The sequence below is a fragment of the Salmo salar genome, chromosome ssa17 (genome assembly GCF_905237065.1).
Source record: "Salmo salar chromosome ssa17, Ssal_v3.1, whole genome shotgun sequence".
In the NCBI taxonomy this organism is placed as follows: domain Eukaryota; kingdom Metazoa; phylum Chordata; class Actinopteri; order Salmoniformes; family Salmonidae; genus Salmo; species Salmo salar.
In genome coordinates this window covers 57,444,000-57,582,895 of record NC_059458.1, presented here as the reverse complement: position 1 = coordinate 57,582,895, position 138,896 = coordinate 57,444,000, and the positions used below count along the sequence as shown (strand labels likewise).

Sequence of the window (138,896 nt, the reverse complement as noted above, 5' to 3'; positions counted from 1 at the left end):
ATACACCAAATGTTTCTAAGATGGAGGTCTTTGCCACATAATCTAGAACCCATGTAAACACATTCAGAGAAACAGACAGTCTACCAATGTAGAACTCTGTAATCCACTACACATTGTGGCCTTGCGGGTCTGTTTATATACGATAGAATGAAAAACAGTATGAATATGGATGGATACTGTTCTGGGTTGATTCAACAGGAGATCCACAGCTGAAAACAATGCCTATTCCAGTAAGTCAACACCAGACAGGTTTTTCTCTGAGTGTTATTTCTTAGCCAATCACAGAGGGGGTGCGGATTTGCTTCAAAGGCGCTATGAGTGCCCTGACGGCATAGTAATATCTGCTTAATAAAACACATTGGGACTCAGTGAAAACCCAGTGACACTGACTTTTGTTTGAAGCTGCTGTGCTCCATCCATGCCCACAGAGTTGGACACATTCATATGTGGACCATAAGTCATGTTTTGTATCTGTTTGGATTTTATATATATTTCTTCAAGTTTTCCATGGGCAGTACTCGTGCATCCAAGCATAAAAACATAGTAGACTGAGCCAAGTTTCATGTTCTTTTCAGACTATGTCTTTCCTCGACTGTGTTCTCATGTGTCCAGAATCTCACAGTGGCGTCCATCGCAACCCCTGCTAGTCGGCATGAGTTCAACCCTTGGGTGTTTGGCTGGACGGAGCATTCTTGGTGCCAGTGACATCTAACCCTAAGGCAAGCATCCAGAGCATAGATCACCACACTTAAGATTCTCAACACAACACTCACTTTTCCCTCTCCTCGACTTTCGATTTCAATCTCTCTCTCTCTCTCTTTCTCTCTGACTTTCCTTCTCTCTATTTTTCTCTCTCTTTCCACTCTTTCTCTGAATTTCTTCCAGATATATCTCACTCACTATCTTTCTTATTATAAAATGAGCTGCAGTAAAGGCTGGTGGGAGGAGCTATAGGAGGACGGGCTCATTGAACTGTCTGGAATGGAACAAATGGAACGGAGACAAACATTTGGTTTCCATATGTTTGATGTGTTTGATACCATTCAATTTATTCCATTCCAGCCATTATAATGAGCCTGTCCTCCTATAGCTCCTTCCACCAGCCTCCACTGATGAGCAGTGCATTTATAGCATGTCCTCAACAGGTCCTTACAGCACTGCTCTCATTCTGTACTCTCTGCTGCCCTCTTGAGTTCAAATGCAGGCATTGCATGATAATGTGGACAAAGACAAACCTGCTAGAGAAAATTAATGAACATGCACCCAAATTTACTAGGGGCAATCCACTAAGTCAAATAAGAAATCCTCTTTTTAAAAATGTTGCTATGTTATCCGGAAACGCCTAATCCTGTATTGGGGATTATAGATGCTCTTATTGGGATGACTAATCAGGAAGTAATCTCAGCAAATCTGGTGACAAAGGAGAAGGACAGTGTTTTCTTTAAGCCTTCAGAAATGCTTTTTGAGCCTTGACCTTTGCAGCCGCTGAGAGCCAGATGACATACATGGATAAAAACGTTATGGGTTGAAGGGGCTGGAATCCCAGTGCTGGTCAAACAAGCTAACCTATTCCAGAAAAGACTGGAAGCTTATCATTTGTCTGTCCACGATAATAGGCACAGATGTTGGGTCTTTCAAAGACATTTTAAACATGTAGTGTATTTGAGGTTTAAAAAGGCTTCTGAAGTTTGTAATTTCCACGTACAAATTTGACTTGATTTTCCCTTACGAAAAACGTATCAACCCCTACAAAAATGCCAGTTAATTATATCCACATTTCCTGTTTCTGCAGCGTTATTCCTGCTGTAGCAAACTGGCTCAAATGAAGATCGTACATCTGTACATTTACATTTACATTTAAGTCATTTAGCAGACGCTCTTATCCAGAGCGACTTACAAATTGGTGCATTCACCTATAATATCCAGTGGAACAACCACTTTACAATAGTGCATCTAAATCTTTTAAGGGGGGGGTTAGAAGTATTACTTTATCCTATCCCAGGTATTCCTTGAAGAGGTGGGGTTTCAGGTGTCTCCGGAAGGTGGTGATTGACTCCGCTGTCCTGGCGTCGTGAGGGAGCTTGTTCCACCATTGGGGTGCCAGAGCAGCGAACAGTTTTGACTGGGCTGAGCGGGAACTGTGCTTCCTCAGAGGTAGGGAGGCGAGCAGGCCAGAGGTGGATGAACGGAGTGCCCTTGTTTGGGTGTAGGGCCTGATCAGAGCCTGAAGGTACGGAGGTGCCGTTCCCCTCACAGCTCCGTAGGCAAGCACCATGGTCTTGTAGCGGATGCGAGCTTCGACTGGAAGCCAGTGGAGAGAGCGGAGGAGCGGGGTGACCACTGTACTGGTGTTGGCAGAATGTTTCCACGACGTCTGTAGCCAATTACCATTGGACCGGTGTCATCTGTGTCGGCAAAGACACGTGGGACGCAATGGCCACAGGAAATGAGCTACAGAGCATAATCACAGAACTGAAGGAGACAGAGAGGGAGAGAGATAGAGAAGAGAGTGATGGGACAGAAATGAGGGTGGAAGAGGGATATGGGGGAGAAGGGGACAGAATAGGGAACAGAGTGATGGAGAAATAGAACAGATGAAGGGGCTCTCTCTTAGTAGTATCTAAGTAATATCTAATGTCTCTGCTTAACATAAGACACAAGCAGATATGTTGGACAGAGCATTGAGACTACTGTTGCACCGTATCCTACAGCAGGTATCTCCCAGTAATATGTTACCTCTCTCTCTGTAGGTACCATGTGAGTCCCATGGCCAGTCCGGTGCTGTCTATCAAGGGCTGTTCTCATGAGTGTTACAAGGAGGTGGTTGAGCCCCGCTGCTGTCCAGGGTACTGGGGACCAGACTGCATCGGTGAGTAAAACAACACACTGCATCCAGTACCGCAATCACTCACTGCTGCTCATCGATGAGTCATCAAGCCTCGTTGATGAGGAAAGCAACACGAGATGAAAAGACAAACCATTTTGGTGGTGGTAACATCATTTATGAAATCCCTATTTAACCCCAGATGCTCCCTTTTCAAAGGCTTGCTTTGGAACAGAGGGTTCTCGTATGTGCTCGTGTTTTGGTGGTTCTGACACAGTGAGCTGTGGGGACTCTGAGGGAATGTTTAGATAGGAAGAGTTCAGACGTGTACTTGGCTGCTACTGCCACTGAATCCCAGTGCTGAGTGCTGTGTGACAAAAAAAACAGGAGGAAAGCGCTCGCATCCCTCCTCAGAGAGGAAGAGTGGAAAGACATATCATTATATTCAGGTTTTCATTTACTGTATGTTCACTCACAGTGGTTTGCTACTGATCCAGTGTTGTTTTTATCTGCAGCAAATCCTGAACTTCTCCCAGATGTCAGAGTCAGGAAAACAGTCTGTGAAGTGCCTCAGTAACCTGACCATCCAGTCCACTCTGTTTATACTGGACTGTACCAGAACCAGGTACAAGAACACACACTGACATGCATTATGCACAAGCGAACATATGTATGCACTCTCACACAGCTGCTCACACACAGCCCTGTACATTACCACCGGACATATGTATGCACTCTCACACAGCTGCTCACACACAGCCCTGTACATTACCACCGGACATATGCAGGCACTGTCTCACACAGCTGCTCACACACAGCCCTGTACATTACCACCGGACATATGCAGGCACTGTCTCACACAGCTGCTCACACACAGCCCTGTACATTACCACCAGACATATGCAGGCACTGTCTCACACAGCTGCTCACACACAGCCCTGTACATTACCACCGGACATATGCAGGCACTGTCTCACACAGCTGCTCACACACAGCCCTGTACATTCATTACCACCAGAGGCTTCATGCCCATAGAGATTTGTCAGATTTGTCCTGTTTAAATATACAAATGAATAATAAAATAAAAATGTTATTTACAGAATTTGGCAGTATGTCAAACCGCAGAACACGTAACCATGCCAGCCCAGGACCTCCACATCTGGCTTCTTCACCTGCGGGATCGTCTGAGACCAGCCACCCAGACAGCTGATGAAACTGTGGGTTTGCACAACCAAAACATTTCTGCACAAACTGTCAGAAACCGTCTCAGGGAAGCTCATCTGAGTGCTTGTCATCCTCACCAGGGTCTTGACCTGACTGCAGTTCGGCGTCGTAACCGACTTCAGTGGGCCAATGCTCACCTTTTGATGGCCACTGGCACGCTGGTGAAGTGTGCTCTGCAGGGATGAATCCCGGTTTAAACTGTACCGGGCAGATGGCGTCGTGTGGGCGACTGGTTTGCTGATGTCACTGTTGTGAACTGAGTGCCCCGTGGTGGTGGGTGTTATGATATGGGCAGACATAAGCTATGGACAATGAACACAATTGCATTTTATCGATGGCAATTTAAATGCACAGAGATACCGTGACGAGATCCTTAGGCTCATTGTCATGCCATTCATCCGCCCGCCACCACCTCATGTTTCAGCATGATAATGCAGTCCCATGTCGCAAGGATCTGTACACAATTCCTGGAAGCTGAAAATGTCCGAGTTCTTCAATGGCCTGCATACTCACCAGACATGTCACCCATTGAGCATGTTTGGGATGCTCTGGATCAACGCGTACGATATCGCGCCGATTTCCAGAAACCTTGAGTAGCTAGCTTGTCTAATTATCTTAGCTGGCCTGCCTGCTGGCAAAGTTGATAGACTTTACAAAAGCAAGCAATTGCTAAATGTACAGAATAAGACTCACATTCCTTTCAATATTTTACCCAGATTTTAGCAGTGATGCAGAGAAGCATATTTCGTTTTTTAGTTAAAAATAACCACAGGAGGTTGGTGGCACCTTCATTGGGAAGGACCGGCTCGTGGTAATGGCTGGAGCGGAATGAGTGGAATGCTACCAGATACATCAAACACATGGTTTTCCACGTTAGCGGAGACTGCATCAGTCGGGGCTGCAGGTAGCCTAGTGGTTAGAGCGTTGGACTAGTAACAGAAAGGTTGCAAGTTTGAATCCCCCAGCTGACAAGGTAGAAATCTGTCGTTTTGCCCCTGAACAAGGCAGTGAACCCACTGTTCCTAGGCTGTCATTCAAAATAAGAATTTGTTCTTAACTGACTTACCTAGTTAAATAAAGGTAAAAAAAAAAAATCACGGTAAATGCTGCATATGTCGGCTCAATTGGAAATTACCTTTAATTGTCTATACCGCTTCAGCGATCCAGATTGAATAGAGCCCTTCCTCAGACGTATATGTATACACACTCTCCTGTGTTGTATTGTCCAGACACTGACCCACAGGGACATGGAGTACCATCTCTCAGAGGGCCGGGCCTTGGCCCTGAAGGACCTGACCAACGGCAGCCGTATCCGCACCCGGCTGGGCCAAAGCCTCATTGTCATGCGTATCGCTGACTTCCTCAACCCAAAGGCCCTGGTGAGACATGGAGCTACAGCACTGTACACATCAACCCTGTACTTTGTTCATCCACTCAGGTTCTGTTTTTCAGTCCCCCTGTTATATGAACGTATTATATGTTGCTCTGCTTAACCGGGTCTTCTAGATTGGACTAAGATGTTTGAGAAAATGTGCAAATTAGCTACTTAACCAGCCTCATAGACCACATATATGTATTTTATAGAACAGAGATTACCACTGAAAATAAAGTTTGACTTCATGATTGTAGTCTCAGTGAGCTCAAACGTGTCCCATCCTGGTCTCTCTCTGTAGAGTTCCTCCCGTTATATCAACGACCGCTTCATCGTCGACTCCGACATCCTGGCATCATCCATGTGCTGCAGGGACCCCTCAAAGCCCCACCCCCTTGGTTAGTGGTGAGATTATTACATCATTTTCTGTTTAGTGTCTCTTCTTGATCTCTGACGAGATGTTGCTAAACTACTGGTCCTTGATCAGATTTATAGTTTATGGTTAAGATTAGGACTGACTCAAATTGAGAACTGATCCTAAATCAGTTGGTAAGGTCAGGTATTGGTGGACTCCTGTGTCTGACCTTATCTGTGACTGGTCCCTCAGCTCCACGCGGGTCACAAGGCAGGGATGGGGATTGGAGTTACACTACTGATCATGCTGATGGCTGGGGCTGGGTTCATAAGCTACCACTTCTACACCCACAAGAACAAACCATTCCAGTTCCACTACTTTAATGTGTTTGTTGTTCAACATTCTGACATCATTCAACTATGACCCTTTGTCTCATTGCAGGCTATCAGCTGTTTACTGCTATTCTGTTTGTTCAGAAGCTAAATGTACAATAAAACGTGGGGGACCTCAAACTTGATAATTGACCTTTGCCCTCTTTTGCAGGATGAGGACGAGACGCATCCAACCCCAGCATAGTTAACCCCACTTATGACTCCGCCCCTGCCATAAGTGAACCAGTTCCAGCTGAGCTTCCTGTAAGTAACTCCACCCCATTTTCTTTCTATACCAACCACTGGAGAGAAAATATGTGCATGAATATGAATGCCATTGAACTATATGTGGTGAAGTAGCACCTTTGCTCTAGGGGGTGATACCATAACTCCAGATGACATATGAATGTGTTTTAACAGGAGGACAAACACCAGGTCGGAGAGGGTAGCCCATATGACCTACCCCGGGACTGCTGAGAGAGACACGTCACAGTCCTCACTCTCCCTCTGATAAAGCTGTGAGGAGTGCTGCTGCATGTTGTACACGTGTTGACCAGTGGAGGGCAGCACTGTGGGACTATCAAGAGCTCAATTCAATCCGTATCGCGGAAGTTGAAATGCTCTATTGAAATGTAAAGGTCATTTCCGATTGCGCCGACATATGAAGCATTCACCGTGAATGCATTCTCTGTGGATGCGGGATCATTGCCGTTAAATTTAAATAGAGCTAAACAGCTTGAATCGAGCCCGAAGACTACCATCTTTGGACTATTCCCCTCTGAGTTGGACAGTGCCTTAGGAAGGACAAACAGGACTCAGTCTCCCACAAAACAACCTCATTATGGACTCAATCTCAGTGCCTTGTGTAGTAATGTTACCACTCTACCTGTGGCGCAATCGTGAAAGAAATCTTATACCGATCTTTAAATGGGATGCATCTTTCGTATGTGAATTAACCAAAGAAAGTATTTTAAGTGTCTGTCAAAAAGGGTTTACCCACAATTTCAAATCTTTAATAGTATGAAACGGCGATAACCAGATGCAACCGTCTTTGTTGACAAAACATTTGAAGCAAAGCTTGAGAAAACCTTTCCATTCATCCAACCAACACACTCAACAAAATGTTTAACCACAGCCAAATACACATATCAACCAAACTCTCAATGTCAAATTATGAAGCAAAGCATAAGCGTGAAGGAGTCTGGCTCTGGTGTCATGATCTCGCCCCATAAGCATGGGTTTGTAGGTTTGAACTCTGGGGCACGGTGGCCTACTGAGGACTCTGCAGGTCAGTGAGTCAAGGCCACTTGGAGTGGCTGCCTAATAAAATGTGGCATTGGCTAAAGGGTGTGATAACATAAGCAGAAAGGGTAGATTCTTGGGGTTCCCCCCGTGACTCACAGACAGCAAATAGCAATGGTTATAGAGGAATAACTACTGTAATTAAGCACTTTGTTTAAATGAGAATATATTTAAAAAACGAAGTGCCCACTTTTTCCCCCCAGGAGTTTTCCCCCATAACTGCTACTACTCTATAGGTGACCCCAGCGATTCACCCCCATGACATCTACCAACACAGCTCCACTCAGGAGCTGATCCTACAACCCCATACTTCATTGGTGAGATCCTTACCAGAGTCACTGCCTCTTCCACACTGAACACGTCTCTGTACATTTGTCACGAAGAAATGCAGAAACACCAAGAGCACAACCTGTTGGTCACTGGAACAATCAGCCCGGGTGGAATTACTATAAAGGAATGAAGCTCCAAGCCGCAGACTCCGTCACATAACATACAGACCTGTTAGTTTACCTGGTAATGGACACAAGCACACCTGTCAACTAGATAGAAAGTCAAGTTTCTGACAAGCACTGAATGTTTGACTTTTTTTTCATCTGTAGTTTATTTGTCAAATCGAAGTGTTCAGTTTCAACATACAGCCAAGAATAAAAACACGGACCAGTAAAAAGTAGCTTCCCATTTTTACCGTGCAATCTGTAATGATTCAAGCGATACAGATTGAATAGCGCCCTAGGGCTTGGAATTTATCCTTAGAGCCCAGTAATTTTGCAGTAGTGCTTTAACCTAATACACTAAGCTTAAGCAATGCTACGTCTCAAATATACACAGATGTGGAATGTAAAGATTTCTTAGTAGCAGTTACGCATTTAAGCTGTTAAAAAGATTGCGACAAAGGGTTTTGAAGTTACAACAGCAATCCACAGATTTCTAAGGCAAAGGGTTTAGCAGGACAAAGCTTTCAGGATACAGTATTCTTGACAATGTAGCAACACAGTTTCTCATGGTCGGGATAGAGGACCCAGGTACTGATGTCATTACATGGAACCACTTGACAACTCCACAGTTAAAAAAAAGTCTGTCTGATACAGTAAAACTGATCTCGGCGGTTCATGAAAAGGGTTCACCGAGGTACCGTAACGGCACCCAGCCTAGCATGACCGTGGACCCTGAATATCATATTAAAGATATAGCACAAGATTAAACAACTGCTGGACAACAACCGTTCAAATGTATCAATGCATTCCCAGAATTCAGATCAAGTGTTCCCTGAAGAACATGGCAAAGCACAAAAATAGCTCATATAAAAGCACCGCTGTACTGTAATGTCAGGGACTCACCCGTTGGCATGTCTGAAGACTCATCCATAGGCGGACCTGAGAATACGGTGACGGAAGGAGGCACAGAGAAAATAGACATTTTTGCTTGTATGTACAGTATATGCGTGTGTGCGTGTGTGAGACAGATGAGAACTGACTGAATACAAGGCCACAGTGGTGGTCTCCGAGTCACAGAGCTGGTCGGATTGGCAGTTACTGTAGAAACACCTGAGATTTACATGTAGGTAACACCCCTTCTCTCCGCCCAAGGGGCAACAACAAGAACGTAACAGGAAGTCCCATGGCAGCAGTCCCGCATCACTTCCTCTTCTTAGGGCTCTTGTCAGCATCCCGTCTATTCTCCTCAGAGTTCTCCCTCTCTGCTTTGAGACTGGAGGCCGAGGCACTCTTCTCTGCTGGCTGGTCCTTAGCCTTCTTGGCCTTGGGTTCGGCTGGGGTGGGTTTAGCCTTTCGGCCCCCCAGGATCCCAGAGAGCAGGGTTTTGAGGAGCCAGATGGTGGCGACAGTGGCCAGGAGGGACCAGAGCACCAGGTGGCCGGGTAGAGTCTGAACATGGCCCCGCACCTGCCTCAGAACCTGGGCCAGAGGAGAGTCAGGACTGGGCTGGATCGGGAACTTCTCCTGCACATAAGATAATATGTAAGCACATGTACATACACAACAAAGACACGTAGGAGTGTGAGTGTTGTTGGTATGCGTGTCTGAGAAATCAGATTTGGTACACCTGGCCATACAACACACACACACACACACACACACACACACACACACACACACACACACACACACACACACACACACACACACACAATGTGACAGATGAAAGCGCAAAAGGGGAGCGTGAATTCCATATAGGCAATACAGCACCACATCTGAAATTGAGGGGCAATCATCACAAGCCACAGTAGTGATATTATTAGCACAATACAAAGTTAAAACGTAACCCAGTTGAGCAAAAAGGCTTAGCTACCTTGAGTCCGTGCTGGCTGAGCATGCTCTCCAGGGTAGGGTCACCCAGGTGCACTGCAGGATAGAACTCCTCTGCATAGTGTCTCCTCCACCACTCATTAGGACTAGACCTGACAGGGAAGACAACCAATACACCACTCATTAGGACTAGACCTGACAGGGAAGACAACCAATACACCACTCATTAGGACTAGACCTGACAGGGAAGACAACCAATACACCACTCATTACCATAGGACAATTATTTTATTTGTGTCTGGTTGAATACCTGTATCAAGTGGCTTTATTGAATTCTGACGATTAGCATACTGTAAGTATACCATACTGTACATTTTGTGGGCATTTTGTGAATAACATTACTTAATATAGTGAATATTTAAGTTCACTTGTATATCTTAGATTATTCATTCATAAAATCAGTTAAGAAATTCATGGGTTAAACAATTAACACTCCCCCAGCACACCGACTGATGTAGTGGATGTCGTAGGCTGCTCACCCGTCCTGTGTGGTCTGGGTGAACCAGTACCGGTAGAGGCTGGCTCGGAGGTAGACCGGGGGGACCTGGCTGAATGGGTATTGGGCTGAGTCTGTCTGGATCAGTCTCACCACTGGGACACAGGGAGAGATACAGAGTCATGTGTGAGCAATCTAGTGCAGCATGTAGGCATGTGGTCATCTGAGTGAGTGCTGATATTTCTCCTTTGTTGGAAGGTTAAGGATCTACAATGCGTGAGTAAATCATGCCCACTCACACAGGCGCATACCACGGAATTTCTGGGCCCGTATTCATAAAGCGTCTCAGAGTAGGAGTGCTGATCTAGGATCAGTTTTTCCTTTAAGATCATAATCAATAAGATTAAATAGACAGGGGGGGACCTGATCCTAGAAAAGACCACAGGACTAAAAACCCCAACCAAGAGCCAAAATACAAGTAGTCTGCCAGACGCAACCTGCGCTTTCCTCATTAAAACAAATACGTATGTGCTCCATACTTCAATTGAAAAATAGAAGTCATTATCCCAGAGGGCAGTACATACCATCCTTATTGCCCTGCAGTAGACAGTGCACTAGGCTTGTAAACCAGGGGCTCTGTTTGGCAAGTCCCTGGGCTACCTGGCTCATCTGCCAGTCTAACCGTGGCTGGTGGGGGGCCACCACTGGAGGGGCCACGCTCACGTTCCCCGGCTTGTACATGAACTCTATCTCCTAAGAGGGCCAATGGGGAAAGGTGCATTGAAACACACAATACACCTTTTGCAGAACTATATACGATTGTTTTACTTTATAAAAGTCAAGAAGTTGAGGAAGATAATGTGATTGAGGACATTCCGTATCTAACATTTTGAAATGAGAAAAAAATAAATAAACTGAAACCTTTTCATCCATAATTATTATTTTGGTCCCCGCTCTCTTACCGTCCAGGTGTTCTTGTCCATGCTGCCCTCTAGGATGACCTCTGACCTCCCATCCACCCCTGTCATCCTGCTGTCCAGGCTGTAGGCACTGACCAGTCTGTAGCGCTCCACTAGGCTGTAGGCCTGTCTCACCTCCGGTAGGATCTTACTGCTGTACACCTGTTCCATGGACGAGTAGGGAACCTGGGGATGCGGAAAACACCATGACCAATCAGAGAGAATATTATAAACAGTGCTAACTACTACACCAATAGTAACTCCAACAGACCAATTAGGTAGATGTATGCTGTCTTCATTAAAGTGATTCACTATTACACAAAACACTGACTTAAAGTAATTAGATGGGTTTTACTCAGTAGATGAATGCAAGTACGAAAGAAAAAGTTAACCAATCAGAAGGCTCCCTGTGTGATTGACAGGTGTGACTCACCACACTGATAGCAAACATGGCGACTGCAGCAGAGGCAAAGACAGCCCATTGGACAAGGCCCCAGAGCTTCCAGAGGCACCCTCTAACACACACACACCTAGGGGGAGGAAAATCAGATCTGAGATCAGTGGACATTAAAGCAAAACAAGGATGACACACACTGCATTGGGGCAGACCACTGTTCTGGGGTCAGCAAATGCAACAAAAAGGAACTAGATAGGAACTAGATCTACCACAGTCTTTGAATCACAAACGTTATTCCAGATACTGTTTTACTATGATATAGTTCTACTCACCCCAGCATGGCTGCCACCACCTCCCAGGTGAGAGAGAGAACTCCTACCCAGATAGTGGGTCCTGTCACAAGCTTCAACACATTGCCAAACTGCTGCTGGGTGAAGGCTACAAAACAGGACAAATACATGAAAATCACTTAACCATGAACATAATGTATCAATGATTGACATCCTACAGGAAATAAAATAGAAAAACACTACCGGGTCACTAGGTATACAGTAATATATAGATGTTAACCTACCGGGTCACTAGGTATACAGTTATAGATGTTAACCTACCGGGTCACTACGTATACAGTAATATATAGGATGTTAACCTACCGGGTCACTAGGTATACAGTAATATATAGGTGTTAACCTACCGGGTCACTAGGTATACAGTAATATATAGATGTTAACCTACCGGGTCACTAGGTATACAGTAATATATAGGTGTTAACCTACCGGGTCACTAGGTATACAGTAATATATAGATGTTAACCTACCGGGTCACTAGGTATACAGTAATATATAGGTGTTAACCTACCGGGTCACTAGGTATACAGTAATATATAGATGTTAACCTACCGGGTCACTAGGTATACAGTAATATATAGATGTTAACCTACCAGGTCACTAGGTATACTGTTTTACAGTGCCTTCGGAAATTATTCAGACCCCTCGACTTTTTCCTTATTTTGTTACATTGCAGCCTTATTCTAAAATGGATTAAATAAATAAAAAACTCCTCAGCAATCTACACACAATACCCCATAATGACAAAGCAAAAACAGGTTTAGATTTTTTTGCAAATTTATTAAAAAGTAAAAAACAGAAATACCTTATTTACGTAAGTATTCAGACCCTTTGCTATGAGACTCGAAATTGAGCTTAAGTGCATCTTGTTTCCATTGATCATCCTTGAGATTTTTCTACAACTTGATTGGAGTCCACCTGTGGTAAATTCAACAGATTTGGAAAGGCACACACCTGTCTATATAAGGTCACACAGTTGACAGTGCATGTCAGAGCAAAAACCAAGCCATGAGGTCGAAGGAATTGTCCATAGAGCTCCGAGACAGGATTGTGTTAAGGCACAGATCTGGGAAGGGCACTAAAAATGTCTGCAGCATTGAAGGTCCCCAAGAACACAGTGGCCTCCATCATTCTTAAATGGAAAAAGTTTGAAACCACCAAGACTCTTCCTAGAGCTGGCCGACTGGCGAAACTGAGTAATTGGTGGAGAAGGGCCTTGGTCAGTGACGAGACCAAGAACCAGATGGTCACTCTGACAGAGCTCCAGAGTTCGTCTGTGGAGATGGGAGAACCTTCCAGAAGGACAACCATCTCTGCAGCACTCCACCAATCAGGCCTTTATGGTAGAGTGGCGAGACAAAAGCCACTCCTCAGTAAAAGGCACATGACAGCCCGCTTGGAGTTAGCCAAAAGGCACCTGAAGACTCTCAGACCATGAGAAACAAGATTCTCTGTTCTGATGAAACCAAGATTGAACTCTTTGGCCTGAATGCCAAGTGTCACGTCTGGAGGAAACCTGGCACCATCCCTACGGTGAAGCATGGTGGTGGCAGCATCATGCTGTGGGGATGTTTTTCATCAGGAGGGACTGGGAGACTAGTCAGGATCTTGACAAATATGAACAGAGCAAAGTGCTGAGAGATCCTTGATGAAAACCTACTTATGTAAATGTGATCAGTTTTTTTTTTATACATTTGCACAAAAAAAAATCTAAAAACCTCTTTTTGCTTTGTCATTATGGCGTATTGTGTGTAGATTGAGCAATTAAAAAAAATGTTTTATCCATTTTAGAATAAGGCTGTAACGTAACAAAATGTGGAAAAAGTTAAGGGGTCTGAATACTTTCCGAATGCACTCTATTTGATGTTAACCTACCGGTTTCGGAGGTTATCGTCTTGGCATCCCAGTCGATCTCCAGTGTGAAGAGCACTTTAGTTCCATAGATGATGACAGCAAATACAGCCAGTACAACCAGCAATGACATTATGGTTTGGGGCAAGGCTGCAAAAAAAAAAAAAAAAATTTAATTAGATTAGGTACTCTTAGTATCACAAACAGAGCCCATCATTTGTTTTTGTCCAGCTACTAAAAATGAATTTTGTAAATTAAGTTAAAGGGGTTACCCATTAGGACATTAGGAATGTTAACTGCAGTTAAGTACTTCTGTGATGTCTTTTGTTTAAACAGGATAACACCTGACATCCTGCCAGATCAGACCACTCTGCCCGAGAATAAAACAATAACCCCTCCCCTTTTCCTCTCACTGCCATCAAGACACAAGGACACCCATCGGAACTGAACCAGTGTTCTGCTGGCATGCACTCAGCAATGCACCCCTCACTGTGTCATGTCAATGTTGGCCAACTGGAGAGGCAAAGGAAAAGAAAGGAAGCTGATCATTACTGTAACAGCCTTTATGTTTTATAGTACCTTCCACCAGCTTAAGCACCATACGGGTGTGTATAATGCTGTACTAGGGAGAAAGCTGGCCTGAACGTCTACTCTGGTGTGAGATGTGAGAGTTGAAGGTTGCATAAGTAGAGAAGTGAGTTCATACTCTTGGTGCTCTTCTTCTTGCCGTGGCCCAGCCAGTAGCTGATATGGTCGTCGTCCAACAGGGAGAAAGTCAGAGCCAGGGAGAGGAAGGGGAGGAAGCCATAGTTCCCCAAGAACATCAACTTCACCTGGTATGTTGCCTGGTTATCAGTTACAGAGAAAAGTAGGTACAGTAGATATAGTTAGATAAAGGCATCATGCAAATTGCATGTGTGGGGCCGCAATCCTCCAACATTCAAAATCCCTTAGACATGGGTATAGTTAGGTGTCATTCATTCACCATCAAACATACAAAAGTCCCACAAATGACACACACACACACACACACACACACAGTCTAGAGCCTTATTGCAGCATCGGAGTCTGGCGATTCCCTGGATGATAACAGACTAGATACATTATACTGTAGGTAGGTGTGTTTCTGAACCTCTCCTCTCTCAGCCAGACCTCAACACTTGATAGCGATTTAGGCGGAGGGTGGAAACTTTGAAACAAACTGGAAGCCTATATTTCAGTGTGTTCCATCCTTTCTCAGACATTTTACATGCTCATGTTTAGCAGCTGCTGGTGTAACCACACACACCTGAATGTAGAAGGCTGCCAATCGGAGGCTGCGGATGGGGGCAAAGTAGAGGGGGGGCACAGCGATCTCTGTCACCAAAAGACAGACAGTCCCCAGCTTCAGGTACCAGTCTGGCAGCTGCTGGATGAACCAGGACCAGGGCAGGGGGATGCCCTGGGCCTCAAACATGTGGTTCACCGCTGGGAAGAGGGAGGGGGTTGATGGGGTGACAGAGGGGAGGAAGGTTATGAGACATGGATGAGTAAAGATTGACCCATAACACCTCACACCTTTTTTGACCCATAACACTGCACCTCACACCTTTTTTTGAGATCACATGTTTGACTAATCGCTAATATCTGACACTTTTCCTGAACACTGATGTGTAGTGAGCCTCCAGGCATCATCATTATCATCATTATCATGGAAGCTAATGAGCATACTGCCGCTGGGTGAGGTACATACCCCTTACACGATGCACAATGTACAACCATAGCAAATGTTATCATTGCTCAACCAGTCTTTGTACAGCACATCACATTTCTCGTACCATTGAACATAGCTTCTGGACCGCAACTAATTGAGAGTCTGTTGGGACACTGGTTTGACATTGGGATCAGGAGTCCCAATTTCAGCCCAATGTCGCAACAGACTCCCATTTAGTTGCGGTCCCGAAGCTATACCCAACAAAAAATATAAAACGCAACGTGTAAAGTGTTGGTCCCATGTTTCATGAGCTCAAATAAAAGATTTTCCAGACGCACAAAATGTTTTCTACCAAATTTTGAGCACAAATTTGTTTACATCCCTGTTAGTGAGCATTTCTCATTTGCCAAGATAATCCATCCACCTGACAGGCGTGGCATATCAAAAAGCTGATTAAACAGTATGATCATTACACAGGTGCACATTGTGCTGGGGACAAGACCACAAAAAAATGTCCACCAGAGCTGTTGCCGAGAATTGAATGTTAATTTCTCTACCATAAGCCGCCTCCAATGATATTTTAGAGAATTTGGCAGTACTCCATCTGGCCTCAGAACTGCAGACCACGTGTAACCACACCAGCCCAGGACCTCCACATCTGGCTTCTTCACCTGCGGGATCGTCTGAGACTAGCCACCCGGACAGCTGATGAAACTGAGGAGTATTTCTGTCTGTAATAAAGCCCTTTTGTGGGGAAAAAAACTCACTCTGACTGGCTGGGCCTGGCTCCTGTGGTGAAAATTCTATTCAAGTGAGAGAGACTCATTTCCTCAAACAACCATCTTTATTCAATATTGCAATAACGAACCTGTCAATCCAAGTCTTGACTGTCGGACCGAGTGCTTAAATCATACAGAGAATACCAGGTCTTTAAATACCAAACCTAAAACTGCAGGGGGGGGGTGTTATTCTAAGTTTCCCAGATGCAAGGATGAGAAACACTGAAATGTTTGTTCTATTCCTTCAGGCTCTCTCTATCTATAGAATGCAGATCCAGTTAGACCTGAGACATATGTCTCACATGCACCACTAATGATAGACTGGAATGTGTCTGTTTGGTTTTTTATCACGAGACATCAATCAATTGTCAGCTTCAAGCTATCTCTAGTAAAAACCCATGGACTAGCTGCAGGAAGCTAGAGAGGAGACCATAAAAACCACAACATTAATAGGACTATTCAAGTATGTATTGTCAAGTATTAATCTCAAACAAATAAGGTGAATAAATAATTTCTCCCTCACGCTCCCAAGTTCCTTCACACTCCCCTATGCCCTCCCAGGACCACCCATTGCTGAGTCATGTGAAATCCATAGATAAGGGCCTAATGAATTCATTAAAATCAACTGATTTCCTTATATAAACTGTAACTCAGTAAACTAATTGAAATTGTTGCGTTTATATTTTTGTTCAGTATACATTGAACAGTACAGTTTTGTGTCATGAGAAGTTCCCCTGTCTCACCAGTGAGCCCCCACCAGCTGGGGCAGTGGCTGGCCAGTTTGGCGACCCCGGAGCCAAAGGTGAGGCGGAACAGGAGCCAGCGCGCCAGCCAGAAGGTCACGGCGTCATGCTGACGGAACGCCGAGCACCGCAGGAGGTTGAGCGGCGCGACGAGCACGGTCAGGAAGCCCGCCTCCAACAGCAGACTGTCCCTATGGGAGGGAATAAAATGAGACATTAATAATCAAATTCCATTTTCCTTAAAAAAAAATCCCAACTCCTCCTCACATCATAACTATAATGTATAGGGCACTGAAATCCCTCCAACAACCCAAAGTCTCAGGTCTCAAAGAAATGACAAAGTTCAAACGTATTAAAATCAATAGATTACATTTCCCTCAAAATTCCTGCACCAGAAGGCTACATGAAATTCCTGCTCAAAACAGTGGAATACAGTAAATATTCACTGAGCTTCAAATCCAATGACTGCCTTTCAGGAAATCAGTTAGCCTAGTAGAAGCAATGCCAATTAGAGCCAGAGGCACTGAGATGGAAAAACATACTGGTAGCTGTGCATCTTAAAACTGGTTGTAGGTTGGCATTCTCTTCATGCAGAATCAACTGGTGTGCCTTAGGGGACAGCCAGCTAACTATAAACAGTTCAGACACGCCCACCCCTACTACTCCTAAAAACATAACCAGGCAACTATTTATTATCTATTTACCACTCCATGCAATTGCCGTTGCTGTGAAAACCACTGCCTTACACAGGCCCAGACCTGGCCGTTGTGACGCTCTAGGCGAGACAAAAAGAAATTTCTCAATAAAATACATCTATATCAGAGGTGGAAAAATACGTATTTTCCAGATGCTGAAAAATACATACTTTTCAGGTCTTTATTTGTCCTGATTGCTGCGACTTTTTTTGGGGGGGGGGGGGATATGGTGTTCGCTAACTTGTTGGCACATTTTTTTTTATTAAGATTGGGCGCCATATTTACATTAAGCTAATTGGAGAAACATGCATGATGTAAAAAGTGTCCGTCTCATTACATTGTTATACATTTTATCTCCAGCCTGTAAGCTAGAGAAAAGGCTGCATACTCTTTCTACCATAGGCTATATCTGCTACGTGATGTTTTTGACGGCACGTTGGTGGATGCCTCTCTCCAACAACACCCTGGAGAGGCATGCTGGGAATGGACCAGCAAAATATTTTGCTCCCCTGCCTTTGACAAAGTGGGCACTGCTTATCACAGGGCGGCATCAGTGTTCACCTAAAACTCCCATATGCCACTGGTTGAGAGAAATTGTCATTGTTTTTGGGCAGAACTATGTGCGGTTTTATGTGTTGGTGGAGGTACGTCTTGGTCAGTTTAGCTCAGAAAAGGCCGCCCTCGTCAATCTGCCACCGTCTAATCCTGCCTAATGGGCAGCCGGCCCTGGCCTTACACCATCTTGCTTTGCTACAAACAGATATCAGAAGTAAATGTGTTGCAATTCTAGCACATCTCCAAGCTTAGCTACAAGTCAGTAACTCTAAAACCATATTACATGTGCGACAGATGTCCTTCAATGCAAAGTCTGCTTACCCCTATCAAATATGCATGACGTCTAAGACTGATACATATGCACAAACACTTTCAACATCCGTTCTAGTCTCAAGTTGACAACCGGTGCACTGTACTGTAGTTTGTAATCAACATAGAATTATGAAGAGTGGATCGTGAATTTGACTGGTAAATGGTTCCAATAGCAGTGTATTGTCGGACACTAATGCTCTAGCAGTAAAACCCATCGCTGATAACAAAATGACCTCACACAGACCCAGTAGATTTTGCCTTCAGCAATAACACTTTAGTAAACAAAATACTTTTAGTTTCAGTCTGAGCTTTGCAGCCTATCAATTCAGCCCATATGAGAAGTCAGAGAACAGATTACTTACCACTGAAAACGCAGAAAGTCTTGACCCATCTGTCAAGAGAAAAATATGTTGATTCATTTACTGTATCATTTATTTAATGTACAGTATCTAACCAAACCAATGGCAGACAGACAACCACCCCCACCCACAGACCTGACAGAGGGAGAGGTAGAGGGCCCAGAGGCAGAAGAACACCAGGCTGTCTCGGAGGGGCTCCAGCAGGGCTGCTCCCAGGGCTAAGAGCACCCCCACCAGGCAGAGCAGCTCCATTGCCTGCTGGGCGTCCAGGTCCAGACCCAGCCGGGGCCCCAGCCACAGCAGCGAGGGGTGGGCATGTATCTGCTCCAACACTGGCCTGGAGCCATCCACACGCGGCTCCACCAGGCGCACAGGCAGGACCCCCTCATTGCCATAGAGACCTGGCCACAGAGACAAAGAGCAGGGATGGATAAACAAAATAGGGGGGGGGTTATTGAGAATGGGATTAGTGACTAGAGGTCATGTTCATATACTTACAGTAAGTGGGTTTATGGCACCCTGCTAAATAGGTCAAAGGTCACGTATGTGAAAACAAGACACTTGTTTTTATCTGTGATGTCTGCTTATTCAGTCAAAGGGAACATGTGGAAGAAGGGAGTTCAGAAATTCGAACATCTCACTAAAAAAGGTATTCCAGCATATTATTACATTACCATAACATTGCTTACAGGTTGAGCCAAGATTGTGATCAACTGATTGGAATGTGGCATTATGCATGGCATAACTTTATATAAAAAAACTGAAAGCATACAGCTAGTCTTATTGGAATCTAGTGTACACTTGAGACGACAGGTGAAGCTGAGTGACTAGAAGTGGCACTATGACATACCTGGCACACAGAGTGGACCAAGTAGAAGTATGATCACATTTGGGACTAGAAGCAGAGCAATAAAGTAAAACAAACACTAAACTGTGCAATGATGACTCATTCATGTTCAATGCATCTCATCTTGCCAGCACTTGTCAAATGAGATGTGTTATTCCAGTTAGGCCACCTGCTGCCAGGTAAAGTGACTATGCAAGTGGATTGCAAGTGGACATACACATGAATTGCTCTTGGTAAAATGTGTTTTGTGTTGGATATTTGGTTCTCTCATCAATAGCTATTGAGCCAAGCATGCCCTGACTATGAAGATAATACTATCTCCATCCACCTGATATAGAAAAATCCACACTTTTGAATTTTTATAATAAGATTTCAATCTTCAATAGCTCTTACACAAAGTGTTCCATGACTATGAAAATGATCCATTCTGTATTATAAACTAGGCGGTTTAAGCCCTGAATGCTGATTGGCTAAAAAGCCATGGTATATCGGACCATATACCACGTGTATGACATTTGTTTCTCTCACTATTCTAATTATATTGGTAACCAGTTTATAATAGTAATAAGGCACCTCGGTGGTTTGTGGTATATGACCAATAGACCACAGCTAAGGGCTATATCCAGGCACTCCGCATTGCGTCGTGCATAAGAACAGCCCTTAGCCGTGGTATATTGGCCATATACCACACCTTCTCGGGAATTATTACTTAAATCGGATGGACAAAAATACATATTTGTTTGTGTAAAGAAAAGCACAAACAATACACCTTGTATTCCGAAACCAACATCAGCGGAAGTATATGATGATTACAATTTGCCGGTGTCTAGTCAGAAATCCTGCGTAGGATGTCGGTTTCAGGCGTTTTGGAATACAAGGTGTAGTTTTTGTACCTTTCTTTACAATAGTGGTGAAATCCACGGAATGTTCCACACAGGAACAGCCGACGACTATACCGCACCGAATAGATGAGCGAGCTGTGAAGGATTCCAAGGAGAAATATCACACACACACACACACACACACACAGTTCTTTAACAGAAAGAGGTATTGAAGACAAAACTTAAAAAACGAATAAATCTATAGAAAAAAATGCATTTTTGTCCATCCTGCCCTGATTCTGAATATATCAATTTCATAGTCATGGCACACTTCATGTAAGAGCTATTAAAGATAGTGTAAGAGCTATTAAAGATAGTGTAAGAGCTATCTTCTATAGTGTTTAATCAGCTCCCCTGATTATGAATAAATCATTTTCATAGTCATAGAGTGCTTTGCTAAAAGCTATTGAAGATTTAAATCCCCCGATAAAGAAAATCTAAATGTCCTTAATAAGAATAAGTCAATCCTCCCCCAATTCAGAATATCTAATTTTCATAATAATGGAATGTTTGGTTCAATAGCTATTGAGGAGACAAACCCAAATAGCAACCCAAGATTGAATATAAAACACATTTTACCTTGGTACATTTCTCATGCAATTTGCATAATAAGATGGTTGGATGATAAAGTAAAGTGGTGTACTGACAGTGACGGCAAATCAACATGACTACAAGTTTGTATTTAGACTGGGAAAAAAATGGAAATGATACTACAAGTTAGATCGATTGTATACTGTTAGGGGTCTGAGCCAAGCTCGAATACTGGACTGATGTGTGTACATTCTGGAGGGAAATCCTAACCCTCAAAGACAGATATAGGCATAAAAAAAGGCAACGACAGCTACCGTGCAAAGAAAACATCCACTTGCCCCAAGCAAATTCATTCCAGAAAACATCCACTTGCCCCAAGCAAATATCTAATCGGGCATCTATCCAATAATGACCAGTGCTGTCAGGACGTGGCCATAGCATGCAAGGCCACATCACTTCTATCGCTGCCAACCTGCCTCATTCTCCTTTATAAAGCCAGGATACGAGGTTTAGCCTGGTTCGAACTTGCGAGCTCGCGAGATCAGTATGGTTCTTACTTGGCTAAGTCTCCCCTACATTAATGTATGATTTCCCTTAGTACGTGTAGGGCCATTCTATAACAATTCATTCACCTATACAGCTAGTTAATGTTTATAAATAAATACGAACACATCAATATAGATCTGTGTATGTAATGTATCTGAAACGGAATATTCAATCAAAATACATTCCTTTTCTAGGCCTAGGCTATAGTGATGTTGCATGAGTTGTAACACTGTTGCAAAGGCAATGAATGTAGCGAAATAGCTTAGCACGTGGAAGTTGTTATTAGCTCGCCCGATCAGTCCAACAACACTGGCTAGCTCAGAAAGTGTTCATTTCATCCGATAGACATATTAGGCTACTTCGTTGACAGTATGTTATATTTACAATCCCCGGTGTACTTTACCGAACAGATGCAACTACAATCAGTTCATCATCAGAATCGCAACAGTTGGAATATGAGGAAGCAAGCTAAACATTCGGAAAAAGTGGGAACCACCCGATTCAAAGATGCAGCGCTGAATGCTTTTCCATGATCATCAACAGTCAACCAATAATCAAGTTCCTTAGATTACAATTAACAAATTGGCGCAAGTAAAATGTTGTTTTACCTGGTATCTGGACATAGAGGGATGCAAAAGCAAACATGTAAATATTTGCCATACTCCATAAAAACATATGACGCGTTAATTTGGTTACCCCCATGTTTACAGCTAGGTGTTTCTGCTAAATCTAAATATAAAAATATTGTCTACGTCTTTCAACACAGCACGAATAAATGACGGTTGCTGTGCGGGAAAAAATTAAGTGAATGTTGCAGAAGGCGTGGTTCTTCTTCTTCTTCTGTGGAATTTATATCGCGGTTGGCAACCAACTTTAAAGTGCATTACCGCCACCAACTGGACTGGATTGTGGACCAGAGACATTGAAGGTCTAAATCCTACCCAATATGAAAATAGCGGGGCTATATACAGGGGTACTGGTACAGAGTCAATGTGCAGGGGCACCGGTGTCGAGGTAATTGAGGTAATTATGTACATGCAGGTACAGTAGGGTTTTTAAAGTGCCTATGCATAGATAATAATAGAGAGTAGCAGCAGCGTATGGGGGGGGGGCAAATAGACTCTGGTACCGCTTGCCGTGCGGTAGCAGAGATAACAGTCTATGATTAGGGTGGCTGGAGTCTTTGACAATTTTTAGGGCCTTCCTCTGACACCGCCTGGTATAGAGGTCCTGGATGGCAGGAAGCTTGACCCCGGTGATGTACTGGGCCATACGCACTACCCTCTGTAGTGCCTTGTGGTCGGAGGCCGAGCAGTTGCCATACCAGGCAGTGATGCAACCCGTCAAGATTCTCTATATGGTGCAGCTGTAAAACCTTTTGAGGATCAGAGGACCCATGCCAAATCTTTTCGGTCTCCTGAGGGGGAATAGGTTTTGTTGTGCCCTCTTCACGACTGTCTTGGTGCGCTTGGACCATGTTAGTTTGTTGGTGTGGATGCCAAGGAACTTGAAGCTCTCAACCTGCTCCACTATAGCCCCGTCGATGAGAATGGGGGCGTGCTCGGTCCTCCTTTTCCTGTAGTCCACAATCATCTCCTTAGTCTTGATCACATTGAGGGAGAGGTTGTTGTCCTTGCACCACACGGTCAGGTCTCTGACCTCCTCCCTATAGGCTGTCTCATCGTTGTCAGTGATCAGGCCTACCACTGTTGTGTCATCAGCAAACTTAATGATGGTGTTGGAGTCGTGCCTGGCCATGCAGTCATGAGTGAACAGGGAGTACAGGAGGGGACTGAGCACATACCGCTGAGGGGCACCCATGTTGAGGATCAGCACGGGGGATGTGTTGTTACCTACCCTTACCACCTGGGGGTGGCCCGTCAGGACATCTGGGATCGGGTTGCAGAGGGAGGTGTTTAGTCCCAGGGTCCTTAGCTTAGTGATGAGCTTAAAGGGCACTATGGTGTTGAACGCTGAGCTGTAGTCAATGAATAGCATTCTCACGTAGGTGTTCCCTTTGTCCTTGTGGGAAAGGGCAGTGTGGAGTGCAATAGAGATTGCATCATCTGTGGATCTGTTTGTGCGGTATTCAAATTGGAGTGGGTCTTGATTCTGGGATAATGGTGTTGATGTGAGCCATCATCAGCCTTACAATGCATTTCATGGCTACAGACGTGAGTGCTACGGGTCGGTAGTCATTTAGGCAGGTTACCTTAGTGTTCTTGGGCAAAGGAACTATGGTGGTCTGCTTGAAACATGTTGGTATTACAGACTCAGACAGGGTGAGGTTGAAAATGTCAGTGGAGACACTTGCCAGTTGGTCAGCGCATGCTCGCAGTACACATCCTGGTAATCCGTCTGGCCCAGCGGCCTTGTGAACGTTGACCTGTTTAAAGGTCTTACTCACATCGGCTGCGGAGAGCGTGATCACACAGTCATCCGGAACAGCTGATGCTCTCATGCATGTTTCAGTGTTACTTGCCTCAAAGCGAGCATAGAAGTTATTTAGCTCATCTGGTAGGCTTGTGTCACTGGGCAGCTCTCAATTGTGAATCCCTTTGTAGTCTGTAATAGTTTGCAAGCCCTGCCACATCCGACAAGCATCGGAGCCGGTGTAGTACAATTCGATCTTAGTCCTGTATTGACGTTTTGTCTGTTTGATGGTTCGTCGGAGGGCATAGCGAGATTTCTTATAAGCTTCCTGATTAGAGTCCCACTCCTTGAAAGCGGCAGCTTTAGCTCAGTGCGACTGTTTCCTGTAATCCATGGATTCTGGTTGGGGTATGTATGTACAGTCACTGTGGGGGCGACGTCCCCGATGCACATATTGATAAAGCCAGTGACTGATGTGGTGTTCTCCTCAATGCCATCGGAAGAATCCCGGAACATATTCCAGTCTGTGCTAGCAAAACAGTCCTGTAGTTTAGCATCTGCTTCATCTGACCACTTTTTTAAAGACCGAGCCACTGGTGCTTCCTGCTTTCATTTTTTTGCTTGTAAGCAGGAATCAGGACGATAGAGTTATGGTCAGATTTTCCAAATGGAGGGAGCGAGGGAGAGCTTTGTACATGTCTCTGTGTGTGGAGTAAAGGTGGTCTAGAATTTTTTTCCCTCTGGTTGCACATTTCACATGATGATAGAAATTCGCTAAACTGATTTAAGTTTCCCTGCATTTAAGTCCCCGGCCACTAGGAACACCGCCTCTGGATGAGCGTTTTCCTGTTTGCTTATGGCGGAACACAGCTCATTTAGTGCGGTTTTAGTGCCAACCTCGCTCTGTGGTGGAATGTAAACAGCTACGAAAAATACATATGAAAACTCTCTAGGTACTGTAGATAGTGTGGTCTCCAGCTTATCTTGAGAAACTCTACCTCAGGCGAGCAAAACCTTGAGACTTCCTTAGATATCGTGCATCAGTTGTTGTTTACAAAAATGCATAGGCCCCCGCCCTGTGTCTTACCAGAGGCTGCTGTTCTGTCTTGCCGATAGAGTGTAAAACCCACCAGCTGTGTGTTATTCATGTCGTCGTTCAGCCACGACTCAGTGAAACATAATATATTACAGTTTTTAATGTTCTGCTGGTAGGATATACGTGCTTTCAGTTCGTCCCATTTATTTTCCAGTGATTGAGCGTTAGCTAGCAGAACGGAAGGCAAGGGAAGATTAGCCACTCTTCGCCTGATCCTCACAAGGCACGTTGATCTTTTGCCTCAAAATCTCCATTTCCTTTCTCCAGCGAATCACGGGGATCGGGGCCATCGCGTCCGACTCATTGAAGAACTCCTCGTCCAATTTGAGGTGAATAATCCAAGTTCTGATGTCCAGAAGCTATTTTCGGTCATAAGAGACGGTAGCTGCAACATTATGTACAAAACAAGTTACGAACAACGCGAAAAAACAAACAAAATAGCATGATTGGTTGAGAGCCGATAAGACGGCAGCCCTACCCTCCGGCGCCATCAAATAGAACATGTTCCACTGTCTCCATCTCCTGCTGACATAAATCACACCTCCCAGTCAGATGTTTCCACATCACTTTCAATGTACTATTTAGCCTTGTGTGTCCCAGTCACAGACTTCGTGACTACACTTTCCTCCCTTCTGTCTCGGCCTGAGGACCTCCCTGACCCCACCTTTTCCTGGATCTTATACAGACTCTTGACACTTCTTTTTAACCACAGTTCTTAATCCCTTCTTAATCCCTTGGCTTCTGCTTTACTGATTGACAATTCCATCTCAATATTAGGATGTTTAAGAGTCTGCTTGGCAATAATATCCACTTCCTCATTCCCCTCTACTTCCACATGAACATCACAAATACCCCTATCTGTTTCACCCTATACAAACACTGCAAAACCTCACAACACAAAGTCTGCTCTTAGACACACAGGAATTTAAGCTCATCAGTGCTGCACAGGAGTCAGAGCAGATGACTACCCTATCTAGCCTCACCTCCTCCACCCACCCTGCAGCCAATAGTATGGCCAACAACTCCATTGTGTAAACAGATAAATATTCCATTGCTCTTTTTGTCACTGCCACCTTAAACTCAGGAACACTAAAAGCTGCTCCTATCCTCCCTGTTTTAGGGTCCCATATCCATCTGTGAATATATTGAAGAAAGCATAGTATTGTGTTGTCAAATGTTCACTTAAACTGAATCTACTCCATCCTCAACATCTCTTACCCTGTCAAGCAACCCTAGATCTATCACTGGTTGAGGGAGAAACCAAGGTGGGACAGCAGGAAGAACCACAGAGAGGCTAAACATCCCTCCCAAACAACCCCATCTCTCTCACCTGCAGTTGCCTATACACCCAAAGCTTGTATTCAGATTTTGTTAATGTTCCCAGCACTCTAGGAGCACCTTTTTTTGTAGGATGTGTAACCTTGTGTACTTGTAGATTTACCCAATATGTCATGGCTAGCTGTTGTCTTCTTAACTTTAACAGCATCTCTCCCAACTCGACCTGCATCACTGCCACCGGAGAGGTCCTGAGTGCTCCACAACATATTCTTAGGGCTTGGGCCTGGATTACATCTAGCTTTTTAAAGATGTCTGAGCTGCTGATCCATATGCTATACTTGCATAATCCATTGATGACCTTAACAGCGCTGTTGGGTTCTGAGAATATGAAACATACTTATTCATGTCACTGAGGGAGAGAGGGTAATGTATAACGTTTACATTGTATCAGGGATCCTATTGAAAGATTGAGTGCTTAGGTTTAGAGGGTCTACACCAGAAGTTAATGGTTATCTGTAGGAGGAAGGTATATATTGTGTGCAATTAAGCTTGTATGGTGCTGAGCGCAGGGAAGCGATCACATGTGGCAGGCATTGATAAGGCGAGAGAGACATGGATTAGTGATGAAGGGGGGTCGATATCAGGTCAGGTCACGTTAATTAAGGGAGAAATAAAAGTTTATGGCCCGTATCACTTAGTGTCCTGCCTAGCAGTAAAGACAGATGTGTAGGAGGAGACTCAGCCTAGGAGGAAGGGTTAAATATCAGTGCTTGTGTGGAACTGTCTTTGTCTAATGCAGCTGTATTGATCCTCTGGGAAGAATAAACTTGGTTAAGCTTTCATAGTGTCCGTAGAGTTTTTTTACTCTGAGAATTAAAACCTAACAGTGGCATATATATAAGTAAATCATTTTCAATGGCATTATATCTGCCCCCCACTCCATTCCTGACAAGCAATGCATCACATTCAATATTTTCTTTCCTTTGACAACTACACTGTTAATATGCTCCGCCCATGTCATTCGAGTGCCAAACCAGACCCCCAGGAACCTAAACCCTCCCACCCTCTCCAGATTCCTTCCATACAACTTCAGGTATATTTCCTCCCCAACCTTCCTTCAAGAAAAAAACACAGTCTGTGTTTTCTCAACTGTAAACTTGAAGCCCCACCTGAGGGACCACTGCTCTACTTCACTAATAGCTTCTTGAACACTTCTGGCTCTATGGGTAATATTTCTCCCTCTCTTCCACAGCACGCCATCATTTGCAAACAATGACCTCCCAGTATCAGGTCTTACCTTAGAGAATACATTGTCAATAATAATGGAGATCAACAATGTACTAATGACACTTCCCTGGGGGGTACCAATATCCACCTCATAGCTTTCTGACATAGAGCTCCCCACACTTACTTGTATTGATCGGCCAAAAATAAAATAATTTATCCAGTTAAAAACCCTTCCCCTAACCCCCATATTATTCAGCTTGATAAGTAGGCCTTCCTTCCACATCATATCATAAGCCTTCTCTACATCAAAGAAAACGGCTACTACCACCTCCTTATTTGCCTATGCCCTCCGTATGACCGACTCAAGGCACGGCACAGGATCCATCGTTCCCCTGCCTTTCCTGAACACACTTTGATCTGGTGACATTAGTCCTCTACTCTCTAGAAAGTATGTCAGCCTTTCCGTTATCATCTTTCCCATAAGTTTACATTCGCAAGATCTCAACGCTATCGGCCTATAGCTTGAAGGACTAGTAGGGTCTTTCCCAGGTTTACGTTTTGGCACCACTACCACCTCTTTCCAACTTCCTGCCACACCTTCTTGTAAAGGCCCAATACTTTCCCCATTGCAGTGTCACTGAGATGAGCCATCATGATGTAACACATCTCATCCTTCCCAGGGGATGTTACCCCAGCTTTAGCTAATGCTCTCTTCATCTCAACCAATGTAAAAGGGCCATTCAATGTATCCCCCACCATCTCTCTCTGATCCAGGACCCCCGGATGTTCTCTGACCCTCTCTCTCCCACGCTGCCCCTCTTCTGTCAGATTGTTTGAGCTGTGCACCTTCACAAATGCCTGGGTTAGCATCTCTGCCTTCTCTCACTGCAACAATCTCCCAACTTTTCAGCACAGGGAGATACCAATCTCTTCTGTCCTCAATCATCCCCCATACCTCTCCCACAGGAGTGGTCCTGCCTATGTTTCCACAGGACCGGCGCCAATACTCCCTCTTAGCTGTCCTAATGATCCTCCTTACTACTGCTTGTGCTTGTTTATACTGAACCGGGTGCTGGTAATTATGGGACCTTTTCAACATTGTGAAAACGCTGTTCCTACTCTTCACTGCTTCTCTACACTCTTCACTCCACCAGGGGACTGCGTTACTCTTTCTCCCCCGTGTACCCATAGGAATCACCTGCCTTGCACCCCTTACTATTGCGCCTCTTACTCCATCATTGAGTGTTTCTATATCTGAATTAAGATCAACCTGAGACAGCTCTTATTCACTCAGCTCCTGAAACTGACCCCACTCTGCCCAATCCATTTCCTACTGATTCTTCCTCCCTCAAGCCTACAGTACACATGATAGGATAGTGATCACCACCCACTGTAGATTCCTCCAAAACCTCCCAACTGCATCTGCCTGCCATTGAACTTGAGATCAAAGTAAGATCCAGAGCAGGTTCATTTCCAGTTACTGGGTCAATCCTGGTTCCCTGGCCGTCATTAAGACTCACAAGCCCTTTCTCATCCAGTAGTTCGTCCAACACTTGTCAGTTTACATCAGTCCGTAACCCTCCCCAGAGCGTACTATGAGCATTAAAAACCCCACACCACATTACCCGTCTCCTATCTTGACCTTCTACATTCCCAAGGTCCAGCATAGGGGCCCTTGAAATCCCATAGGGGATTTTAGAAACACTTAAATGTCCCCTTTTCCTAAAGAGATTTACACGGTTATCAAAACGTCCTGCCAGTGTAAGCCTACATGAAACACAGCCCTTATTTTAAGTGTTTCTAAAATCCCCTATGGGAAAAATTAATGGCGGAAAAACGATTGGAACCATTTCCTTATTTGACCACTAGGTTTAATGGGTATTATGACTCATAGTGTGGTACTCTATAGAGCTGCCAGCTTGTAGTCCTAAAACCTAGAAATAAACTGATCTCTTGTGAAAAATGAATGGGGAATGAACAGGGTTTTGGAATACACGCAGAAAAAGGTCTGAGGTTAACACAGGCTTAGGCTTCTGTGAGCGCACCGGCACCACCATCTATCTCCATTTTGAAGTAGTCAATGTACTTCTACTTTGATGAGTTGGTAAACAACCTGAAAGGGCCGTGTGTTGTTTGAACAGGTATAAAGCCTTGGTTGGCGATTTGCTGACACCTGCAGTTATGGAATGTTTTCGGAGTATAATTCATTGACTGATTCCATGATGACCTGGCTGGAATTATGTGATTCTTCCTTAACCCATAGCAAGTCCCACTCAGTTGACTACTTCAAAATGGTGAAGTCCTCAACAGCACTGCCAATTCTAGAACAGCTTTTGGGCACTAGAGTCCTCTATACAACTCTATGAACAAAATCTAATTTTAAAAACCATAAAGCCTACACAAAAATCAAAATGATGTGTTGGGTCATTAGTTACTGTAGCCTACAAACATTTAGTCTTCATTCAAATAAATAATGCGGGTAAATATGACATATGTCAGGGTAGCTGGTTGTCTAGACAGTGAGGACGGATTATTCCAGGTCAACCCAAGGCTCCTGACATTTTAAGCTGTGCAGCTCCTGTTTGAATGACACATCAGCATTATCTTAGTGGCACTGGCAGTTTCACCAAGCATGCCATTCAGACTTTTATAGGTAGCCTAATATTGACATGATTTAAAAAAAAAATTTAAAGAAGGAATCTTGTGTAAGACTCTAGGCCAGATAAACAGAGCAGGAGGCTGAACGTCTGTCCCATGACCTGTTTTTAAACATGTATTGTTACGAAAGTGGCACCCCCCCCTCAATTCATCGGGCATGGACACTACAAGGTGTCGAACGCGTTCCACAGGGATGTTGGCCCATGTTGACTCCAATGCTTCCCACGGTTGTGTCAAGTTGGCTGGATGTCCTTTGGGTGGTGGACCATTCTTGATATACACAAGAAACGGATGCGCGTGAAACTCAGCAGCGTTGCAATTCTTGACAAACCGGTGCGCCTGGCACCTACTACCATACCCCGTATGGGGTGTATGAAATCAGATGTGCAATATATTTCAATCATAGTGTAAACTAACTGAAGAAAAAAAATTACAAGAGAAAAGTAAACATCTTTGACAAAACCTATGAAGACCGAAATACAGTGTGCGACAACAGTCAGCTTGATGTGTGCTTCACATTCTTCTCAAACCTATTGGAACATCTAATAGTGATTGCATTATACACCGTCATTGTGTGCCTCACAAGTCTCAAAATGAACACTGGATCAAAAAAGTCATTGTTTATTTAATTATAATGTGAAACAAAGTCAGATGTCATTGGTTATGTTTGTGATCCAGGAACGATAAGCTGATAGTCGGGAGAAGACTGCTGGTGTGCTGATGTCACAGCTCGGGCTGCCCCATGTGACCACCCCAAAGAGAAAGAAGACCCCATTTATTTTCTGGCAGAGGAGTGGAGCACCAGAGTCCCCCTATAGACAGGGAAGATATTTGAAAATATGATAAATTACACTCAAGTTAAAACAATGTGAAAGTTGGCGTGCACTAGTCCAGTCGGGTATGCAACATCACAACATTTTAATGAAGACCACTCATTCACATCAGTACTGTACGTTCAAAACCATTCATTGATCCAACACATAACCCATGTCTTCATGAGTACACCATAGAGTTAACCTTCCCACTGTACATACCATGCAGGAGACAGAACCGGCTGGGTCTGTACACAGCTGAGTGTCCGTAATGAGATCCTCTCCCCAGCTCTCTCTACAAGCGGTCCTGTTGACCAGACCCAGCCTGACCTGGTGCAGGGTGGCACTGCTAACCTTCGCTAGGGGGAGACAGAGCACATAAGCAAATGATATATTTATAATAGAGAAGGATGCTGCCTATTTACCAGTAAGACCGATGAAACACTGGATCCAGGAGGATGAGTCCCTCCAGTTCCTTGAGGTAAACCGGCCACAAACGTACTCTAGAACTCATAGCCATGAATGTAGAATTATGTTGCTGTACATACGTGCTGAGTTGCTGGATCCCCAGCCTGTTGTCACACAGGACCAGCTGTCATCGAGCCTCACATCCTCATGTGGGAGGCAAACTGGAGACACAGTGTCATCTAGGGACATATCAGAGAAGACCACCAGAATAAGCATCCCAGATAAGTCACACGCTTTAATTGGCCTGCAAGCCAAGTTCACGGTCCTGTAAACCATCCAATCAGGTCAGTGAGCTAAAGTAACCCATTCTGGAAGAGTATGTTACCAAATCGAGCCGGAACACTGAGCTTGATGAGTGTGAGGTCAGAGGTCGGAGGGAAGGTTCCGTCGTGGGGGTGGCTGAACACCTCGTCCACCGGGATGGTCTGGGCAGCCATGAACCTCAGGTCGTGACCTCCCAGCACCACCGTGTCAACTGTAGGTCTGAAAGAGAGAATAGAAAGGCACTGTGTGTGAAATAGGAGTGGTGAACAAGAACTACAGTAGCTGACCTACCATCACTGACATTCCAAGGGCTGTTTGAGAGCACAATACTGAAGGGTGATGAAAGAACGTGAAGGTGGGTGTATGAGTCCACTGAATGAGTGAAGCATCAAGACAGATATAGAAAGTGATACTCAAAGAAAATAAACAATCATGTAGAAGTTATATTACAGACGATAGTGTGTCCCCCCTGTGTCGGTACTTGGTGACTGACTCACTTGCAGCGGCAGTGTTGCGGTGCCAGAACCCAGTGGTGGTGGATCAGGGTCCCGCTGCAGTAATGTCTCCCTTTGGACTGGAGACTGACCTGCCAGGGCCAGGAGTTGGCGCACGCCTCTGTCACACTCCCCACCCGCACCTCACCCTCCAAGGTCGCATACAACCATGCCGGGCGGGAGTCCAGGCGGCAGGTCATTATCTTACTCTGACCACAACTCTCTGGGAGACAGGGAGAGAGAGAGAACAAGAGGGTTAAGCGGTCAAACTGAATATGATCTTCTGTTTTGATAAACTACAATTTGATGTGCTGGCAGTAAGATGAAAATTAAATCAGATATATTTTTTCCTGTAAAAGTTTATTTCAGGTAGTTAAATAATTTTGCAGTGACATAACCTACCTTCAGTCACAGTAATACCACCAGGCATAGACGTGTCACCTGTTAAAAACAAAAGATAAAATCTCCTGAGTGCTTAAAAACGAAGTATTTCTCTAGCGTTGGGCTCCAAGTGTGTCCTTACCTTGAATGAATTCATTGATCCAGTCGAGGTAGACCTGTACTTTAGTATAGACGCCAGGCCTCCGGGCTCTACCACAGCCCACTCCCCAGCTGACCACTCCAGCCAACTCATACCTGGACCCTGTGTAGCAGGACAGAGGTCCACCCGAGTCACCCTGCAGGAACAAACACGTCACAAGACGAAGATGACAGAACAGACTTTTTATAGGAAAGTAGAATACAACGAGGTATAAAATACATGAACGCATTGTCAGAGTTCAAGGTCACTACCTGGCAGGCGTCTACACCTCCTTCAGGGTCTCCAGCACAGAACATGGTGGGCTGAACTATACCAAGGTAGAACTTGTTACAGTCTTCTGAGGATAGGCAGGTCACATTAACCTCCTGGAGTCTGTTGGCATGAGGCCCATCTGAGTAGACAAGTAGGAAGAAAGAGCACATGAAGAGGGGGAAACAAGTAACAGGACCCTCCTCACTGTGAATGATCAATGATGATGTCATGTCAGTTATGACCCCAGAAAGGCACACCTGACCTTTCTGATAAAGAGATGAAGGTAACTAAACTTCAAAAAGAAAACGTAGGAAATCTACTGACTCTCTCTGGTGGTACCCCAGCCGGTCACTGTGCATTGCTTTTTGGGTTCGATTGGCATCATCCATATCTCTATGGGTCTCACACACTGGTTGAACATCAGCGGGGTCTTCAGCTTCACCAGGGCAATGTCATGCATCTTCGTCATGCGGTTGTAATCCTTGTGGGTGACTATTTTAGAGACTCCAACCAACTAAAAACAAAAGTAAATGTGTGCCTTAACAGTTAAAAAAAGAAAATGGTGTTCCTTTTCCGCATTAAATGACTTGAATGTAGTCAGTCCATGTGTGTCTCCCACCTGTTGACTTTCTTCATCAGGATTCTCAAGGTCATGTTTTCCCGCCATCACAGTCCAGAAATCCACTTTGTTATACCTGGAAAACAGCATCGATAATTACTTTCTCTAACTATACATTATTTGATTTATTGTTACTTGAACTTCCAGAACAACTCACTGCTTGAAGCAGTGTGCAGCAGTCAGAACCCACTGAGGGGCGATGATGGCACCACCACAGGCTGGCATGGTGGTAAAGCGTAGGGATACCTGCCATGGCCAGGAGTGGGCCCAGGCCTCCACACCACCAATGATCCTCACCTCCATTTCCTGCTTTGGCATGAAGGACCGAACCCCTGCCAGATCTGCAACAAAGCTCTCAGAGGTTACAGGTTTCTTTGTGGGTGTGCCGGGACAGGTTTCTCACTGCATCAGGAAATGTGTGGGGGGCCTTAGTTTTAAGTAGCTTAGTATAGCAGTGCATGTCTGGTCTTGCCAGTAGGGCTGATGCTACCAGTGTTTGTGTATCATTGTGCGCATTACATATAGCCAGAATAGATTCCGACCCTACGCTTGCTTACAGCTGCACTGGGGTCAGACAAGCCTCCAGTTTAGATTAAGGCGCCAGCGGGAGATATTGCTTGGAAAATGCACCTCAATCCAGGGACAAGAAACACGTGGTATTCCAAATTCTCAGTAGTCATTTTGGAATGGCAGTGTCAGCCAATCAGCTCCTTTGTTGTTCAACGCGACATGGCATTCCATAACAGCTACAACTAGCTACTGTAGCATGAGGACAAAAAACGGCAGTTTACCCCCAAAAAATTATATTGCATTCGTTCTTCTGTAACACTTGAAATAATTCAGAGTACAATGCATTTGTCATCCCTGGATTGAGGTACTTTCCCCTACCCCCCCAAGCCAAATCTCATGCCAGATCCAGTCTTAATCTAAACAGGAAGCATGTCCGACCTGAGTGCAGCTGTAAGCAAGAGTCGGAATCCATTCTGGTTACATTACATACCGCTTCACTATCGATCAGCTTCTATAGGTCAAAGTAAGAAACATTGTACTGAGCAACATTTTTTGGACGTAGAGCAGCTTTAATAGCAGATTGATGGAAGCTTCCATCAATATAATTGTCTGCATCATTTCAAATCCCTTGCGTTTTGTCTTTTAAAGACATCTTTTCCCATAACCCTACCACCCCTCCCCTAATTGGAGTAAACTAATTGATAATACTTAGGCTTCTACTTTCAGCTTATGCATACATTTTACAGACACAATATATTTTACATTAGTTATCTTTAGTCCCACTAATAAATAAATCTATCAACTCAGCAAAAAAAGAAACTTCCTCTCACTGTCAACTGCGTTTATTTTCAGCAAACTTAACATGTGTAAATATTTGTAAAAGAACATAAGACTCAGACATACTGAACAAGGTCCACAGACATGTGACTAACAGATGGAATAACATGTCCCTGAACAAAAGGGGAATGACCCCTTTTGTTCAGGGTGGAAGAGCGGGGTAACAAGTTCCCGGACATTTCTGGCGGGAATGGCCCTAGCCCTCACCCTCCGATCCAACAGTTCCCAGACTAGCTCAATGGGATTGAGATCTGGGCTCGGTCACTGGCCATGGCAGAACACTGACATTCCTGTCTTACAGGAAATCACGAACAGAACGAGCAGTATGGATGGTGGCATTGTCATGCTGGAGGGTCATGTGAGGATGAGCCTGCAGGAAGGGTACCACATGAGGGAGGAGGATGTCTTCCCTGTAACGCACAGCATTGAGATTGCCTGCAATGACAAGCTCAGTCCAATGATGCTGTGACACACCGCCCCAGACCATGACGGACCCTCCAAATCGATCCCGCTCCAGAGTACAGGCCTTGGTGTAACGCTCATTCCCACAAAGATAAAACGCGAGTCCGACCATCACCCCTGGTGAGACAAAACCGTGACTCATCAGTGAAGAGCACTTTTTGCCAGTCCTGTCTGGTCCAGCGACGGTGGGTTTGTGCCCATAGGCGATGTTGTTGCCGGTGATGTCTGGTGAAGACCTACCTTACAACAGGTCTACAAGTCCTCAGTCCAGCCTCTCAGCCTATTGAGGACAATCTGAGCACTGATGGAGGGAGTGTGCGTTCCTGGTGTAACTCGGGCAGTTGTTGTTGCCATCCTGTACCTGTCCCGCAGGTGTGATGTTCAGATGTACCGATCCTGTGCAGGTGTTGTTACACGTGGTCTGCCACTGCGAGGACGATCAACTGTCCATCTTGTCTCCCTGTAGCGCTGTCTTAAGCGTCTCACAGTACGGAAATTGCCATTTATTGCCCTGGCCACATCTGCAGTCCTCATGCCCCCTTGCAGCATGCCTAAGGCACGTTCACGCAGATGAGCAGGGACCCTGGGCATCTTTCTTTTGGTGTTTTTCAGCATCAGTAGAAATTAAAACTTAGGCCTCTTTAGTGTCCTAACTGTGACCTTAACTGCCTACCGTCGGTAAGCAGTTAGTGTCTTAATGACCGTTCCACAGGTGCATGTTCATTAATTGTTTATGGTTCATTGAACCATGGGAAACAGTGTTTAAACCCTTTACAATGAAGATATTTTTATGAATTATCTTTGAAAGACAGGGTCCTTAAAAAGGTACGTTGCTTTTCTTGCTGAGTTCATATAAAATTCCAGTCATACTTTATCAAAAACCTCTAAAGTCAGCTATGAATATCAGACCGGTTTCCCAGATTTTTCATAGTGTTCTATTGTTTCCAGTACTTGTCTTATATCATCCATGTTGAAAAACACCTGTCTGATTAGGATGAATAATATCCAACAATTCTATGTGCTATGCATTTTGCATCACAACACTTTAGTGTAAGGGGCCTCCAATTGTTTTATGGTCTGGAGCTTTATATGTACCATTTGGGTCCTCCGAGTACAACAAAGAAAGGTTTAGTGCACCTCGACTGGTTTGCCATCCTGCCCTGGAGTTACCTGGAAGTAAAAGGCTTTAATTGCATCAATAAGTTCCTCCTCTGTAAAGCCATACCTCTAACTTCAGTTAGTGGCGATGGAGGAGACAAACACAAACATATGCTTGAAGTACTTTGTTTCTTCCTTCAAAATATTGTTTGGTGAATTGAGGGTGACTGTCATTTGTAACAAGTTTTAGTAGACTATTTTTGGTAGCATTTCTATGCTGAGAATTTAAGAAGTGTATTTTCACCCAATATTCAGTTCACTTAATTTTGTAGAATATATTACACTTGATCTCTTGAATGTTGCTCCATTTATTTATCATCTAACTTATTCTGTGCCTCTGTTACAGTTTATAGCCATCTGTAGTGTTAGTCCTATTTCCTTTGTTGATATGAACTCGTTTGGACCTAAATTGCATTTGTTTTAAAGATTGGTATTGAATTGCTTGGCCTCTAAAAGGCACATTTAAAAGTGTCCCATACAATAAGGAGATCTGCTGTATATTGTCGGAAAAAGTCCGTTAATTTGTTTTTAACTAGGATAGAATAAGTTAGCATCCAATAGGATTTGATTACACTTCCAATATCCTCTCCCACGTGGAAATTCTGTAAGAGTAATGTATATGCCAATTATTTGATGGTCTGACCGCATGCTATCGTTTGGTGCCTGCGAAAATGACTTGTGGTCAAGAAGACAAGCTTGATTGAGCCTCCGCCATGTATAGCTCACTAGCTCGGGATATTTAGGCCTCCATATATGCACTAGTTTCAATATATCAATGAAATGCACGATTTCCTTAAGTGTATGAGGGTGACAGTTTGTCGTGCGATTTACTTTACGGTGCATTGAGGTATTTAAAAACGTATTATAATCTCCCACCATAATAATAAAGTATTGTATTGCTTGTAGACTTGATCAAATATTATATATTTTCAAATTATCGTGGATCATCATTTGGACCATATAGATTAATGAGCCAAATCCATTTAAGGTCCAAAAACATATTTGAAATAATAAATCTACCTTGCGGAACTGTTTGGACAATTTCAATATCCACCCACCGTCCTTTTTTCCACACAACTTCACCTGAAATTGTTGAACAGTTTCCTGTAAACAATATTTTTGCCAGGTAAATACTGACCGTCTTTTTATACTTTCTGCTAAGCCATTACAGTAACTGGCTATACGTATTTCATCTTGAGATATAATGACAAATAGAATTGAAACTTGTATGTTTGTAAACTTACCATTAAAATGTACCATAATAATTGTGTTCATATAGCTGTACCATGATATCTGCATTGTTGCTAAGTAAACCTCCAATTGTTGTCCACTATTCCCCCGATCCTTTAACAAGAGCAAAGTGCCAACGCCCTCACCGAGATTATTTTATAATTCACTGTTAAACGTTGTCTTCCATACCATCAAATTGAAATCCACTGGTGAGGGTTGCATTTTCCCCTTCTGTTCCGTTCAATGCACTGTTTTCAGGGTTATGTACAATCTCTTTCTGGTTATGTAGATCTGAAAGAGAAGTAAAAAAAATAAAAAGGGTGCACCGTTTACTCCATCAAGTCACTGGCAACAAAACTAGAATGAAAATCAATGTGCTGGCCTTACCGTGCTGGAACCCAAGCCCCAACAGAGACAGATACACAACTAGAAAAACACACATTTTCATCCAAAGTGCATTAAAAAGTTGATTGGGTTAAGACTGATGGCCCAATCGGAATAAAAGTGGCACAGGGGTAAATGCCACAAAGACACTTGACAACGTGCCTTTCTACTTTCAAGCACTCATCAGCTCTCCCACGCTGCACCTGCTACCATCATCACCTAATTAGATTCATTAACATGTAATGTACCCACTGGGCCAGTTGAGGGCAGTTTAGACCCACTTCATATGACTTTCTCCCTTCACTTTAATAGGGCAACTTCTATTTATCAGACACGACACCTCACGTCACGCACCGACACCAGTTAATAAAACATAGATTTATTTTTATGGCGCAAATCAATCTCAGTCATTGCTCTAGTCAGTTCATGTTGATCCTATTGTACATTCCACATAAAATATTCATTCACGATCATCATAGCAACATCAACAGCAACAAATAATACGCAGTGTCAGAAATGTTGAGCTGAGGGTCGGACACTAGCTACAGACACTAGCTGACGTGTACTTGCGGAAGGCTACATTGAGCAGACGTTGCTTGCTTCTCAGAGGCTCTGCCATAGCTTGAGGTTAAATGCACATGTTGTCAGTGTGTTCATGGAGCACACTGATACCTTGTCTTGTAGTCTTATCACAGGGCTTATGTATCCCAGACAAGATCAGGCTAAAGGGGTTGCAGGGGCCATATTTGAGTCAAGGCATGCCCAAACCTAAGCATGGATATACAGTGACTTCAGCAGACTAGCCTTCATGTTGGCAAAATTTAATTTGTCTTTCAGCTAGAATGATATTGTTGGAGCTTTTAATGTGAACGACACCCAATTCAAAATCTCAACATGGGTTTACTTATGGTTTTGCTCATAAGCAGAGATGAGGGTAGTGATCACAGATTTAGAGCCTAAAACAGGATTTAGCATGAAATTAAATAGGAAAACAAATAAAACTAAACAAAACATTTTAAAAAGCAGATCAGTTTGTTTGAAGCTTTTTCAGGCTAGGCGATGTGTGGAGCTCGTGGTAGTGTTTTAAAGAGGTCCAGAGAGCTGATCCAGTCCGTTCCAGTTTGAAGTGCTGCTGGCTGAATCTCCATCTCCACTACTTAGGGTCCTCTCTCCATCTGCTTCCCCCAGAATATGACTCCAATCACAGGCTTAACCAGCCTCATGCTCCCCTGGAAGCTCCATAACCCCCAGTCTGCTTCCATACCCTGCAACCCTGTCATGTTCACCACAATCTCACATCATCAACCTGGTATGTTGATTTAAGAACCAGGTCATTTTTTAACAGTACTGTTGGGGCATCCAGGGTCCTTGGTCCACAACTCATGCCCAGGATAGTGTTGTGTCTCTGGGTTAGTCTAGGCCCCGGTCAGCCTCCTCTCCAGCCGGTCTAGCTTGGCCAGGTTGTCTTTCAGCAGCTTGGAGCCAGGGGTTAGGATCAGGGCCCTCTGGTAGTACTGCCTGGCTGCTGCATAGTCTCCCTGCAGTGAATCAAATACAGACATTTATCAGCTCTCATCCTATGCCATATATGCTTGATATGCAATTTTGGTATAATCAAAGACTTGATGGCTTGTAAATGGCGTTTGACTCATGCAAATTAACACTACTGTGTAGTCATAGTACCTTGATATGCTGAATTCCTCCCATGTTCATCCAAGCCTGCGATTGGTCAGGTTTCAGTTCCACTACCAGCTTGTAGCTCTGTAATGAAGACCACGCATACCTTAATATAAAGTAGTTACAACCAACAATCACTAGATGGCAGTAGGGTTCTTATGCTCAGACTATAAAGTGAATATGGAGGGAGAAAAGTTGATTTAGAAGATTACTGAAACTTTAATCAACTCAACATGTTTCATGACTTTGAAATCAAAACACCCTGAAACAATAGATTATGCTATCAAAATACAGCAAGCAGACATTGGATCCGCTTCAATATTGTCAACCGCCACACCCGAAGCCCGCATGATCTCAGTTGACCCTTTTGTGCCTTTTCTTAGAAGGGGAACAACACCCAAACAAGAGCTGGAGCCCTGGCGCCCGGCCAAGCCCCGCTGAGAGAGTCAGAACTCTGGAGTTTATCTCCGAAGGTAACCCTGAGAATAAACTGTTCAACATAGCAGGCCTTTGTCGACTTCCTCAACTGAAGAAAGAGGGAGAGATGGAGGGAGGGAAAGGGAGTGAGAGAGTGGAAAGGGAGAGAGAGAGAGGGAGGGAGTGGAAAGACAGAGACATGCTTAGTAAGGAAAGAGAGAGAGATTGTGAGTGAGTGAGTGAGTGAGTGAGTGAGTGAGTGAGTGAGTGAGTGAGTGAGTGAGTGAGTGAGTGAGTGAGTGAGTGAGTGAGTGAGTGAGTGAGTGAGTGAGTGAGTGAGTGAGTGAGTGGAAAGAGAGACCTGCGATTTAAGCAGACAGAGAAAAGCACAAGAGGAAAAAACAAAAGAAAGATGGAGGGAAGAGAAAGAAGTTTATTTTAGGCCACACACTGTCTTGTTAGAAGTGTGGTTGGGGGAAAATGGGCTTATTTGTTGATGCAGATAGTGGAGGAGATGGTGTTATTTTAGTGACAGTATCAGCGAGTTTTTCAGGGGGAAAAGATCAAGGCAGCGAAAGGCCTGGAATGCTGTTTGATGTGATTTTATTTGCAGACTTTGTATCTCTTCTCTCGCTCTCTCAAGTGTGTCTACTTGAACAGGAGAAGAAAGCACCCGGCACTGAGAAGATCCACAGGCGCCCTTGAAACCCCTGTAGATAATATACTTCATGTAAGAGATGCAAATCTTGTTGTTTTTAGGGAATATGCCTCAAAATATGTTCTATTCTTTATTCATAATTGTTTTTGGGGAGGTTGGGATATATGAGCCAATTAGGTTCTAAAGTTATTCACCGAGGTGAACGGAGAGAAAAGAAAAGAGATGGGAAGGTGGATAATAAAGGTGAGAGAAGGGTATGACGGTGAGGAGGGAGAGAGAGGGGTATGACGGTGAGGAGGGAGTGAGAAGGGTATGACGTTGAGGAGAGAGAGAAGGGTATGACGTTGGGGGGGAGAGAGAGGCGTATGACAGTGAGGAGGGAGAGAGAGGGGTATGACGGTGAGGAGGGAGAGAGGTATGATAGTGAGGAGGGAGAGAGAGGCGTATGACAGTGAGGAGGGAGAGAGAGGGGTATGACAGTGAGGGGGGAGAGAGAGGGGTATGACGGTGAGGAGGGAGAGAGGTATGACAGTGAGGAGGGAGAGAGAGGGGTATGACAGTGAGGAGGGAGAGAAGGGTATGACGTTGGGGGGGAGAGAGAGGGGTATGACGGTGAGGAGGGGAGTGAGAGAGGGGTATGACAGTGAGGAGGGAGAGAGAGGGGTATGACAGTGAGGGGGGGAGAGAGAGGCGTATGACAGTGAGGCGGGAGAGAGAGGGGTATGACAGTGAGGAGGGAGAGAGAGGGGTATGACGGTGAGGAGGGAGAGAGGTATGACGGTGAGGAGGGAGAGAGAGGCGTATGACAGTGAGGAGGGAGAGAGAGGGGTATGACAGTGAGGAGGGAGAGAGAGGGGTATGACGGTGAGGAGGGAGAGAGGTATGACGGTGAGGAGGGAGAGAGAGGGGTATGACGGTGAGGAGGGAGAGAGAGGGGTATGACGGTGAGGAGGGAGAGAGAGGCGTATGACAGTGAGGAGGGAGAGAGAGGGGTATGACAGTGAGGAGGGAGAGAGAGGGGTATGACGGTGAGGAGGGAGAGAGGTATGACGGTGAGGAGGGAGAGAGAGGGGTATGACGGTGAGGAGGGAGAGAGAGGGGTATGACAGTGAGGAGGGAGAGAGAGGGGTATGACGGTGAGGAGGGAGAGAGAGGGGTATGACGGTGAGGAGGGAGAGAGAGGGGTATGACGGTGAGGAGGGAGAGAGAGGGGTATGACGGTGAGGAGGGAGAGAGAGGGGTATGACGGTGAGGAGGGAGAGAGAGGTATGACGGTGAGGAGGGAGAGAGAGGGGTATGACGGTGAGGAGGGAGAGAGAGGGGTATGACGGTGAGGAGGGAGAGAGAGGGGTATGACGGTGAGGAGGGAGAGAGAGGTATGACGGTGAGGAGGGAGAGAGAGGGGTATGACGGTGAGGAGGGAGAGAGAGGGGGTATGAGGATGAGGAGAGAGAGAGAGAGGTATGACGTTGAGGAGAGAGAGAGAGGGGTATGACGGTGAGGAGGGAGAGAGAGCGGTATGACGGTGAGGAGGGAGAGAAAGTGGTGTGACGGTGAGGAGGGAGAGAGAGCGGTAGGACGGTGAGGAGGGAGAGAGAGAGGGGTATGACGGTGAGGGGGGAGAGAGAGGTATGACGGTGAGGAGGGGAGAGAGAGGGGTATGACGGTGAGGAGGGAGAGAGAGGGGTATGACGGTGAGGAGGGAGAGAGAGGGGTATGACGGTGAGGAGGGAGAGAGAGGGGTATGACGTTGAGGAGGGAGAGAGAGGGGTATGACGGTGAGGAGGGAGAGGGAAGGGTATGACGGTGAGGAGGGAGAGAGAGGGGTATGACGGTGAGGAGGGAGAGAGAGGGGTATGACGGTGAGGAGGGAGAGAAAGTGGTATGACAGTGAGGAGGGAGAGAGAGGGGTATGACGGTGAGGAGGGAGAGGGAAGGGTATGACGGTGAGGAGGGAGAGAGAGGGGTATGACGGTGAGGAGGGAGAGAGAGGGGTATGACGGTGAGGAGGGAGAGAGAGGGGTATGACGTTGAGGAGGGAGAGGGAAGGGTATGACATTGAGGAGGGAGAGAGAGGGGTATGACGTTGAGGAGGGAGAGAGAGGGGTATGACGGTGAGGAGGGAGAGAGAGGGGTATGACTTTGAGGAGGGAGAGAGAGGGGTATGACGGTGAGGAGGGAGAGAAAGTGGTGTGACGGTGAGGAGGGAGAGAGAGCGGTAGGACGGTGAGGAGGGAGTGAGAGAGGGGTATGACGGTGAGGGGGGAGAGAAAGTGGTGTGACGGTGAGGAGGGAGAGAGAGCGGTAGGACGGTGAGGAGGGTGTTAAGCAGGAGACAAAGTTAATTTGACCTGGGTTAGAACGTTAGTGGATGAGGAGAGGGAGTCTGTGAGGGAGAAGAGAGAGCAGATGGAGAAAAGTTAGCAGAGTTTTGTGTGTGTGTGTGTGTGTGTGTGTGTGTGTGTGTGTGTGTGTGTGTGTGTGTGTGTGTGTGTGTGTGTGTGTGTGTGTGTGTGTGTGTGTGTGTGTGGCCTCCTGTACCTCGAAGGCTCTGTCCAGCTGGTTCATCTCTCTGAGCTGGTTGCCCTTGGAGAAGTGAAGCTCTGCCCTGACAGACATGTCTATAGGGTTCTGCAGTAGGGCCTTGTCTAGAGCATCCAGAGCCTGGAGGAAGAGGAGATAATTAGTACACATATACAGACAGAGGTTAATACACACGTGTATGCGAACACACGTGCACACACTGGGATCCTGATGAGACGTGTGACGAGACCGTTTCAGAGTGTTCTAATGAGTGAAGCTCAACTAGTGTACACACCCTTCCATAGCTAGGGATAGACTTCCATGGCTAGGGATAGGCTTCCATGGCTAGGGATAGACTTCCATGGCTAGGGATAGACTTCCATAGCTAGGGATAGGCTTCCATAGCTAGGGATAGACTTCCATGGCTAGGGATAGACTTCCATGGCTAGGGGTAGACTTCCATGGCTAGGGGTAGACTTCCATGGCTAGGGGTAGACTTCCATGGCTAGGGGTAGACTTCCATGGCTAGGGGTAGACTTCCATGGCTAGGGATAGACTTCCATGGCTAGGGATAGACTTCCATAGCTAGGGATAGACTTCCATGGCTAGGGATAGACTTCCATAGCTAGGGATAGACTTCCATGGCTAGGGGTAGACTTCCATGGCTAGGGATAGACTTCCATGGCTAGGGATAGACTTCCATAGCTAGGGATAGACTTCCATGGCTAGGGGTAGACTTCCATGGCTAGGGGTAGACTTACATGGCTAGGGGTAGACTTACATGGCTAGGGGTAGACTTCCATGGCTAGGGATAGACTTCCATGGCTAGGGGTAGACTTCCATGGCTAGGGATAGGCTTCCATGGCTAGGGGTAGACTTCCATGGCTAGGGATAGACTTCCATGGCTAGGGGTAGACTTCCATGGCTAGGGATAGACTTCCATGGCTAGGGGTAGACTTCCATGGCTAGGGATAGACTTCCATGGCTAGGGGTAGACTTCCATGGCTAGGGGTAGACTTCCATGGCTAGGGGTAGACTTCCATGGCTAGGGGTAGACTTCCATGGCTAGGGATAGACTTCCATGGCTAGGGGTAGACTTCCATGGCTAGGGGTAGACTTCCATGGCTAGGGATAGACTTCCATGGCTAGGGATAGACTTCCATGGCTAGGGGTAGACTTCCTTGGCTAGGGATAGACTTCCATGGCTAGGGGTAGACTTCCTTGGCTAGGGATAGACTTCCATGGCTAGGGGTAGACTTCCATGGCTAGGGGTAGACTTCCATGGCTAGGGATAGACTTCCATGGCTAGGGATAGACTTCCATGGCTAGGGGTAGACTTCCATGGCTAGGGGTAGACTTCCATGTCTAGGGGTAGGCTTCCATGGCTAGGGGTAGACTTCCATGGCTAGGGATAGACTTCCATGGCTAGGGATAGACTTCCATGGCTAGGGATAGACTTCCATGGCTAGGGATAGACTTCCATGGCTAGGGATAGACTTCCATGGCTAGGGATAGACTTCCAAAGCTAGGGCTGACAGTGATGACTTGTGAAGAGCCGAATCAACAACCTCTGCATAATCAAAACGGTTGCCTTGTGAGAAGGTGATAATAGTTGAAGGTGTAAACCCGTGTTCACAGTTAGCCATTGTTATGTCATTTTAACCTAAAAGCCCCAGCAGCCTTGCCCCCAGGTCAGAGCAGGTCCACTGAGGCCATGGTCCAGTGAGTCCCAGGAGCCGGGCTATGGAGCTGGAAACACAAACGTCTGAGGCTTTTGGCAAAACACCGGGCTAAATCCTAAGTGGAAATTCCACTGTAATAGTGAAGGTGTAAACTTGGCATTAGAAAATCTAAACAGTATATTTGACCTCTCAGCTTCTCTATCAAATCAAAAAAATTCAAACAGAAAACCGAAGAAAATTAACAACAATGACAAATGGTTTGATGAAGAATGTAAAAACCCGAGAAAGAATTTGAGAAACCTGTACAACCAAAAACATAGAGACCCAGAAAACCTGAGTCTACGTCTTCACTATGGTGAATCACTAAAACAATACAGAAATACGCTACGGAAAACACTAAACAACCAACACCACGAAGAATTATCTATCCAAAATGGAGACGTATGGGTAAACCACTTCTCCAATCGTTTTTGCTCTATAACAAAGAAAAAACAGCAAAAATAAATCTTAGAATCAACTATTAAAGACTATCAGAACCCACTGGATTATCCAATTACACAATGAACTACAGGACAAAATAAAAACCTTCCAACCCAAAAAGGACTGTGGTTTTGATGGTATCCTCAATGAAATTATAAAATATACAGACAACAAATTCCAATTGGCTATACAAAAACTCAACATCATTCTTAGCTCTGGCATCTTCCCCAATATTTGGAACCAAGGACTGATCACCCCAATCCACAAAAGTGGAGACAAATTTTACCCAAATAACTACTATGGGATATGTATCAACAGCAACCTTGGGAAAATCCTCTGCATTATCAATAACAGCAGACTCGTACATTTTCTCAGTGAAAACAATGTACTGAGCTAATATCAAATTGGCTTTTTACCAAATTATCATACGACAGACCACGTATTCACCCTGCACACCCTAATTGACAAACAAACAAACCAAAACAAAGGCAAAGTCTTTTCATTCTTTGTTGATTCCAAAAAAGCCTTCAACTCAATTTGGCATGAGGGTCTGCTATACAAATTGATGGAAAGTGGTGTTGGGGGAAAAACATACGACATTATAAAATACATGTACACAAACAACAAGTGTGTGGTTAAAATTGGCAAAAAACACATTTCTTCCCACAGGGCCGTGGGGTGAGACAGGGATGCAGCTTAAGCCCCACCCTCTTCAACATATATATCAACAAATTGGCAAGGGCACTAGAACAGTCTGCAGCACCCGGCCTCACCCTACTAGAATCTGAAGTCAAATGTCTACTGTTTGCTGATGACCTGGTGCTTCTGTCACCAACCAAGGAGGACCTACAGCAGCACCTAGATCTTCTGCACAGATTCTGCCAGACCTGGGCCCTGACAGTAAATCTAAGTAAGACCAAAAAGATGGTGTTCCAAAAAAGGTCCAGTCACCAGGACCACAAATACAAATTCCATCCAGACACCTTTGCCCTACAGCACACAAAAAAACTATACATACCTTGGCCTAAACATCAGCGCCACAGGTAACTTCCACAAAGCTGTGAACGATCTGAGACACAAAGCAAGAAGGGCCTTCTATGCCATCAAAAGGAACATCAATTCGACATACCATTTAAGATCTGTCTAAAAATACTTGAATCTGTTATAGAACCCATTGCCCTTTTATGGTTGTGAGGTCTGGGGTCCGCTCACCAACCAAGAATTCACAAAATGGGACAAACACCAAATTGAGACTCTGCAAAAATATCCTCCGTGTACAACGTGAACACCAAATAATGCATGCAGAGCAGAATTAGGCCGATACCCGCTAGTTATCAGAATCCAGAAGAGAGCCGTTAAATTCTACAACCACCTAAAATGAAGCGATTCCCAATCCTTCCATAACAAAGCCATCACCTACAGAGAGATGAACCTGGAGAAGAGTCCCCTAAGCAAGCTGGTCCTGGAGCTCTGTACACAAACAGACCCCACAGAGCCAGAGGGCAGCAACATAATTAGACCCAACCAAATCATGAGAAAACAAACCCGATTTTGATTAACTCCCATATCTACTGGGTGAAATACCACTGTGTGCCATCACAGCAGCAAGATTTGTGACCTGTAGCCACAAGAAAAGGGCAACCAGTGAAGAACAAACACCATTGTAAATACAACCCATATTTATGTTTATTTATTTTCCCTTTTGTACTTTAACCATTTGCACATCGTTACAACAGTGTATATATACATAATATGACATTTGAAATGTCTTTATTCTTTTGGAACTTCTGTGAGTGTAATGTTTACTGTTCATTTTTATTTTTTATTTCACTTTTGTATATTGTCTACTTCACTTGCTTTGGCAATGTTAACATATGTTTCCCATGCCAATAAAGCCCCTTGAATTGAATTGAGAGAGACACAGACTAGTCATTCACTGGCTGACGAGCAGAGAAAAGGTAGTCAGAGAGAGATTCAAAGAGAGAAAAAAGAGTGAGGCTGATTATAGTAGTAGTAGTAGACCGTGTTCAGTGGAGAGAGAGAGGGAGGGAGAGAGAGAGAGAGAGAGAGAGAGAGAGAGAGAGAGCTGAGAGATTTGAAGGGGAAAGAAAAGAACGAGGAAGAGAGGTGGGAATTTAATGGAATTTACTTTTGCCTCTGGGAGAGAAAAGTCTCATCCTTGAGATGACATAAATATCATCAATCGCTTTTATTTTCCCTTCCCTTTGACAGAGATAGATTTTTTAATTTAAAGCATGTATAAAAACCTCATTAAGGGGATATCAAGATAGTGTAGCTAACAGATCTGGAAGTGTTGCAATATCTGGAAGCGTAGCAATATCCCTGGTGAGTTAGTATGTAGACACTGGACAGAAACACACTAAGACAATCCAAAGGGAAGATGGTGTAAAATCCACTCGGTCTTCTGTCTGAGACACAGAGAAAATAAACGTCCTCTAGTCCAGCCTTTCTCAAACCCAGGTTCGTGGACCGCCGCCAGTCCATAGAGGAATGCCTGAAAAAAGCCCTACTGATTGCACTGGATTCATCTCAGTCTACTAAATATGGCCCTTAGTTCATAGAACCATGGTTACGCGATTAACCTCCGATCTCCGATAAATGTGCTTGTGACAGAGCTCTTTCTTTTTTTCTTCCTACAAGTTTGCCTCTAACTTTTGAACGGTTGGAGTTACTAGATATGACTCTCGGGAACATGGACGTGCCTGCTGTTTCCCTCTACGGCGCTCACAAGCTGCGCAGGACACGTTAGAACGCACTGTGACAAAATCCCATTTGAAAGCAATGCAGGTCTTCTTTCCAATACCTTTCTCAAGCATTTCAGTGACTACATACCATAAATCCTTTAGATTGAAATGTGGCCTCCCATATCTTAGAGCGTTATTATGTTTATTGAGATAAATGCAGTAAGGCCAAATTCAAAATTTTCATCAAATATATATTATTTTTTGTTGTTGATGATACTACCAGATGTCCTAAAATAGAGACTCAAATAGCTTGATGAACTATTTTATTACTGTCCTAAACAAATGATATGTGTTAGGCCCAGGAGGCTGGTGGCACCTTATTTGGGAAAGGCTGGAGTGGAATCAGTTGAATGGTGTCAAATACATCAAACGTGTTTGATGCCATTCCATTCGCTCCGTTCCAGCCATTATTATGAGCCGTCCTCTCCTCAGCAGCCTCCACTGGTGTTAGGGTAGTAGATATAATAGACAAAATGCATAGAAAATTTGGTGTTCTGAATAAAAAAGCGATTGTCAATATTTTTATACCCAAGCGTCCCCCAGAGGAAAAAGGCCTTATCTTGCCGTTCCCTGGCACAAAAAAGTTTGCTTCTCTAGTCAGCCCCCCACATAACCTCTGTGTTATTTTTGGAAGAAAATACTATTTTTAGCAGCAAGACTAAATCTCAAATGGCACCCTATTCCGTTTACGTAGTGCACTACACAGGGATTGGAGTGCCATTTGGGACACAGAGATTACATCCATTCTGTTAGAGTGTCTACAGATGAGCCCCCAGAGACGGAGGGATGGAATGAGGGATGGAATCAGGGATGGCGGAGGAGGAGGAGGAGAATGTAATCAGGATGGAGAGATGAGGTGAATGAAGTAAAGGATAGACGATCAGTGTGAACAGATGGGGATGTGATCCTGTGAGACTCGGAGGAGACAGAATCGAGATGTGATGGGTTTCCATGGTAACCACTGTTTCCGCGGCGATCACTGTCGCTGACCCTGAGGTGATATGGATTGTTCTGTTTTTCTTGACGGTTTCTTCTTATTCTTTCTCAGTCCTGTCCTTTTTCTTTCAAAGGCAGACACCACAGACCCAACCCACACACACCTCTGTGTAGTTGCCTCGTTTGCTGTAGATGGCAGACAGTAGGCGGTAACACTCGATGCAGCTCCCCTGCTTCGATATGATGCCCAGAGTCATCTTCTCTGCCTCTTTAGAGCGGCCTGCCATGGCTAACACTTGTGCCTGTATAGAGGGAGAGGGAGAGGAAGAGGGAGAGGGAGAGGGGGCAATTCAGGGCCAGACATCTGTTGGTGCTGTCCTGGTATGACTGCAGCATGTGGCGCATACATGCCTGGATGTGTGTGTGCCTGTGTGTGTTGTGGCTCACCAGAGCCAGCCAGATATCGGTGCTGTCTGGCTGAAGCGTAGCCGCTTCGCGGTACACCTGCAGAGCCTCCTCATAGCGTCCTGTGTTGTAGTACAGCGCCCCTAGTGGCGTCAGGATGTCCACCTTCCTCGTCACCTGCAGGGCCCTGGGGTCAAAGGTCAACAAGAGGTCATGCAAGGTCACACAGGACAGCTCCACCCATGACTCTCTTCTCTGGACAATGGGCACATCGCTAGTGTTGCTCTCGTTTGACTTGTAAATCTCTCCCATATTCTCAAATTGGTTTTCACCTCTTAACTCACTTTTTGTACCAAGACTCCGCCTCCTTGTTCTCATTGGAGGAGCGAAGGAGGCGGCCCAAGTTTACCATGGCGACGTAGTGCGCCGGCTTGAGACGCACGGCATGCTGGTAGTGGGCTGCCGCCAGCGCGCCTTCTCCTAATGAGAGACGAGTGAGAGAAAGAGAAACAGAGAGAGAGAGAGAGAGAGAGAAACATAGAGAGAGAGAGCGAAAGAGAGAGAGGTGTGAGTAAGCTAAAACTTTATTTGCAAACAGATCAACACTCTCCTCTCCTACCAACCCGACTGAACTCACCGATATCGACCAGAAACACTCCGTAGTTATTATGCAGGTCCGAGCTGTCCGGGCAGCTCTCTATGCCTTGCAGATAAACTTCATTGGCCTCCGCAAACCGCTTCTATAATCAAAAGAATACGATATCAATAAAATAGGTATATTGAATTATTAAGTATGAGCTGATAGGTGTGAAATTGTGGCTACGCTGAGATAAGGTTAGATAGAGCCTGTGGTAACAGAAGGTTAAGGAGTCAGTGAGTGTGTTTAATTGAACAAGCCAAAGTAATGACGCACTGACTGGAGTTCCCGGCAGCAAGAATAACGATCTACAGCGAATTTTAATTGAATTCTGAATCCATGGAAAAGGGGGAAGGGTAGATATAGCAGAACTCACATTGCCTAACATGCCCTTACAAAAGTGTGTGTGTGTGAGTGCATACTAAGTAATGTATGTGTGTGAGAGAATGTGTGTATTTTTGTGTGTGTATGCAACCCGTGTATAGATTGAGACATCACTGGAATGGCGTGTGTATTACCTGCAAAGCGTGTGTGTGTGTGTGTGTGTGTGTGTGTGTGTGTGTGTGTGTGTGTGTGTGTGTGTGTGTGTGTGTGTGTGTGTGTGTGTGTATGTGTGCGTGCATGTACGTGTGTATTACCTGCTCTGCATAAAGTGATGCTAGACTGGAATAGGCGTCAGCGAAGTGTGGACCGAATCGAATGGAATCTCTCAACAGAGCCTCTGCCTCTTCCTTCTTCCCTTGGGACCTGAAATAACATCATCATCGTCAACATCATCATATGCCTATGTTGTGTCCGTTTTCTGTTGACACACAAACACACACACCCGCTGTGTACAGTAGATGACCTGGAAATGGTGCCAGGTCCAGCAGGAGTAATGGGTATCTATGTTGGGTCTGTCTCTAGGCCTGAGGCTGTATGTTCACAGGTCATAACTGAAAATATAGACCTGATGGATCTGTAGTGCAATAATAAAGTTAATTTGTGTTTCTACATTAGAGCTAGCCAGAATGGTTCTGTGTGTGTGTGTGTGTGTGTGTGTGTGTGTGTGTGTGTGTGTGTGTACTATAAACACTTTACACTCCCATCAATGTTGATGTTGATGGATCTGTAGCTCAATAATGGAGTTAATTTGTGTTGCCATTATTGCCGTGTTTCTCCATTAGCGCTAGCCAGGAAAGCAGGAATGCTGCTGTGTGTGTACTACAAACACCTTACACTCCCATCAATGAGAAGAGAGTAGGTGGGGGCTATAATGCAGACAGTAAACAAACAGTGACAGAAATGTCCCACTGTCCTGGCTAATGCCAAGTCTGCTGCGCTGGTGTGTCTGTCCTGGTGTGTCTGTGTGTGTGTGTGTGTGTGTGTGTGTGTGTGTGTGTGTGTGTGTGTGTGTGTGTGTGTGTGTGTGTGTGTGTGTGTGTGTGTGTATGAAAGTGTTTTGTTCTTCTAACGAGCCCCCCTCTCAGCCCCTCCTCTTTGTGTCAACCCAGTGATTTCACGAGTGCCCTGTTTATCTCTGTGTTAAACAAATGTTTTTCCAATCAGCCATCTGCCAGAGTGACAGGGATGAGTAGAGCAGAGCAGTGTTGATGATGTGACACACACACACACACACACACACACACACACACACACACACACACACACACACACACACACACACACACACACACACACAGCCCTATTGAGCAACAAGCAGAACAGCTCACCACTGCGTGTCTAAACTATTTCCCCTCAGCGCTATGACTTTGTGAGAAAGAACAGACAGAGCATTCTGCTAATGTAAGCCATTTATCCTCAGGTAGCGCACTGAGTGTCACTCGTTATGTGAGCTGCAGGGAAAGTGTGTGTGTTTGTGCATGTGTGTGTGTACGAATGAATGGGGTGTGAGCCTTGTGCCGAGACCTCTGAGTGCATGCACAATGTGTGTGTGTGTGCGCGCGCATGTCGTGTGTCCATGCATGTGTGTGCATATGCATGCAGGTGTGTGTGTGTACATCCTACTTGAGCAGGTTTCCCAGGTTGAACAGGGCTCTGTTGTGCTGGGGGTTGGTGTCCAGGGCGGTCCTGTAGTAGTGCTCGGCATCCTCTGGGTGGCGTGTCAGAGTACCCAGGTTGTTCATGGCACTGGCATGGCGAGGGTACAACCTGGGGAGGTTAGAGGAGGGGGAAGGGAGGAGGAAAGGAGAAGAGCAGGAAAGTAGTTCAGGGAGAGGAGGAGGGGAAATAAACAGGTGAGTATCTTCAAGTTCCAATCTGGAAGGAAACATTCTTACATTCTTACGGCTAATGGTTGAACGGGCCTGATTCGTCTGGTCCTTGAAATCAGTGACGACGATAGGTAGCAATTTAGCACTTTGGGGGTTATGTGACCCTTCTCATGTATCCTTACATGACCCCATAGCGCTACAACAAGACGACATGACCCCCATGATACCGTCATTAGGATGAGTGGTTGATATCCTGATAACAGTTATCGTACACAAAATGGCTTCTGTAAATCAATCTTTCTAGAGCGTCTGAATAAGGCATGAAACGCCCTTATAGAGCACTGTGTGCTTTAAGAAAGGATCGGGTCAAAAGGTGGCATGTAATTGCAACCCATTTGTATTATTAGTGGCATAACTATGAGACACACCCATCACAACCCCGGGGGCAAGAGGTGAAACAACGCCACGGCAACCGTGTCCATTTCCATGGCAACTCAGTCTCCTTTCCATTGGCTAATGAGTCACAGTTTACATGAACATTTCCGTCATTTAGCAGACGCTCTTATCCAGAGCGACTTACGTCGCCTTTCAGTGTGACACTGCCTAGAAAGGAAATAGTGTGGACTTAGTGGCACGCACACTGCCGTAAGCACACCATTGATCCCCACACACACACCATCATCTAATGTCTTAGCAAGGGACCAGAACACGAAACCTGAAAAACAAACGAATAAAACAACCTCTAAAGAATGCAAGAAAACCCCCAACCCCAGGGTGTAACAACATCGCCTCTCTCTCATCACCTTTCAGCCCAAATGAAAAACAAGAAAAATGGACCTATGAAATTAATTTAGAGTGGAAGTAAAGTGCCTGGGGGTTAAACTTTGCCAGTGTCTGAAAGAAAAGCACCCTATTCCAGAAGTACTTGAAGAAATGAGGGGATGGTAATGTCTTTGGCCAACGACTGTATAATGTAACATATAATGCCTCGCCCAGCAGACTGTAGACCAATCGCGTTCACGTTGTCATGCTGCGTCACGCGGTTGCTGAGTTAAGCGTCGCACAATCCCTTCTACCTACATAATGTCACGATTTCAAAGCTATATGGTATTAAAGAGAACAAGTTCATTATTTCACATCTTGGTAATATTTGTAATGTTGTGTTTCTCGTTCACGTAATTCATGCACATTTTTGAGCTCGGGCCAAATTGACTCCCACTTGACTCCCACTTGTCCAGAATGACCCAGAATGCCCAGTGCGGCCCATTGACAACATACAAGCAACGTATACAATGACCGTTAATAAGAATCGAATGGCGTTTACCATCTCCTCATTTCTTAAAGTATTTCTGACTATTCCCTATACAGTACACTACCTTTGACAGAACGCGATGGGAACTGGTCGAAGGTAGTGGACTATATAGATAAAAGGGTACCATTTCAGAGCAGCCTCTGTGTAAAGAGTCATGCGGTTTGGAGCGGGATAAAAGCAGCAAAGGGTTCTGGACAGGATTATAACAGCACACCTGCAAGATCCTGTTGCTATATGTAGATACAGGCAGGAGAAGGCATTAGAGGGGAACAGAAAAAAGAGAGAGAGGGAGAAAGAGAGTGAGGGGGGAGCACATTTCTGCTAGTCTGTCTTTCACTACATGGAGGGATGAAACAGAGATAGGAAAAGGGGAAGGGGGAGGAAAGTGGATGAAATTATGGGGTATTCAGAGGATGGAGATGGACAGATAGGGGGATGAGGAATATAGAAGCGGGGGAATGGAACTGATGGTGGTCTGAGATACGCATCCCTATACACACACACACACACTCTAGCTAAGCCGGCTCATGAAGCATCCTTCAGTGAGCGTCTACATCTCTGCTAGGGGGAATGGAAAGGTAAAAAGAACAAACTGCAGAAAGAGAAAAGAATGATCCCACTGGACCTAAACCCTTCTGTCCAAATAAGTCAAACTGGCTCTAGCCAGCCCCTGGTACACTGGGAGAGAGGAGAGAGGAGGAGGGGAGAGAGGAGGGGGCGGAGGAGGGGAGAGAGAGGCGAGAGGAGGAGGGGAGAGAGGAGGGGGGGGGGAGGAGGGGAGAGAGAGGCGAGAGGAGGAGGGGAGAGAGGAGAGAGGAATAAGGAGGAAGGAAGAGAGACTCAGATACAGTAGTAGAAGACACACAGCATGATTTCCTTGCTCCTGTCAGTCAAATACTGATGACTGAGACAAACAACTCTCACACACACACACACACAACCACACATAAACTAAATGACAGAGCATTGTAAGGATCATCAGTTATGACTCCAGAAGAAGGGAGGAGGGTAGGGGGAGGGAAGAGAGGGGGACGAGAAAAAGGGGAAGCTGGACTTCGGGATAAATATATAGCCTTCTGGGTCTGTAGGAGCCAGGGCCAGTGACAGGCAGAACAAATGGATCCCCTCTTTCATTAGGTACAGTGCTGCGTATGTGTATCTCACTGAGATGAATGGGGTGCAAGCATCGAGCTGAGACAAGGCCATTACATGCTTGAGAATATGCAATCTAGTGTGTGTGTGTGTGTGTGTGTGTGTGTGTGTGTGTGTGTGTGTGTGTGTGTGTGTGTGTGTGTGTGTGTGTGTGTGTGTGTGTGTGTGTGTAAGCAAGAGAGTATGTGTGTGTGTGTTTGTCTGTGTGTGTGTGTGTGCCTTTATGCATTTAGGTGCAGAAAACAGAGTTCCTCCTGATTTAATAAAATAGTGTTTTGTTATTAATTGAGTGGGCGGACCATCAACCTAAGACAATCAATAACGTGTCTCCTACTTAAATGAATTCATTCTAGTTACTTAAGGCCTGGAGGTACAGTCTAGACATTATAGGGACGACATGCCATATGAAGAAAGATGTCCTCTCTTTTGTCCTGGTGCATGGGCGAAGGGCTGAACTGTTCTCCACTGAGACGTACCTGACCGTTTCATGACCGCTTGCTGATTGAGGTTTGGAGCCAAACTTTCTTACCGTTTCTCAGTGGGTTTTCTTACCTCAACTGTAATTTTGACTGTAACTTGAAAACTTTATTTTTGGAGTGACTGAGGTCACCTGAGGTTCAAAACATGTGGTTTTGGCAGAATGACCGAATCCCTGAACGTTGAAAGCTGATGGTGTTATTGTGGTTGAGGAATGACTGTGGTTTGGCGGGACTGTGTCCCATTGACATGATGATCAGGATGAAACACCTAAACCCCCTCATATTACTGTAGTTTTACTTTATTGGACACTGAGACTGACTTTAGAGCAGATTTGTAGTGGTGGAAACAGCAAAAGCTCTGTCATTATGGACACTATAACTGACCTGAGAGCAGTTTTGTAGTGGTGGATGGCCTCCTGGTGGCGCCCTCTGTCTTTCAGGAAGTTGGCATAGTTGTAGTGAACCTTGGCGTTGTGAGGCAGCGTCTGGATGCCAGACCTGTAGAGAGAGAGAGAGAGGATGAGGAATAAGGAGGAGAGGCAGTGAAACAGATGTGTGCTTGCACTAGCTAGCAAGTGATTTTTGGGCACTGATAAACAGAGTGTAGCTTGTGCTTATTTACGATAGTTTGACGTTGTAGACATGATATTGTTCTCAGAAATCAGTCCTGAGTGCGCAGCCAGACTTTCCTGACTCGATAGACTATATGCAGTGCACTGACTAGTTTTTCATGCACACTTTTTTACTTGAGAAATAATTAACCAAAAACCTGAGCTACGTGTAAAATTATGCGACAAAGACATCTTCGGCAACAACGTCTAAATTAATTACAGATTTCTTAATTGATCTTAGATTAGTTCTGACTATTTTAAGGAAGTGGCTATGTTGCTGCTACGGTGACTCAGGAGGGACAAACAACAGTACCTGCCAGGATATGCGAACATAGCACACCCACATCAAACCACACCCCCAAGACAACTCTCGTTTGGCTTCAGTCATGGACGCTAGCGTTTCTTAATGAGAAATCCTCAAGGCCAAATCAGGAAGTTCAGTCGCCCTTTACTGCATGCGTTTGTCTCAAGTTCTATAGGTTATTGATGGTCTTTACATTGTCATCAACTGCAATTCGACTGGGGGAACTGAATTTGCTTGTCCTGGTCCATTGTGGATTGATACTACGTTTGAATAAAAAGCCTAGGCTACAGTAACAAATGATAGCAACAGAAGAAAAAAAAAATCCAATATGTTTGTAGTGTTGAAAGTCAACATTGTTGTAATTGGCTTCAACGAGCCTGCATGTCTTTCCTCATCGCACTTCTCCTAAAATAAAAAATACTAGGCTCTTGTAAAATTGTATATGTGTGGGGCACGTTCTCAAGAAGCAAAATATAGCCTAGGCCTACCGTTGATACTGCATTATAGGGCCGAATCATTTAAATATGTTTTGGAGAAGCGCGTCTCTGGTAAACGGATAAGAGGCGTTGTTTGGAGATGGGGATGGATACCTGAACAAGTGAAATGAAGTACGCAGGTAAGCATCTGTGTGCATGTTTTAGGATGTGAAGTATAATAGACCATTTAAAACCTTTTATGGATAGGCTACTTTGCAAGGCAAGGATGAAAAAAAGACAATGCATTGCAATTGAACCAGCCTTCGTTCGTAGCCTAGGCCTAAGGTAAGGGTAGCCTACGGAGGGCTTGGTCTTTAATCATATGAACCGAACAAAAAGCTATCTGTTTTTTAAAACAACAATATTTCTACATAGGATGGGGTCAGAAGCATGATATCATAAAATCGCTTCTCTCGTTCCATGGCACTGTTTGCACACATAGGCCTAAATGTCTTTACGCATAACATTTGCTCGTCTATACAAAATACTAACATCGTATCATTGCCTATTTGCAGATTCACCCCAAAAATCTGCTGTTGATATGGCATTATAGGAGGACTGAATTAGTTCTTTGGTAATCGGACGAGGGTCGCTCTTTGAAAATGGAGATGAAAAGCCTACTCGAACAAGTGAAATGAATTATGCAGATATGTGAATTATGAATAATAAAAAGCATGAGGGCTAAAACCTCTCAAATATTTCAAAGCACTCTCAGTAGACCATTTAAAAGCCCTTTAATCATAGGCTATTTGGCAAATGGTCAGGATAAAAAGACACACCTATGAGATGCTGCTAAACCAGCCTTGATTAAGTGGAGGGTAGGCTATGCTTGGTTTTGGACGGAAACCAATAGTTTCTAACTACGAGATTCACCGGCGCAAAAGGCACTATGTCATGGCTGGATAGGCTGCGCTTCCGCTCTGAAATTCCATGCCATTACCAATTAAGACCTGCTTTTGGTGGGTCTTAAAACGTCCCTTTAGCACTGCATGAAATTGTCACTATTGCGCTTGTTTTTAAGGACACACCTCAAATATTGCCACCCCTCCCATGGCAGCGCAAGCTAGCTGATGTTAGACAAGTAAATTGCGGTAAATTGCGGAGGTAGGGAGTGAGGGATGGGGGTAGAGAGGGGTGGAGGTAGGGAGTGAGGGATGGGGTAGAGAGGGGTGGAGGAATGGAGGGATGAGGTAGGGAGTGAGGGATGGGGTAGGGAGGGATAGAGGTAGGGAGGGATGAGGTAGGGAGTGAGGGATGGAGGTAGGGGATGGATGGATGTAGGGGAGGGATGAGGGAGTGAGGGATGAGGTAGGGAGGGATGGAGGTAGGGAGGGATGGAGGTAGGGAGTGAGGGATGGGGTAGGGAGGGATGGAGGTAGGGAGGAGGGATGAGGTAGGGGGAGGGATGGGGTGGAGGGATGGAGGTAGGGAGGGATGGGGGTAGAGAGGGGTGGAGGTAGGGAGGGATTAAGGTAGGGAGTGAGGGATGGGGTAGAGAGGGATTGAGGTAGGGATGGAGGTAGGGAGTGAGGGATGGGGTAGAGAGGGATGGAGGTAGGGAGTGAGGGATGGGGGAGAGAGGGATGGGGGTAGGGAGGGATGGGGTGGGGAGAGATGAGTTGGGGATGGGGTAGGGAGGGATGGGGGTAGAGGGAGGGATGGAGGGTAGGGAGGGATGGAGGTAGGGGAGTGAGGGATGGAGGTAGGGGGGAGGGATGGAGGTAGGGGAAGGATGGAGGTAGGGAGTGAGGGATGGGGTAGGGGGGAGGGATGGAGGTAGGGAGGAGGGATGGAGGTAGGGAGGGATGGATGGAGGGAGGGGGATGAGGAGGGAAGGGGGATGGGAGGTAGGGATGGATGGATGGAGGAGGGAGGGGAGGTAGGGGGATGGAGGGAGGTAGGGGATGGAGGGAGGGAGGGATGGAGGTAGGGGGATGATGGGGATGGAGGGATGGAGGTAGGGGGGAGGGATGGAGGGAGGGGGTAGAGGAGGGATGGAGGTAGGGGGATGGAGGTAGGGGGATGGTGAGGGAGGGGGGGAGGGATGGGAGGTAGGGAGGGATGGATGGAGGTAGGGGGGGATGGATGGAGGGAGGGAGGGAGGGAGGTAGGGAGGGATGGAGGTAGGGATGGATGGAGGTAGGGAGGGATGGAGGGAGGGAGGGAGGGAGGGAGGGATGGAGGTAGGGGGGATGATGTAAGGGATGGAGGTAGGGAGGGAGGGATGGAGGTAAGGGGGATGGATGGAGGTAGGGGGGATGGATGGAGGTAGGGGGGATGGATGGAGGTAGGGGGGATGGAGGTAGGGGGGATGGATGGAGGTAGGGGGGATGGATGGAGGTAGGGAGGATGGATGGAGGTAGGGGGATGGAGGTAGGGAGGGATGGATGGAGGTAGGGGGGATGGATGGAGGTAGGGAGGATGGATGGAGGTAGGGGGGATGGAGGTAGGGAGGGATGGATGGAGGTAGGGGGGATGGATGGAGGTAGGGGGATGGATGGAGGTAGGGGGGATGGAGGTAGGGAGGGATGGATGGAGGTAGGGGGGATGGATGGAGGTAGGGGGGATGGATGGAGGTAGGGGGGATGGATGGAGGTGGGGGGATGGAGGTAGGGGGATGGATGGAGGTAGGGGGGATGGATGGAGGTAGGGGGGATGGAGGTAGGGGGGATGGAGGTAGGGGGATGGAGGTAGGGAGGGATGGATGGATGGATGGATGGGGGGATGAAATGAGGTGTCTTAGCAGCCTGTCCTTATCTGTTACCGAGGCAGACAGAAAGAGGAATGGACAGATAAACTGATCGATAAACTGCATGCGGCCGAGTCTGGGAGAGAGATAACGTCTGCTGAGGAGATATACCGTAGATGGGGTAGATGGGGGGTGTACTTGCGTGCACCTGTGTGTGTGTGTGTGTGTGTGTGTGTGTGTGTGTGTGTGTGTGTGTGTGTGTGTGTGTGTGTGTGTGTGTGTGTGTGTGTGTGTGTGTGTGTGTGTGCGCGCGTGTGAGATTAGCATGTAATCTGACTTTGCCATGTTCTAATAAACAGCTTTATATTCACACCCATTAATCTGGCTTGTAAAACAACATGGAATTGAAGAGAGTGTGGAAGGAAGGAGAAAGGAAGGGTAAATAGTAGGAGAGAGGAAGAGAAAATGTGTGTGGAAAGAGCGAGCCTCTCTAATGTGCTACTGGTGATGAATAACTCAAGCCCTTACATTAACCAGGGTCTGACATGCACACACATACACACCCCATCCCACCCACCACCCACCACCCACCCCCATCCCACTGACCTGAAGAGGACCTCCCGGGACATACACACCCCATCCCACCCACCACCCACCCCCATCCCACCATCCCACTGACCTGAAGAGGACCTCCCGGGACATACACACCCCATCCCACCCACCACCCACCCCCATCCCACCATCCCACTGACCTGAAGAGGACCTCCCGGGACATACACACCCCATCCCACCCACCACCCACCCCCATCCCACCATCCCACTGACCTGAAGAGGACCTCCCGGGACATACACACCCCATCCCACCCACCACCCACCCCCATCCCACCATCCCACTGACCTGAAGAGGACCTCCCGGGACATACACACCCCATCCCACCCACCACCCACCCCCATCCCACCATCCCACTGACCTGAAGAGGACCTCCCGGGACATACACACCCCATCCCACCCACCACCCACCCCCATCCCACCATCCCACTGACCTGAAGAGGACCTCCCGGGACATACACACCCCATCCCACCCACCACCACCCCCATCCCACCATCCCACTGACCTGAAGAGGACCTCCCGGGACATACACACCCCATCCCACCCACCACCCACCACCCACCCCCATCCCACTGACCTGAAGAGGACCTCCCGGGACATACACACCCCATCCCACCCACCACCCACCCCCATCCCACCATCCCACTGACCTGAAGAGGACCTCCCGGGACATACACACCCCATCCCACCCACCACCCACCCCCATCCCACCATCCCACTGACCTGAAGAGGACCTCCCGGGACATACACACCCCATCCCACCCACCACCCACCCCCATCCCACCATCCCACTGACCTGAAGAGGACCTCCCGGGACAGCCAGATGTCGTTCTGCTGAACGGTCTTCCAGGAGAAGAGCAGGAGGAGCAGCAGCGTGGAGACCGTCAGGGCCGTGGTGCCCCAGCGTCCCACCACAGAACACAACCTCCCCAGGCCATGGGCCACCAGGATACAGTAACCCATACTGGGGGAGGAGGGAGGGGGTACAGGGGAGAGAGAGGGAGAGGGGAGAAAGATGGGGATAAAAGGTCAGAGAGAAGAAGGGGGGTGAAGATGAGGGAGAGAGGAGTGGGGGGAAGGAGACGGGATGGGGGAAGGAGAGAAGGTAGAGAAAGGTATGAGTGAGGAGGGGAGGCAGGGAAAGGGAGGGGAGTTGGTAGAAGTAAAGAGGGGGAAGGGAGAGATGTAGTGCAGGGAAGGAGAGAAGAAAGAGGAAGGAGAGGAGTGGAGCCGGAATGTGGGGGGTGGGGGTGGGGGTGGGGGGGGAGAGAAAGAGAGATATCTTTCAATGATCTCCCACTCAACCATCTCCAGTCCAGCGCTGCAGAGTAAGTACATACATCAATAAAACGTTCTATTCATCCTGCACTCCAAGACACTCACTACTCTGAGACCAATGTGCTTCTCTAGTGTTTTCCCTGGACGGGATTCAAGAAGAAAACGACACGAAGTAGCCCCTCGCTAGAACAGGAAGCTCTCATTGGCCACTCACACACTTCCTGTTTATGGTTAAGACGTCCCTGGTCGCCGTGGAGACGGAAGACAGATGGTTGTCCTGACAGTTTGAGGTAAACATAGCGTGATGAGCCGCTCCCTTAGTTGGAGGAGTCTGATGGCTTTAACAGCACGTCCACACACACACACACACACACACACACACACACACACACACACACACACACACACACACACACACACACACACACACACACACACACACACACACACACACACACACACACACACACGAAAATGACGTGCTTTTCAGTTATCCAGAGTTCAAGAAGTCCTAGAAGTCTAGCCAAGAATCCCCCCTCTCCAATCCCACAGTACCCTGTTTTTCCACAGGAAATACAACATGGCTGCTTCCTTACAATCACCTACCTAAGACTGAGCAAACCCCATCTCCCACCCCTGTCTATGTGTGTGTGTATGTGTAGGTGTGTGTGTGTATTTGTGTATGTACGTGTGTGTGTATGTACGTGTGTGTGTGTGTGTGTGTGTGTGTGTGTGTGTGTGTGTGTGTGTGTGTGTGTGTGTGTGTGTGTGTGTGTGTGTGTGTGTGTATTAGCACAGGGCAAACAGGGCTCTCTCATTCCTTCCACACCATTGCAGTTTCCCTACAAACCCAGACAGAAGGAAGGAAAGTAAATAAATCCAGGAGATATTCTGAGAAAGTAACACCGGGGAAAATCAGCTTAAGAGAGAGAGACAGAATGTAAGAACAGGTTGAAAAAAGAGAGGAGGCAGAAAATACGGTGTTAAAAATACAGATGTGATAGAATGATACCGAGGGAGGGAGAAACCGAGGGAGGGAGAAACCGAGGGAGACTAAATGGGAGAACGCTAGCGGCCAGCTATTTAAAGGCTGTCTGCTGACAGACAGACAGAGAGAGAGAGAGACAGAGAGAGAGAGTGTGAGAGACAGAGAGACAGACAGACAGACAGACAGACAGACAGACAGACAGACAGACAGACAGACAGACAGACAGACAGAGACAGACAGAGAGAGAGACAGAGAGACAGAGAGAGAGAGAGACAGAGAGAGAGAGAGACAGAGAGAGAGAGAGAGAGAGAGAGAGAGAGAGAGAGCGAGGGAGAGAGAGCGAGCACCCGGACAGTCGCAGCAGCCATCACTCCAGCTTTAGACATTCTGCTGTCAGAGCTAACGGCCTAGCCAGTGCTAATATTTACCCTGGCGCACGGCGCGGCCCAACCCACCAATCAGAGCCCTGGGTGGGCGGACAGGGATGAATGCCAGCCTAAGTGGGGATGCGACCTCGATATCACACGAATTCACTGAGCAGCAAACTAGCCTCATTACGGGGTTTGGCTGATAATACACATTGGGGTGGGCACACACACACACACACACACACACACACACACACACACACACACACACACACACACACACACACACACACACACACACACACACACAGGCACACACACTGCACAACTCCCATCTGGGTACTGTGTGTGTGTGTGTGTGTGTGTGTGTGTGTGTGTGTGTGTGTGTGTGTGTGTGTGTGTGTGTGTGTGTGTGTGTGTGTGTGTGTGTGTGTGTGTGTGTGTTGTGCGTTGTGCATGAGTACACATAATAAGCCTTGAGGCCTGTGTGAAACAAAGCGTGTGACATATGACAGAAGTGCAGTCTCTCAGAATGACACGGTGTGTGTGTGTGTGTGTGTGTGTGTGTGTGTGTGTGTGTGTGAGAGCAGCCAATGTGACGTTGATCTCAGACAGCAGACTGTAAACTGAGTGAATCAGCATAACCATGAATGAGATTACCCTGCGCTAATTCTCCACTCTGAAAAGCACCGCCACTGGATTCAGCTGATCGCCCGCGCCTCTGTCAGTTGTATAGCCCTGCCACACACACACACACACACACACACACACACACACACACAACACACACACACACACACCAAGCCTGCCTGCCTGCCTGCCATGATAACGTTCCAGCATTCCCTCTTGCGCCGTTGTGGAGTAAAATGGTTGTGCTCTCAAAAAACACACGGAGCAGAACTCCATTTCCCAGGAGACATCTTCGTACGCTTGGGGCTTCATTAAAAAGTTCTGCTAGCGCGTTCGTCAGAAAGTCAGACAAAAGGAAAGTATACAGCATCAGCGAAAATCAATTAACAACACGCAGAATGCTAACCGCGAACCTGGCAAATGTTTCATTTGAAAAGCAAACAAAGCTTTTCTCTGCAAGAGCGGCAAAGTGGAAATGGATAGTGGAAATGCCTTATTACCCAAGATTACAATCTCTTCCAATACATTCTCATACACCCACACACGTCCACATTCTGTCTCTCTAGCCACAATCACAACCGCAATCACACGTCTCTCTCTCTCTCATGCAAACACTCAAATGCAAGCTCAGGTAGAGTAATTGCAATCTTTCACTCTGTCTCTCACACACACACACACACATTCTCGGTACACTTTTGCATTTTGCATCTCGAATACCTCAGGCTGGGGTGGAATTCATTTAGCGGCCGAGTGTCGAGCTGTGAGTGGGCGATATTAAACCCTGGGATGGGGAACTTGTCTGCATTGGAAATCACTACTAATCCTGTGCTCAGCTACGCAGATGACTCAGGGAAAGTCCCCTGCAGACCCAAGCAAGGAAAGATTAGCAGAATTAATAGTTAGAGGGATGGCGAGAAGGAGAGAAGGAGGGATGGAGAGAGGGAGGAGGCGAGGGATGGAGAGAGGGAGGAGGCGAAGGATGGAGAGAGGGAGGAGGCGAGGGATAGAGAGAGGGAGAGAAGGAGGGATGGAGAGAGGGAAGAGGCGAGGGATGGAGAGAGGGAGGAGGCGAGGGAGGGAGAGAGGGAGGAGGCGAGGGAGGGAGAGAGGGAGGGAGAGAGGGAGAGAAGGAGGGAGGAGGAATTTAGGAAATGAGAGTTAGGCTGAGTTAAGGGGTAGGAGGAGGTCAAATGGGGATATAGAGCAGGAGAACACCTCTTATATGAGCATAAACCTCCCTAAAGCAACCCTGTCCACTAAAGACTACACTTAGATGGAAGTGTAAACCCTGTACACAGCCATGTGTCTGGACTACACTTAGATGGAAGTGTAAACCCTGTACACAGCCATGTGTCTGGACTACATTTAGATGGAAGTGTAAACCCTGTACACAGCCATGTGTCTGGACTACATTTAGATGGAAGTGTAAACCCTGTACACAGCCATGTGTCCATGGACTACATTTAGATGGAAGTGTAAACCCTGTACACAGCCATGTGTCTGGACTACATTTAGATGGAAGTGTAAACCCTGTACACAGCCATGTGTCCATGGACTACATTTAGATGGAAGTGTAAACCCTGTACACAGCCATGTGTCTGGACTACATTTAGATGGAAGTGTAAACCCTGTACACAGCCATGTGTCCATGGACTACATTTAGATGGAAGTGTAAACCCTGTACACAGCCATGTGTCTGGACTACATTTAGATGGAAGTGTAAACCCTGTACACAGCCATGTGTCTGGACTACATTTAGATGGAAGTGTAAACCCTGTACACAGCCATGTGTCTGGACTACATTTAGATGGAAGTGTAAACCCTGTACACAGCCATGTGTCTGGACTACATTTAGATGGAAGTGTAAACCCTGTACACAGCCATGTGTCCATGGACTACATTTAGATGGAAGTGTAAACCCTGTACACAGCCATGTGTCTGGACTACATTTAGATGGAAGTGTAAACCCTGTACACAGCCATGTGTCCATGGACTACACTTAGCCTAACAGGTAACACACTGCAGGCAGAGGGAGAGATGAGGGGTCTCTCTTTAGCACCGTCTCATGTTCCCTTTAAATCAATTCCCAGCATGCCCTCTGTCTCGCTGACAAGTATCCCACTGCGCTGGTTAGTACACTGAGGCTGTAATAAGACACACATACTGTACTGTACAGTACATATACCTGCCTGAGATGATACAACACATACACATTGGAAAACGGTTGCATGTTTTCTGTTTGATCAACTCTCCCACAGTCTGTGTCTGCGCGTGCATGCATGTGCAGGCCCGTATGTTTAAAGGGCCACTACACCCAAGGGCCACTACAGCCATGATAATCTTACACACGCACACGCAAACGCACACACACACACAGGGACCGGATTAGCAGAAAGAGATGGGGGTAGGCCATGAGACAGGGAAATTGAAAATGGAAAGTTGAGAGAGTGAGAGAGGAAGAGAAGAAGAGAGAGAGAGAGAGCATTGACAGACAAACAGAATATGATTTTCCTATAAGATATCAGCATCAGGAAAAATAAATAGAAAAGTATTATCTGGGAAGCCCTTGAAAGCACTGAAGGAGGAAGGAGCCCTTAGAATGATGCAAGGCAGTGGGAGAGAACAGACAGATGGAGAGAGCAGAGAGAGTAAAGGAGAGAGGGAGGAGAGAGAGAGAGCACTTCATAGGAATCCACTACAAGGACATACCAGAGGCCCTTGACTGAAGTGTGAAGCACAGCAGAAAATAACCGTGTGTGTGTGTGTGTGTGTGTGTGTGTGTGTGTGTGTGTGTGATGCTCTCTCTATATGTTCAATCACTCACTCGTACACACTCTTGTAAACTCCCGCACACATAAACACACTACGACTGTCCCCAACTAAAAAAAGTTGTCTGTTCTTGGTTGAAATTTTAAAAGTGTATTTTTAAATAAATCAACTATATGTAGGCCACTGAGCTCGTCTGATGCATTAAGCACTGTGAGTAAAAATGAAGGCACACAAATTACTAAAAAGAGGGAGCCAGAGATCAATATAGCCTAAACAGAAGAAAATAAATCTGGTGCTCCCGCTGCTCGCTGTTTCTGGCCTTTGCAAACAATTGACCAGTCGACTAAAGGGGGTCAGCCCTAAAACACACACAAATTCAGTAAGGGAAACCAAGCTAGTCTACACACTACTGCACACAGGAGAATTACACCAGCTATCTAATTACAAACCATCCAAGCCCAGAGGGGTGAAGAAGTGGGAAGACACACACAACACACACATTACCTACAATAACACACACACACACACACGACCCACCTGGGCATGTAGAGGACCCTCTCTGCCACCACGAAGCCCACTCTGAAGAAGAGGTTACTGGCCGGGATGAAGGGAAAGACCAGGAACAACACCCCCAGCAACACCTCCCTACTCTCCAACCTCTGCAGAGAGACAGAGAGAGGTGGGCGAGATGCAGGGAGAGTGAGGGGCGGTGGTGAAAGAGAGAGAGGGAGAGAGAGAGAGGGAGAGAAGGCAATGGGGGGGGGGGGGAGAATGTGTGAGAGGTTAGCACATCCATAGGAAAACCAGAGCCTAAAATTCCCACATTTAATCATCTGTTGCCTTCATTCAAACAGCAGTGGAAATATATCAAATGGCAATCATTATACATGTCACGCCGAGTTACTGAGCATATCTGACTGATGCGCTGACATATCGAACCTGATTGAGTAGACCATTAAGACCCACGAAATTAAAAACAGTTCATTCATTTTAAATCAACTCTAACCGATTCATTTTTATTAAGAGTGAAAAATTCCTCTGTATTTTTCCATTCTGAACATAGCCGGGCGTAGTTATTAGAACAAACAGAAGCTAATTGGTCTAATGACTGTGCCCTCAGTAATGGCGTTGATTCCCTCGTTAAATTACAGTTCCAAAGCCGCGGCGTCTTGATTAAGCCGCCGGTCCAATCCGCGCCTCGTTCTCCTGCCGACCACCTAATCACACCGCGGGGACGAACTCTACAGCATGCGAACATAGATAGGATCACACACTAGTCAACTACAGACACACACACACATGGAAGCACACACACCGGAGGCTAGATATTATGCCATAGATAGGATCATACCAGTCATTAAAACACACACACTCTCCCCCATTCAACCGTGCTGCTCTAAGCAGAGTGATCAGTAGGCCTTGCCATACAGTAGGCAGTGGAGTGGACCAGTGACTGGACGGGGGAGGATGGCTTGTTGATAGTATCTCTCCATTGGTTCCCTGTATGTCATTCCAACACAGCCCCTTCAGGGGACATCCTCTCTGCATTCTCTCCCTCTGCATTCTCTCTCTCTCGGCATTCTCTCCCACTCTCTCTGCATTCTCTCTCGGCATTCTCTCTCTCTCGCTCTCTGCATTCTCTCTCTCTCTCTCTCTCTCTCTCTCTCTCTCTCTCTCTCTCTCTCTCTCTCTCTCTCTCTCTCTCTCTCTCTCTCTCTCTCTCTCTCTCTCTCTCTCTCTCTCTCTCTCTCTCTCTCTCTCTCTCGGCATTCTCTCTCTCTCTCGGCATTCTCTCTCTCTCTCTCTCTGCATTCTCTCTCTCGGCATTCTCTCTCTCTCTCTCTCTCTCGGCATTCTCTCTCTCTCTCTCTCTCTCTCTCTCTCTCTCTCTCTCTCTCTCTCTCTCTCTCTCTCTCTCTCTCTCGGCATTCTCTCTCTCTCTCTCTCTCTCTCTCTCTCGGCATTCTCTCTCTCTCTCTCTCTCTCTCTCTCTCTCGGCATTCTCTCTCTCTCTCTCGGAATTCTCTCTCTCTCTCTCTCTCTCGGCATTCTCTCTCTCTCTGCTCTCTCTCTCTCTCTCGGCATTCTCTCTCTCTCTCTCTCTCTCGGCATTCTCTCTCTCTCTCTCGGCATTCTCTCTCTCTCTCTCTCTCGGCATTCTCTCTCTCTCTCTCTCTCTCTCTCTCTCTCGGCATTCTTTCTCTCTCTCGGCATTCTCTCTCTCTCTCTCTCTCGGCATTCTCTCTCTATCTCTCACTCTGTATTCTCTCTCTATCTCTCACTCTCTGTATTCTCTCTCTCTCTCTCTCTCTCTCTCGGCATTCTCTTTCTCTCTCTCTCTCTCTCTCTCTCTCGGCATTCTCTCTCTCTCTCTCTCGGCATTCTCTCTCCCTCTCTCACTCTCTGTATTCTCTCGCTCTCTCTTCCTCTTGTCTGTCCTTTTCTCTCTAACCTCCGCTCTCAGTCATCTAACCCTCCTCCTCTTCTTCTTTCTATTCTCCCTGCCCGTCTTAACTCTGCCTGGCTGGGTTGAGAAGTGTAGAAGAGAGCAATGTCTCAACTGCTTCTCCGTTACCATGGTGACGGCAGCAGGCGCCTGTACAACGTCTGTCACAATTTGTCAGGCGGTGATACAGCTGCTTTAACCTTGCAGACAACCTTCCGCCCTCCATCCTCCTCCTCTCTATCATCTGTTAATCTCCTCTCTCTCTTCCGCCCTGTCAATCTCTCCACCTATTTACCACTCATCTCCTCAGTCCACTACTTTCTTGTCAACTCTTTCCTTTCCGTTCTAAATGTCCTCTAGTTTCCTGTCTCTCTACTCTTCTCTCTTTTCCTCCTCTATTTCCACTCCACTCCTCTCTCTTCTCTTCTGTCTTTTCACTCTACTCGCTCTTCTCCTCCTCTCCTCTTTTCTTCCCACCACCCCTCCTTTCCTCTCTCCTCCTCTCCCCTCCCCTGGTATAGAGGAATATTCTGTGCTATAGCCCAGTGCTCCAGGTGACTATATTGGGTGGTCAGAAACATGGCATCCCTCCCAGACCAGACCCCTCTGGTTCTGGACTCACATCCGTTAGTCCTTCCCAGTAGAACCCTTCAGAACTGGCCGACTGACATATGTCCCACTCCACACACACACACTCACCAGCCGTGTCAGGCCAACAGATGGCTAGGCAGTATACACACACACATGCACGTGCGTACATGTACACGCACACACGCCCGCCCACACACAGACAGACAGACACACACACAGACAGACAGACACACACAGATAATTGGATCCAACCCTTCATTTCGAACAGTAAATAGAGCAAATAAACCAACAAACACACTCCACGTTGTCTTTCCCTGCCCTCTCACGTACTTGTTCCTCTCAGGCTTTCCCTGCCCTCTCTCGTACTTGTTCCTCTCAGGCTTTCCCTGCCTTCTCTCGTACTTGTTCCTCTCAGGCTTTCCCTGCCTTCTCTCGTACTTGTTCCTCTCAGGCTTTCCCTGCCCTCTCTCGTACTTGTTCCTCTCAGGCTTTCCCTGCCCTCTCTCGTACTTGTTCCTCTCAGGCTTTCCCTGCCCTCTCACGTACTTGTTCCTCTCAGGCTTTCCCTGCCCTCTCTCGTACTTGTTCCTCTCAGGCTTTCCCTGCCCTCTCTCGTACTTGTTCTTCTCAGGCTTTCCCTGCCCTCTCACGTACTTGTTCCTCTCAGGCTTTCCCTGCCCTCTCTCGTACTTGTTCCTCTCAGGCTTTCCCTGCCCTCTCACGTACTTGTTCCTCTCAGGCTTTCCCTGCCCTCTCACGTACTTGTTCCTCTCAGGCTTTCCCTGCCCTCTCACGTACTTGTTCCTCTCAGGCTTTCCCTGCCCTCTCTCGTACTTGTTCCTCTCAGGCTTTCCCTGCCTTCTCACGTACTTGTTCCTCTCAGGCTTTCCCTGCCCTCTCTCGTACTTGTTCCTCTCAGGCTTTCCCTGCCCTCTCTCGTACTTGTTCCTCTCAGGCTTTCCCTGCCCTCTCTCGTACTTGTTCCTCTCAGGCTTTCCCTGCCCTCTCTCGTACTTGTTCCTCTCAGGCTTTCCCTGCCCTCTCACGTACTTGTTCTTCTCAGGCTTTCCCTGCCCTCTCACGTACTTGTTCCTCTCAGGCTTTCCCTGCCCTCTCACGTACTTGTTCCTCTCAGGCTTTCCCTGCCCTCTCTCGTACATGTTCCTCTCAGGCTTTCCCTGCCCTCTCACGTACTTGTTCCTCTCAGGCTTTCCCTGCCCTCTCTCGTACTTGTTCCTCTCAGGCTTTCCCTGCCCTCTCTCGTACTTGTTCCTCTCAGGCTTTCCCTGCCCTCTCTCGTACTTGTTCCTCTCAGGCTTTCCCTGCCCTCTCACGTACTTGTTCCTCTCAGGCTTTCCCTGCCCTCTCACGTACTTGTTCCTCTCAGGCTTTCCCTGCCCTCTCACGTACTTGTTCCTCTCAGGCTTTCCCTGCCCTCTCACGTACTTGTTCTTCTCAGGCTTTCCCTGCCCTCTCACGTACTTGTTCCTCTCAGGCTTTCCCTGCCCTCTCTCGTACTGTTCCTCTCAGGCTTTCCCTGCCCTCTCGTACTTGTTCTTCTCAGGCTTTCCCTGCCCTCTCACGTACTTGTTCCTCTCAGGCTTTCCCTGCCCTCTCTCGTACTTGTTCCTCTCAGGCTTTCCCTGCCTTCTCTCGTACTTGTTCCTCTCAGGCTTTCCCTGCCCTCTCGTACTTGTTCCTCTCAGGCTTTCCCTGCCCTCTCACGTACTTGTTCTTCTCAGGCTTTCCCTGCCCTCTCTCGTACTTGTTCCTCTCAGGCTTTCCCTGCCTTCTCTCGTACTTGTTCCTCTCAGGCTTTCCCTGCCTTCTCTCGTACTTGTTCCTCTCAGGCTTTCCCTGCCCTCTCGTACTTGTTCCTCTCAGGCTTTCCCTGCCCTCTCTCGTACTTGTTCCTCTCAGGCTTTCCCTGCCTTCTCTCGTACTTGTTCCTCTCAGGCTTTCCCTGCCCTCTCTCGTACTTGTTCCTCTCAGGCTTTCCCTGCCTTCTCTCGTACTTGTTCCTGTCAGGCTTTCCCTGCCCTCTCTCGTACTTGTTCCTCTCAGGCTTTCCCTGCCTTCTCACGTACTTGTTCCTCTCAGGCTTTCCCTGCCCTCTCACATACTTGTTCCTCTCAGGCTTTCCCTGCCCTCTCACTTACTTGTTCCTCTCAGGCTTTCCCTGCCTTCTCTCGTACTTGTTCCTCTCAGGCTTTCCCTGCCCTCACGTACTTGTTCCTCTCAGACATCTGTTGGTTCCATGAGTTCGCTATACTGTATGCCGTTGCTGATGATGTAACAACCCCCCCCCCCCCCCAGAACGCGCAAAACAGACTTTAAATGCTTCAATGACTTCCTGAGGCCAAGGTTAAGGGCAGGAACCAGGAAGTGACAAACACAGACAGGGGACAGGAGTGATGCACCAATTACTTCCTGGGATCAAGGGTCACCTGTGCATTCTGCTTGAGATGGTTGTGGGTGATGATACAGACAGATCTCTCTAGGGGAGGTTATAGGGGTTACGGAGGCAGGTCACACTGATGGCACTGTGTGACACTATGGGAAATCTCCCAGGGGCCTTTGTAGCATGTCGGGAGTGTGGCGGGAGAGAGGGAGAGAGCGAGGAAGGGAGAAAGCCATTAGACTCATCATTTATCAATAACCTAGCCGCACGCAAACCTCAGCAAAACAGACAGAGCAAAGTGATGTCAGAGAGAGAGACAGGGGAGAGAGGGGGGAAGAGAGAAGATTGAAATAGGGAGAGAAAGATAAAGAAAGCAGTAAAAAAGAGACAGGTGTGAGAAAGATGGAATTTCTATTAATAGGAATCCTCCATCATGGTAGGACTCGCCTCTCATCAGAAGGTAAATGACACTGTGCTGAACATTACTTTACATCTCTCTCTCTCCAAATAAAGCCATCAAAGCGGTGATAAACTTGTCTTAACAACCGATGACACTAACCAGCCTCATGAGTTTACCCCTGTCTGATTAGTGCACAGCAGAAAACCATTGCTGTTTGTAGAGTATGAGTCAGATTCTCCTACAGTAATCCTGTACCCACCCAGCAGGGGCTGGCCAATTAAATGTTAATCTAATTTCCTCACTCTTCCCTGCTAATGGAAAAGTTTTCATGCTCCTCTCTTTTACTCTCCCTCTCTTTCGTACTGCATCTCTCTATCTAGCTTTTCTTCACTTGCATTTGTCTTTCCTCACCTTTCTCTGGCAACACACACACACACACACACACACACACACACACACACACACACACACACCTGACTCCTTTTCAATACACTTCCTGTTCCCATCACTCACACCTGATCACAGCACTCTGTTTGAGTGGGCTGTTCTGGATGACTGGTGTTGAGGCCATGTTAAGGGTAAAGTGAATTGAGAAATAGTACTTACAGGAGCGATTAGGGTGAAATGCCTTAATCAAGGGCACATAGACAGATTATTTTCATCTAGTCAGTTTGGGGATTCGAACCAGCGACTTTTCAGTTACTGGCCCAACGCTAAGGCCACCTGCCGCCTAGTTTTGCTTCATCCTCTACAAGAAGATCAGGGTATTGAGAAAAGTTACCTCCCAAAACTACAGGAAGAGAACAAGAGCTCTCACAATTCTTTCAGCTTTTAACAATTATTCCGACGCAAACTACGGGAAGGACAAGCAGGGTGAAGAGATCAATTTCACAAATGCCATTCGGTGTTGACAACTGGCAGTAGCAGACGAGACACCTCTCACTCTGTCTGAGCGGGATGGGGACCAAAGACTAAAGGTCTACTCAATAACGACGAACGATGCAGTGCACACACTTCTCACACATAATTAACTCTCCTTCTCTAAACACTGCCTGACACCACGGCAACGCAGAGAAAGCGTTTACTGTATGTTCATGGTGTGGGTCGGGCAAATAACGTGTGAGAGTTTGAGCATCTCCTCTAACAGAGTGTGGTGTGATTGGAAGGTGAGAGTTTTCATGTTTAGGATCCTGTGAGTATCAGTGTGTGAAAGCAAGCCTAGTTCAGAAACCCCTAGCCTCCAACGTAGACTTCCAAGTACTAGACGGATAGAATCAATACACTGAGTGTACAAAACATTCTGAACATCATGCTCTTTCCATGATAAAGACTGACCAGGTGAATCCAGGTGAAATCTATGATCCCTTATTGATGTCACTTGTTGAATCCACTTCAATCAGTGTAGATGAAGGGGAAGAGACAGGTTAAATAATGATTTTTAAGCCTTGAGACAATTGAGACATGGATTGTGTATGTGTGCCATTCAGAGGATGAATGACAAAATATTTAAGTGCCTTTGAACGGGGTATGGTAGTTGGTGCCAGGTGCACCAGTTTGTGTCAACAACTGCAACACTGATGGGTTTTTCACACTCAACAGTTTCCTGTGTGTATCAAGAATGGACCACCACCCAAACGACATTCAGCCAACTTGACACAACTGTGGAAGCATTGGAGTCAAAATGGGCCAGCATCCCTGTGGAACGCTTTCAGCAGCTTGTAGAGTCCGTGCCCCGACAAATTGAGGCTGTTCTGAGGGGCTGTTCTGAGGGGCTGTTCTGAAGGCACCTCATTTCCATGTCCATCTCACCTGTAGCGACATGACACAGTGCAGACAGAGGGCGACCATGACCACTCCCAGCAGCAGGGCGGCGACGTTGCGCATGTCCCACAGTGACTCCACCAGGGGTATACTGCCCACCTGCCAGTCATAACACAGCACCGCGGGAGACAGCAGCAGCCACGCGTTGAACGCCAACAGGTAGCAGTAGGTCAGGAACCTAGAGCGAGAAGACAAGAGAAGAGGAAAGAACAGAGACAAATAGAAAGAGAGAGAGGGTTCAAATGTTAACTGTTGGTCACATTTTTACATTACATTTGCAGGAAGTTTAATCATACTGTATTCAATCACTCTATGTTGTTTACTGCCAACAGCCATGAAAGAGCATCCTGTTCCTGTTCTGTTGGTCATCATGTCCTCCGTGAGTTTAGATATGGGGCTGTGTCCCAAATGGAACTCTATTCCCTCTGGTGCACTACTGTTGATCAGAGCTCTATGGGCCCTGGTCAAAAAGTAGTGCACTACAAAGGCCATATGGTGCCATTTGGGACGCAGAAGTCCGAGCGGCTGTGCTATTGATTCTGTCGCACTGGGGGAGCTACCTGAGACCATTACATGGCCACGGACAGAAAGAGAGGAATGAGAGGTCTGCTTGACTGAGCAGGAGACAGAGACGAGAGGGAGTAGGGGAAAGTGAAAGGATTGGTGGCTGAGAGAGGAAAACGAGTAATGAAAGAAAACAGAGAGAGGGGAGCGTGAAGCAATAGAGGACACACACACACACATAGCCACACACACACTGCTAAATCACTAAATGACTCTCCATTACAGTCAATGGCAGTCCCTTATCGTTTAGAACAGATAAGCTGGCTCCTCTATGGAAATGGAAAGGCTTTAGCTCCAGTCTGAGTGGGTGGCCGTTCCTCTACTCAAGGACTAACTGGAACAACAAACACAGAGCTGTAAGGAACGGTTCTGAATGAACTGCTTTGTAGCTGAAGCTATGACTGGAGATGAGTTAGTGAGTTCGGTATTTGGGATGGTGAACTGTAAGACAAAACTTTTCAAATGGGCACACAGTCGATGTGACTTGAAGTGAAATGAAACTTTGATTTGACAAAACTGCAAACGGGAAAAGGCATATTTTTGTGCTTCAGTGCATTGATAAAAATGAATCCTAACACCCACACAAACGCTTATGTGCAGAAACACGCACACACGCACGCACGCACACACACACACAGTAGGGTGATGCTAGAAGTAATTTGCACGTGTGTGTTTCTGCATCCAAATGGCACCCAGCCCCCTCTCTGGTCAGAAGTGCATGAGAACACAGTGACACCCTACTGAGATACCCTATCAGCATTCTCCTCCCACTCAGAAGAGCAGCAGCCTTAGAGATATGCATAGATTACACATTGATTCTCTCTCTGCAGCAAAACAAGCTTTCTATAGAATAGAGAGGGAAACTCAATTCTCCATTGATTTGGACAGGCGGGTTCAGATCGCCTGTTGATTTGAGAGGCGATGTAGAGTGAATATGAACTGCTGGTATATCATCAATTTATGGAGGAACATCTAACGCCGGGGGACAACATTAAGTGATCTATTGACAGCTTCACCTGACCTAGTGCTATAGTAGATTGAGGGGAAAATCCCTGTTGAATTGGAGGCCAGATATGTGCCATGGATGTAAGGATGTACAGAATTACAACATTCTCTTTCTGTTTTTGCCACTGTTTTTGCTTGTGCCTGCCACCAGTCAGGCTGGCTATTGGAGAGAAAGACATACAGATAGGCATAGACAGAGAGACAGGCACAAGCATGAACAAACATGAGTGCACACATGCGCACACACACACACACACACACACACACACACACACACACACACACACACACACACACACACACACACACACACACACACACACACACACACTCCTCCAGACTTGGCAAACTGACAGAGCCAGAGAGTTAAACATGGAGGAGTATGCTCACCAACTGCAATGATCAGACTGGAACGGGACATAGATTCAATTCCCCCACCGCCCACAACCCCCCTCTCTCCCCACTAAGCACAACATGCCCAGCATTTCCTGGTTTCAGAGCTGGTCATGGGTGCACCTCAGCCACGCTCAAGGTCCTAAAAGATATCTTAACCGCCATCGATAAGAAACAGTACTGTGCAGCCGTATTCATTGACCTGGCCAAGGCTTTCGACTCTGTCAATCACCACATCCTCATCGGCAGACTCAACAGCCTTGGTTTCTCAAATGATTGCCTCACCTGGTTTACCAACTACTTCTCTGATAGAGTTCAGTGTGTCAAATCGGAGGGTCTCTATGGGGGTGCCACAGGGTTCAATTCTTGGGCCGACTCTTTTCTCTGTATACATCAATGATGTCGCTCTTGCTGCTGGTGAGTCTCTGATCCACCTCTACGCAGACGACACCATTCTGTATACTTCTGGCCCTTCTTTGGACACTTAACTACCCTCCAGACGAGCTTCAATGCCATTCAACTCTCCTTCCGTGGCCTCCAACTGCTCTTAAATACAAGTAAAACTAAATGCATGCTCTTCAACCGATCGCTGCCTGCACCTGCCCGCCCGTCCAGCATCACTACTCTGGACGGTTCTGACTTAGAATACACAACTACAACTAGGACGGTTCTGACTTAGAATGGACAACTACAAATACCTAGGTGTCTGGTTAGACTGTAAACTCTCCTTCCAGACTGACATCAAACATCTCCAATCCAAAGTTAAATCTAGAATTGGCTTCCTATTTAGCAACAAAGCATCTTTCACTCATGCTGCCAAACATACCCTCGTAAAACTGACCATCCTACCGATCCTTGACTTCGGCGACGTCATTTACAAAATAGCCTCCAATACCCTACTCAATAAATTGGATGCAGTCTATCACAGTGCCATCCGTTTTGTCACCAAAGCCCCATATACTACCCACCACTGCGACCTGTACGCTCTCGTTGGCTGGCCCTCGCTTCATACTCGTCACCAAACCCACTGGCTCGAGGTCATCTACAAGACCATGCGAGGTAAAGTTCCCCCTTATCTCAGCTCGCTGGTCACCATAGCAGCACCCACCTGTAGCACGCGCTCCAGCAGGTATATCTCTCTGGTCACCCCCAAAGCCAATTCCTCCTTTGGCCGTCTTTCCTTCCAGTTCTCTGCTGCCAATGACTGGAACGAACTACAAAAATCTTTAAAACTGGAAACACTTATCTCCCTCATTAGCTTTAAGCACCAGCTGTCAGAGCAGCTCACATATTACTGCACCTGTACATAGCTGTCACGTCCTGGCCAGTATAAGGTTAATTGGTATTGTAGTTTGGCCAGGACGTGGCAGAGGGTATTTGTTTTATGTGGTTCGGGGTGATGTGTTTGTTAAAAGGGTGTTTGGTTTAGTATTTCTGGGTTTTGGTTTATGGTCTGTGTGTATGTATTTCTATGTGTTATCTAGTTAGTTGTATGTCTATGTTTGGTTAATTGGGGTGGACTTCCAATTGAAGGCAGCTGTGTGGTGTTGCCTTTGATTGGAAGTCCTATATTAGTTGGGTGTGTTTGTTTGTCTAATTGTGGGAGATTGTCTTTGGATTTGCTGTGTTGCCTTCAAGGCTGTCATTTTGTCGTTCGTTCTCTGTTGTTATTTTTGTGTTAATTTTGGATGGAATAAATGTTCCTGCTGCGTTTTGGTCCATTTCTACCGACGACAACCGTGACAGAATCTCCCACCAACAAAGGACCAAGCAGCGGAAGAAGGCTGGCGAGGTAAGGGAGACCGGGAGGCACCCCCAAGAATTTTTTAGGGGGGGGCACAAGGGGAGTTTTGCGGGGCAAGAATGGAGCCCCAGGCCAGCTCCCCGCACTAGCATGGAGGTGCGTGTTCGCAATCTGGTACGCCCAGTACCAGCACCACGCACCAGGAGTCTAGTGTGTCAACCCAGCCTCGCCAGTCAACAGTCGTCGTCAGAGCTGCCCGCCAGTCAACAGTCGTCGTCAGAGCTGCCCGCCAGTCAACAGTCGTCGTCAGAGCTGCCCGCCAGTCAACAGTCGTCGTCAGAGCTGCCCGCCAGTCAACAGTCGTCGTCAGAGCTGCCCGCCAGTCAACAGTCGTCGTCAGAGCTGCCCGCCAGTCAACAGTCGTCGTCAGAGCTGCCCGCCAGTCAACAGTCGTCGTCAGAGCTGCCCGCCAGTCAACAGTCGTCGTCAGAGCTGCCCGCCAGTCAACAGTCGCCAGAGAGGTCAGACTGCGCTGAACTGCCGGAGTGGCCAGACTGCGCTGAACTGCCGGAGTGGCCAGACTGCGCTGAACTGCCGGAGTGGCCAGACTGCCCTGAACTGCCGGAGTGGCCAGACTGCCCTGAACTGCCGCGAGTGGCCAGACTGCCCTGAACTGCCGCGAGTGGCCAGACTGCCCTGAACTGCCGCGAGTGGCCAGACTGCCCTGAACTGCCGCGAGTGGCCAGACTGCCCTGAACTGCCCCGAGTGGCCAGACTGCCCTGAACTGTCCCGAGTGGCCAGACTGCCCTGAACTGTCCCGAGTGGCCAGACTGCCCTGAACTGTCCCGAGTGGCCAGACTGCCCTGAACTGTCCCGAGTGGCCAGACTGCCCTGAACTGTCCCGAGTGGCCAGACTGCCCTGAACTGTCCCGAGTGGCCAGACTGCCCTGAACTGTCCCGAGTGGCCAGACTGCCCTGAACTGTCCCGAGTGGCCAGACTGCCCTGAACTGTCCCGAGTGGCCAGACTGCCCTGAACTGTCCCGAGTGGCCAGACTGCCCTGAACTGTCCCGAGTGGCCAGACTGCCCTGAACTGTCCCGAGTGGCCAGACTGCCCTGAACTGTCCCGAGTGGCCAGACTGCCCTGAACTGTCCCGAGTGGCCAGACTGCCCTGAACTGTCCCGAGTGGCCAGACTGCCCGAACTGTCCCGAGTGGCCAGACTGCCCTGAACTGTCCCGAGTGGCCAGACTGCCCTGAACGTCCCGAGTGGCCAGACTGCCCAGACTGTCCCGAGTGGCCAGACTGTCCCGAGTGGCCAGACTGTCCCGAGTGGCCAGACTGCCCAGACTGTCCCGAGTGGCCAGACTGCCCAGACTGTCCCGAGTGGCCAGACTGCCCAGACTGTCCCGAGTTGCCAGACTGCCCAGACTGTCCCGCGTTGCCAGACTGCCCCGACTGCCCCCCGGCGATGCCAGAGTGGCCCGACAGCCTGGAACGGCCGGAACCAGAGCCACCTCCAGATATAGGTGGGTTGGGGAGGGGGGGTGTAGCACAGTGCCGTCGTTGACGGCAGCCACCCTCCCTTCCCTCCCTTTAGTAGAGGGGAATTTTGGTTTTGTTGTTTGGGGTTATTTTGTTAAGGTGCTTCCGGGGTTAGCACCTTTAAGGGGGGGGTACTGTCACGTCCTGGCCAGTATAAGGTTAATTGGTATTGTAGTTTGGCCAGGACGTGGCAGGGGGTATTTGTTTTATGTGGTTCGGGGTGGTGTTTTGGAAAATAGGGTGTTTGATTTAGTGTTTCCGGGTTTTTGGTTTATGGTCTGTGTGTATGTATTTCTATGTGTTATCTAGTTAGTTGTATGTCTATGTTTGGTTAATTGGGGTGGACTTCCAATTGAAGGCAGCTGTGTGGTGTTGCCTTTGATTGGAAGTCCTATATTAGTTGGGTGTGTTTGTTTGTCTAATTGTGGGAGATTGTCTTTGGATTTGCTGTGTTGCCTTCAAGGCTGTCATTTTGTCGCTCTGTTGTTATTTTTGTGTTCATTTTGGATGGAATAAATGTTCAAAATGAACAACCGCATGCCTGCTGCGTTTTGGTCCATTTCTACCGACGACAACCGTGACAATAGCCCATCTATAATTTAGCCCAAACAACTACCTCTTCCCCTACTGTATTTATTTTGCTCCTTTGCACCCCATTATTTATATTTCTACTTTGCACTTTCTTCCACTGCAAATCTACCATTCCAGTGTTTTACTTGCTATATTGTATTTACTTCGCCACCACCACTATATTATTGACTGTAGGTTTGTTTTACTCCATATGTAACTCTGTGTTGTTGTATGTGTCGAACTGCTTTGCTTTATCTTGGCCAGGTCGCAATTGTAAATGAGAACTTGTTCTCAACTTGCCTACCTGGTTAAATAAAAGTGAAAAAAAAAAAATATAACAGAGAGGAGAAGACAGGGCAGGGAGAAGTGAGGAAGGGGGAAAAGAAAGAGAGGAAAATGATGCATGGATGAGAAAAGGAGAAAGAAAAGGAAAGAAAAGAAAGAAAATGAGAGGGAGTAAAAGAGAGAGAGCACTCCAGAAATAGAGAGACCGACAGAAAAGTTAGAGAGAGAAAATGAGAGCGAGAGAGGGAGTGAAAGAGAGAGGGAGCGTAATCAAGAAAAAGAGAGAGAAAGTGAGAGAAACAGCCATCAAAAGAGAAAGACATTGAGACAGAGAGAAAGAATAATGGAGAAAATGAATAGCAGTTGCTGACAGGTAGGTGATGGGAGGTTTGAGGACTGTAGCTGTGTCTCCTCTGTCTCCTGTGTTCCAGCATGTTCTCCCTGATCAAGAGTCCTGAATTCAGGTGTCAAACCACCCAGCTTAACAGCCTTAAAGGCTCACACAGTCACGATGTGAGGAGAGCACTCCACACCACTCAGCGCAGAGGACACTGACACACCAGATAGACAAATACCTTCAAATACACACACACACACACACACGGGTAAATACATGCACGCACATGGGCAAACACACACACACAGAAAAAGGCAATCACAGACAATGGCACTTGATGTTTAATGGATTAGAATGTGAGTTGCAGTATGACACTCAAGATTCTCAAAATCTTTCAGTATTGAATTTGATGTACACACTCAACTAGACAAACACACACACACACACACACACACACACACACACACACACACACACACACACACACACACACACACACAACTAGACAATCACACAAACAACTAGACAATAACACACAAACACACCTTTATGAGAAACGAGAGAAGAATAGCAAATGCTAAATGAACAGAAATGTCACTGGTCTGCAACATGGTCAGTTGAAGATAAAAACTCCAAAGCACGCCCACACACCCACACACACACACACACACACACACACACACACACACACACACTGCCATTAACCAGGCTGGGCTAGACTGTTGCATATCATTCATATACTAAACAGCTACTTCTCCAGTCACCAGCGGTTGATCAATCAGTAATATAACGCTGTAACCGCAGTCCGCTTGTTTATTCAAATAAATCACTTAAGCACCTACACACACACACACACAGGCTAGATTAATGACAGAAGTGAGGCCGCTACAATGAATTATAAATGGCTTGTCAGAGAACCGCTGACATGATGGATAATCACTACTGCATCACTACAGATGGAGAGGGAATGAGTAAACACACACACACACACCAACGATGATACACACACACACACACACACACTTCTCATACACACACACACACTTCTCACACACACACACACACACCCACTTCTCACAAACACACCCACACCACACACACACACACACACACACACACACACACACACACACACACACACACACACACACACACACACACACACACACACACACACACACACACACACTTCTCATACACACATATCCATAACTGACTGATTGTCAGTATCAAAAGGACAAACACACTCTTCAAGGTTAGTCTCGATCCTCAGTATTCACTACGAGACGCATCTCTTCATTACAACATAATGGAGCACACTGACTGATGGATAGATAGACAGCAAATAGATAGCTGGCTGGATGGAACGTTTTTTAACACTAAGACTGACATTCTCCTTTCTCAATGACAAGAGCATCCTTGAGACAATGCCAGGAAGAAAGAAGGGAAGGAGGGAAAGAAAGACTGGGTGTAGGGTATGAAGAGATTTAGGAAGTACATTTCCCAGGTGGCCTTGCAAGAGCTAATGACAGATTATCTGTTGCCCGACGACAGCTACAGTGTCTGCCACTGCAGATAGGGACCAGAGCGCTACTGCTCACACACTCTTGAGGCCTACAACAATGGAGTAGGCCCTAAAGCCTGGGGAGCGGGTAGGAGGCTAACCCAGGGAGGGAGGCTGTTGTTTGGGTCTATTTATGGGTCCATTTATGTTCATACTCTTTTATACAACTTTTAATATGGTGGTTACATGTAGCAGGAAATATGACTGAATATGACTGATTTCAATACAGTATCTCAGCGTTTTAGCAATGAAATTGATTTAACATGTCTGTGATAGGGCTAGAAATAACCTGGTGAGCAGGTGAGGAGAGAAGGAGGCTGGGTTGTCCTGCTCAGAGAAGAGAGGCATGGAGCCACCCATCAGCCACAGCCTGAAGGACATGATGACCGCCACCTACAGGAGGGAGGAGTGAACAGCAGGACATTACCACGCAACTAGACCTACATTTACACATATCAACTTAACAGTGAAATGTACCGAAACCTAACGTCAAACCGACGCTTTAACACACACATTCAACTTATATAAATGTTAACTGTACCGAACATAACATCGAACTTGTGCTTTAACCTACACATCCTTCAACATGATTGCTATACCAAACAGATGTGTACTGAGATAGAGACATAGTCTTAGTTGTATGGTTGTGGTTGATTCTCACATAGAGAGAGACGGCACAGGCTCGTTTGAGGAAGGGGACGGAGATTCTGAGAAGATCCTTCATCTCGGAGCCGGCGAGGTGCCTGGAAAGCAACAACACAGAGAGATGAAAGGTCAGAGCACTGACCCGTAGTATTTAGGTCAGAGGACAGACACATAGACTTCAATCCTCCACCAGGGTTAATGGCATGTTTAGTCTCATCAGTTTACTTGTTCACCATTCCACCTGTACACTCACTAATATCATTGAAACTCCATAACGGGGGATAGAGGAGGATGAGAGGAGAGGAAAGGAAAGAAGGGAGGTGGAGAAAAGAGAGGGGACGAGTATGAAGTGTCTTATAACAGAGGTGCACAGACAGAGAACAGGTAAGAGAAAGACAAGGGGAGAGAAAGAAGAGAAGAAATCAGCAGAGGCAGATAAAAGAAAGACAGAAGTGAGAATATCTGCCAGAGCAAGTCAATGAGGTACGAGAGAGAGAGAGAGAGAGAGAGAGAGAGAGAGAGAGAGAGAGAGAGTCTGGAACTCTGGTGTCTGTCTAATGCTGCAGAGACATTAGAAAGGGAGGAGGAGAGTTTCAAAGAACCAACCAATTGTAAACGATTGTCATTATCTAGTCACGATGTGTGTGTAAGCCTGTGCTATGTTGTGAGGGGCATTCTAAAAACCCCACAGCCACTGAGGCAGCGAGCGAGCGAGAGCAAGAGAGAGAGAGAGAGAGAGAAAAGAGAGAAAAGAGAGAGAGCAGGGAAAGCAGGGAGAGAAGGGGGGCAAGCGATTCCGAGCGTCGGCGACGCTCACACCGACAGAATTCCGAGCACGGAATGTAAAGAGACATGTCGACCTTGAGAAACATTACGGATTTGAGCTCCACTGAAGACAGATTTCACGCTGTGTAGAGGAATGAGATGTAACAAACAAACACACACATACACACAGACAGGTATTGTTGCGTTCTCAGACCTGGGCCTCTCACACTCCCCGAAGGCCTGATGGGCGAGACGTCGCCACGCATCCACACAACAGGATGTTAACGTGTCATGACAACTGTGACCGCGGTTTCAGGGAGGGATGAATGAATGAAGAAGCGGGGGGGGGGGTAATTTGGGCGTGGAGGGGAGAGACACTGAGATGTGGTTGATTGTTCAATTGGAGAGTTGGAGCTAGGAGTCACCTTCCTCACACTGCTTAGTGATGCAGTGTGTGTGTGAGTGCATGAGTGTGTGCGTGTATTGTCTCTCTTAGACATTATACACACCAGGGATCAGTTACACACCATGGAAACGTAGACAGACAACACACCCACACGTCTGTGTGTGTGTTGTTTACTGCAAAGAGAGAGAGCGCAACCTGCACATGCCCTCCCCCTATCAGTTCAGTGGGGGGAAAAGGCCCGGGGTGAGTGTTCTGTACAGGAGTTCTGGATCAAGTTCTGGATCAATGGCAGCGTCTCTCTACTTTCATACTGACCTTCAAACCAACCACACTTTGTTTAAGGTACACAGCAAAGAATTATGTCACACACACACACAGGTCTGAGTTCTGCTTTCCACACCCAGCAAAAAGGAACGAGTTATGCCTCTCCATATGTGTGTGTGTGTGTGTGTGTGTGTGTGTGTGTGTACCTAGTCCTGTTAATCCCCAGTAGACATGATGATACCCTGGACTTTACACTGTCTCATGTTACAATGGATTACGTTCTACACAGGGCTATCTTAGATGACAGCCCTGCACGAGGGAGGTGTGTGTGTGTGTGTGTGTGTGTGTGTGTGTGTGTGTGTGTGTGTGTGTGTGTGTGTGTGTGTGTGTGTGTGTGTGTGTGTGTGTGTGTGTGTGTGTGTGTGTGTAAGAGAGTGCAAGCATGCAGCATTCATGGTTGATGAAGTGTGTGTGTTGGCTTGGCTGGCACACTCTCCTTCTCAGGGGCGACTGGACAAGTGGTCCCCAGCGTCTGCCTCACACCTCAGGTCACACCTCAGGTCACACCTCAGGTCTCCTCTGGGTCAAATGGGCCGTTGGGACTTCTGTTCCTGTGGTGTGATGGGTGATGTAATGTGAAGGGCTGCTCACACAGCTACAGTGGAGTAGAGGCCAACACAGGCAGGCCGCATGCCGCATCATGCAATGTGTGTGTGTGTGTGTTCATCTCTTGGTAGCCCTTCCCTGTGTCTGCTGCCTAATATCTGCCCCGCCCCATCCCATTCCTTCACTACAGAGAGTGGTTCCTTCCCCCCTCTTCCTCTATGGGGCCCCTCCACTGTCTACAGAAACACAATCATCTCCCAGGCTATTCTCCTCAAGTGGGGAATAAATAAATCATCCCATAACACAAACACAATGGAACAGGAGTCCAGTGAAACTGTAGAAGCTCATCTGATTGGACCCTGCTGCAGTAGCCTATGTAATACATCTGAACACACTGTCCCGCTGTGTCTGTTCAGCACAGACACACACACACACACACACACACACACACACACACACACACACACACACACACACACACACACACACACACACACACACACACACACACACACACACACACAAGGATGACAAGAATACACACACACAGATGCATACACACAGAAGATTTTACACACTTGATTATTTAACACACACAGAAAAAGGGCGCTGTCCCTGGTCCGGGGGTATTGGCTGACACAGACGAGGTGATATTTGTACAGCAGTCATGCTTCATCTCTGTTCCTGCTGCTTCTCTGTGTTGAGTAAATGATGTGTTCTTTGCTTCCTTATCGTACAACGCTGAGTTCAAACAGAAAGGGAGATCAGAGGCTGGGCGCTACGGCAACCACCCCCGCTGGGCTTGCGCAACCCACAGCCTTCGTTTATGCTCGCGGTTTATTAACTGGACAGAAGGAAAGGAAGTACAGTATGGTGAGAAAACGTTTTGGTGGAGACAGGAAAGACAATGTCATGCAATGTTAGGTGTTGTATCAATGGTGTGAGGTAAGGCATGGTCATACCAGTGTTTGGTAACCTGACAGTCAACCAGACTCCTCAATGTAACTTAGGAGTGTACTTCAAGGAGTTGAAGGAAAAATACAGGCAGATGGATAGGGAGTACACAAACACACACTATAAAATAGCTTTGGAGTGAAACACACACACACACACACACACACACACTACAAAATAGCTTTGGAGTGAAACACACACACACACACACACACACACACACACACACACACACACACACACACACACACACACACTACAAAATAGCTTTGTAGTGAAGTGGGAACAGAATGTGATAGGGCAGAGAAGGAGTGTGTGGAACCCATACACACACAGACGCAATCTCACACACCCAAGAGACCACTATTATCCTTCAAGAAAGGGGTAGCACTAAACTACAGCAAAGTGGTGTGGTTTGGATGCTGAATCATTGAGCAGTGACAGAGCAGACTATCCTGAAGGGAGGAAGAGAGGAGGAAAGGAGAGGGGGATTGGAGAAGTGGGGACAGTTATACGAGATCTTTTAAATCCATGATGAATGTTTCCTTTGTTCAAATCCTGCTGGAGATATCCTGCCAAACCATCTCCTCTGTTGCCGTTGTTTAAAACACACTCGTTAAGTGATTCGGTCAGGGTTTTCCCCCATGTTCATTAAGTCATAATCAAGATTAGGTTGCAGGGCTTTGAGAGCAGTGACGCACGGAAATAACTGCAGCAGTACCCAAAACAACACTCATCCCCCTGCTAGATAGGGTCAAAGTCTGAATTATATAATCCCCAAGAGAAAGATTAGGATTGGGCATCCTTACAGAAATACAAAATTGAGTGTGTGTGTGTGTGTGACATGAGGTCTGCCATAGGCTTGACTGCCAATGCTGACCAGTCATTTATCATAAGCAGAGAAACACACACACACACACACACACACACACACACACACACACACACACACACACACACACACACCTTTTTGCTTACCTATCAACTCTGCACAGACCTTTTAACGAGACCCAGAGGCGTATCAGTAGAAGTGTAGAGGGGCATCTCTCCCATATTAGAACACATTTCTCCTACATTCCCTCAGTTTAGCCTCAATCTCACAATCAGCCTGTTTACTGAGAAACTTCTTGCTTGGCTGTTTTTTTAATCACTCCAGTTCCTCACAGGGGCTGGAACTGAATGCTGTAGGGGAACTAAATTGAGAGGGTAGAGTGATTACCTAACCCCCCACAACACACAACTACCCACGTGCACACACACACACACACACACACACACACACACACACACACACACACACACACACACACACACACACACACACACACACACACACACACACACACACACACACACACACACACACGATTCATAATAGTTCACTTAGCGCTCTACTATTAATCAGTTCCATTACTGACCAATCAGCGTACATTCAGAGGTAGCTGGCTAAACTGAAATTAACACAGTTTAGTGACAAAAGGCCCACAAACCCAAATCACGCAAGACCAGGAAATGGGTTCTGCTCTGCTGAGCCTGCTGCTTCATGCTCATTAGGACAGTGGGCTCCATTTTGGCTCTGATTTAGGCAGTTTCCTCCCAGTGAGGAGGTTCTGTCATACGGAGAGGGTAACTATGTGCTCCATTGTGTGGCTGCAGGATTCTACCTCATTAGTAAGGCTCCATGTGTGGGTGAGTGTGGGAGGGAACTTGAAAGAGGTATTGTAGTTTGGTCGTAGGCTTGCCCAGGTAATTGGCAAAGGTGGTTGCGTATGAGAGAGGTTTTGTGTACGCACAGTAGTGTGTGAGGGTGTTAGTGTGGATATACCTCTGCTTGCAGGGAAGGTATTGTTCCAGCTACACTGTGTAGTGTATGTGTATGTGTGTGTGTGTGTGTGTGTGTGTGTGTGTGTGTGTGTGTGTGTGTGTGTGTGTGTGTGTGTGTGTGTGTGTGTGTGTGTGTGTGTGTGTGTGTGTGTGTGTGTGTGTTTCTGTTCCCTGGGCTGTGTGAGGCAGCATAACAATGACAGGCCATCACAGCTGTGAGATAATAGGCAGGGGAAAGAGTGCAGGGATACATTTACCAATCCCCTTCACCTCGTTCACCCTGGGATTTAAAAACAAAACGCTTTTCACATCAGTCTGATGTCCGCATTAATTCCCTTCTGTCCATAAGCCACTGGAAAGCTCCCCGCATTTCATGGAAATATGGAATTACATGAGAGAGAGAGAGAGAGAGAGAGAGAGAGAGAGAGAGAGAGAGAGAGAGAGAGAAACCTGCACATGTCCTCTCTGCTTATTGTTATTGTTCAATGTATGGTTACTTTGACCCTTGAGTATTGTTGTCCCGTAGACAATTATTATTATTTGTATTATGTTAATATTGTAAATCTACATTGTTATGTCATGCCAATAAAGCAAATTGAATTGAGAGACACAGACAGACAGACAGACAGACAGACAGACAGACAGACAGACAGACAGACAGACAGACAGACAGACAGACAGACAGACAGACAGACAGACAGACAGACAGACAGACAGACAGACAGACAGACAGACAGACAGACAGACAGACAGACAGACAGACAGACAGACAGACAGACAGACAGACAGACAGACAGACAGAGATGGAGTCATGAGAGCCAGTGAGAAGGAGAGGTGACCGTGAAGGAGACGTTTAATACATGTCATGTAATTGAGAGAGAGAAATAGAGAGAGATAGAGAGAGAGAAGGTATTGTAATGCAGAGGATGGTGATGGCGTTGAGGGCCAGGGTCAGCCCCTCTCTAGTCCTCTTTAGGAATAGGAAGGCAGAGGAACGTGCCAGGAAAACCAAAAGACTAGGGCATTCAGGAAATGGTCACCCATGAATTCAACTGACAAATATGTTCCCATCTGCGCCTACAGTATGTCTTCTATACATAGAACTCAGGGACTTGAGTTAGATGATTGCGAAAGCATAAAGACCCCTCCGCGTCTGTTTCCCTTTCTATATCACCAGCAAATGTTTTGGGGGCTGGGGGTCCTATATAATCTATGTTTTTGCAATCATCTCACTCAGGCATGAGTTCTATTTACAGAATCCATGTAGGCAGTCACAGTGGGTGGTGTTATGTGCCGTCTAACTCCAACGTCCCTCTGTAATGTCTGCAGTAAGTGCACACTGCTTGACGTCCTACATGGTGTAGTGCCAGTAGGTAGGCAATCATCTGAACACACTCCCCCTCACTCTACAAGACTCACTCAGTTTCTCCTTTACCAACATAACCCACTTATATTATAATCTCCGTCATTTCACATCTACACTAACAGCTTTAACAAGAAACATTACACACACACACACACACACCACAGGAGGTTGGTGGTACCTGAATTGGGGAGGATGGGCTTGTGGTAACAGCTGGAGCGGAATTGGTAGAAAGGTATCAAATACATGGTTTGATGCCATTCCATTCGCTCCGTTCCAGACATTACTATGAGCCGTCCTCCCCTCAGCAGCCTCCACTGACACACACACTCTCTCTCACACACACACTGGGGCTGTGACGAAACGCAGTATCGCAATATTTTTTTCCATGGCAAACACGAAGCAGAGCAAACTCTTTGGTCCTTTAAAAACCTGCTGTGTGTAAGTAAATGTGACTCTGGATGACAACATAGTGATGTTTTTAATATTAGAGTGGTTTTCCTGAAGAAGTTAAATCTGCTTGGTGTTTCGTTTCCTTGCCACGATACTAGCGAGTATCGCGATACTGGTGTCGTCCTGGCCCTAACACACACACACACACAAACACACACACACACACACACACACACTACTGTATAGGTAGGATAATGATGTTCTACAGAGAGGCAGTGTGGTACCAGAGTGGTAGCAGCAGGGGGTGAGCGGTAGTGAATAGGCTGCTAGGGAAACGGACAGGGCTCCATGCTGATTGTATTAGCATGTTAAAAGTATTCAGGTCTATTTCTGGCTGCTGGTTATTAATACTGAGGCCCAGCGCTGAGAGCAGCCCCTTCATTAGTAACTCTGCAGCCTCCATGGACCAAGATGTACTGACACACACACACACACACACACACACACACACACACACACACACACACACACACACACACACACACACACACACACACACACACACACACACCGGCAGACATGCATAAAATGCCTGTCCTAAAGGAGAGAACAGATTCCTTGACATGGTTCAGCAGAGGGTTTTCCTGCAGCGTGTTCTCTCTCTGGGATAGGACTTATTCAGGAGTGACGGACAGTCAGCTCATCCAACAGGAGAAGACAGAAACCACCAGGGAGGTGAAGTGGTGGTCCAGACAAGAAAGACACAGGAAGAATAAGCGAATGAGAAAGAAAAAGAGATGGGGAGAGGTTCTCATGGGAATCTATAAGCTCAGCATTCAGACCCCTTGACTTTTTCCACTTTTTGTTACTTTACAGCCTTATTATAAAATTGATTAAATTGTTTTTTTACCTCATCAATCCACACAATACCCCATAATGACAAAGCAAAATCAGCTTTTTAGAAAATGTTGCAAACGTATTAAACATTTTAAACTGAAATATTACATTTACATAAATATTAAGACCCTTTACTCAGTACTTTGTTGAAGTACCTTTGGCAGTGATTACAGCCTTGAGTCTTCTTGGGTATGACGCTACAAGCTTGGCACACCTGTATTTGGGGAGTTTCTCCCATTCTTCTCTGCAGATCCTCTCAAGCTCTGTCAGCTTGGATGGGAGAGGTTATCATGGGAATCTATAAGCTCAGCATATGTATATGCACTGTACACCCAACTCACTACACACACAAAAACACAGGTGCTCAGCTTTCCGAGCACACACCCATCGTACCAGTCGACAGTTGTGCATGGGAACTAGATATGCTTCAACTCTAACCCTCCCACTACACCCACACACACCCCACCTGGGACAGGCCAGCCAATCAGCGGTGTGGGAATGAAAGACAGGCATCCTGGTCTGCTACAGAACCTCAACCCTGGCCAATAGGATCAGTACAGTGCTTTCAGAAAGAATTCATACCACTTGTTTCATTCCACATTTTGTGGTCTTACAGCCTGAATTCAAAATGGATTAAATAGATGTTTATTTTTTTGCAAATGTATTTTAAATAAAATACAGAAATATCTCATTTACATAAGCATTCACACCCCTGAGTCAATACATGTTAAAATCACATTTGGCAGCGATTACAGCTGTGAGTCTTTCTGGATAAGTCTGGAAGAGCTTTGCACACCTGGATTGTACAATATTTGTACATTACTATTTGTATAATTCTTCAAGCTCTGTCAAGTTGGTTGTTGCTCATTGCTAGACAGTCATTTTCAAGTCTTGCCATAGATTTTCACGCCGATTTAAGTCAAAACTGTAACGAGGCCAGTCAGGAACATTCAATGTCATCTTGGTAAGCAACTCCTGTGTATATTTGGCCTTGTATTTTAGGTTTTTGTCCTTCTGAAAGGTGAGTTTGTCTCCCAGTGTCTGTTGGAAAGCAGACTGAAACAGGTTTTCCTCTAGGATTTAGCCTGTGCTTAGCTCTATTCAATTTATTTTTATCATTAACAAAACTCCCTAGTCCTTGCCAATGACAACCATACCCATAACATGATGCAGCCACCACCATGCTTGAAAATATGAAGAGTGGTAACTCAGTGATGTGTTGTGTTGGATTTGCCCCAAACATAACGCTTTGTATTCAGGATATAAAGTTAATTTCTTTGCCACATTTTTTGAAGTTTTACTTTAGTGCCTTATTGCAAACAGGATGCATGTTTTGGAATATTTTTATTCTGTACTGACTTCCAGCTTTTCACTCTGTCATTTAGGTTAGTGTTGTAGAGTAACTAAAATGTTGTTGATCCCTCCCTCAGTTTTCTCCTATCACAGCCAATAAACTCTGTAACTGTTTCAAAGTCACCATTGGCCTCATGGTGAAATCCCTGAGCGGTTGCCTTTCTCTCCGGCAACTAAGTTAGGGAGGACGCCTGTATCTTTGTAGTGACTGGGTGTATTGATACACCATCCAAAGTGTAATTCATAACTTCACTATGGTCAAAGGGATATTCAATGTCTGTTTTTTTTTACCCATCAATAGGTGCCATTCTTTGCGAGGCATTGGAAAAACACCCTGGTCTTTGTGGTTGGTACAGTGAGGAGGTAATCATTCAAAAATCACATTAAAACACTATTATCGCACGCAGAATGAGTCCATGCAACTTATTATGTGATGTTGTAAGCACATTTTCACATCTGAACTTAATTTAGGCTTGCCATAACGAAGGGGTTGAATACTTATTGACTCAAGACATTTCAGCTTTTCAGTTTTTATTAATTAGTAAAAATGTCTAAAAACATAATTCCACTTTGAATTTATGGGATATTGTGTGTAAGCCAGTGACACAAAATCTCAATTAATCAATTTTAAATTCAGGCTGTAACACAACAAAATTAGGAAAAAGCCAAGGGGTGTGAATACTTTCTGAAGGCACTGTAGACCAGCCAAAGGTAGAGGCACAGAGTCTGTGATCAACCATTACAAAATCAGATATATGCAAACACTCCTGTATTGCACAAACTGAAAAACACAGACACACACACTCAATAACTGAACTTACTGTACATTGTGTGGTTGTGCAGCAGAGAAAAATGTTCGAGCATTGAACATGAGTCGGCAGGATTACAAGTCAAATCTGAGATCAGCAAAGCGAGGGTGTTGAGGTAGAGTTAGTGGTTTACTGCATGTCCACACCAGGAGTAAAAGCATTACAGTAAGACAACACACTCTGTTCTAATCAGTCAATAACGAGGCCTAGCCAGTGTGTTAAAGTTAATTCTGTTTGGCCTCATTGTTTTTGAAATGAGGCTACTGGCTTTATTTGACTTGGCCCAGGCTTTCTCTAAAACAAGAGGCCAAATGAGAATTCAATTATCTGCCAGAGTGAACCATCATCTATAATCAATGACTAATGAAACCTCACTGCCCAGAGAACTCTAAGCCACTCAGGGTCTGGTTTGGGTACACTTAAGAGGTGTGTGTGAGTTACAGTATTACCGTTACCACTGAAGTAACAAACAACTCGGCTCCATAGAGTGGTTAAACCACAGTATGCCTCTAAGAAAGGAGATCGAGAGGGAGAGCAGAGAGGAAGAGGCATAGGAAGATAAGGAGCGAGGGGAGTGCAGAGAGGAAGAGGCATAGGAAGATAAGGAGCGAGGGGAGTGCAGAGAGGAAGAGGCATAGGAAGATAAGGAGCGAGGGGAGTGCAGAGAGGAAGAGGCATAGGAAGATAAGGAGCGAGGGGAGTGCAGAGAGGAAGAGGCATAGGAAGATTAGGTAGCGAGGGGAGTGCAGAGAGGAAGAGGCATAGGAAGATAAGGAGCGAGGGGAGTGCAGAGGGAGACCCATACTCATATTCATAAATCCTTGAGAGCTATGTACACACGGGCTCCCTAGCTGCTAATTAGGAACGTCCAGAAGATACATTGAGCAGATGCTCGACTGAGCTACGAAAACAAATCTCTCTCTCCCTCTCTTTTCCTCTGGGTGTGATACAGTCAATTGTGCTGAGTCACAGAACATTGTCTCCAAAGGCATAATTACATTCACACTCCAGGTCATTAAGATTTGATGAGAGCGGGGTCTCCATCTCTGCCTGTCTGTCCAGGTGTGTTGTTGTGTGAGCAGCTGGGCAGGCAGAGTGACAGCACAGTAATTTAATATCCATAGAGTAACAGAGAGATGGCAGCTCCATCACTCAGCAGGCACCACCAGTCCCTATCCATCCACCTTTCATTCAGTCACCCACACATAGACACTGACTCAGTTTACAGTGAAGGGGAAGGAGGGAGGGAATACAAAAATTGATTTTTACAATACCCAATAAACAAATAATCTCATGAGAATTCATAGACAGATCTAATGCATAAAGTACATCATATTGCAGATTTCTCTGAACCCCTTTCATAAAATAGAATAACACTTCAACCTTGTACTCAATAGAAAAAGTAAAAAATATCCCTTTCAACCTTACAGCACAGTAACAATAATACAGCAATATCATACAGGGAGGACTGGTAATGCACATTGGAAGGAAAACTTTAAAGTTGAACACTCAAGAAAAAGCAACAGATTTCAAGCTAATCTTATAATTTAACATTTGTTAACTTTTGAGAGTTCATCCATATAAAAGGGTTAACTCCATCCTCCTTACTGTTCCAAAGTACATAGCAATATTGTGTGAGGCAGAAATTGTACTGTAGACATAACTTTACTCAGGGAAACTTCAGTGGAGAGACATAGTATGCTCCATTGCTCAATGGAGCATACTATCTCAAACTCTTTGGAAATCTCTTAAAACACTAAACTTGATCAACTTTAATAATACAGACAGAAGGAACACAGAAAATAGCCACAAACAGGTGAGTAGAGAGATTGCAAGGATGTTTTATGCATTCTCTTGTTTTCTTCATTTAAAGTAGCGACATTATTTGGGTTAAATTCTCTTTGGTAAAATAAGTCATTTCTTTACATGGCATATAAATGAGTCATCAAGATCGATCCCATATGTGATTCCATCAGAATAAAACCTCTCAACTGGAAACTATGAAAAGCAGACTCGAGTAAATGCTTTATGGTTTCACCTCTGGTCTCTGTCTGGATTTGGAAACCTCCAGCAGTCGCCTGTCTGAAGAGCCGTTCCTGTGCTCGGTCTGTCTACATGTGTTTACTGAGCCAGTCACCACTTCATATGGACACAACTTCTGCAAGGCCTGTATCAGCTAGTATTGGGTTACCACTGACCTGAGCCAGTGTCCATTGTGTAAGGAGAAATTCTACAGAAGACCTGAGCTTCGTGTCAACACAATGTTGAGAGGTTGCAGAAAATGTTAAGATAATGATCAAAGGTCAAAATGAGTCCTCTGCCTAACCTGGAGAAGTGTCCTGTGACATCTGCACGGGGAAGAGGCCCTGAAGTCTCAACTTTAAAGAGACACAAGCTGATCAATCCTGTGGAGAACCTAGAAGACAGGATGTGTAAGAAGCACAACAGACCTCCAGAGCTGTTCTGTAGGACTGGCAAGATGTGTGTGTGTGTCTGTTCTGCACAGACCACAAGTTTCATGACTCTGTCCCTCTAGAGGAAGAGGAAGGAGAGAAGATGGCTCAACTGGAGAAGACTGAGGCAGAAGTGCAGCAGATGATCCAGGAGAGACTGCAGAAGGTTCAGGAGATCAAACACTCAGTAGATCTTAGTAAGAGAGAAGCAGAGAGAGAGATATCAGACAGTGTACAGGTCTTCACTGATCTGGTTCGCTCCATTGAGAGAAGCCAGGCTGAGCTCATTGAGGTGACTGAGAAAAAGCTGGAAGCAGCAGAGAGGCAGGCTGAAGGGCTCATTAAAGAGCTGGAGCAGGAAATCACTGAGCTACAGAGGAGAATCACTGAGCTGGAGCAGCTCTCACACTGAGGACCATCTCCTCCAGAGCTTCCCATCCATGTGCACCCCTCCTCCCACCAAGGACTGGTTTAGGATCAGTGTACACAGTGATCTGTTTGTGGAGACTGTTGGGGCTCCCGAGTGGTGCAGCGGTCTAAGGCCTCATGTGGTACCCTTCCTGTAGGCTCATTCTGACATGACCCTCCAGCATGACAATGCCACCAACCATACTGCTCGTTCTGTGCGTGATTTCCTGCAAGACAGGAATGTCAGTGTTCTGCCATGGCCAGTGAAGTGCCCGGATCTCAATCCCATTGAGCACGTCGGGGACCTGTTGGATCGGAGGGTGAGGGCTAGGGCCATTCCCTCCCAGAAATATCCGGGAACTTGCAGGTGCCTTGGTGGAACAGTGGGGTAACATATCACAGCAAGAACTGGTAAATCTGGTGCAGTCCATGAGGAAGAGATGCACTGCAGTACTTAATGCAGCTGGTGGCCACACCAGATACTGACTGTTACTTTTGATTTTGACCCCCCCCTTTGTTCAGGGACACATTATTCAATGTCTGTGGAACTTGTTCAGTTTATGTCTCAGTTGTTGAATCTTGTTATGTTCCTACAAATACTTACACATGTTAAGTTTGCTGAAAATAAACGCAGTTGACAGTGAGACGACGTTTCTTTTTTTTGCTGAGTTTATAACAAAACAAGAACAGCATCTGGACAGGGGGAACAAAACAACATTAATCCAGACACGGGGAAGAAACGGAGGAAGTGGCAGAAATAGGGGAGGCAAGAAATAAAGTAATAGAGTCCAGGTGAGTCCCATGAAGCACTGATGCATGTAACGATGGTGACAGGTGTGCGTAATGATGGGCGCCAGCAGGCATGACAGTACCCCCCCCTCTAGGGGTGCCACACGGTGTCCCACCTGGGCGAGCCCGCGGGCCAGCTGAGGGTTGTGGAAGCCAGACGAGCTGGCTGAAGCATGGGAGCCCGACGAGCCGGCTGAGGCGCGGGAGTCCGACAAACCGGCTGAGGCGCAGGAGCCCGACAAACCGGCTGAGGCGCAGGAGCCCGACAAACCGGCTGAGGCGCAGGAGCCCGACAAACCGGCTGAGGCGCGGGAGCCCGACAAACCGGCTGAGGCGCGGGAGCCCGACAAACCGGCTGAGGCGCGGGAGCCCGACAAACCGGCTGAGGCGCGGGAGCCCGACAAACCGGCTGAGGCGCAGGAGCCCGACAAACCGGCTGAGGCGCGGGAGCCCGACAAACCGGCTGAGGCGCGGGAGCCCGACAAACCGGCTGAGGCGCGGGAGCCCGACAAACCGGCTGAGGCGTGGGAGCCCGACAAACCGGCTGAGGCGCGGGAGTCCGACAAACCGGCTGAGGCGCAGGAGCCCGACAAACCGGCTGAGGCGCTGGAGCCCGACAAACCGGCTGAGGCGCAGGAGCCCGACAAACCGGCTGAGGCGCGGGAGCCCGACAAACCAGCTGAGGCGCGGGAGCCCGACAAACCGGCTGAGGCGCGGGAGCCCGACAAACCGGCTGAGGCGTGGGAGCCCGACAAACCGGCTGAGGCGTGGGATCTCGGCGAACCGGCTGAGGTGTGGGAGCCTGATGAGCTGGCTGAGGCATGATGTAGGATGGGAGACTGATGAGCCGGCTGAGGCGTGGGAGCCCGACGAGCCGGCTGAGGCATGACGTGGGATGGGAGCCTGCCGAGCCAACCGAGGTAAGAAAACCTCTCGGGCCAGCTAAGGCATCCTCTGTTCCTTCGGCAGCAGCACGCGGACCCGACGTCACCAACCCCAACAAAAAAACTCCCTGATGCTTCCAATATTGGTGTCTGCATTCTGTAAGAACAGACGCTGGAAGACGAGAAGCAAGTACAGGGAGGGAAGATTTAATGGATAAATGGACATATAACAAAACAAGACCAGCATCTGAACAGGGGGAACAAAACAACATTAATCCAGAGACGGGGAAGAAACGGAGGAAGTGACAGAAATAGGGGAGGCAAGAAATAAAGTAATAGAGTCCAGGTGAGTCCCATGAAGCACTGATGCATGTAACGATGGTGACAGGTGTGCGTAATAATGGGCGCCAGCAGGCGTGACAGTTATTAACAGGACAAAGCAATGATGGTAGATAAAAACAATAGAAATAGTAAAATATAACTTTATGGTGCAGTAAAAACTGACATCACACAGCAATATTGCACAGGTAGAAGTTTAGTAAGGTAAAGTTGTTTGATGTGAATGTTAAGAAGAACAACAGTGTATGTTTTATACCAAAACAAACTGTCTCCAGACAATAACAAAAAAAACACACCAATCACAAATTCAAAAAAAATGTAATATGATTACAAAAATCCGATCTGGTCAGATGAAGATGAGAACATCCTTGTTTAAACTGTCCACTTAATGTCACTCAGTCCTGTTTGACTTGAGATGGTAAAATAATGTATAAAAAATACTTGTTATCTAGGGTGCTGTACCAGGGATACAAGGGGTACATTTAAACATTATAAGATTGTTCATAGGTACTACAGAACCCCAGTTAGATTACATAAAACGGGTTAATTGCAAAAGAATGTGTGCTGGAAACGCAAGGGTGAAGTAGCTACCTTTCTGATGTTCCACTGTGATCCCTTTCTGGAAGGAGATTCTTAAAAAGCTTGAAGAATGGGTGGGACAGCCTATCCTAGAGTCCCCACAGCTGTGCCTGTTTGGGGATGTATTTATATTACTACCAGGTGTTAGCAAAGAAGAGTTTGGTATTGCGTCAGTGGGTTTTCTTACTGTGGCTAGACTCATACTAAGTAACTGGAAGTGTACACATAGTCCGAAATCAACAGATTGGCTCAAACTCATGGTGGAGGCTGCATCTTATGAATCAATGACAACAAAGTGACAGGAGAGGAAAGGGAAATCTTGTATAATAAAGGAAGACTTTTTGAATTATATAAGGGATGTGCGGGTGAGAAGCTAGGGTATAAAGTAGAACGAATGAATGTGTAATGGGTGTTTTTTTTTCCTTTGTTTTTATCCCAAAAATGTATTATAACTTTATTATATTATTATTATTTATTTATTTTTACTTGCTGTTTAATATTCCAACCACTGATATATGGTTGAAAGGTGCTGTCTTGTTGGGTGTTATGTTATTGTTTTTATTAGTGTTAAGTCATATTAACAAACAAAAAATATTTTTAAAAGAATGCTTGTTGTCACTACATACAGTGCATTGTCATGTTACAGCCTTATTCTAAAATATATTAAATAAAATGTTTTCCTCATCAATCTACTCACAATCTATTCCCCATAATGACAAAGCAAAAACAGGTTTTTAGACATTTTTACAAATGTATATATAAACAAAAAAATGAAATACCTTATTTACGTAAGTATTCAGACCCTATGAGTCTCAAAATTGAGCTCAGGTGCATCCTGTTTTCGTTGATCATCTTTGAGATGTTTCTCTAGGATTTTGCCTGTGCTTAGCTCCATTCTATTTATTTTTTATCCTGAAAAATTCCCCAGGCCTTAACGATTACAAGCATAACCATAACATTATGCAGCCAAAACTATGCTTGAAAATATGATAATTGCTTTGCCACCTTTTTTGCAATATTACTTTAGTGCATTGTTGCAAACAGGATGCATGTTTTGGAATATTTTATTCTGTACAGGCTTTCTTAGGTTAGTATTGTGGAGTAACTACAATGTTGTTGATCCATCCTCAGTTTTCTCCTAATCACAGCTATTAAACTCTGTAACTGTTTTAAAAGTCACCATTGGCCTCCCTGAGCGGTTTCCTTCCTCTCCGGCAACTGAGTTAGGAAGGACGCCTGTATCTTTGTAGTGACTGGGTGTAATGATACACCATCCAAAGTGTAATGAATAACTTCACCATGCTCAAAGGGATATTCAAGGTCAGCTTTTTTATTTTATCCATCTACCAATAGGTGCCCTTCTATGCGAGGCTTTGGAAAACCGCCCTGGTCTTTGTGGTTGAATCTGTGTTTGAAATTCACTGCTCGACTAAGGAACCTTACAGATAATTGTATGTGAGGGGTACAGAGATGAAGTAGTCATTAAAAAATAATGTTAAACACTATTACTGCACACAGAGCGAGTCTATGCAACTTATTATGTGACTTGTTAAGCACATTTCTACTCCTGAACTTATTTAGGTTTGCCATAACAAATGAGTTGAATGCTTATTGACGCAAGACATTTCAGCATTTCATCTGTTATGAATTATTTTTTTTAATTTTTTTTAAACAATTCCACTTTAACGTTATGGGGTATTGTGTGTAGGCCAGTGACCAAAAATCACATTTAAAACCATTTTCAATTCAGGCTGTAACGCAACAAAATGTGAAAAAAGTCAAGTGGTGTGAATACTCTCTGATGGCACTGTAGTTTCTGGCGGAATAGTTATACTGAATGAATGCATTTCTTAAGTTCAACTACTGTAGATTTCAAGCAGTCCCCATGTTTGTACTCTCGTCTGAGTGTCTAAGAGCACATGAGAGCATTCAGCTATGTAAAGGGTTAACTATGTTCCAGGAAGAGAAAACTACACTGCAAAATACGGAGGGGAGGAACATTTCAACTTCGCTTTGTTGGACTGAATCTGAAGTGGAGAGATTCAGTATGTTGTAAACCGGAGCAAACGCACTCAAACTCATCAGAAATCTCTGTTAAACAACTTCACAGAGTCTCCAGGCTTTATTTGAAAACACAAACGGAGAGAAAAAAAGAGACAGCACCCATACTCACACAGACACAGGTGAGAAGAGACAGGTGAACATGAACTATACCGTGTTTAAGTATTCTCCTGTTTTTAGCTTCAGTATGTTAAAGGGGCAATATGCAGTTGCTACATACCTTTTTAGACTTTTAAATGAATGACATACGGTATACACCTTGATTCTTGAAGAATATAACAGATTTGTATTTATTAGGGATCCCCATTAGCTGCTGCCTCATCCTGGGGTCCAAACACACCAAAGCACCCACATTACATATAAAACAGTGAACTATGTTTGTACTGAATGAGCTAAAGATAAAACTGTACATCATATAACATCCCTACACCACCACATGTCCACAACACAAAATGTTCAATACCGCCATACAACAATATCACAATGTGTGTGTATGCATGTTTCTGTAGCTTGTGTGTGTCTTCACTGTCCCCGTTGCTCCATAAGGTGTATTTTTACCCGCCTTTTAAATATGATTCTACTGCTGGCATCAGTTACCTGATGTGGAATAGAGTTCCATGTAGTCATGGCTCTATGTAGTACTGTATGCCTCCCATAGTCTGTTCTGGACTTGGGGACTGTGAAGACACCTCTTGTGGCATGTCTTGTGGTGTATGGATAGGTGTCCGAGCTGTGTGCTAGTATTTTAAAACAGACAGCTCGGTACATTCAGCTTGTCATCACTTCTTACCAAAACAAGTAATGATGAAGTCAATCTCCCTTCCACTTTGAGCCATGAGAGATTGACATACATGTCATTAATGTTAGCTCTCCATTTAATTTTAAGGGCCAGCCGTGCTGCCCTGTTCAGAGCCAACTGCAATTTTCCCAAGTCCCTCTTTGTGGCACCTGACAACACTACTGAACCGTTGTCCAGGTGCGACAAAACTAGGGCCTGTAGGACCTGCCTTGTTGATAGTGCTGTTAAGAAGGCAGAGCAGCGCTTTATTATGGACAGACTTCTCCCCATCTTAGCTACTGTTGTATCAATATGTTTTGACCATGACAGTTTACAATCCAGGGTTACTCCAAGCAGTTTAGTCACTTCAACTTGCTCAATATCCACATTATTCATTACGAGACATTGTCACGTCCTGGCCAGTAAAAGGGTTAATTGTTATTGTAGTTTGGTCAGGACGTGGCAGAGGGTATTTGTTTTATGTGGTTCAGGGTGGTGTGTTAGTTAGGAGGGCGTTTGATTTATTATTTCCGGGTTTTGAGTTATGGTCTATGTTTATGTATTTCTATGTGTAGTCTAGTGAGTGTGTTTCTATGTTGAGTTAATTGGGGTGGACTTCCAATTGAAGGCAGCTGTTTGGTGTTGCCTTTGATTGGAAGTCCTATATTAGTTGGGTGTGTTTTGTCTTGTATTTGTGGGAGATTGTTCTGTGTTTAGCCTTGTGCCTTGCCAGACTGTCTGTGGATCGGTCGGTTTGTTGTTTTTGAGTTCATTTTGATTTAATAAATGTTCAAAATGAACAAACACAGTCCTGCTGCATTTTGGTCCTCCTTCACCGACGATAACCGTGACAGACATAGTTGAGGTTTAGGGTTTAGTGAATGATTTGTCCCAAATACAATGCTTTCAGTTTTGGAAATATTTAGGCCTAACTTATTCCTTGCTACCCATTCTGAAACTAACTGCAGCTCTTTGTTAAGTGTTGCTTTCATTTCAGTCGCTGTCATGTCCTGACCAGTATAAGGGGTTATTGTAGTTTGGTCAGGACGTGGCAGAGGGTGTTTGTTTAGAGTGTTCCGGGCTTTTTGGTTATGTTCTATGTTAGTATATTTCTATGTTCTAGTCTTTCAAGTTCTATGTTTAGGGTTATTGGTTTGACCTTCAATTGGAGGCAGCTGTTCTTCGTTGCCTCTGATTGAAGGTCCTATATAGAGGGGTGTTTTTGTTACGGGTTTTGTGGGAAGTTGTTTTTGAATAGCTGTGCGTAGCCTGCATTACTGTGCGTTCGTTCGTTTTCTTGTTTTGTAAGTGTTCAATAAAAGTTAAAATGAGCACTCAACCAGCTGCGCCTTGGTCCACTACATATGACGACCGTTACAGTCGCTGTAGTAGCTGACTTGTATAGTGTTAAGTCATCCACATACATAGACACACTGGCCTTACTCAAAGCCAGTGGCATGTTGTTAGTAAAGATTGAAAAAAGCAAGGGGGCTAAACAGCTACCCTGGGGAATTCCTAATTCTACCTGGATTATTGTTGAGAGGCTTCCATTAAAGAACACCTCATGAGTTTAGTTCAACTGTCAAACCACAGCTTGCTTTACTCCAATGTTTGTAAACAATGTAAATGTAAACAAACACTATATAACCTGTAAACATGGTTAAACATATCATCTTAATCATGGTCAGTTCCTATACCCATAGCTATGTCCATGAGTTTGAGAGTTATTACAAATCTCCAGCCCCATCCCTCAGCTGACTAAATCAGTGGCAGGGTGTATGCTTTAATGGTGTTACAAATGCAGATTGTGCCTTTAAACTCCCTTTTGTAAAACTACTAATTTCTATATTAATCATTGTATTAAGCTTGGTTAATAGCATCCCATAAGACAATGTTGACAACTCTAAAGCTTAAACTATTGAGAACTGAATTCCAGGAAATGCTTTATAGTTTTACCTTTGCTCTATGTCTAGATATGGCCACCTCCAGCAGTCTCCTGTCTGAAGAGCAGTTCCTGTGCTCTATCTGTGTTGATGTGTTCACTGAGCCAGTCTCTATTCCATGTGGACACAACTTCTGCAAGGGCTGTATCTGACAGTACTGGGATACCACTGACCTGTACCAATGTCCAATGTGGAAGGAGAAATTCTACATCAGACCTGAGCTTCACGTCAACAACATTCAGAGAGGTTATGATTTGGAGGCCATTTCTCATATCTACCTTCACTGAGAAACTTTATCCATATATCAGCCCTTGTCCTAATTATGATGGTAAAAACTCTGCCACTCTGATCATCTCTCAGAGGTAAAGATTTATCAATTTTCAAACCAGGAGAAATGTCCTGAGACATCTGCTCTGGAATGAAGCTCAAGGCCCTGACGTCCTGTCTGGTGTGTCAGACCTCTTACTGCGAGACTCACCTGGAACCTCAGAGACTCTCAACCTTAAAGAGACACAAGCTGATCAACCCTGTGGAGAACCTGGAAGACAGGATGTGTAAGAAGCATGACAGACTCCTGGAGCCATTCTGTAGGACTGACCAGATGTGTGTGTGTCAATTCTGCACTGAGACAGACCACAAGACTCAAGACACTGTCCCTGGAGGAAGAGTATGGAGAGAGGAAGGCTCAACTGGACAAGACTGCGGCAGAAGTGAAACAGATGATCCAAGAGAGACTGCAGAAGGTTCAGGAGATCAAACACTCAGTAGATCTCAGTAAGAGAGAGGCAGAGAGAGAGATATCAGACAGTGTGCAGGTCTTCACTGATCTGGTGCGCTCCATTGAGAGAAGCCAGGCTGAGCTCATTGAGGTGACTGAGAAAAAGCTGGAAGCAGCAGAGAGGCAGGCTGAAGGGTTCATTAAAGAATTGGAGCAGGAAATCACTGAGCTAAAGAGGAGAAGCACTGAGCTGGAGCAGCTCTCACACACTGAGGACCACCTCCACCTCCTACAGAGCTTCCCATCCCTGTGCACCCCTCTACACACCAAGGACTGGTCTGAGATCAGTGTTCACAGTGATCTGTGTGTGGGGACAGTGAGGAGAGTTGTGTTTCAGCTGAAAGATACACTAAATAAAGTTATGATGAGTGAAGAGAAGAAGTTGTGTGATGCTGAGCTGAAGAGGATTCAGCAGTATGCAGTGGATGTAACTCTGGATCCTCATACAGCACATCTCTCTCTCATCCTGTCTGATGATGGAAAACAAGTGAGACATAGAAAAACATCAATTCATCTTCCTGACAACCCAAAAATGTTTGATTGTTGTGGCAATGTTTTGGGAAAAGAGGGCTTCTCTTCAGGGAGATTTTACTATGAGGTGACTGTCAATGGGAAGACTGACTGGAATTTAGGAGTGGCCAGAGAGTCCATCAACAGGAAGGGGAAAAATCACACTGACCCATGAGAATGGATACTGGACTGTGCGGCTGAGGAATGGAAATGAGTACATTGCGAACTCTATCCCCACTGTCCCCCTCTCCCTGAGAGAGAAACCCCAGAAGGTGGGGGTGTTTGTGGATTATGAGGAGGGTCAGGTCTCCTTTTATGATGTGGAGGCCAGGTCTCATATCTACTCTTTCACTGACTGTACCTTTGCTGAGAAACTCTATCCATACTTTTTCCTCTGTCCTAATTATGGTAGTAAAAACTCTGCCCCTCTGATCACCTCTCCTGGCAATCACACAGACTGATTAACAATGTCACACAATATTGCCTACATGCATCGATGAGGAAGGATTTTCTTTTCGCAATATTACAGGTAATACATTTACAAATCATAGATAGTCAAGTAACACCACAATTATGAGTATTTCCCTGATGTCCTCAATCAAATGTAAAATGTAAAATATTCTCTAATCTCTCTGTTTTAACATATAAATACATGCTTTATTTAATGAAAAGGAAAACATTCAAAGGAAATTTACTTCAATAAAAACAGTGATAAAAGTTGCATGACTGATTATTCTTTAGTCCATATATTCTTAAATTTGACACTCCATAGGTTATATGCTAAAGTGGATGATGCATCACTGTGTATATACAGTGCATTCGGAAAGTATTCAGACCCCTTGACTTTTTCCACATTTTGTTACGTTACAGCCTTATTCTAAAATTGATGAACTTGTTTTTTCCCGTCATCAATCTACACACAATACCCCATAATGACAAAACGAAAACAGGTTTTTAGAAACTGTTGCTAATTTATGAAGAAAAAAAACAGATATAACTTATTTACATAAGTATTCAGACCCTTTGCTATGAGACTCGAAATTGAGCTTCGGTGCATCCTGTTTCCATTGATCATCCTTGAGATGTTTCTACAACTTCATTGGAGTCCACCTGTAGTAAATTCAATTGATTGGACATGATTTGGAAAGGCACACACCTGTCTATATAAGGTCCCACAGTTGACAGTGCATGTCAGAGCAAAAACCAAGCCATGAGGTCAAACTAATTGACCGTAGAGCTCCGAGACAAGATTGTGTCAAGGCACAGATCTGGGGAAGGGTACCAAAAACGTTCTGCAGCATTGAAGATCCCCAAGAACACAGTGGCCTCCATCATTCTTAAATGGAATAAGTTTGGAACCAGCAAGACTCTTCCTAGAGCTGGCCGCTCGACCAAACTGAGCAATCGGGCGAAAAGGGGCCTTGGTCAGGGAAGTGACCAAGAACCAGATGGTCATGCTGACAGAGCTCCAGAGTTCCTCTGAAGATGTGAGAACCTTCCAGAAGGACAACCATATCTGCAGCACTCCACCAATCAGGCCTTTATGGTAGAGTGGCCAGACGGAAGCCATTCCTCAGAAAAAGGAACATGACCGCCCACTTGGAGTTTGCCAAAAGGTACCCAAGGACTCTCAGACCATGAGAAACAAGACTCTCTGGTCTGATGAAACCAAGATTGAACTCTTTGGCCTGAATGCCAATTGTCACATCTGGAGGAAACCTGGCACCATTCCTACGGTGAAGCATGGTGGTGGCAGCGTCATGCTGTGGGGATGTTTTTCAGCGGCAGGGACTGGGAGACTAGTCAGGATCGAGGGAAAGATGAATGGAGCAAAGTACAGAGAGATCCTTGATGAAAACCTGCTCAAGAGCGCTCAGGATCTCAGACTGGGGCGAAGGTTCACCTTCCAACAAGACAACGACCCTAAGCACACAACCCTAAGCACACAACCCTAAGCACACAGCCAGAGCCCGGACGTCGAACATCTCTGGAGAGACCTGAAAATAGCTATACAGTGCCGCTCCCCATGCAACCTGACAGAGTTTGAGAGAATTTCCAGAGAAGAATGGGAGAAACTCCCCAAATACAGGTGTGCCAAGCTTGTAGTGTCATACCCAAGAAGACTCGAGGCTGTAATCGCTGCCAAAGGTGCTTCAACAAAGTACTGAGTAAAGGGTCTGAATACTTATGTAAATGTGATATCAGTTAATTTTTTATAAATGTAAATAAAAAAAATATATATATTTTTTTTTTAACTGTTTTTGCTTTGTCATTATGGGGTATTGTGTGTAGATTGAGGGAGGGGGGGGAATCATAAATTATAAAATAAGGCTGTAACATAACAAAATGTGGAAAAAGTCAAGGGGTCTGAATACTGTCCAAATGCACTGTATTTGCAATCAAATAACCCTCTCTACCTCCCTCTCTCAACCTCTTTGTCCCTCTTTTACACTGTCAGTAATCTGTAACAGTAGTTAGCTAGAATTGATGCCAATGCCTGAAAAATAAAATGTGTTGCCTTCAAAATGTTTGGTGGGACAAAACAACCTCTCTCTACTGCCAGTAAAGAGGTTCACTACACATATTTCATGTCTTTGTGCAACAGTGCATTTGGCATTAGGCAGTGGAGGCATGGACACTAAAGATTAGCTGGGTGATGTATCACAGTGTAGAGAACAGATAGGGTTTAAAGTATTGTATTGCTTGGACCAGCTGTCACAATGCTTTCCCCTAATGTGACAAATGTCAAATGTTCAGGTCCATTTAAAAAAGCATTAGAGCCAAGTTAGGCTTTGAGTAAAACACACTCAAACTCATACACAAACAGGCATACACATAAACACACTTTCTCTCTCACACACACACACACACACACACACACACACACACTATAGCATTAGCCAAAGGTCAGTGAGTAAGCTGTTCAAGTCAATCTCCATATTTGACTACAGAAAAACACTGAGCAGATCTCCCAATTAGACCTACCCTGATGGCCTAAAGAGTCATGTAAGCTACCCAGCAGAACACACACACACACACACACACACACACACACACACACACACACACACACACACACACACACACACACACACACACACACACACACACACAATTATCTCCAGCGCTCCATTTCATGTTGACAGACATACTCTCTGCAGAGGCTTCTTCACTTTCTAGAAATTTCAAAGGGTTCTGTCTGAGCAAACAGAATCTTCAAATTATTTCATCTCAAAAGAACTCACAGAAACATAAAAAAAACCTCTCTCCAAAACACATTTACACAAGGACAAACACACACACAGACTTCAGGGACATATTTGATACTCGTATTTGATCATCATCATCATCAACAACTTTTCAAAACCAACATTTTGTTTAAAAACACACATAAAAACAATAAAAGCACACCAACAAAATCCCTTTGGATAATTGTACAACATGCACTGACTTCAAAGATTCCTCTGAGGCCGTTTCACAGAGAGAGATAATAAGTGTCACAGAAATTGTGTTGTGTTTCTCTGTCAATTAGAGGTCTCTTTAAGAGAACAAGCAAGGCAGGGGGAGCAGAACCCCTCCTACGGAAAGCCACAGAGATCAAGCCTAACAAGAAACTCAACTGACAGTTCTGGTCCTCCCCTGAAGAATGAAGGACACAGTCACTGCCTCCAAATGAACACACACTATCATAAATACAGCAGATACGCACACACACACACACACACACTAACTGCGTTAAGTTGTATAGGTATGCAGGTTTATGGAGAGATCTACTCAGAGGTGAACTCTCTGGTCAGCCATATGCATTCACTCACACCGTACAACACGCACGCACACACACACACTCCTCCATCACAAACCCCCTCTGGACCCCAGCTCTCTCCGTCTGAATATTTTTTAAGCAGATGGCCCCAGTCAGAAACACATAACCCAGTGTGATGGGCCCCTCATCTCTCCTAGCCATCTGTAAACATGCCTGCAGGAGATGACATTATCTGGCAGAGCTAACACAGACCCAGTGGAGCTGGAGGAGGGCTAACTCACAGGGCAGAGACACGTCTCATAAATCTTCTTAGGGCTAGGGGGCAGTTTCCTGAATTTCCGCCTGACTGACGTGCCCAAAGTAAACTGCCTGTTACTCAGGCCCAGAAGCCAGGATATGCATATATACATATTGGTAGCATTGTATAGAAAACACTCTGACATTTCTAAAACTGTTAAAATAATGTCTGAGGCTATAACAAAATTGATATGGCAGGCAACAATCTGAAGAGAATCCGACCAGAATTATAATTTTTCCGCTCCCAGGCTCTTATTATGAAAAGCTATTGCTTATATATATATATATATCCGTCACCCAAATTGCAATTCCTATAGCTTCCATTAGATGTCACCAGTCTTTATTCAAGGTTTCAGGCTTCTTTTTTGAAAAACGAACAAGTATTTTGAGTTTTTGTTAGAAGTGCATCTGAACCAAATCAGTCTTTCAGCGCGTGCTTACGAATGTTCCTTTCCTATTGAACATAGTACTTTCCATGTGAAATATTATAGTTTATTTACATTTTAGACTACCTGAAGATCAAATAGAAACATCGTTTGACTTGTTTGGATGAAGTTTACCGGTAGATTTTTGGACTCCTTTGTCTGCACGTTGAACGAGTGGATTACTGAAATCAATGGTGCCAACTAAACAGACTTTTTGGGATATAAAGAAGTATTTTATCTAACAAAACACCCATTCATGTTGTAGCTGGGACCCCTAGGATTGCAAACAGAGGAAGATCTTAAAAGGTAAGTGATTTATTTGATCGCTATTTGTGATTTTGTGAAGCCTGTGCTGGTTGAAAAATATGTTGATGTGGGGCGCTGTCCTCAGATAATCACAAGGTATGCTTTCGCTGTAAAGCCTTTTTTAAATCTGAGAATGCAGTTGGATTAACAATAAGTTAAGCTTTTAAATGATAAGACACTTGTATGTTCATGAATGTTTGATATTACGAATGTTTAATATTACGAATATTTATTTGAATTGTGCGACCTGCAATTTCACCGGATGTGGTCAGCAGGTGTTCCGCTAGCCCAAAGAGGCTGTGTTTCAAATGGCACCATATTAACCATGTAGTACACTTCCTGTATATAAACTCAGCAAAAAAAAATGTACGTCCTCTCACTGTCAACTGCGTTTATTTTCAGCAACCTTAACATGTGTAAATATTTGTATGAACATAACAAGATTCAACAACTGAGACATAAACTGAACAAGTTCCACAGACATGTGACTAACAAAAATTGAATAATGTGTCCCTGAGCCAAGGGGGGTCAAAATCAAAAGTAACAGTCAGTATCTACTGTGGCCACCAGCTGCATTGAGTACCGCACTGATGGAGGGATTGTGCATTCCTGGTGTAACTCGGGCAGTTGTTGTTGCCATCCTGTACCTGTCCCGCAGGTGTGATGTTCGGATGTACCGATTCTGTGCAGGTGTTGTTACACGTGGTCTAAGACTGCGAGGACCATCAGCTGTCTGTCCGGTCTCCCTGTAGCGCTGTCTTAGGCGTCTCACAGTACGGACATTGCAATGTATTGCCCTGGCCACATCTGCAGTCCTCATGACTCCTTGCAGCATGCCTAAGGCACGTTCACCCAGATGAGCAGGGACCCTGGGCATCTTTCTTTTTGTGTTTTCCAGAGTCAGTAGAAAGGCCTCTTTGGTGTCCTAAGCTTTCATAACTGTGACCTTAATTGCCTACCGCCTGTAAGCTGTTAGTGTCTTAACGACCGTTCCACAGGTGCATGTTCATTAATTGCTTATGGCTCATTGAACAAGCATGGGAAACAGTGTTTAAACACTTTACAACGAAGATCTGTGAAGTTATTTGGATTTTTATGAATTATCTTTGAAAGACAGGGTCCTGAAATGGGCCGTTTCTTTTCTTGCTGAGTTTAGTAGACTCTGCTTATAGTGAATATGGTTATATTGGTCAACCACTTATAGTGATGAAATTCTCCTACACGGATGTGATCCCTGTAAGAGGAGTTCTCAGTATTTCCATATGCAGGGCACTTTTAACAAGGCATATAGAGCACATAAGGTTGCTGGAATAAGAGCATGCCGTGTGATAAATGTACTGCAACTGTAGTGTAAAATACTGTGCTCTCTACCAAGACAGGAAGGGGTTAAAACATCTGTACTCCCATCCGATTGGCTGCTCTCCAGCTGTGTGGGCTGGCGATAAACGGGTGCCAAACAAATTAGGCAGGAGAGAAAAAAAATGCTCACCACAACAACAAAAAAATCACCAAACATCTTTTTGATGAGACATTTATAAAATAACCTCCCAATTAGTGTTCAGGCCCCTGGCCTGTGTGTCTGTGGGGGGCCCCTAGCCCATGTGTTGGGACCCTGGGGCAAATTGAATGACAATTCATCCATCTAAAAACAGGCCTTCACACCCCACTGGGCCAGATACACAGGAGAAAGACGTGATGGCTATCACTCCCTGTGACATTCTCTTGCTCTCTTCATCTTTCTATCTCACTCCCTCTCTCTACCTTTCTCTCTTCTCACGCACTCTTTTCCTCCTCTCTGTTGTATGCTCCCTTTACTTTCTTTCTTTCTCTCGCCCCTCATTCTCTTTCTCTCCCTCCATTGTCATGCTGGCTTGTTTAATGACAGTTGCGCACCGCTTATCACCAGAGTATGTGAACGGAACTGGAGCGGAGCGAAGAGTGCCCAATTTGACTGGAGAGTGGAGCGAGATTCCCAAAGGCTGGAGGGCCGGCCTTCCTCGCCCGCTCCAATTTCGCTACACTCGCGCTCCAATAGCGCTCACTTCATGAACTCAGGTCAGGTCTGGCCCAGCATGCATTTGTAGTCTACTTGTGTGCTGCTAAAGCCCCTTGCTTTAACTACTGTCATTGAGTTCGCTAAATATTTCCATAAAGAAACTGATAAACACACAGGTGCTAAATCAAGGTGTCTTACAAAGATGAGGACCAAGATCAAGAGAGGGAGTGCAGTGATGTAGTGTCCACAACTAAAGAATCATTGTGGAATCTGAAAAGACACGTCCCGAAAGCATGATGGTGTACTTACTACGGGCACATGCTAAAAGAAAGGAATGAGGTGGGTAGCTAATTAAAGTGTGTCATTGTGGCAAATTATTTACAAACTAAAAATCTGATCTCTTAAAAGTTTTGTTCATTTTTGCTCTATTATCTCTATTATCCATAATTGATTTTGGCCCAATAGGCCTGGCATATGCCCACTTTCAAGGAGCTTTCCGTTTTGATTGGTTTATTTTGGCCAAAAAATATTTGGCCTACCTATAGAAAAGTTTAAAAACAACTCTGCATCTCCGCCCAGCCTGACAAGAGCGGCCAAAAGGGTGTTTAGCATCCCCAGTGACTCTGCAAGCTCAGAGAGGATATTCTCTACTGCTGGCCTGCTCTACAGGCACCATCACAAGCTGGTTAAACACGTGTTTCTAAAATGAATTCAAAAGACACTGTAGACTGAGCCTAATAACACATTTTTCGTTTAACTTGGATTTAAATTATAAGTTATAGCCTATATGCGGAATTTATAGACTTTAATGATTTAATACAACTAAATGTTGTTTAAATGCCGAGTGCTTTATGTCCCTACCAGCCTATTGTGTCGCACTTGCAAATGCTTCACAATGTATTTCTTTTGTAGGTTATAGCCTTGAAATAATACAGCCTAAATAATTCATTTTTGTTCCTTCTTAGTCTCCCTGTCTGACTCCTGACCTATTTAGAGTGTTTATATGCTGTTTAATATGACATGTGGCCTATTTCAAATTATGAGTGCTTCTTACAGTCACCTTTTCATGTTTATTAAAGTACTTTTCATTCCAATCATATGGTTTGGTTTCAATACTTCACAACCAAATGGTAGGTCCAAGTAGTCACTGAAATAGATAGGTGTTGGTTAAATTGTGATTTTAATGAATGGAGTGAATTTGGAGCATCAGTTTTTTTCTCCTGTGAGCGTGGAGCGGTTTTTAGCGGTGCGGTTGGAAAGGGCGTGGAGCGCCGGAGAAAGCGCCGCTCGGTGAGCGATGAGCGGGATTTCGCACCGCTCAACACCGTTCAACACCGTTCACATACCCTGCTTATCAGTGACAGGTCTCCAAACAGGCCAGAGAGCTGTGGCCTAAGGGCTCTCATTACAGAGAGGAGACAGAGTGCACACAGACACACACACAATCTCCATCTTTCTCTCCGTCCTTAATTCCGTCCCTCTTGTGCTCTCTCTCTCTTTTCCCTCCCTCCCTCAGTTCCATCAGTTAGTCCAGCCTGTAGATACATTAACAGCTGATGGTGTTTAATTAAGGCCCAAATTAAATCAGCATCTATTAAATCTTCCCAGCGTATCAAAGAGCCAGACACGGGACAGGCGTGGGGAGAGATCTAACGCACCCCCAACATATCACTAACCTATCTCCAACGCATATCTAATGCATGTTGACAGCTACTGCAGTCCAGAAGAAAGGGCGACCGGAGGGAAGAGTGGGAGAGGGGGAAAAGAGAAAAAGAGATATGGAGGGGGTGGAAAGAGATGGGGAGAAAGAGTGAAAGAGGATAAGAGAGAGAGAGAGAAAGGTAGAGAGAAGGAGAGAGGAAAAGTGGGGGTTTGGCTGGAAATGCTATTGGATCTTCCTCGCTGAATTCCTGAGATGATCCGTATTTCCTGTTCCTTGGCACCAGTATCAAAGACAGTACAGTGAGAGGCCGGAAAAGACTGTTTTCACTGAATACTCACTCCCTCTCCTTATCCTCTCTCTATGCCTTCATACACATACCCTCTGTCTCTCCCTCTAACAGGCCCTGTGGAGCTCGCATCCCCTCTGTCTCTCCCACTAACAGGGCCTGTGGAGCTCATATACCCTCTGTCTCTCCCTCTAACAGGGCCTGTGGAGCTCATATACCCTCTGTCTCTCCCTCTAACAGGCCCTGTGGAGCTCATATACTCTCTGTCTCTCCCTCTAACAGGGCCTGTGGAGCTCATATACTCTCTCTCTCTCGCTCTAACAGGGCCTGTGGAGCTCATATACCCTCTGTCTCTCCCTCTAACAGGGCCTGTGGAGCGCATATACCCTGTCTCTCGCTCTAACAGGCCCTGTGGAGCTCATATACTCTCTCTCTCTCGCTCTAACAGGGCCTGTGGAGCTCGCATCCCCTCTGTCTCTCCCTCTAACAGGGCCTGTGGAGCTCATATACCCTCGGTCTCTCCCTCTAACAGGGCCTGTGGAGCTCATATACTCTCTGTCTCTCCCTCTAACAGGGCCTGTGGAGCTCATATACTCTCTCTCTCTCCCTCTAACAGGGCCTGTGGAGCTCATATACTCTCTGTCTCTCGCTCTAACAGGGCCTGTGGAGCTCATATACCCTCTGTCTCTCCCTCTAACAGGCCCTGTGGAGCTCATATACTCTCTCTCTCTCGCTCTAACAGGGCCTGTGGAGCTCATATACTCTCTCTCTCTCCCTCTAACAGGGCCTGTGGAGCTCATATACTCTCTCTCTCTCCCTCCAACAGGCCCTGTGGAGCTCATATACTCTCTGTCTCTCCCTCTAACAGGCCCTGTGGAGCTCATATACTCTCTGTCTCTCGCTCTAACAGGGCCTGTGGAGCTCGCATCCCCTCTGTCTCTCCCTCTAACAGGGCCTGTGGAGCTCATATACCCTCGGTCTCTCCCTCTAACAGGGCCTGTGGAGCTCATATACCCTCGGTCTCTCCCTCTAACAGGGCCTGTGGAGCTCGCATCCCCTCTGTCTCTCCCTCTAACAGGGCCTGTGGAGCTCGCATCCCCTCTGTCTCTCCCTCTAACAGGCCCTGTGGAGCTCATATACTCTCTGTCTCTCCCTCTAACAGGGCCTGTGGAGCTCATATACTCTCTGTCTCTCTCTCTAACAGGGCCTGTGGAGCTCATATACTCTCTCTCTCTCCCTCTAACAGGGCCTGTGGAGCTCATATACTCTCTCTCTCTCCCTCCAACAGGCCCTGTGGAGCTCATATACTCTCTGTCTCTCCCTCTAACAGGCCCTGTGGAGCTCATATACTCTCTGTCTCTCGCTCTAACAGGGCCTGTGGAGCTCGCATCCCCTCTGTCTCTCCCTCTAACAGGGCCTGTGGAGCTCATATACCCTCGGTCTCTCCCTCTAACAGGGCCTGTGGAGCTCATATACCCTCGGTCTCTCCCTCTAACAGGGCCTGTGGAGCTCGCATCCCCTCTGTCTCTCCCTCTAACAGGGCCTGTGGAGCTCGCATCCCCTCTGTCTCTCCCTCTAACAGGCCCTGTGGAGCTCATATACTCTCTCTCTCTCCCTCTAACAGGCCCTGTGGAGCTCATATACTCTCTGTCTCTCCCTCTAACAGGGCCTGTGGAGCTCATATACTCTCTCTCTCTCCCTCTAACAGGCCCTGTGGAGCTCATATACTCTCTGTCTCTCCCTCTAACAGGCCCTGTGGAGCTCGCATCCCCTCTGTCTCTCCCTCTAACAGGGCCTGTGGAGCTCATATACTCTCTGTCTCTCCCTCTAACAGGGCCTGTGGAGCTCATATACTCTCTGTCTCTCCCTCTAACAGGGCCTGTGGAGCTCGCATCCCCTCTGTCTCTCCCTCTAACAGGCCCTGTGGAGCTCATATACTCTCTGTCTCTCTCTCTCTAACAGGGCCTGTGGAGCTCATATACTCTCTCTCTCTCCCTCTAACAGGGCCTGTGGAGCTCATATACTCTCTCTCTCTCCCTCCAACAGGCCCTGTGGAGCTCATATACTCTCTGTCTCTCCCTCTAACAGGCCCTGTGGAGCTCATATACTCTCTGTCTCTCGCTCTAACAGGGCCTGTGGAGCTCGCATCCCCTCTGTCTCTCCCTCTAACAGGGCCTGTGGAGCTCATATACCCTCGGTCTCTCCCTCTAACAGGGCCTGTGGAGCTCATATACCCTCGGTCTCTCCCTCTAACAGGGCCTGTGGAGCTCGCATCCCCTCTGTCTCTCCCTCTAACAGGGCCTGTGGAGCTCGCATACCCTCTGTCTCTCCCTCTAACAGGCCCTGTGGAGCTCATATACCCTCTGTCTCTCCCTCTAACAGGGCCTGTGGAGCTCGCATCCCCTCTGTCTCTCCCTCTAACAGGGCCTGTGGAGCTCGCATCCCCTCTGTCTCTCCCTCTAACAGGGCCTGTGGAGCTCATATACCCTCGGTCTCTCCCTCTAACAGGGCCTGTGGAGCTCGCATCCCCTCTGTCTCTCCCTCTAACAGGGCCTGTGGAGCTCGCATCCCCTCTGTCTCTCCCTCTAACAGGGCCTGTGGAGCTCATATACTCTCTGTCTCTCCCTCTAACAGGGCCTGTGGAGCTCATATACTCTCTCTCTCTCCCTCTAACAGGGCCTGTGGAGCTCATATACTCTCTGTCTCTCGCTCTAACAGGCCCTGTGGAGCTCACAGCAGACACATACAACTCTTTTCTGTTCCATCCCTTTCTGCTGGGTTCATTCACAGATCACAGCTCCACACACACACATACAGTCCGAGGTCCCCCCACCGCAGGCCCCATGGCAGATAGGCTTTCAGAGATATGCTGTGCGTGCGGTCAAATTAGAGATTCGTTCTTCTGCACCAACACACACGCCATCCCTCAGAGAGAGTTCCTGTCACTACTGGTTGAGACAGAGCTCAGGGGAGAGACAGCGGACACTGATAGGGCTCTGGGCTTGTCTTTGGGGCTTTAACATACTGCAAAGGATTACACAAAAACACAAACGCACGAACACACACACAAACATTATTCTTTCACATCTGTCTCTTACCCTCTCCCCCCACACCAATTCATCTCTCCCTCCTTCCCCTCTCATTCTATCTCCATGAATCTCTCCATCGTGCTGTGATGTCATAGCCACACCATAGAGATGGTGGTGAGGTTGGTGTGTGGTGAGTAGCAGATGCTAATAGTGATGATGTTGGTCTGGGGGGGGGGAGCGAGTCCAAGCCCAGCATCAGTGCTTGGTTTGGGGTATGACTCAAGGCTGCAGTGCCTGTGGTTGGAGGTATGGAGCTCCACACATGAAAGAGGGGATGAAGAGAAGACTGTGGGCCAGGAGCAGTTTTGGTGGCTGAGGACAGGGAGCAGAGATCAGGGTTGTGGCCCAGGCATGATGCCTGACTGTGGACATAACTCTGGGCGTTCTCTGGTGGCTGGAGGGAATTGAAGTTGTGTGTGCAGTTTGTGTGTGTTTTCTGGCTAGAGACGCAGAGGCATGTTGCTGTGCCATGTAAACACACAGCCAGGCCTGGCAGCAGGCCAACACGGCTGTTCGGGTGAGTGTGTGTGTGTGTGTGTGTGTGTGCGTGCGTGTGTGTTGGGAATAGAACAATAAAACAAGTAAAACACAAAAACATAAAACAAGCAACAACCCTGTACTGTAACTTAGCAACAGAGCAGTGTCTTAAAGCTATAGGAGTCAACATTGAAGTCACCACTAACTATTTAGCAGGCAGCTTTAGTCCAGAGCAACAGAGAGAAAAAAACAAAGCCACGAGTAAGTAGCAGCAGTGTTGCTACACACCATTCATCAGCCCACAGTAGGGGTTAGTGGTGCACTCATTCACTATCAGACCAGTACAGCTGTTGTAATACTACAACAATACTGAAGGCTATTACAGAGGTTTAGCAGTGAGAGTCTATGAGAGGCCTGTAGTCCAGGGCTGTCTGTCAGCCTGCTCAGTGGTAGCACTCACAAACAAACACACACGCACACACACACAGTTTGAGCTCTCCACTGTCGTATTAAGAGGTGTCCATCCAGATGAAGACATAAACAAGACACAGGACATGGCTTAGAGAGACACCATGCCAAGAGTAGATTTCTGGCAGGACGGGGTGTGATGAGCAAACACAAAGAAAAGCATCCAACTACTAAGGGACACATTTACACACAGAGACACACATGGATAGTGACGTACACACACACACACACACTCAGAAACACACTCTCACAACACACACACACACACACTCAAGTCCCACAGCCACACGACTCAATGACAGATGCCCGGGGCAGTTACCCTAACATAACCCCCTAATACACACACAAACGTCCCCCCTCACTGTTAAATCCTTTAATGTGTTATCAGAGGCCAGCCCACTGAACACAGGCTAATTCCAGCACATTCCAACACTGCATGGGGTGGAGGCCCCCAAAACATCAGGACCTGGCTTTGGCAGGGTGGACCACATACACACACACACACACACACACACACACACACACACACACACACACACACACACACACACAGTCTATGTAGCAGTAGTTTTCACCCGTCTCTCCCTTCGTCTGATCCAGTGTTACAATCCTCTGTAATATACACCCCCAGAGAGGCAGAAACCAGGACATTCCCATACCAACATTTGGCCATGCTGTTACTGTACACGTGTTAGTCTGTCTCTATAGATGGCTGCTCCACCAACTTAACTGGCTGGTCCAACCGTGCTTTTAGGAGAACAGTCAACAGTTAGCAGAGAATAACAGGAACCCTGGTCTGTAGGAATACTGAAATGACCTGGGTGGAGGGTGCACACACACAAACACACACACAAAGATGTGCTTCTTTCCAACACACACATACAGCTAATTACATATAACCAGCTCATACACACACAAGCTGACAAGAGTGACAAAGGTCTTCTTAGGCAATCAAGCCATCTTAAAACACACACACACACAGTGGACTTACAAGAGGAGGGGCTTGCGGCAGAGCACCAGGGCATCGTAGAGCACACACACCCCTAAGACGGTGATGCCCGTCTCCTTGACCAGCATGGCACAGGTACCCAGCAGCAGACTGGCACCCAGCGCCCACACAGACACCGTGGAGGGCAGAGACTCTGCAGAACCAGAACCACCCACACTCCTAGAGAGAGAGAGAGAGAGAGAGAGAGAGAGAGAGAGAGAGAGAGAGAGAGAGAGAGAGAGAGAGAGAGAGAGAGAGAGAGAGAGAGAGAGAGAGAGAGAGAGAGAGAGAGAGAGAGAGGTGCTATTAAGTAAAGAGAAAATACCGCCCAGAGTGTAAAAAAACTCTACACAATCCGCCCCCAGAGTAGTGAGAGACACAGACACAGAGAGAGACACACAGAGATAGAGACACAGAGAGAGAGACACAGAGAGAGAGAGACAGACAGAGAGAGAGAGAGACAGAGAGACAGAGAGAGAGAGAGAGACAGAGAGAGAGAGAGAGACAGAGAGAGAGAGAGAGACAGAGAGAGAGAGAGAGCGAGAGACACAGAGAGAGAGACAGAGAGAGAGAAGTGAGTTAGGGATTTCTTACCTAATATAGGAGAGAAAGGCCAGGAGGAACAGCATGCAGGCCAAGACATCCGCCCTGCCCACAATACCAGACACCTGAAACATACACAGAGTTTACATTAGTCCTGTGGCTCAGGTGACCCGGACAAACTGTAGACTAGCGACAGAGTAGAGTGGGTGTCCATAGGGAAGTCTATTATGTTGCTGGGTTACACTGAGACGCATGACTCATTACATAACACTGTGTTATGGTAGAGTCTGTCAGCAGAGGTCCAGAGACAGTTCAGGGCAGGTTGGAGATGAGACAGTAATATCTGTATATTTACCACAAAGCGCCCTGATGTTTCAGCCTCTTCTCCAAGAGAGAGACCTAGTTAGGCGGCAATACTTAAGGTGTGATATGTTAGCTGGTGATATGTTAGGTTGTGTTACAGTTCTGTTTGGGCCGTGGGGTACGATGTGTTCCAACTGGGACTGAGATAAAGAACACAGAGAGAGAGAGAGACAGAGAGAGACAGAGAGAGAGACAGAGAAAAAGTCATACTCAGAGATGAACAGGGTCAGATAGGAGCTGTGAGATCATAAATCTCAAAACCTCCAGGATAGGAAGACGGGGGGATGGAGAGAGAGAGAGAGAGAGAGAGAGGGGTAAGGAGGAGAGAGGAGCGGGATAGCAATAGATGAGGAGGACGGGAAGGAGTAGATTGATTGCCACCCTCCAGAGAGAGTCTGTAAATATAACAGTCTGTCCCAGAACCTTTTAATCAAACTGGCAAAACAGCCAACCTCTGTCACTGTGTGTGTGTGTGTGTGTGTGTGTGTGTGTGTGTGTGTGTGTGTGTGTGTGTGTGTAAGGGTACAGGGAGCTCGGTTTGGTCCGCACTGTGAATCCGAATGAATACATGCAAGATATATTTTAAAAACACTAGGCTAACACTGCATTTTAGGCCTCTTGTGTAAATCTGAGCTAAAAAAAAAAAAAACTACATTTTAGGCTATTCTGTAAAAGAAAAGTAGAGCCTATGTGCACGGTGCAATCACTATAACAGCCCAGAACTAGCGAGTGGTGGAGTCGTTAAACCATGATGCTCTATCATCATTTCAATCTCCAGTTAGGGAACATTAGGCCTTCCCAGTAGATTACAATGGCGATGGAGAGAGAGAGAGACAGTATGTCACCGCTGCTCAACGAGAATAGCCTATGCAGCTGCCAACACACGTCGCCCTCTCGCCCCCATTTCAGAAAACAGGTAGTACCCGCTCTATATAAGCAAGCTAAAGCCGAAATTGTCAATGAATTGGCCAGTGACCCCGTGTTGCACTTACTACAGATGGATGGACCTCCAGGGCCACAGAGAGCTACTTAACAGTAGGTAGGTTTCCATTGGCCCAGATTTATTCGACAAAAGCAGTGGCATTGCGACACGTGTAACGGAAACAGACGATATAGGAGACATTTTCAAAAGATCGACAACATTTTTATCCATTTGACAAGGGTGGATTTTTTTTGGAGTAACTTTCTTTGCGATAAAATGATGATGTAAATTCTTTATTTTTTTATAAATTATGATTGGCGAATAGTTTTGAAGGTAGGCATAAGGTCATCACGTAACTATAAACTCCACTCTACATTTAATTATATTTTTATTAATGCACAATTTGACTTAATGGGTAATGGAAACAACCACAAACATTTTATTCAACATTATAGGTTTTTGCTAAAAAGTTTTGTTTGTTTGTTGCTGTGGCATCTTTATGTCCAGCTGTTTTTAATCGACACGAGATAGTTCAATGGAAACACACCCTAACAAGCAATAGTCGCATCTATTTTCTATGCAAACGTTCTAAATTTCAAAGAAGAACAAAAGAAATCACTGGACAAGGTAATGGAAACATAGCTAGTGAGAGCCATTTGTGGGAAATGAGAATTTGACACGCCTCCTTTATGAGAGTCACACAAGAGTGCATGTTTTTCACTTTTGTAAGAAAATATTATAGCATAATGTCTGAGCCATGTTAATTTCACATGCATATTGCACTTATTTGATTGTTGTTGTTGAGTCATCGTCGGTTTGTATTTAAGAAAATACAAAGTGTTGGTATTATTCCTGAAGATGCTCTCATTAAGCATTATTTGACTCATGATCATATATGGAAGCAGGAATACAAACACTTTGTATTTTCCTAAATAAACAAAAATGAACTACAGTAACTGTTGGCATTTCCTTTTCCTGCTGTAGAAGCTCATCAGTAAAGCAGGGGGAGGAGCCCAGTCTCATATACTTAATTAATGAGGAAGAAGACAAGAGCCTTCCACCCTTCCCTGTCCTCGCTCTTCTCCCTCTTCTCCCCCACCCCCTCATCCAATTGCCCTTCATCCTTCACCTCTGTTCTTTCTCTCCTTTCATCTTCCTCTATCCATCCCTGCCTCCCGCTGTGAGTGAAGGTGACTCAGCTGTGTCATCTTGGTACACACACATCACCACACATTCTTTAACAGTATATCTCAACTCAAAAACACTCCCAGCCTTAACACTCACTTAAAATATCTAAACCAGACCTTTAATGTCCTACCCCATGGAGTACCAGCTGTGTGTGTGTGCGCGCAGTGAGAAACACACATTCTATAACATTCTGAGCCACACCCTTCTAGGGCTGCAGCTGTTTCTAATAGAATGTGCTTTAGAGACACACCCTGCCCCCTGGAATTGTCTAATGGGACATTTGGTACTGATTTACATTGTGTGTGTGTGTGTGTGTGTGTGTGTGTGTGTGTGTGTGTGTGTGTGTGTGTGTGTGTGTGTGTGTGTGTGTGTGTGTGTGTGTGTGTGTGTGTGTATTAGCTCTCTCTCTCTCTCATGAGGCACGGCGTGAGGCGAGAGGGTTCCTCATGACTGGAACTGGGGATTTGAGTACTCTATCCTGATCGCACACATGCCTACGACAGTAAAGTACTACCTTACCACACCCCCCTACTACAGTAAAGTACTACCTTACCACACCCCCTTACTACAGTAAAGTACTACCTTACCACACACCTCTACTACAGTAAAGTACTACCTTACCACACCCCCCTACTACAGTAAAGTACTACCCTACCAAACACCCCTACTAGAGTAAAGTACTACCTTACCACACACCTCTACTACAGTAAAGTACTACCTTACCACACCCCCCTACTACATTAAAGTACTACCTTACCACACACCTCTACTACAGTAAAGTACTACCTTACCACACCCCCCTACTACAGTAAAGTACTACCCTACCAAACACCCCTACTACAGTAAAGTACTACCTTTCCACACCCCTCTACTACAGTAAAGTACTACCCCACCACACCTCTACTACAGTAAAATACTACCTTACCACACCCCCCTACTACAGTAAAGTACTACCCTACCACACACCCCTACTACAGTAAAGTACTACCTTACCACACCCCCCTACTACAGTAAAGTACTACCCCACCATACCCCCTACTACAGTAAAGTACTACCTTACCACACCCCCCTACTACAGTAAAGTACTACCTTTCCACACCCCCTACTACAGTAAAGTACTACCCCACCACACACCTCTACTACAGTAAAGTACTACCTTACCACACTACCTTACCACACACCCCTACTACAGTAAAGTACTACCTCACCACACACCTCTACTACAGTAAAGTACTACCTCACCACACACCTCTACTACAGTAAAGTACTACCTCACCACACACCTCTACTACAGTAAAGTACTACCTTAACACACCCCCCTACTACAGTAAAGTATTACCTCACCACACCCCCCTACTACAGTAAAGTACAAACCTCACCACACATCCCTACTACAGTAAAGTACTACTTCACCGCACATCCCTACTACAGTAAAGTACTACCTTAACACACCCCCCTACTACAGTAAAGTACTACCTCACCACACATCCCTACTACAGTAAAGTACTACTTCACCACACATCCCTACTACAGTAAAGTATTACCTCACCACACACCTCTACTACAGTAAAGTACTACCTCACCACACATCCCTACTACAGTAAAGTACTACTTCACCACACATCCCTACTACAGTAAAGTACTACCTTACCACACATCCCTACTACAGTAGTCAGTAATTAGCCTTGTCCAAGCCAGAACGGCCTGAGCCCATCCTGTTTCTGTAGCGTGAGCCAGCTTGATGTACAAGTACACCCCCTGGGCAGGACGCTAGTCAGTACCATACTAATCCTCTTTAACCCAGCACCAAACATGTCCATAAACCTATAGTGATATACGGTACCTCTGACAGTGGTGACAGTGATACACTGATCTGTCTTGAACGGACACAAAGGGGTTTCAATGATAGCTATTGTGTTGACCAGAGCTGCTGTAATAGTAAGTATGGCTCTCCCACCTCGCCACTGCTGTCTCCTGGCCTGGTCCACACACACTGGGCTCTCTTCACTGGAACACACACACACACACACACACACACACACACACACACACACACACACACACACACACACACACACACACACACACACACACACACACACTAGCCAATTACATCATTTTGCAGGAATTTGAACACAGCTGCAGCTCCCTCACTCTAAAATCTACACGTGGAGTAGAATATACAGTACAGCCCAAGGACACACACTCTCTCTCTCTCTCTCAGGTCTGCAAAATAAGTATTTTCTCAATAACATGGTTTAAAAAGTCAGGAGAAAAATGACTATCTACAGTATGGCATCCCTCACCTCTGTCTGGCCTGTCTTTTCCCTACAGCTAAGACACTCAACAACATGCACTTCGCCATGCCAACCATGTGGGTGCCTAAGTGGACAGCGAGACACACAGACGGCCAGCGGGATCCCCACATGACCTGACCAGTCTGTCTCAGCAGCCGCCATTGAGAAGAGAGGAGAGTGGGATGAATGGAGGGCTTTCAGCCTTGAACAGCACCTCCATTCACTGGCTGCAGATCTGAATGACTGCATCTTTATGGCGGCCATATTGGATAGGGAGACAGGGACTGTGTGATGCCAGGAGCTTCACGGGGCGGGTGGATGAGGGATAGGCCACTTTTTAATCTCTGTCTGATTGTGGTGTTTGTGTGTGTGTGTGTGTGTGTGTGTGTGTGTGTGTGTGTGTGTGTGTGTGTGTGTGTGTGTGTGTGTGTGTGTGTGTGTGTGTGTGTGTGTGTGTGTGTGTGTGTGTGTGTGTGTGTGTGTGTGTGTGTGTGTGTGTGTGTGTCCCTCCTCATCAGTATAAGTGAAGTGACCTCCAGCTGGTCCCCCGGCTAATGACGTAACCGGTTTACTGCACTGAGTTCATCAGACTCTGGCAACACTGGCACAGTCACTCACTGCAGAGACACAGCACTGCCAAAGACCTGCCACTACACAGCCCCGGCATCAGCCCCAGCCCTCAGAATGACTGACTACTTACTGCATGACTGCCTGGCAGACTGACACCGGGTGGAAATGGGACTGGGACTGAAGCTCCTGAAAACCTATGCTAGGGAGGCTAGTGCTGGTATGAGCTAGGAAGCTGAAGACTCATTTGAGTGGCTGTGGACAGGGGTTATGAGCTGGAGGTTGGTGCATGATTAGTTTATGGTTGAGGGAGAAGGTTGGGCGGTGAAGCCTGGGCTGAAGCTGGCACTGGGGCCAGATGGAAGGATGAAGGGAACTGTAGGATTAACACTAGAGAGACTAAGGCTGATTAGGATGCTAGACACAGACTGGGAGTAGTCTCTCTCTCTCTCGCTCTCTCCACATTTCTCTCTTTCGCCCTTTTCATCTCTCTCTCTCTGTCTCTCTCTAGAGCTCTAACTTTAACACATCAGCCTTTCTTCTTCTTTCACCTGTGAGAATGAATTATAATTCGCCTCCACACAGGATTTTCTATTCATTTCCCAAATTGTAAAAATTGCCTCGCTACTTTTGAAACATTCAAAACTAAACTCATGGAGCTGGAACTGCAATATGAAAACGGGAAGGTTGCCTTTTCCCAGACTTGTTGAACAGGGACCTGATTCCCCAGTAGTGAGACGAGTGAATGAGAGCCCTGAGCTCGTCTCACATGTGAAGGCAGAGCCACAGATTGCCATGTCAGAGGAAGACTGCCTGTGTCACCAGGTCGTGGTACTCTACAGTATGTGAAGGAATCCATGTCATTGGTCTCACATGTGAGGGAGGAGTCATTGAGAAGAAGCATGTCTGCTAGAGGGGGTTGTGTGTGTGTGTGTGTGTGTGTGTGTGTGTGTGTGTGTGTGTGTGTGTGTGTGTGTGTGTGTGTGTGTGTGTGTGTGTGTGTGTGTGTGGGTATACTCACAGCCTCAGTGTGTATGGGGTGCACAGCGAAGAGGAGGGCGGTGAGGAAGGCCAGGCGGGGGTCGTCGAACACGCAACGATCACACGTGTGCATGAGCAGACAGGTCACGGCACAGTGAAGACACACGTTGACCACATGGAAGTAGAGAGGGGTCATTCCACCCAAGAGGATGTTCAATCTGATAGAGAGAGAGATTGTAATCACCATTTTGCCATCATAATTAGAGAGAAAGGAGACTTATTCAAACTGAAACTGTAGGATATGAAACATTCGCTGCTAATGTATCACAGCCACACTGTGTCGGGAACTGTGACCCTCCTTTACAGTTGCCACCATCACCAATGACTACAGTCCAATCACAGCTGGGGTCAATTCCATTCGACCTTAGTCAATTAAATTCAGGACGGGTATCTAACTTAAGGTAATTACATGAATTGAATACAATTAAATTCATTTTGGTTGAGGATATTCCCTTCCCTTAGTCACCAGCTTTTTGATGGTGTAATAAGGCTGAGATAAGCTATTTGGAATCTTCATATAATATATCTTATATATTATTCTGTTCAAATTACATTTTTCCCCCGCCCACACGCAGTTATAACACAATAGTAAGATCTCCATTACACACCCAGGTACCGAAAACCATTAGTTCTGGTTGTATAAAAACATTTCTCCATGAGATTGTAATTACGCCCTCATATATTAAGCGATTCCTCCCCCGTCTCAGAGTAGAGAAGAATCCCAAACCCAAACCTCCATTATGAATTCAATTACAGCACTACACCATCTCTGTAAAACAGCCTGTTTCTCTCATCATTAAACAGTCTGCACAGTCTGACTCCTAATGCTGAAGAAACCCATACATTTCCAGGATGAAAGACTTGGAGAATCCGAATTTCAGAATTTAACTAGACAGAAGGGAATCTGAAGAGAACATAACATGGGTTTTAATGGGGGAAAAGACCGTAGAGCTGATTGTCATACCTAAGTGATAACGGGGATGCCTCATAAAAGCCATTGTCCAATCCATTAAGTGATGATGAAAAGCAGGCTCCACCCCTCCTATATCCTGTGTTACATCATAGATCATACATAGTGGATGTTGTAGGATGCCCTGGGGAGAGGGTATTAACCTGTGTATGCCGGCCCTTTGATGTGATCTTGTTATAGACCTTCTCAGTGAATCATGGCGGATGTGCACTCTGTTATTAAAACTAATGCATTTCAATTAGAGACCAGAGACTGGACAATTTCCTGACAATGTGATCTGACCAGGAAAAACAAGGCCTTTCTTATAGCCTACGACTAGGATCTGGAGGTTTTCCACACCACATCCCCTGACCAGGAAAAACTCTAGGCCCACCACTGTATAGGTGTCATTTTTGTTTCACTGTTTTATCTAGCTACAGCACTATAGTGCCTGTATTGTGATAGAAGAGAAGTGTTGAGCCGTGCAGGTAGAGTGGTTACACTGGTCAATGCTGAAACAGACAGGTATCCAGCTCCCAAAGGACACAGTAACTGTCCCCAGGCAGCCTGGCTGTGTTGGAGGGGACAGGGGATATGACAGAGGCATCAGCAGGTTATGACGAGTGTCTTTACGCTGTTGTACCATGTTAATACTATGTCCTCTGGGTGGGATTTGGAGGGGGGGGGTCCTGGACCGTAAGCTGTGACGTGATCTCATAGCCTGTTTTCCTGTCATTCTCTGTTGTTATGCCCCTCTCTTTTCATCCCATTCACTTCCTCCCTCCCTCCTTCTCTATACCTCCTTATATCTCCCCCTCTCCCTTGGTCCCCTCCTGCTCTCTCCCCAAAGCCATCGTTCCATTAACAGGCTACTTTAGAGTGCTTCAGAGGACCGTCTCAGAGGCCCGACAGTGATCACTGACACAGAAACACACTGCTATACTGAGCACAGAGCCCCCACATGCACAGGTGTGGTGTATGTGTGCGTGCGTCGGTGTGTGTGTATGAGGTGTGAGTCTCCGCGTGTCGAAATGACAGATATACCTAGCAGATCTTCAAGGACATGTGTGTGTCCATATGTACCACTGTCCCATATACTGTACATGTGTGTAAATAGTAGAGGACGACCGATTAATCGGTATTTTTGTCCACCGGTTTGCCGATGTATTTATTTATTTATTATTTTTTTTATTTTACACCTTTATTTAACTAGGCAAATCAGATTAAGAACACATTCTTATTTTCAATGACGGCCTAGGAACGGGGGTTAACTGCCTTGTTCAGGGGGGATTCGGGGATTTGTTTTTGCAACCTTCCGGTTACTAGTCCAACGCTCTAACCACCTGCCTTACATTGCACGCCACGAGGAGCCTGCATGGCAGGCTGACTACCTGTTACGTGAGGGCAGCAAGAAGCCAAGGTAAGTTGCTAGCTAGCATTAAACTTATCTTATAAAAAACTATCAATCTTAACATAATCACTAGTTAACTACACATGGTTGATGATATTACTAGTTTATCTAACGTGTCCTGCGTTGCATATAATCGATGCAGTGCCTGTTAATTTCTCATTGAATCACAGCCTACTTCGACAAATGGGTGTTGATTTAACAAGCGCATTTGCGAAAAAAGCACTGTCGTTGCACCAATGTACCTACCATAAACATCAATGCCTTTCTTTAAAACCAATACACAAGTATATATTTTTAAACCTGCATATTTAGTTAATATTGCCTGCTAACATGAAATTGTGTCACTTATCTTGCGTTCATTGCACGCAGTCAGGGTATATGCAACAGTTTGGGACGCTTGGCTCGTTGCGAACTAATTTGCCAGAATTTTATGTAATTATCAAATCAAATTTATTTATATAGCCCTTCTTACATCAGCTGATATCTCAAAGTGCTGTACAGAAACCCAGCCTAAAACCCCAAACAGCAAGCAATGCAGGTGACATAACATTGATGCCACCCATTAGATAAAATACGGAATGGTTGCATATTTCACTGAAAGAAAAAACTTTTGTTTTCGAGATGATAGTTTCCGGATTCGACCATATTAATGACATAAGGCTCGTATTTCTGTGTGTTTATTATATTATAATTAAATCTATGATTTGATAGAGCAGTCTGACTGAGCGGTGGTAGGCACCAGCAGGCTTGTAAGCATTCATTCAAACAGCACTTTCGTGTGTTTTGCCAGCAGCTCTAAGTTGTGCTTCAAGCATTGCGCTGTTTATGACTTCAAGCCGGATGGGTATAATTTGTGGAACGTTCCAACAGGAATCTATTCCAAAAACTTTGTAAATAACAAGGTTGCCAAAAAACAACGCATACAAAGTTGTATAGCGGCAGAATAAGATACCGGGTAGGGAGTGGTCTATTTCATTGCGTTTTTCACTCATCACGTTTATTCCAAAAAATGTCTGTCCTCACTCTGGTTGCCTATGGACAAACATTAAGAATAAGCTACGTGGTGAGTTGATGCCTATTCGGCAGCTAGTTAGCTAGGTTTGTATGCGTTGCTACTTTGTATGCGTTGTTGGTTGGCAACCTTTTACTTGACGTTTTTTGGAACAGATTCCTGTTGGAACGTTCCAGAAATTATACCCACCCCTTCAAGCCTATCAACTCCCAAGATTAGGCTGGTGTAACCGATGTGAAATGGCTAGCTAGTTAGCGGGGTGCGCGCTAATAGCGTTTCAAACGTCACTCGCTCTGAGACTTGGAGTAGTTGTTCCCCTTGCTCTGCATGGGTAACGCTGCTTCGAGGGTGGCTGTTGTCGATGTGTTCCTGGTTCGAGCCCAGGTAGGAGCGAGGAGAGGGACGGAAGCTATACTGTTACACTGGCAATACTAAAGTGCCTATAAGAACATCCAATAGTCAAAGGTATATGAAATACAAATCGTATAGAGAGAAATAGTTGTCACGATTCCGTAAGGCAGGAGGAAAAGGCAGAGTCAAACGCAGGAGACATAGTCCAGTTGTGCCGTAGAACGGTATATTTATTTCACCGAAAACCACTCGGCGTAACAAAAGGGCATAGGGTGTGCCCAGAGACCACACGGGAACACAGTTAACCCCGAGAAAACAAAGATACGCACGGGGCGCAGCCCGGCAAATATAACATTCCTCTAGCGAGAATCCGCTGGGGAAAAATGTGCAAAAACACAAAACGTTCACAGACCTGCCCGCTGACGAATAAACAATCCCGCACAAAACACAAACCACAAGGAACAAACTAAATACCCCCCCTACTAATTACAAAAACGGAAACAGGTGCGGACTTAAACAGACAAAACACAACGAACACAGAACATAGATCGGTGGCAGCTAATAGATCGGCGACGATGACCGCCGAGCGCCGCCCGGCCGAGGAGGGACACCATTTTCTGTGGATACTGTGACAGTACCCCTCCCCTGACGCGCGGCTCCCGCAGCGCGCCGACGCCGGCCTCGGGGACGACCCGGAGGGCAAGGCGCCGGCCGGTCCGGACGGAGACGATGGACCTCCTGGAGCATAGTGGGATCCAAAATGTCCCTCACCGGAACCCAGCACCTCTCCTCCGGACCGTACCCCTCCCAGTCCACGAGGTACTGCAGGCCCCCTACCCGACGCCGGGAGTCCAGGATGGCCCGGACTGTGTACGCCGGGGCCCCCACCGGATGTCCAGGGGGGGCGGAGGGACCTCCCGCACCTCAGCGTCCTGTAGTGGACCAGCTACCACCGGCCTGAGGAGAGACACATGAAACGAGGGGTTAATACGGTAGTATGATGTGAGTTGCAACCTATAACACACCTCGTTTATTCTACTCAGGACTGTGAACGGCCCCACAAACCGCGGACCCAGCTTCCGGCAGGGCAGGTGGAGGGGCAGGTTCCGGGTCAAGAGCCAGACTCTGTCCCCCGGATTATAAACGGGAGCCTCACTACGGTGGCGGTCAGCGCTCTCTTTCTGTCGACCTATCGCTCGCCTCAGGCATTCCTGGACAGCCCTCCAGGTCTCTTGTGAGCGCTGTACCCATTCCTCTACCACAGGAGCCTCCGTCTGGCTCTGCTGCCAGGGCACCAGGACTGGCTGATAACCTAACACTACCTGGAAAGGTGACAGGTTAGTAGAGGAGTGGCGCTGAGAGTTCTGGGCCATCTCGGCCCATGGCACGAACCTCGCCCACTCCCCTGGCCGGTCCCGGCAATACGACCGCAGGAACCTGCCCACATCCTGGTTAATGCGCTCAACCTGCCCATTACTCTCGGGGTGAAAACCCGAGGTCAGGCTGACCGAGACCCCCAGCCTCTCCATAAACGACCTCCACACCCTGGAAGTAAACTGGGGACCCCGATCAGATACGATGTCCTCGGGCACCCCGTAGTGCCGGAAGACATGGGTGAATAGGGCCTCCGCGGTCTGTAGGGCCGTAGGAAGACCGGGTAATGGGAGCAGACGGCAGGACTTCGAGAACCGATCCACAACAACCAGGATGGTAGTGTTCCCCTGAGATGGCGGGAGATCCGTAAGGAAATCCACCGAGAGGTGAGACCAAGGTCGTTGTGGAACGGGGAGGGGATGTAATTTCCCCCGAGGCAGGTGCCTAGGAGCCTTGCACTGGGCGCACACCGAACAGGAAGAGACATAGTGTCTTACATCCTCAGCCAAGGTGGGCCACCAGTACTTTCCTTTCAGGCCTCGCACTGTCCATTCCACTCCAGGATGACCCGAGGAGGGTAGAGTGTGAGCCCATCAGATCAGGCGATCCCGAACACCAAGCGGAACGAACTTCAGACCCGCGGGACATTGAGGGGGAGTGGGTTCTGCCTGAACCGCCCGCTCGATGTCCGCATCCACCTCCCATACCACCGGTGCCACTAGACAGGACGCCGGGAGTATGGGAGTCGGATCGATGGTCCGCTCCTCTGAGTCGTAGAGACGAGACAGTGCGTCGGCCTTCCGGTTCCGAGACCCCAGAATGTAGGAAAGGGTGAATTGGAACCTCGTAAAGAACATGGCCCACCTGGCCTGACGAGGATTAAGTCTCCTCGCTGCTCGGATGTACTCCAGGTTACGGTGGTTGGTCCAGATGAGAAAAGGGTGACGTGCCCCCTCAAGCCAATGTCTCCACACTGTCAAAGATTTGACCACGGCCAACAACTCCCTGTCCCCCACGTCATAGTTGCGCTCCGCCGGACTCAGCTTCTTAGAAAAGAATGAACAGGGGCGGAGCTTCGGAGGAGCGCCCGAGCGCTGCGACAGCACTGCGCCGACCCCAGCCTCGGACGCGTCCACCTCTACTATGAATGGCAAAGAGGGATCCGGATGCGCCAGCACCGGAGCGTCGGTAAACAGAACCTTCAGACGACGGAAGGCTCTGTCCGCCTCTGCCGACCAACGCAATCGCACCGGACCCCCCTTCATCAGTGAGGTAATGGGAGCTGCCACTTGACCAAAACCCCGGATAAACCTCCGGTAATAATTGGCGAACCCCAAGAACCGCTGCACCTCCTTCACCGTGGTAGGGAGCGGCCAATTACGCACGGCCGTAACGCGATCACATTCCATCACCACCCCTGTGGTGGAAATGCGATATCCCAGGAAAGAGACGGCTTGTTTGGAGAACTCACATTTCTCAGCCTTGACGTATAGGTTATGCTCCAGCAGCCGCCCAAGCACTTTGCGCACCAGAGCCACATGCGCGGCACGTGTGGCGGAGTAGATCAGAATGTCATCGATGTACACCACCACACCCTGTCCGAGCATGTCTCTGAGAACCTCGTCCACAAAGGATTGGAAGACAGCGGGAGCATTTTTCAACCCATACGGCATGACGAGGTACTCATAATGGCCAGATGAGGTACTAAATGCGGTTTTCCACTCGTCTCCCTCTCGGATACGCACCAGGTTATACGCGCTCCTGAGATCTAGTTTGGTGAAGAAGAACGCCCCGTGAAATGACTCCACCGCCGTAGCAATGAGAGTTAGCAGGTAACTGAACCCCACTGTGATCGAATTTAGACCTCTATAGTCAATGCACGGGCGCAGACCTCCCTCCTTCTTCTTCACAAAAAAGAAGCTTGAGGAGACAGGGGATTTAGATGGCCGAATGTATCCCTGTCTCAAGGACTCAGCGACACTGTCTCCTCCTGAGACAGAGGATACACGTGGCTTTTAGGAAGGACCGCGTCAGCCTGGAGGTTTATCGCACAATCCCCCTGTCGATGGGGTGGTAATTGGGTCGCCTTCGTCTTACTGAAGGCGATAGCCAAATCGGCATATTCAGAGGGAATGTGCACAGTAGAGACTTGGTCTGGACTCTCCACCGTGGTTGCACCGATGGAAACTCCTATACATCTACCTGAGCACTCCCTCGACCACCCCTTAAGAGCCCTCTGTCCCCACGAAATCTGAGGGTTGTGAGTGGCTAGCCAGGGGATACCCAGTACCACTGGAAACGCCGGGGAGTCAATGAGGAAGAGGCTGATACGTTCCACATGACCCCCTCACGTTGCCATAACCAGTGGTACAGTAGCCTCCCCCTCTTGGCCGGACCCTAGTGGTCGACTGTCTAAGGCGTGCACAGGGAAGGGGTGGTCCAGCTGAACCAGGGGAATCCCTAACCTTTTAGCGACCCCACGGTCCATAAAACTCCCAGCTGCACCTGAATCGACTAGTGCCTTATACTGGAAGTGAGGGGGGGGGAAAAAATCTGGAAAACACACTGAAATGTACAGATGGTCGACAGGGGGCTCTGGGTGTGGCTGGTGCTGACTCACCTGGGGGGGGGGGGGGGGGTCAACGAAGTGCTCTGCCTGCCATCCGAACTCCCGGGGGGTTCCCTCCAGCACCGGTCCGCAGTGTGTCCTCTGCGCCCGCAGTGGGAGCAGGAGAGGCCCCTCTCCCCGGTCCTCCTTGATGCAGCTCCTCCTATCTCCATGGGCTGTGGAGCAGGAGGGCTGGGAGGTGGAACGAACAGGCCCCGACTGGAACGTCCCCGGGCAGCCAGCAGGTTGTCCAGTCTGATGGATAAATCCACCAGCTGGTCCAGTGTGATGGCGTGGTCCCTGCAGGCCAGCTCCCGGCGGACATCCTCTCGGAGACTGCAGCGATAAGAATCCATCAGGGCCCGCTCATTCCACCCCGACCCCGCGGTGAGAGTCCTGAGCGCTCCTCGTCCCCTGTCTTAAGTGAAACAATCGCTCACCCGCCGCCCTGCCCTCCGGGGGATGATCGAATACCGCCCGGAAGCGGCGGGTGAACTCCGGGTAGTCACCCCGAGCCGAGTCTGGGCCATCCCAAACCGCGTTGGCCCATTCCAGGGCTCTACCCGTAAGACAAAAGACGAGGGCCCTCACCTTTTCTTCGTCGGAGGGAGAGGGGCGAACGGTCGCCAGGTAGAGTTCAACCTGTAGTAAAAACCCCTTACATCCCGTAGCTGTCCCGTCAAACTCCCTCGGTGGCGTAATCCGGATGCCGCTTGCGCCCGCTTCAGGTGGGGTTTGTAGAGGCGCCGGCTGACGAACCGGAGCTGGTCTGGTGATTGAAGCCCCTCTCTCCCAGTTCTCCAATCTGACCAGCACTTGGTCCATTGCCGAGCCCAGGCGGTGGAGGAGGTTGGAGTGCTGTGACACCTGTTCGGCCACTGACGGTGCTTCCGCTCCTGCTGACTCCAAAACTGTTCGCTGCTCTGGCACCCCAATGGTGGAACAAGCTCCCTCACGACGCCAGGACAGCGGAGTCAATCACCACCTTCCGGAGACACCTGAAACCCCACCTCTTTAAGGAATACCTGGGATAGGATAAAGTAATCCTTCTAACCCCCCCTTAAAAGATTTAGATGGACTATTGTAAAGTGGTTGTTCCACTGGATATTATAAGGTGAATGCACCAATTTGTAAGTCGCTCTGGATAAGAGCGTCTGCTAAATGACTTAAATGTAAATGTAAATGTAATTTGGTGCGGGATTCTGTCACGATTCCGTAAGGCAGGAGGAAAAGGCAGAGTCAAACGCAGGAGACGTAGTCCAGTTGTGCCGTAGAACGGTATATTTATTTCACCGAAAACCACTCGGCGTAACAAAAGGGCATAGGGTGTGCCCAGAGACCACACGGGAACACAGTTAACCCCTAGAAAACAAAGATACGCACGGGGCGCAGCCCGGCAAATATAACATTCCTCTAGCGAGAATCCGCTGGGGAAAAATGTGCAAAAACACAAAACGTTCACAGACCTGCCCGCTGACTAATAAACAATCCCGCACAAAACACAAACCACAAGGAACAAACTAAATACCCCCCCTACTAATTACAAAAACGGAAACAGGTGCGGACTTAAACAGACAAAACACAACGAACACAGAACATAGATCGGTGGCAGCTAATAGATCGGCGACGATGACCGCCGAGCGCCGCCCGGCCGAGGAGGGACACCATTTTCTGTGGATACTGTGACAATAGTCCTATAATTCCTATAATAACTACAACCTAAAACTTCTTACCTGGGAATATTGAACACTCATGTTAAAAGGAAGCACCAGCTTTCATATGTTCCCATGTTCTGGGCAAGGCACTTAAACGTTAGCTTTCTTACATGGCACATATTGCACTTTTACTTTCTTCTCCAACACTTTGTTTTGCATTATTTAAACCAAATTGAACATGTTTCATTATTTATTTGAGGCTAAATTGATTTTATTGTGGTATTATATTAAGTTAAAATAAGTGTTCATTCAGTATTGTTGTAATTGTCATTATTACAAATAAATAAATAAAATTTAAAATTTTAATTAAAAAAATATATAAATTTTGGCTAAAAAAAAAAAATTAAATAAAAATTTTTTTTTTTTTTAATTGTTCGATTATTCGGTATCGGCTTTTTTGGTCCTCCAATAATCGGTATCGGTGTTGAAAAACCATAATCGGTCGACCTCTAGGCCCTTCTCCCATAATAATGAAGAATACACGCAAATGTGAGTCAGATTTGCCCAATTTAGTCTGAATTTCAAGAAAATACAGAGGAGACCAGACAAGGTACTGTAGTGTCACTGAGACACTGACAACTCCTCTCCTCCCTTCTCTCTGTGCCGTCACAAAGTATTAGACTATAGGCTTGAGACAGACAGACACATGGGAGTAGCTTGTGTATAAATAAAATTTAATGTAATGTACACACCACATAATGTACACACCACAGAGAATGCATCTGGCTGGCTTTGGGCTATGTGTAGATGGAGATTCAGCTGCTTGGCTTGGCAGCAGTGTGTGGGTAACCAACTACAGAACCAGAAGGAGAGCGCTACACAACCAGATGCTCCATCCGCACAGCAGCCTTCCCTCTCCCCCTTAACCAGTGCACTAAGTATTCAGCACACACACAGCAGCTGACAACCTCTCTGTTGTCATAATCAGCATCACGCGTCTCCAGCTCAGAATGTGCCCTTTTCAAAGAGGATGTTGATACCTACGCTCAACACTGAGGAATGTAGCGGAGAGAAAAATAACACTTATTTGACATTTATTTCCTGGCGCATTGTGCGGTGTCAGACGGTTCAGGCTCTGAGAAGAGGTCAGAGGATACAGCGTCAGCGTGACAGTGGAGATGATGTCTCACTAAGCAATCAAAGTGTTAGAATAGATAAGTCCCATACATAGGATGGTGTGTGTGTGTGTGTGTGTGTGTGTGTGTGTGTGTGTGTGTGTGTGTGTGTGTGTGTGTGTGTGTATCCACAGCCCTGTGCAAAGAAAAAGCACAAAGCTTTACCAGGCAGAGAATGGGTCTATCCTGTGGTTGTCTACCGCCTGATGCTTCATATTAGTATTCCACTTGTTTCATATCTATCGTCTATATTTAAACTTGACTGCCTGCTGTAGAAACCCAAGCACTTTGTGCCCTCACTGATTACATACAGACCTGCTGGACATGTTTATTATTATTATAACACTTCACTTCACCCTCTTTTTGGCAACCGAGTGGCGCAGAGGTGCTAGAGGCGTCACTACAGACCCTGGTTCGATTCCAGGCTGTATCACAGCCGGCCGTGATTGGGAGTCCCATTGGGCAGCGCACAATTGGCTCAGCGTCCTCCGGGTTAGGGTTAGGCCATCATTGTAAATAAGAATTTGTTCTTAACTGACTTGCCTAGTTAAATCAGGGTTAATTATCAATCCTATGTGTGCTAGATAGAAACAGAGCCTACAGTTCTGTCAATTATCATTTTTCGTAGTTTTCATATCAACACATCTTTCAAATAGTCTGTAGTATGTTTTTCATCAATCTGTGAAATCTGTGAACTATTCATGTTTCTGGTTGACTAATGCTTGCATTGAGAGCCAGACCCCTCCGGCGTACCATTGCGCTGCCTGTGACACGTCCTCTCCAGTGTGTGTCCCCGGAGATTAAATTGACACTGGCTGGAAAAGTTCCCTTGAACGACGACTGTTTGTTTAGTTGACAACAACATTCAACACTAATATCCCAAAATGTAGCCGATCAATGTTCTGCAGCGTCAAACATATCCGCCAAAATACATTGAAGTGAACGTTGAGTGCGAATTCCGGGACGCCACAGCAAGCAACAAGTGTGTAGGCAAAAAAACGGTCAACATCTGCCAGGTCCAGCTGTATTTCGACTCTAGGCTATTTGAAAATGTTTCAAATTGCATTTCTGTAGCATATTCTAAGATCAAGGAGCACAAATAAAATAGGCTTTTCTTGCGAGTGAGCAGTGTTCATGGCACGCTTCAGCAAGTTTAGCTAACTGCGCAACCTGACCGCCGTATCAGTCTGATTATAACCCATTAGGCTAGGTACATGTTTGTGGTAGATACAGATGTGCGTCCTTCATAACCGCTGGCGATCGACCAAGCTCAACCCAGCTCAAAGCAAGAAGAAACCTACAGTAGCCTAGTCTATGACGTCAGCCTATTTCGGAGAACGGATACATGGTATTAATTGTATCAGATCACAAGTTGGATAGCTGACGAGGCCAGCGCATTTCTGGACTTTGCCACCAACTTCAGGAACATTGTTTCTCATTCAAGCCCGAGACCAAGCTGTTCAAGTTAACTACTGAGACTTTGCAACCGATGCTTGGAAGATAACCACAGAGAGCTACAGGGGAGAGAGCGAACTTACTTGAAGGTGAGGATGCATAACGGTCTGTAGGACTTGTGGCTTGTGTTATCCGCCATCCTCTTGCCCCAAAAGTCGTTGGTGAAGATGTTCTGTAGGCTGGACCCGGGCCGGACGTCGGGGTTATTGCTGATAGCCCACACATCGTCGTGCACGAACTCCCCGTGCAGAGAGTTGCTGTAGCACAGCGCGCACAGAGCCAGCAGCACCGCATGTCGACCTGCTCCTCTCCCCGCTTCTAACGGGACCGACAGGCGGAGCGGGCCAGGGGTCTTCTCTCGTCCGTGTACTGTCATGTCGGCCCTCGCCTGGCAACAAGCCGCTTGGGTCTGGGAAAAAGCCGGGGTGAGTAGGGAGCCATATCCGTTCCACTAGACAGGCAGGTAGCGACTGTGTTGCCTACTGTGGGCTGTGGGGACTGACTATGAAGCAGCCAGCGAAATGAGAAGCCTCCTCTTGACGCATGCGCACGGCGCAGTACGGTCCTTCCCGGAGCTGGAGAGATTCATTAGCACCACCTAGACCGAAAATCAATAGCGCGCGGCGTACTGTTTCAGCCGATTGCTATGGCACCTACATGACCTTTATCTTTAGACTAGGCCAGTAATAAACTAATGATAGTCTAGGACGGGCCAGGCGGGGACGCGCTAATAGAGAGAGAGGGACATGCCTGTGTCCTGTCAGTCTGAGTGGGAGAGATGCGAAAACAAAGACCTTGTCTGTCTCTGTCCCTGAGCTCGAGGTCACTGACTCTTACCCTGCCAAGCGCGTTATTATACACAAAAAAAACGAGGGGTTCAACAAGGGTTCTTCTAAGATCATCAAAGTTCTTCGAAGGACCTAAGGGTTCTTGGCACTGAAATTTGCCCCGAAAAGGTTATTCCAAGAACCCAATAGGAGGTGGAGTTCATCGAGGAACCTCCTTAGTTGGCGGGGGTTCTGCCCAACTGAAACATTTGGATTTTGAAAAGGACAGCAGGATGATATTTGTGCAAATCTTTCTAAAACAGAAAATAGACACAATCCAATGGATATCAATCAACAACGAAGTAATAATATGTAGGCTATGAGAATATGTTGTATTGGTTGCAGATGACTGAACTGCTCACTTCTGTGTCTGTGTCAGCAGGTATCTGAACAATTTCTGAACAAAATCCAAGCTATGAATACTGCCATGTGCATGGTTTGTTAATCATCTGTATAATTACTATTTTTGGATTCCCAGACTTCACCCTCTCTACACCTCTGATGAATATAACAGGAAACCTGTTCGATCACCATGCACTGTTAAAATCATTCTGGCTATGGATACGGAGAACATCAACACATGAACATCAACACACCAGAGGATATACCCATTGGACTTGGGGTTCTGCTGGGAGTCTCTCATATTTAAAGTTTTTATTCTGCTTTGCCACTAAAATCATAATAAACACTGAGAACTAAAATATTGTCTTGTGCATATTATTATTAATAAAAATAAAAGATTCCTGGAGTATCCTTTAGGGGTTCTTCAAATTGAAACTGTGGGGGAACCCCTATACATTTTTCAAAGAACCCTTTAAAAGGGTTCTTCAAGAATCCCTTTTAATGGATCCTCAAATAACCTTTTGAAGAACCTTTTGGGGTACATTGAACTACCTCCCCTCCCCTGTTATTATTATTAATAATACACATAACAATAACAACAATAAAACAATATTTTTGTTCAGTGTTTATTATGATTTTAGTGGCAAAGCAGAATAAAAACTTTAAATATGAGAGACTCCCAGCAGAACCCCAAGTCCAATGGGTATATCCTCTGGTGTGTTGATGTTCATGTGTTGATGTTCTCCGTATCCATAGCCAGAATGATTTTAACAGTGCATGGTGATCTAACAGGTTTCCTGTTATATTCATCAGAGGTGTAGAGAGGGTGAAGTCTGGGAATCCAAAAATGATAATTATACAGATGATTAACAAACCATGCACATGACAGTATTCATAGCTTGGTTTTTATGGTGAATGTGAATGAAAGAAACAGTTTTATGAATGGTTTTCATACACATACCTTGTCCATAATGTAGAGGCCTATGGGATATTCATTGAAGAGGTAAGAAAGGAGGATGGTAAATGTGATCTGCATAACATACCAATGGACATACCTTTGCATGCCTCCTTGTCTGTATACCTACAGACACAGTGAGCAGTTCAGTCATCTGCACCCAATACAGCTAGCCTTCAACATATTCTTATAGCCTACGTATTACCTCTGT

The 138,896-nt window shown here is 46.3% G+C and overlaps 3 protein-coding genes and 1 pseudogene across 4 annotated transcripts; 1 reads left to right on the top strand and 3 right to left on the bottom strand.

Annotated features, from left to right (window-relative positions):
* Positions 1-8,018: 8,018 nt before the first annotated feature.
* Positions 8,019-22,538, bottom strand: LOC106576169 (lipase maturation factor 2). Its single transcript, XM_014153134.2, has 14 exons — positions 22,312-22,538; positions 19,034-19,299; positions 18,902-18,930; positions 16,978-17,168; positions 15,051-15,229; positions 14,469-14,607; positions 13,787-13,912; positions 11,897-12,002; positions 11,601-11,697; positions 11,171-11,353; positions 10,793-10,961; positions 10,252-10,363; positions 9,756-9,864; positions 8,019-9,406 (listed from the first exon to the last, which is right to left on the bottom strand). The coding sequence occupies exons 1-14, from the start codon at positions 22,403-22,405 to the stop codon at positions 9,083-9,085; spliced, it is 2,124 nt and encodes a 707-aa protein (XP_014008609.1). The 5' UTR covers positions 22,406-22,538; the 3' UTR covers positions 8,019-9,082.
* An 8,429-nt stretch (positions 22,539-30,967) lies between these two features.
* On the bottom strand, positions 30,968-38,542 carry LOC106576203 (transmembrane protease serine 9). Of its 2 annotated transcripts, none has more exons than XM_045698683.1 (13): positions 38,370-38,542; positions 38,172-38,273; positions 33,943-34,126; positions 33,786-33,861; positions 33,491-33,680; positions 33,166-33,305; positions 32,897-33,050; positions 32,776-32,814; positions 32,377-32,596; positions 31,941-32,098; positions 31,696-31,794; positions 31,370-31,506; positions 30,968-31,147 (listed from the first exon to the last, which is right to left on the bottom strand). In XM_045698683.1, exons 1-13 carry the CDS (start codon positions 38,428-38,430, stop codon positions 30,983-30,985), a joined length of 1,725 nt encoding a protein of 574 aa, XP_045554639.1. In that variant the 5' UTR covers positions 38,431-38,542; the 3' UTR covers positions 30,968-30,982. The 2 variants fall into 2 exon arrangements, with proteins under 2 accessions (XP_045554639.1, XP_045554640.1); XM_045698684.1 differs by having other exon boundaries at positions 34,083-34,126.
* A 187-nt stretch (positions 38,543-38,729) lies between these two features.
* LOC106576167 (protein O-mannosyl-transferase TMTC1) lies at positions 38,730-137,178 on the bottom strand. Its single transcript, XM_014153132.2, has 19 exons — positions 136,645-137,178; positions 124,552-124,729; positions 118,245-118,318; positions 117,654-117,830; positions 82,753-82,834; positions 82,381-82,484; positions 74,074-74,263; positions 66,964-67,085; positions 61,190-61,357; positions 56,087-56,200; positions 52,554-52,697; positions 51,185-51,293; positions 50,547-50,649; positions 50,254-50,389; positions 49,952-50,096; positions 49,669-49,806; positions 43,660-43,782; positions 40,050-40,127; positions 38,730-39,904 (listed from the first exon to the last, which is right to left on the bottom strand). Exons 1-19 carry the CDS (start codon positions 136,935-136,937, stop codon positions 39,782-39,784), a joined length of 2,601 nt encoding a protein of 866 aa, XP_014008607.1. The 5' UTR covers positions 136,938-137,178; the 3' UTR covers positions 38,730-39,781.
* On the top strand, positions 99,818-104,713 carry LOC106576168 (E3 ubiquitin-protein ligase TRIM39-like; annotated as a pseudogene).
* Positions 137,179-138,896: the final 1,718 nt, after the last annotated feature.

Coding starts and splice junctions, on each gene's coding strand:
- LOC106576169 (XM_014153134.2), bottom strand. CDS start 22,405: ATGGGGGTAACCAAATTAACGCGTCATATGTTTTTATGGAGTATGGCA. Junction 17,169..18,901: donor GACTTTCTGCGTTTTCAGTG/GTAAGTAATCTG, acceptor TCCCTCCCATAG/GGACAGTCTGCTGTTGGAGG. Junction 11,354..11,600: donor CCATGTTTGCTATCAGTGTG/GTGAGTCACACC, acceptor CCGCATCCCCAG/GTTCCCTACTCGTCCATGGA.
- LOC106576203 (XM_045698683.1), bottom strand. CDS start 38,430: ATGAAAATGTGTGTTTTTCTAGTTGTGTATCTGTCTCTGTTGGGGCTT. Junction 38,274..38,369: donor GGGGCTTGGGTTCCAGCACG/GTAAGGCCAGCA, acceptor CTTCTCTTTCAG/ATCTACATAACCAGAAAGAG. Junction 33,862..33,942: donor GCTGCACACTGCTTCAAGCA/GTGAGTTGTTCT, acceptor GCTGTTTTCCAG/GTATAACAAAGTGGATTTCT.
- LOC106576167 (XM_014153132.2), bottom strand. CDS start 136,937: ATGACAGTACACGGACGAGAGAAGACCCCTGGCCCGCTCCGCCTGTCG. Junction 50,650..51,184: donor CATCACTTTATGCAGAGCAG/GTAATACACACG, acceptor TTTTGATTATAG/AAGCGGTTTGCGGAGGCCAA. Junction 50,390..50,546: donor AGTGTTTCTGGTCGATATCG/GTGAGTTCAGTC, acceptor GTCTCTCATTAG/GAGAAGGCGCGCTGGCGGCA.